The sequence below is a fragment of the Haematobia irritans genome, chromosome 2 (genome assembly GCF_050003625.1).
Source record: "Haematobia irritans isolate KBUSLIRL chromosome 2, ASM5000362v1, whole genome shotgun sequence".
Classification (NCBI taxonomy): Eukaryota; Metazoa; Arthropoda; class Insecta; order Diptera; family Muscidae; genus Haematobia; species Haematobia irritans.
In genome coordinates this window covers 109,731,745-109,875,923 of record NC_134398.1, presented here as the reverse complement: position 1 = coordinate 109,875,923, position 144,179 = coordinate 109,731,745, and the positions used below count along the sequence as shown (strand labels likewise).

The following is a 144,179-nucleotide window of genomic DNA, read 5'->3' as shown; positions in this document are numbered from 1 at the left end:
ATGGGAGCTATATCTAAATCTGAAATCGACTCAGAATTTAATTCTAAGACGATCGGTATACTAAACGATGGGTCTCAGACTTTTCCTTCTTGGCGTTACATACAAATGCACAAACTTATTATACACTGTACCACAGTAGTGGTGAAGGGTATAAAAATATGGGAAACATTTAAATCCGGAGCAATTTTAAGAAAACTTCGCAAAAGTTTATTTATGATTTATCGCTCGATATATATGTATTAGAATTTTAGGAAACTTAGAGTCATTTTTACCACTTTTCCACTAAGCAGTGGCGATTTTACAAGGAAAATGTTGGTATTTTGACCATTTTTGTCGAAATCAGAAAAACATATATATGGGAGCTATATCTAAATCTGAACCGATTTCAACCAAATTTGGCACGCATAGCTACAATGCTAAGTATACTCCCTGTGCGAAATTTCAACTAAATCGGAGCAAAAAATTGGCCTCTGTGGTCATTTGAGTGTAAATCGGGCGAAAGCTATATATGGGAGCTCTATCTAAATCTGAACCGATTTCAACCAAATTTGACACGCATAGCTACAATGCTAATTCTACTCCCTGTGCAAAATTTCAACTATATCGGAGCAAAAAATTGGCCTCTGTGGGCAAATGAGTGTAAATCGGGCGAAAGCTATATATGGGAGCTATATCTAAATCTGAACCGATTTCCACCAAATTTGACACGCATAGCTACAATGCTAATTCTACCCCCTGTGCAAAATTTCAACTAAATCGGAGCAAACAATTGGCCTCTGTGGTCATTTGAGTGTAAATCGGGCGAAAGCTATATATGGGAGCTATATCTAAATCTGAACCGATTTCCACCAAATTTGACACGCATAGCTATAATGCTAATTCTACTCCCTGTGCAAAATTTCAACTAAATCGGAGCAAAAAATTGGCCTCTGTGGACAAAGGAGTGTAAATCAGAAAAACATATATATGGGAGCTATATCTAAATCTGAACCGATTTCCACCAAATTTGACACGCATAGCTATAATGCTAATTCTACTACCTGTGCAAAATTTCAACTAAATCGGAGCAAAAAATTGGCCTCTGTGGACAAAGGAGTGTAAATTGGGCGAAAGGTATATATGGGAGCTATATCTAAATCTGAACCGATTTGGATGATATTTTGCAAGTTTTTCGAGACTCATAAAATATTTGGATGTACGGAATTTGAGGAAGATCGGTTGATATACACGCCAATTATGACCAGATCGGTGAAAAATATATATGGCAGCTATATCTAAATCTGAACCGATTTTTTCCAAAATCAATAGGGATCGTCTTTGAGCCGAAACAGGACCCCATACCAAATTCTAGGACAATCGGACTAAAAGTGCGAGCTGTACTTTGCACACAAAAATACATCAACAGACAGACAGACAGACGGACAGACAGACAGACAGACAGACAGACAGACAGACAGACAGACAGACAGACGGACATCGCTAAATCAACTCAGAATTTAATTCTAAGACGGTCGGTATACTAAACGATGGGTCTCAGACTTTTCCTTCTTGGCGTTACATACAAATGCACAAACTTATTATACCCTGTACCACAGTAGTGGTGAAGGGTATAAAAATATGGGAAACATTTAAATCTGAAGCAATTTTAAGAAAACTTCGCAAAAGTTTATTTATGATTTATCGCTCGATATATATGTATTAGAAGTTTAGGAAAATTAGAGTCATTTTTACAACTTTTCCACTAAGCAGTGGCGATTTTACAAGGAAAATGTTGGTATTTTGACCATTTTTGTCGAAATCAGAAAAACATATATATGGGAGCTATATCTAAATCTGAACCGATTTCAACCAAATTTGGCACGCATAGCTACAATGCTAATTCTACTCCCTGTGCAAAATTTCAACTAAATCGGAGCAAAAAATTGGCCTCTGTGGTCATAGTGTAAATCGGGCGAAAGCTATATATGGGAGCTATATCTAAATCTGAACCGATTTCAACTGAGCCTCTGTGGTCATTTGAGTGTAAATCGGGCGAAAGCTATATATGGGAGCTATATCTAAATCTGAACCGATTTCAGCCAAATTTGACACGCATAGCTACAATGCTAATTCTACCCCCTGTGCAAAATTTCAACTAAATCGGAGCAAAAAATTGGCCTCTGTGGTCATTTGAGTGTAAATCGGGCGAAAGCTATATATGGGAGCTATATCTAAATCTGAACCGATTTCAACCAAATTTGGCATTTGCATTTTTGTCGAAATCAGAAAAACATATATATGGGAGCTATATCTAAATCTGAACCGATTTCAACCAAATTTGGCACGCATAGCTACAATGCTAATTCTACTCCCTGTGCAAAATTTCAACTAAATCGGAGCAAAAAATTGGCCTCTGTGGTCATAGTGTAAATCGGGCGAAAGCTGTATATGGGAGCTATATCTAAATCTGAACCGATTTCAACCAAATTTGGCACGCATAGCTACAATGCTAATTATACTCCCTGTGCAAAATTTCAACTAAATCGGAGCAAAAAATTGGCCTCTGTGGTCATTTGAGTGTAAATCGGGCGAAAGCTATATATGGGAGCTATATCTAAATCTGAACCGATTTCAGCCAAATTTGACACGCATAGCTACAATGCTAATTCTACCCCCTGTGCAAAATTTCAACTAAATCGGAGCAAAAAATTGGCCTCTGTGGTCATTTGAGTGTAAATCGGGCGAAAGCTATATATGGGAGCTATATCTAAATCTGAACCGATTTCAACCAAATTTGGCACTCATAGCTACAATTCTCATTCTACTCCCTGTGCAAAATTTCAACTAAATCGGAGCAAAAAATTGGCCTCTGTGGGCAAATGAGTGTAAATCGGGCGAAAGCTATATATGGGAGCTATATCTAAATCTGAACCGATTTCCACCAAATTTGACACGCATAGCTATAATGCTAATTCTACTCCCTGTGCAAAATTTCAACTAAATCGGAGCAAAAAATTGACCTCTGTGGACAAAGGAGTGTAAATCGGGCGAAAGCTATATATGGGAGCTATATCTAAATCTGAAATCGACTCAGAATTTAATTCTAAGACGATCGGTATACTAAACGATGGGTCTCAGACTTTTCCTTCTTGGCGTTACATACAAATGCACAAACTTATTATACACTGTACCACAGTAGTGGTGAAGGGTATAAAAATATGGGAAACATTTAAATCCGGAGCAATTTTAAGAAAACTTCGCAAAAGTTTATTTATGATTTATCGCTCGATATATATGTATTAGAATTTTAGGAAACTTAGAGTCATTTTTACCACTTTTCCACTAAGCAGTGGCGATTTTACAAGGAAAATGTTGGTATTTTGACCATTTTTGTCGAAATCAGAAAAACATATATATGGGAGCTATATCTAAATCTGAACCGATTTCAACCAAATTTGGCACGCATAGCTACAATGCTAAGTATACTCCCTGTGCGAAATTTCAACTAAATCGGAGCAAAAAATTGGCCTCTGTGGTCATTTGAGTGTAAATCGGGCGAAAGCTATATATGGGAGCTCTATCTAAATCTGAACCGATTTCAACCAAATTTGACACGCATAGCTACAATGCTAATTCTACTCCCTGTGCAAAATTTCAACTATATCGGAGCAAAAAATTGGCCTCTGTGGGCAAATGAGTGTAAATCGGGCGAAAGCTATATATGGGAGCTATATCTAAATCTGAACCGATTTCCACCAAATTTGACACGCATAGCTACAATGCTAATTCTACCCCCTGTGCAAAATTTCAACTAAATCGGAGCAAACAATTGGCCTCTGTGGTCATTTGAGTGTAAATCGGGCGAAAGCTATATATGGGAGCTATATCTAAATCTGAACCGATTTCCACCAAATTTGACACGCATAGCTATAATGCTAATTCTACTCCCTGTGCAAAATTTCAACTAAATCGGAGCAAAAAATTGGCCTCTGTGGACAAAGGAGTGTAAATCAGAAAAACATATATATGGGAGCTATATCTAAATCTGAACCGATTTCCACCAAATTTGACACGCATAGCTATAATGCTAATTCTACTACCTGTGCAAAATTTCAACTAAATCGGAGCAAAAAATTGGCCTCTGTGGACAAAGGAGTGTAAATTGGGCGAAAGGTATATATGGGAGCTATATCTAAATCTGAACCGATTTGGATGATATTTTGCAAGTTTTTCGAGACTCATAAAATATTTGGATGTACGGAATTTGAGGAAGATCGGTTGATATACACGCCAATTATGACCAGATCGGTGAAAAATATATATGGCAGCTATATCTAAATCTGAACCGATTTTTTCCAAAATCAATAGGGATCGTCTTTGAGCCGAAACAGGACCCCATACCAAATTCTAGGACAATCGGACTAAAAGTGCGAGCTGTACTTTGCACACAAAAATACATCAACAGACAGACAGACAGACGGACAGACAGACAGACAGACAGACAGACAGACAGACAGACGGACATCGCTAAATCAACTCAGAATTTAATTCTAAGACGGTCGGTATACTAAACGATGGGTCTCAGACTTTTCCTTCTTGGCGTTACATACAAATGCACAAACTTATTATACCCTGTACCACAGTAGTGGTGAAGGGTATAAAAATATGGGAAACATTTAAATCTGAAGCAATCTTAAGGAAACTTCGCAAAAGTTTATTTATGATTTATCGCTCGATATATATGTTTTAGAAGTTTAAGAAAATTAGAGTCATTTTTTCAACTATTCGACTAAGCAGTGGCGATTTTACAAGGAAAATGTTGCTATTTTGACCATTTTTGTCGAAATCAGAAAAACATATATATGGGAGCTATATCTAAATCTGAACCGATTTCAACCAAATTTGGCACGCATAGCTACAATGCTAATTCTACTCCCTGTGCAAAATTTCAACTAAATCGGAGCAAAAAATTGGCCTCTGTGATCATAGTGTAAATCGGGCGAAAGCTATATATGGGAGCTATATCTAAATCTGAACCGATTTCAACTGAGCCTCTGTGGTCATTTGAGTGTAAATCGGGCGAAAGCTATATATGGGAGCTATATCTAAATCTGAACCGATTTCAGCCAAATTTGACACGCATAGCTACAATGCTAATTCTACCCCCTGTGCAAAATTTCAACTAAATCGGAGCAAAAAATTGGCCTCTGTGGTCATTTGAGTGTAAATCGGGCGAAAGCTATATATGGGAGCTATATCTAAATCTGAACCGATTTCAACCAAATTTGGCATTTGCATTTTTGTCGAAATCAGAAAAACATATATATGGGAGCTATATCTAAATCTGAACCGATTTCAACCAAATTTGGCACGCATAGCTACAATGCTAATTCTACTCCCTGTGCAAAATTTCAACTAAATCGGAGCAAAAAATTGGCCTCTGTGGTCATAGTGTAAATCGGGCGAAAGCTGTATATGGGAGCTATATCTAAATCTGAACCGATTTCAACCAAATTTGCCACGCATAGCTACAATGCTAATTATACTCCCTGTGCAAAATTTCAACTAAATCGGAGCAAAAAATTGGCCTCTGTGGTCATTTGAGTGTAAATCGGGCGAAAGCTATATATGGGAGCTATATCTAAATCTGAACCGATTTCAACCAAATTTGACACGCATAGCTACAATGCTAATTCTACCCCCTGTGCAAAATTTCAACTAAATCGGAGCAAAAAATTGGCCTCTGTGGTCATTTGAGTGTAAATCGGGCGAAAGCTATATATGGGAGCTATATCTAAATCTGAACCGATTTCAACCAAATTTGGCACTCATAGCTACAATCCTCATTCTACTCCCTGTGCAAAATTTCAACTAAATCGGAGCAAAAAATTGGCCTCTGTGGGCAAATGAGTGTAAATCGGGCGAAAGCTATATATGGGAGCTATATCTAAATCTGAACCGATTTCCACCAAATTTGACACGCATAGCTATAATGCTAATTCTACTCCCTGTGCAAAATTTCAACTAAATCGGAGCAAAAAATTGACCTCTGTGGACAAAGGAGTGTAAATCGGGCGAAAGCTATATATGGGAGCTATATCTAAATCTGAAATCGACTCAGAATTTAATTCTAAGACGATCGGTATACTAAACGATGGGTCTCAGACTTTTCCTTCTTGGCGTTACATACAAATGCACAAACTTATTATACACTGTACCACAGTAGTGGTGAAGGGTATAAAAATATGGGAAACATTTAAATCCGGAGCAATTTTAAGAAAACTTCGCAAAAGTTTATTTATGATTTATCGCTCGATATATATGTATTAGAATTTTAGGAAAATTAGAGTCATTTTTACAACTTTTCCACTAAGCAGTGGCGATTTTACAAGGAAAATGTTGGTATTTTGACCATTTTTGTCGAAATCAGAAAAACATATATATGGGAGCTATATCTAAATCTGAACCGATTTCAACCAAATTTGGCACGAATAGCTACAATGCTAATTCTACTCCCTGTGCAAAATTTCAACTAAATCGGAGCAAAAAATTGGCCTCTGTGGTCATATGAGTGTAAATAGGGCGAAAGCTATATATGGGAGCTATATCTAAATCTGAACCGATTTCAACCAAATTTGACACGCATAGCTACAATGCTAATTCTACCCCCTGTGCAAAATTTCAACTAAATCGGAGCAAAAAATTGGCCTCTGTGGTCATTTGAGTGTAAATCGGGCGAAAGCTATATATGGGAGCTATATCTAAATCTGAACCGATTTCAACCAAATTTGGCACTCATAGCTACAATGCTCATTCTACTCCCTGTGCAAAATTTCAACTAAATCGGAGCAAAAAATTGGCCTCTGTGGGCAAATGAGTGTAAATCGGGCGAAAACTATATATGGGAGCTATATCTAAATCTGAACCGATTTCCACCAAATTTGACACGCATAGCTATAATGCTAATTCTACTCCCTGTGCAAAATTTCAACTAAATCGGAGCAAAAAATTGGCCTCTGTGGACAAAGGAGTGTAAATCGGGCGAAAGCTATATATGGGAGCTATATCTAAATCTGAACCGATTTGGATGATATTTTGCAAGTTTTGCGACACTCATAAAATATTTGGATGTAGGGAATTTGAGGAAGATCGGTTGATATACACGCCAATTATGACCAGATCGGTGAAAAATATATATGGCAGCTATATCTAAATCTGAACCGATTTTTTCCAAAATCAATAGAGATCGTCTTTGAGCCGAAACAGGACCCCATACCAAATTTTAGGACAATCGGACTAAAAGTGCGAGCTGTACTTTGCACACAAAAATACATCAAAAGACAGACAGACAGACGGACATCGCTAAATCGACTCAGAATTTAATTCTAAGACGATCGGTATACTAAACGATGGGTTTCAGACTTTTCCTTCTTGGCGTTACATACAAATGCACAAACTTATTATACCCTGTACCACAGTAGTGGTGAAGGGTATAAATATGCGAAACATTTAAATCTGAAGCAATTTTAAGGAAACTTCGCAAAAGTTTATTTATGATTTATCGCTCGATATATATGTATTAGAAGTTTAGGAAAATTAGAGTCATTTTTACAACTTTTCGAGTAAGCAGTGGCGATTTTACAAGGAAAATGTTGGTATTTTGACCATTTTTGTCGAAATCAGAAAAACATATATATGGGAGCTATATCCATTAGCGTAGCTAGACAATTTTCCTAGGGGGGCCTATAGCCCCCCTAGCTGAAAATTTATAGACTGAACTTATAGGTTCAATTAATGTTTTATTTCATAAAAATGAATAACAATATAGGCATCAAAATAACTCGACAATTAATTTATAATAAAGCAACTAAAAGTAGTTCCACACTTTTTCCAGCAAAAAAATGAGGAGTTGTTCTAATGTCACAACTTTAAAAGCACTTCCAAAAATGTCCTCACAAAGAAGTTAATTATTTTAACTGCACAGGAAGTTTTTTTTATTTCATTTTTTCATATTTTAATGCGTAATTTTTTGTTTTCTTTTAAAAAAAGGTAAGAATAAATAAAATGGTACAAATTATTCAAATTTTGCCACAAAAATGCTAAATTCATTATAGAAATTTTTATAGAATTTTTGAAAATATTCGAGGGAAACGTTTCAAACAAGCGTTAGAATGCATTAAAATCATAAAAAATATAAAAATTAATTATTTGGGAAAATAAAACAAATTTTTTTAATTCACATTCAAAACACTGAATTTGGATCACAACTTAAGAAGTGATGCAATTTCATTGCAACGGCTTTTGAAACGGTGGACATTCGTTCTATGACAATTTCATATTACATTCATCGCTTCTCCGCCAATTTTGCACCACTTCCGGACCCAAAAAGAAGATTTTCACTTCTTTTTGGCTATGCTTTTTTGCAGCATTATTAAGATATTAATTTATGAAAGAATAGTATCAATTACTATTTTTTTAATTAAATTGACTAAACCAGACTAAACAAAATAATAAAGGAGCTTTAGTTATTCATCTTAATCAAAAGTTCAACCACAGATTTATTTTATAAATATCAGATTTCAAACATTGCAATCGGCAACTGCTACCACAACCAAAGTAATTCGATTGTGCATGAAAGTCTTTAGAGGAACTTTGTGCGGTTGTATATATTTGTTTAATTTTTAGAAATATGTAAAATCGTAAATAGGTTTTCAAATTCTGGGGGGGGCTAAAATTTTTCTGGGGGGGTCTAAGCCCCCTCCCCAGAGGCCTTCCTACGCTTATGGCTATATCTAAATCTGAACCGATTTCAACCAAATTTGGCACGCATAGCAACAATGCTAATTCTACTCCCTGTGCCAAATTTCATCTAAATCGCAGTTAAAAATTGGACTCTGTGGTCATATGAGTGTAAATCGGGCGAAAGCTATATATGGGAGATATATCTAAATCTGAACCGATTTCAACCAAATTTGGCACGCATAGCAACAATGCTCATTCTACTCCCTGTGCAAAATTTCAACTAAATCGGAGCTAAAAATTGGCCTCTGTGGTCATATGAGTGTAAATCGGGCGAAAGCTATATATGGGAGCTATATCTAAATCTGAACCGATTTCAACCAAATTTGGCACGCATAGCTACAATGCTAATTCTACTCCCTGTGCAAAATTTCAACTAAATCGGAGCAAAAAATTGGCCTCTGTGGTCATATGACTGTAAATCGGGCGAAAGCTATATATGGGAGCTATATCTAAATCTGAACCGATTTCAACCAAATTTGGCACTCATAGCTACAATTCTCATTCTACTCCCTGTGCAAAATTTCAACTAAATCGGAGCAAAAAATTGGCCTCTGTGGTCATATGAGTGTAAATCGGGCGAAAGCTATATATGGGAGCTATATCTAAATCTGAACCGATTTCAACCAAATTTGGCACGCATAGCTACAATGCTAATTCTACTCCCTGTGCAAAATTTCAACTAAATCGGAGCAAAAAATTGGCCTCTGTGGTCATATGACTGTAAATCGGGCGAAAGCTATATATGGGAGCTATATCTAAATCTGAACCGATTTCAACCAAATTTGGCACGCATAGCTACAATGCTAATTCTACTCCCTGTGCAAAATTTCAACTAAATCGGAGCAAAAAATTGGCCTCTGTGGTCATATGAGTGTAAATCGGGCGAAAGCTATATATGGGAGCTATATCTAAATCTGAACCGATTTCAACCAAATTTGGTACGCATAGCTACAATGCTAATTATACTCCCTGTGCGGAATTTCAACTAAATCGGAGCAAAAAATTGGCCTCTGTGGTCATATGAGTGTAAATCGGGCGAAAGCTATATATGGGAGCTATATCTAAATCTGAACCGATTTCAACCAAATTTGGCACGCATAGCTACAATGCTAATTCTACTCCCTGTGCAAAATTTCAACTAAATCGGAGCAAAAAATTGGCCTCTGTGGTCATATGACTGTAAATCGGGCGAAAGCTATATATGGGAGCTATATCTAAATCTGAACCGATTTCAACCAAATTTGGCACTCATAGCTACAATTCTCATTCTACTCCCTGTGCAAAATTTCAACTAAATCGGAGCAAAAATTGGCCTCTGTGGTCATTTGAGTGTAAATCGGGCGAAAGCTATATATGGGAGCTATATCTAAATCTGAACCGATTTCCACCAAATTTGACACGCATAGCTATAATGCTAATTCTACTCCCTGTGCAAAATTTCAACTAAATCGGAGCAAAAAATTGGCCTCTGTGGACAAAGGAGTGTAAATCGGGCGAAAGCTATATATGGGAGCTATATCTAAATCTGAACCGATTTGGATGATATTTTGCAAGTTTTTTTGAGACTCATAAAATATTTGGATGTACGGAATTTGAGGAAGATCGGTTGATATACACGCCAATTATGACCAGATCGGTGAAAAATATATATGGCAGCTATATCTAAATCTGAACCGATTTTTTCCAAAATCAATAGGGATCGTCTTTGAGCCGAAACAGGACCCCATACCAAAATTTAGGACAATTGGACTAAAACTGCGAGCTGTACTTTGCACACAAAAATACATCAACAGACAGACAGACAGACGGACATCGCTAAATCGACTCAGAATTTAATTCTAAGACGATCGGTATACTAAACGATGGGTCTCAGACTTTTCCTTCTTGGCGTTACATACAAATGCACAAACTTATTATACCCTGTACCACAGTAGCGGTGAAGGGTATAAAAATATGGGAAACATTTAAATCTGGAGCAATTTTAAGAAAACTTCGCAAAAGTTTATTTATGATTTATCGCTCGATATATATGTATTAGAAGTTTAGGAAAATTAGAGTCATTTTTACAACTTTTCCACTAAGCAGTGGCGATTTTACAAGGAAAATGTTGGTATTTTGACCATTTTTGTCGAAATCAGAAAAACATATATATGGGAGCTATATCTAAATCTGAACCGATTTTAACCAAATTTGGCACGCATAGCTACAATGCTAATTCTACTCCCTGTGTAAAATTTCAACTAAATCGGAGTTAAAAATTGGCCTCTACGGTCATATGAGTGTAAATCGGGCGAAAGCTATATATGGAAGATATATCTAAATCTGAACCGATTTCAACCAAATTTGGCACGCATAGCTACAATGCTAATTCTACTCCCTGTGCAAAATTTCAACTAAATCGGAGCAAAAAATTTGCCTCTGTGGTCATATGAGTGTAAATCGGGCGAAAGCTATATATGGGAGCTATATCTAAATCTGAACCTGTGCAAAATTTCAACTAAATCGGAGCAAAAAATTGGCCTCTGTGGTCATTTGAGTGTAAATCGGGCGAAAGCTATATATGGGAGCTATATCTAAATCTGAACCGATTTCAACCAAATTTGACACGCATAGCTACAATGCTAATTCTACTCCCTGTGCAAAATTTCAACTAAATCGGAGCAAAAAATTTGCCTCTGTGGGCAAATGAGTGTAAATCGGGCGAAAGCTATATATGGGAGCTATATCTAAATCTGAACCGATTTGGCTGATATTTTGCAAGTTTTTTGAGACTCATAAAATATTCGGATGTACGGAATTTGAGGGAGATCGGTTGATATACACGCCAATTATGACCAGATCGGTGAAAAATATATATGGCAGCTATATCTAAATCTGAACCGATTTTTTCCAAAATCAATAGGGATCGTCTTTGAGCCGAAACAGGACCCTATACCAAATTTTAGGACAATCGGACTAAAACTGCGAGCTGTACTTTGCACACAAAAATACATCAACAGACAGACAGACGGACAGACAGACAGACAGACAGACAGACAGACAGACAGACGGACAGACAGACAGACGGACATCGCTAAATCGACTCAGAATTTAATTCTAAGACGATCGGTATACTAAACGATGGGTCTCAGACTTTTCCTTCTTGGCGTTACATACAAATGCACAAACTTATTATACCCTGTACCACAGTAGTGGTGAAGGGTATAAAAATATGGGAAACATTTAAATCTGGAGCAATTTTAAGAAAACTTCGCAAAAGTTTATTTATGATTTATCGCTCGATATATATGCATTAGAAGTTTGGGAAAATTAGAGTCATTTTTACAACTTTTCCACTAAGCAGTGGCGATTTTACAAGGAAAATGTTGGTATTTTGACCATTTTTGTCGAAATCAGAAAAACATATATATGGGAGCTATATCTAAATCTGAACCGATTTCAACCAAATTTGGCACGCATAGCTACAATGCTAATTCTACTCCCTGTGCAAAATTTCAACTAATTCGGAGCATAAAATTGGCCTCTGTGGTCATATGAGTGTAAATCGGCCGAAAGCTATATATGGGAGCTATATCTAAATCTGAACCGATTTCAACCAAATTTGGCACGCATAGCTACAATGCTAAGTATACTCCCTGTGCAAAATTTCAACTAAATCGAAGCAAAAAATTGGCCTCTGTGGTCATTTGAGTGTAAATCGGGCGAAAGCTATATATGGGAGCTATATCTAAATCTGAACCGATTTCAACCAAATTTGACACGCATAGCTATAATGCTAATTCTACTCCCTGTGCAAAATTTCAACTAAATCGGAGCAAAAAATTCGGCTGTGTGGGCAAATGAGTGTAAATCGGGCGAAAGCTATATATGGGAGCTATATCTAAATCTGAACCGATTTCCACCAAATTTGACACGCATAGCTAAAATGCTAATTCTACTCCCTGTGCAAAATTTCAACTAAATCGGAGCAAAAAATTGGCCTCTGTGGACAAAGGGCGAAAGCTATATATGGGAGCTATATGTAAATCTGAACCGATTTCAGCCAAATTTGGCACGCATAGCTACAATGCTAATTCTACTCCCTGTGCAAAATTTCAATTAAATCGGAGCTAAAAATTGGCCTCTGTGGTCATATGAGTGTAAATCGGGCGAATGCTATATATGGGAGCTATATCTGAATCTGAACCGATTTCAACCAAATTTGGCACTCATAGCTACAATGCTAATTCTACTCCCTGTGCAAAATTTCAACTAAATCGGAGCAAAAATTTGGCCTCTGTGGTTATTTGAGTGTAAATCGGTTGAAAGCTATATATGGGAGCTATATCTAAATCTGAACCGATTTCAACCAAATTTGACACGCATATCTATAATGCTAATTCTACTCCCTGTGCAAAATTTCAACTAAATCGGAGCAAAAAATTCGGCTCTGTGGGCAAATGAGTGTAAATCGGGCGAAAGCTATATATGGGAGCTATATCTAAATCTGAACCGATTTGGCTGATATTTTGCAAGTTTTTCGAGACTCATAAAATATTCGGATGTACGGAATTTGAGAAAGATCGGTTGATATACACGCCAATTATGACCAGATCGGTGAAAAATATATATGGCAGCTATATCTAAATCTGAACCCAAAATCAATAGGGATCGTCTTTGAGCCGAAACAGGACCCTATACCAAATTTTAAGACAATCGGACTAAAACTGCGAGCTATACTTTGCACACAAAAATACATCAACAGACAGACAGACGGACAGACAGACAGACGGACATCGCTAAATCGACTCAGAATTTAATTCTAAGACGATCGGTATACTAAACGATGGGTCTCAGACTTTTCCTTCTTGGCGTTACATACAAATGCACAAACTTATTATACCCTGTACCACAGTAGTGGTGAAGGGTATACAAATATGGGAAACATTTAAATCTGAAGCAATCTTAAGGAAACTTCGCAAAAGTTTATTTATGATTTATCGCTCGATATATATGTATTAGAAGTTTAAGAAAATTAGAGTAATTTTTTCAACTATTCGACTAAGCAGTGGCGATTTTACAAGGAAAATGTTGCAATTTTGACCATTTTTGTCGAAATCAGAAAAACATATATATGGGAGCTATATCTAAATCTGAACCGATTTCAACCAAATTTGGCACGCATAGCAACAATGCTAATTCTACTCCCTGTGCAAAATTTCAACTAAATCGGAGCAAAAAATTAGCCTCTGTGGTCATATGAGTGTAAATCGGGCGAAAGCTATATATGGGAGCTATATCTAAATCTGAACCGATATCAATCAAATTTGGCACGCATAGCTACAATGCTCATTCTACTCCCTGTGCAAAATTTCAATTAAATCGGAGTAACAGATTGGCCTCTGTGGTCATATGAGTGTAAATCGGGCGAAAGCTATAAATGGGAGCTATATCTAAATCTGAACCGATTTCCACCAAATTTGACACGCATAGTTATAATGCTAATTCTACTCCCTGTGCAAAATTTCAACTAAATCGGAGCAAAAAATTGGCCGCTGTGGACAAAGGAGTGTAAATCGGGCGAAAGCTATATATGGGAGCTATATCTAAATCTGAACCGATTTGGATGATATTTTGCAAGTTTTTCGAGACTCATAAAATATTTGGATGTACGGAATTTGAGGAAGATCGGTTGATATACACGCCAATTATGACCAGATCGGTGAAAAATATATATGGCAGCTATATCTAAATCTGAACCGATTTTTTTCCAAAATCAATAGGGATCGTCTTTGAGCCGAAACAGGACCCCATACCAAATTTTAGGACAATCGGACTAAAACTGCGAGCTGTACTTTGCACACAAAAATACATCAACAGACAGACAGACGGACATCGCTAAATCGACTCAGAATTTAATTCTAAGACGATCGGTATACTAAACGATGGGTCTCAGACTTTTCCTTCTTGGCGTTACATACAAATGCACAAACTTATTATACCCTGTACCACAGTAGTGGTGAAGGGTATAAAAATATGGGAAACATTTAAATCTGGAGCAATTTTAAGAAAACTTCGCAAAAGTTTATTTATGATTTATCGCTCGATATATATGCATTAGAAGTTTAGGAAAATTAGAGTCATTTTTACAACTTTTCCACTAAGTAGTGGCGATTTTACAAGGAAAATGTTGGTATTTTGACCATTTTTGTCGAAATCAGAAAAACATATATATGGGAGCTATATCTAAATCTGAACCGATTTCAACCAAATTTGACACGCATAGCTAGAATGCTAATTCTACACCCTGTGCAAAATTTCAACTAAATCGGAGCAAAAAATTGGCCTCTGTGGTCATTTGAGTGTAAATCGGGCGAAAGCTATATATGGGAGCTATATCTAAATCTGAACCGATTTCAACCAAATTTGACACGCATAGCTATAATGCTAATTCTACTCCCTGTGCAAAATTTCAACTAAATCGGAACAAAAAATTCGACTCTGTGGGCAAATGAGTGTAAATCGGGCGAAAGCTATATATGGGAGCTATATCTAAATCTGAACCGATTTCCACCAAATTTGACACGCATAGCTAAAATGCTAATTCTACTCCCTGTGCAAAATTTCAACTATATCGGAGCAAAAAATTGGCCTCTGTGGACAAAGGAGTGTAAATCGGGCGAAAGCTATATATGGGAGCTATATCTAAATCTGAAATCGACTCAGAATTTAATTCTAAGACCATCGGTATACTAAACGATGGGTCTCAGACTTTTCCTTCTTGGCGTTACATACAAATGCACAAACTTATTATACACTGTACCACAGTAGTGGTGAAGGGTATAAAAATATGGGAAACATTTAAATCTGGAGCAATTTTAAGAAAACTTCGCAAAAGTTTATTTATGATTTATCGCTCGATATATATGCATTAGAAGTTTAGGAAAATTAGAGTCATTTTTACAACTTTTCCACTAAGTAGTGGCGATTTTACAAGGAAAATGTTGGTATTTTGACCATTTTTGTCGAAATCAGAAAAACATATATATGGGAGCTATATCTAAATCTGAACCGATTTCAACCAAATTTGGCACGCATAGCTACAATGCTAATTCTACTCCCTGTGCAAAATTTCAACTAAATCGGAGCAAAAAATTGGCCTCTGTGGTCATATGAGTGTAAATCGGCCGAAAGCTATATCTAAATCTGAACCGATTTCAACCAAATTTGGCACGCATAGCTACAATGCTAAGTATACTCCCTGTGCAAAATTTCAACTAAATCGAAGCAAAAAATTGGCCTCTGTGGTCATTTGAGTGTAAATCGGGCGAAAGCTATATATGGGAGCTATATCTAAATCTGAACCGATTTCAACCAAATTTGACACGCATAGCTAGAATGCTAATTCTACCCCCTGTGCAAAATTTCAACTAAATCGGAGCAAAAAATTGGCCTCTGTGGTCATTTGAGTGTAAATCGGGCGAAAGCTATATATGGGAGCTATATCTAAATCTGAACCGATTTCAACCAAATTTGACACGCATAGCTATAATGCTAATTCTACTCCCTGTGCAAAATTTCAACTCAATCGGAGCAAAAAATTCGACTCTGTGGGCAAATGAGTGTAAATCGGGCGAAAGCTATATATGGGAGCTATATCTAAATCTGAACCGATTTCCACCAAATTTGACACGCATAGCTAAAATGCTAATTCTACTCCCTGTGCAAAATTTCAACTAAATCGGAGCAAAAAATTGGCCTCTGTGGACAAAGGAGTGTAAATCGGGCGAAAGCTATATATGGGAGCTATATCTAAATGTGAACCGATTTGGATGATATTTTGCAAGTTTTGCGAGACTCATAAAATATTGGGATGTACGGAATTTGAGGAAGATCGGTTGATATACACGCCAATTATGACCAGATCGGTGAAAAATATATATGGCAGCTATATCTAAATCTGAACCGATTTTTTCCAAAATCAATAGGGATCGTCTTTGAGCCGAAACAGGACCCCATACCAAATTTTAGGACAATCGGACTAAAACTGCGAGCTGTACTTTGCACACAAAAATACTTCAACAGACAGACAGACAGACGGACAGACAGACAGACGGACATCGCTAAATCGACTCAGAATTGAATTCTAAGACGATCGGTATACTAAACGATGGGTCTCAGACTTTTCCTTCTTGGCGTTACATACAAATGCACAAACTTATTATACCCTGTACCACAGTAGTGGTGAAGGGTATAAAAATATGGGAAACATTTAAATCTGGAGCAATTTTAAGAAAACTTCGCAAAAGTTTATTTATGATTATCGCTCGATATATATGTATTAGAAGTTTAGGAAAATTAGAGTCATTTTTACAACTTTTCCACTAAGCAGTGGCGATTTTACAAGGAAAATGTTGGTATTTTGACCATTTTTGTCGAAATCAGAAAAACATATATATGGGAGCTATATCTAAATCTGAACCGATTTCAACCAAATTTGGCACGCATAGCTACAATGCTAATTCTACTCCCTGTGCAAAATTTCAACTAAATCGGAGCAAAAAATTGGCCTCTGTGGTCATATGAGTGTAAATCGGGCGAAAGCTATATATGGGAGCTATATCTAAATCTGAACCGATTTCATACAAATTTGACACCCATAGCTACAATGCTAATTCTACTCCCTGTGCAAAATTTCAACTAAATCGGAGCAAAAAATTAGCCTCTGTGGTCATATGAGTGTAAATCGGGCGAAAGCTATATATGGGAGCTATATCTAAATCTGAACCGATTTCAACCAAATTTGGCACGCATAGCTACAATGCTCATTCTACTCCCTGTGCAAAATTTCAACTAAATCGGAGCAAAAAATTGGCCTCTGTGGACAAAGGAGTGTAAATCGGGCGAAAGCTATATATGGGAGCTATATCTAAATCTAAACCGATTTGGATGATATTTTGCAAGTTTTTCGAGACTCACAAAATATTGGGATGTACGGAATTTGAGGAAGATCGGTTGATATACACGCCAATTATGACCAGATCGGTGAAAAATATATATGGCAGCTATATCTAAATCTGAACCGATTTTTTCCAAAATCAATAGGGATCGTCTTTGAGCCGAAACAGGACCCCATACCAAATTTTAGGACAATCGGACTAAAAGTGCGAGCTGTACTTTGCACACAAAAATACATCAACAGACAGACAGACGGACATCGCTAAATCGACTCAGAATTTAATTCTAAGACGATCGGTATACTAAACGATGGGTCTCAGACTTTTCCTTCTTGGCGTTACATACAAATGCACAAACTTATTATACCCTGTACCACAGTAGTGGTGAAGGGTATAAATATGCGAAACATTTAAATCTGAAGCAATTTTAAGGAAACTTCGCAAAAGTTTATTTATGATTTATCGCTCGATATATAAAGGGTGATTCTTTTGAGGTTAGGATTTTCATGCATTAGTATTTGACAGATCACGTGGGATTTCAGACGTGGTGTCAGAGAGAAAGATGCTCAGTATGCTTTGACATTTCATCATGAATAGACTTACTAACGAGCAACGCTTGCAAATCATTGAATTTTATTACCAAAATCAGTGTTCGGTTCGAAATGTGTTTCGCGCTTTACGTCCGATTTATGGTCTACATAATCGACCAAGTGAGCAAACAATTAATGCGATTGTGACCAAGTTTCGCACTCAGTTTACTTTATTGGACATTAAACCAACCACACGAATGCGTACAGTGCGTACAGAAGAGAATATTGCGTCTGTTTCTGAGAGTGTTGCTGAAGACCGTGAAATGTCGATTCGTCGCCGTTCGCAGCAATTGGGTTTGTGTTATTCGACCACATGGAAGATTTTACGCAAAGATCTTGGTGTAAAACCGTATAAAATAACAATTCATCTCAAGAAATCGACCGGTAAGTTGGCCACCAAGATCATGCGATTTGACGCCTTTAGAAAAATATATATGGCAGCTATTTTTAAATCTGAACAGATATTTTCCAAAATCAATAGGGATCGTCTGTGAGCCGAAACAGGACCCCATACCAAATTTTAGGACAATCGGACTAAAATTGCGAGCTGTACTTTGCACACAAAAATACATCAACAGACAGACAGACGGACAGACAGACAGACAGACGGACATCGCTAAATCGACTCAGAATTTAATTCTAAGACGATCGGTATACTAAACGATGGGTCTCAGACTTTTTCTTCTTGGCGTTACATACAAATGCACAATCTTATTATACCCTGTACCACAGTAGTGGTGAAGGGTATAAAAATATGGGAAACATTTAAATCTGGAGCAATTTTAAGAAAACTTCGCAAAAGTTTATTTATGATTTATCGCTCGATATATATGTATTAGAAGTTTAGGAAAATTAGAGTCATTTTTACAACTTTTCCACTAAGCAGTGGCGATTTTACAAGGAAAATGTTGGTATTTTGACCATTTTTGTCGAAATCAGAAAAACATATATATGGGAGCTATATCTAAATCTGAACCGATTTCAACCAAATTTGGCACGCATAGCTACAATGCTAATTATACTCCCTGTGCGAAATTTCAACTAAATCGGAGCAAAAAATTGGCCTCTGTGGTCATATGAGTGTAAATCGGGCGAAAGCTATATATGGGAGCTATATCTAAATCTGAACCGATATCAACCAAATTTGACACGCATAGCTACAATGCTAATTCTACCCCCTGTGTAAAATTTCAACTAAATCGGAGCAAAAAATTGGCCTCTGTGGTCATTTGAGTGTAAATCGGGCAAAAGCTATATATGGGAGCTATATCTAAATCTGAACCGATTTCAACCAAATTTAACACGCATAGCTACAATGCTAATTCTACTCCCTGTGCAAAATTTCAACTAAATCGGAGCGAAAATTGGCCTCTGTGGGCAAATGAGTGTAAATCGGGCGAAAGCTATATATGGGAGCTATATCTAAATCTGAACCGATTTCCACCAAATTTGACACGCATAGCTGTAATGCTAATTCTACTCCCTGTGCAAAATTTCAACTAAATCGGAGCAAAAAATTGGCCTCTGTGGACAAAGGAGTGTAAATCGGGCGAAAGCTATATATGGGAGCTATATCTAAATCTGAACCGATTTGGATGATATTTTGCAAGTTTTTCGAGACTCATAAAGTAGTTGGATGTACGGAATTTGAGGAGGATCGGTTGATATACACGCCAATTATGACCAGATCGGTGAAAAATATATATGGCAGCTATATCTAAATCTGAACCGATTTTTTCCAAAATCAATAGGGATCGTCTTTGAGCCGAAACAGGAAACCATACCAAATTTTAGGACAATCGGACTAAAAGTGCGAGCTGTACTTTGCACACAAAAATACATCAACAGACAGACAGACGGACGGACAGACGGACAGACAGACAGACGGACATCGCTAAATCGACTCAGAATTTAATTCTAAGACGATCGGTATACTAAACGATGGGTCTCAGACTTTTCCTTCTTGGCGTTACATACAAATGCACAAACTTATTATACCCTGTACCACAGTAGTGGTGAAGGGTATAAAAATATGGGAAACATTTAAATCTGGAGCAATTTTAAGAAAACTTCGTAAAAGTTTATTTATGATTTATCGTTCGATATATATGTATTAAAAGTTTAGGAAAATTAGAGTCATTTTTACAACTTTTCCACTAAGCAGTGGCGATTTTACAAGGAAAATGTTGGTATTTTGACCATTTTTGTCGAAATCAGAAAAACATATATATGGGAGCTATATCTAAATCTGAACCGATTTCAACCAAATTTGGCACGCTTAGCTACAATGCTAATTCTACTCCCTGTGCAAATTTTCAACTAAATCGGAGCAAAAAATTGGCCTCTGTGGTCATATGAGTGTAAATCGGGCGAAAGCTATATATGGGAGCTATATCTAAATCTGAACCGATTTCAACCAAATTTGGCACGCATTGCTACAATGCTAATTCTACTCCCTGTGCAAAATTTCAACTAAATCGGAGCAAAAAATTGGCCTCTGTGGTCATTTGAGTGTAAATCAGGCGAAAGCTATATATGGGAGCTATATCTAAATCTGAACCGATTTCAACCAAATTTGACACGCATAGCTACAATGCTAATTCTACTCCCTGTGCAAAATTTCAACTAAATCGGAGCAAAAAATTGGCCTCTGTGGTCATTTGAGTGTAAATCGGGCGAAAGCTATATATGGGAGCTATATCTAAATCTGAACCGATTTCAACCAAATTTGGCACTCATAGCTACAATGCTCATTCTACTCCCTGTGCAAAATTTCAACTAAATCGGAGCAAAAATTTGGCCTCTGTGGTTATTTGAGTGTAAATCGGTTGAAAGCTATATATGGGAGCTATATCTAAATCTGAACCGATTTCAACCAAATTTGACACGCATATCTATAATGCTAATTCTACTCCCTGTGCAAAATTTCAACTAAATCGGAGCAAAAAATTCGGCTCTGTGGGCAAATGAGTGTAAATCGTGCGAAAGCTATATATGGGAGCTATATCTAAATCTGAACCGATTTGGCTGATATTTTGCAAGTTTTTCGAGACTCATAAAATATTCGGATGTACGGAATTTGAGAAAGATCGGTTGATATACACGGCAATTATGACCAGATCGGTGAAAAATATATATGGCAGCTATATCTAAATCTGAACAGATTTTTTCCAAAATCAATAGGGATCGTCTTTGAGCCGAAACAGGACCCTATACCAAATTTTAAGACAATCGGACTAAAACTGCGAGCTGTACTTTGCACACAAAAATACATCAACAGACAGACAGACGGACAGACAGACAGACAGACAGACAGACAGACAGGCAGACGGACATCGCTAAATCGACTCAGAATTTAATTCTAAGACGATCGGTATACTAAACGATGGGTCTCAGACTTTTCCTTCGATATATATGTATTAGAAGTTTAAGAAAATTAGAGTCATTTTTTCAACTATTCGACTAAGCAGTGGCGATTTTACAAGGAAAATGTTGCTATTTTGACCATTTTTGTCGAAATCAGAAAAACATATATATGGGAGCTATATCTAAATCTGAACCGATTTCAACCAAATTTGGCACGCATAGCAACAATGCTAATTCTACTCCCTGTGCAAAATTTCAACTAAATCGGAGCAAAAAATTAGCCTCTGTGGTCATATGAGTGTAAATCGGGCGAAAGCTATATATGGGAGCTATATCTAAATCTGAACCGATTTCAACCAAATTTGGCACGCATAGCTACAATGCTCATTCTACTCCCTGTGCAAAATTTCAACTAAATCGGAGCAAAAATTGGCCTCTGTGGACAGAGGAGTGTAAATCGGACGAAAGCTATATATGGGAGCTATATCTAAATCTGAACCGATTTGGACGATATTTTGCAAGTTTTTCGAGACTCATAAAATATTGGGATGTACGGAATTTGAGGAAGATCGGTTGATAAAACACGCCAATTATGACCAGATCGGTGAAAAATATATATGGCAGCTATATCTAAATCTGAACCGATTTTTTCCAAAATCAATAGGGATCGTCTTTCAGCCGAAACAGGACCCCATACTAAATTTTAGGACAATCGGACTAAAACTGCGAGCTGTACTTTGCACACAAAAATACATCAACAGACAGACAGACAGACGGACAGACAGACAGACAGACGGACATCGCTTAATCGACTCAGAATTTAATTCTAAGACGATCGGTATACTAAACGATGGGTCTCAGACTTTTCCTTCTTGGCGTTACATACAAATGCACAAACTTATTATACCCTGTACCACAGTAGTGGTGAAGGGTATAAAAACTTATTATACCCTGTACCACAGTAGTGGTGAAGGGTATAAAAATATGGGAAACATTTAAATCTGGAGCAATTTTAAGAAAACTTCGCAAAAGTTTATTTATGATTTATCGCTCGATATATATGTATTAGAAGTTTAGGAAAATTAGAGTCATTTTTACAACTTTTCCACTAAGCAGTGGCGATTTTACAAGGAAAATGTTGGTATTTTGACCATTTTTGTCGAAATCAGAAAAACATATATATGGGAGCTATATCTAAATCTGAACCGATTTCAACCAAATTTGGCACGCATAGCAACAATGCTAATTCTACTCCCTGTGCAAAATTTCAACTAAATCGGAGCAAAAAAGTAGCCTCTGTGGTCATATGAGTGTAAATCGGGCGAAAACTATATATGGGAGCTATATCTAAATCTGAACCGATTTCAACCAAATTTGACACGCATAGCTAGAATGCTAATTCTACCCCCTGTGCAAAATTTCAACTAAATCGGAGCAAAAAATTGGCCTCTGTGGTCATTTGAGTGTAAATCGGGCGAAAGCTATATATGGGAGCTATATCTAAATCTGAACCGATTTCAACCAAATTTGACACGCATAGCTACAATGCTAATTCTACTCCCTGTGCAAAATTTCAACTAAATCGGAGCAAAAAATTGGCCTCTGTGGTCATTTGAGTGTAAATCGGGCGAAAGCTATATATGGGAGCTATATCTAAATCTGAACCGATTTCAACCAAATTTGACACGCATAGCTAGAATGCTAATTCTACCCCCTGTGCAAAATTTCAACTAAATCGGAGTTAAAAATTGGCCTCTGTGGTCATTTGAGTGTAAATCGGGCGAAAGCTATATATGGGAGCTATATCTAAATCTGAACCGATTTCAACCAAATTTGGCAGCTATGCGTGTCAACCAAATTTGGCACGCAAAGCTACAATGCTAAGTATAATCCCTGTGCATAATTTCAACTAAATCGGAGCAAAAAATTGGCCTCTGTGGTCATTTGAGTGTAAATCGGGCGAAAGCTATATATGGGAGCTATATCTAAATCTGAACCGATTTCAACCAAATTTGACACGCATAGCTACAATGCTAATTCTACTCCCTGTGCAAAATTTCAACTACATCGGAGCGAAAAATTGGCCGCTGTGGGCAAATGAGTGTAAATCGGGCGAAAGCTATATATGGGAGCTATATCTAAATCTGAACCGATTTCAACCAAATTTGACACGCATAGCTACAATGCTAATTCTACCCCCTGTGCAAAATTTCAACTATATCGGAGCAAAAAATTGGCCTCTGTGGTCATTTGAGTGTAAATCGGGCGAAAGCTGTATAGGCAATTGATATACACTGCGAGCTGTACTTTGCACACAAAAATACATCAACAGACAGACAGACGGACAGACAGACGGACATCGCTAAATCGACTCAGAATTTAATTCTAAGGCGATCGGTATACTAAATGATGGGTCTCAGACTTTTCCTTCTTGGCGTTACATACAAATGCACAAACTTATAATACCCTGTACCACAGTAGTGGTGAAGGGTATAAAAATATGGGAAACATTTAAATCTGGAGCAATTTTAAGGAAACTTCGCAAAAGTTTATTTATGATTTATCGCTTGATATATATGTATTAGAGGTTTAGGAAAATTAGAGTCATTTTTACAACTTTTCCACTAAGCAGTGGCGATTTTACAAGGAAAATGTTGGTATTTTGACCATTTTTGTCGAAATCAGAAAAACATATATATGGGAGCTATATCTAAATCTGAACCGATTTCAACCAAATTTGGCACGCATAGCTACAATGCTAATTCTACTCCCTGTGCAAAACTTCAACTAAATCGGAGCAAAAAATTGGCCTCTGTTGTCATATGAGTGTAAATCGGGCGAAAGCTATATATGGGAGCTATATCTAAATCTGAACCGATTTCAACTAAATTTGGCACGCATAGCTACAATGCTAATTATACTCCCTGTGCAAAATTTCAACTAAATCGGAGCAAAAAATTGGTCTCTGTGGTCATTTGAGTGTAAATCGGGCGAAAGCTATATATGGGAGCTATATCTAAATCTGAACCGATTTCAACCAAATTTGACACGCATAGCTACAATGCTAATTCTACCCCCTGTGCAAAATTTCAACTATATCGGAGCAAAAAATTGGCCTCTGTGGTCATTTGAGTGTAAATCGGGCGAAAGCTATATAGGCAATTGATATACACTGCGAGCTGTACTTTGCACACAAAAATACATCAACAGACAGACAGACGGACAGACAGACGGACATCGCTAAATCGACTCAGAATTTAATTCTAAGACGATCGGTATACTAAACGATCGGTCTCAGACTTTTCCTTCTTGGCGTTACATACAAATGCACAAACTTATTATACCCTGTACCACAGTAGTGGTGAAGGGTATAAAAATATGGGAAACATTTAAATCTGGAGCAATTTTAAGAAAACTTCGCAAAAGTTTATTTATGATTTATCGCTCGATATATATGTATTAAAAGTTTAGGAAAATTAGAGTCATTTTTACAACTTTTCCACTAAGCAGTGCCGATTTTACAAGGAAAATGTTGGTATTTTGACCATTTTTGTCGAAATCAGAAAAACATATATATGGGAGCTATATCTAAATCTGAACCGATTTCAACCAAATTTGGCACGCATAGCTACAATGCTAATTCTACTCCCTGTGCAAAATTTCAACTAAATCGGAGCAAAAAATTGGCCTCTGTGGTCATTTGAGTGTAAATCGGGCGAAAGCTATATATGGGAGCTATATCTAAATCTGAACCGATTTCAACCAAATTTGGCACGCATAGCTACAATGCTAATTATACTCCCTGTGCGAAATTTCAACTAAATCGGAGCAAAAAATTGGCCTCTGTGGTCATATGAGTGTAAATCGGGCGAAAGCTATATATGGGAGCTATATCTAAATATGAACCGATTTCAACCAAATTTGGCACGCATAGCTACAATGCTAATTATACTCCCTGTGCAAAATTTCAACTAAATCGGAGCAAAAAATTGGCCTCTGTGGTCATTTGAGTGTAAATCGGGCGAAAGCTATATATGGGAGCTATATCTAAATCTGAACCGATTTCAACCAAATTTGACACGCATAGCTACAATGCTAATTCTACCCCCTGTGTAAAATTTCAACTAAATCGGAGCCAAAAATTGGCCTCTGTGGTCATTTGAGTGTACATCGGGCGAAAGCTATATATGGGAGCTATATCTAAATCTGAACCGATTTCAACCAAATTTGACACGCATAGCTACAATGCTAATTCTACTCCCTGTGCAAAATTTCAACTAAATCGGAGCGAAAAATTGGCCGCTGTGGGCAAATGAGTGTAAATCGGGCGAAAGCTATATATGGGAGCTATATCTAAATCTGAACCGATTTCCACCAAATTTGACACGCATAGCTATAATGCTAATTCTACTCCCTGTGCAAAATTTCAACTAAATCGGAGCAAAAAATTGGGCTCTGTGGGCAAATGAGTGTAAATCGGGCGAAAGCTATATATGGAACCTATATCTAAATCTGAACCGATTTGGCTGATATTTTGCAAGTTTTTCGAGACTCATAAAATATTTGGATGTACGGAATTTGAGGAAGATCGGTTGATATACACGCCAATTATGACCAGATCGGTGAAAAATATATATGGCAGCTATATCTAAATCTGAACCGATTTTTTCCAAAATCAATAGGGATCGTCTTTGAGCCGAAACAGGACCCCATACCAAATTTTAGGACAATCGGACTAAAAGTGCGAGCTGTACTTTGCACACAAAAATACATCAACAGAGAGACAGACAGACGGACAGACGGACATCCCTAAATCGACTCAGAATTTAATTCTAAGACCATCGGTATACTAAACGATGGGTCTCAGACTTTTCCTTCTTGGCGTTACATACAAATGCACAAACTTATTATACCCTGTACCACAGTAGTGGTGAAGGGTATAAAAATATGGGAAACATTTAAATCTGGAGCAATTTTAAGAAAACTTCGCAAAAGTTTATTTATGATTTATCGCTCGATATATATGTATTAAAAGTTTAGGAAAATTAGAGTCATTTTTACAACTTTTCCACTAAGCAGTGGCGATTTTACAAGGAAAATGTTGGTATTTTGACCATTTTTGTCGAAATCAGAAAAACATATAAATGGGAGCTATATCTAAATCTGAACCGATTTCAACCAAATTTGGCACGCTTAGCTACAATGCTAATTCTACTCCCTGTGCAAAATTTCAACTAAATCGGAGCAAAAAATTGGCCTCTGTGGTCATATGAGTGTAAATCGGGCGAAAGCTATATATGCGAGCTATATCTAAATCTGAACCGATTTCAACCAAATTTGGCACGCATAGCTACAATGCTAATTATACTCCCTGTGCAAAATTTCAACTAAATCGGAGCAAAAAATTGGCCTCTGTGGTCATTTGAGTGTAAATCGGGCGAAAGCTATATATGGGAGCTATATCTAAATCTGAACCGATTTCAACCAAATTTGACACGCATAGCTACAATGCTAATTCTACCCCCTGTGCAAAATTTCAACTAAATCGGAGCAAAAAATTGGCCTCTGTGGTCATTTGAGTGTAAATCGGGCGAAAGCTATATATGGGATCTATATCTAAATCTGAACCGATTTCAACCAAATTTGACACGCATAGCTACAATGCTAATTCTACTCCCTGTGCAAAATTTCAACTAAATCGGAGCAAAAATTGGCCTCTGTGGGCAAATGAGTGTAAATCGGGCGAAAGCTATATATGGGAGCTATATCTAAATCTGAACCGATTTCTACCAAATTTGACACGCATAGCTATAATGCTAATTCTACTCCCTGTGCAAAATTTCAACTAAATCGGAGCAAAAAATTGGTCTCTGTGGACAAAGGAGTGTAAATCGGGCGAAAGCTATATATGGGAGCTATATCTAAATCTGAACCGATTTGGATGATATTTTGCAAGTTTTTCGGGACTCATAAAATATTTGGATGTACGGAATTTGAGGAAGATCGGTTGATATACACGCCAATTATGACCAGATCGGTGAAAAATATATATGGCAGCTATATCTAAATCTGAACCGATTTTTTCCAAAATCAATAGGGATCGTCTTTGAGCCGAAACAGGACCCCATACCAAATTTTAGGACAATCGGATTAAAAGTGCGAGCTGTACTTTGCACACAAAAATACATCAACAGACAGACAGACGGACAGACAGACAGACGGACATCGCTAAATCGACTCAGAATTTAATTCTAAGACGATCGGTATACTAAACGATGGGTCTCAGACTTTTCCTTCTTGGCGTTACATACAAATGCACAAACTTATTATACCCTGTACCACAGTAGTGGTGAAGGGTATAAATATGCGAAACATTTAAATCTGAAGCAATTTTAAGGAAACTTCGCAAAAGTTTATTTATGATTTATCGCTCGATATATATGTATTAGAAGTTTAGGAAAATTAGAGTCATTTTTACAACTTTTCGAGTAAGCAGTGGCGATTTTACAAGGAAAATGTTGGTATTTTGACCATTTTTGTCGAAATCAGAAAAACATATATATGGGAGCTATATCTAAATCTGAACCGATTTCAACCAAATTTGGCACGCATAGCAACAATGCTAATTCTACTTCCTGTGCCAAATTTCAACTAAATTGGAGTTAAAAATTGGACTCTGTGGTCATATGAGTGTAAATCGGGCGAAAGCTATATATGGGAGATATATCTAAATCTGAACCGATTTCAACCAAATTTGGCACGCATAGCAACAATGCTAATTCTACTCCCTGTGCAAAATTTCAACTAAATCGGAGTTAAAAATTGGCCTTTGTGGTCATATGAGTGTAAATCGGGCGAATGCTATATATGGGAGCTATATCTAAATCTGAACCGATTTCAACCAAATTTGGCACGCATAGCAACAATGCTAATTCTACTCCCTGTGCAAAATTTCAACTAAATCGGAGCAAAAATTTGGCCTCTGTGGTTATTTGAGTGTAAATCGGTTGAAAGCTATATATGGGAGCTATATCTAAATCTGAACCGATTTCAACCAAATTTGACACGCAAAGCTATAATGCTAATTCTACTCCCTGTGCAAAATTTCAACTAAATCGGAGCAAAAAATTGGGCTCTGTGGGCAAATGAGTGTAAATCGGGCGAAAGCTATATATGGAAGCTATATCTAAATCTGAACCGATTTGGCTGATGCAAGTTTTTCGAGACTCATAAAATATTCGGATGTACGGAATTTGAGAAAGATCGGTTGATATACGCGGCAATTATGACCAGATCGGTGAAAAATATATATGGCAGCTATATCTAAATCTGAACAGATTTTTTCCAAAATCAATGGGGATCGTCTTTGAGCCGAAACAGGACCCTATACCAAATTTTAAGACAATCGGACTAAAACTGCGAGCTGTACTTTGCACACAAAAATACATCAACAGACAGACAGACGGACAGACAGACAGACAGACGGACATCGCTAAATCGACTCAGAATTTAATTCTAAGACGATCGGTATACTAAACGATGGGTCTCAGACTTTTCCTTCTAGGCGTTACATACAAATGCACAAACTTATTATACCCTGTACCACAGTAGTGGTGAAGGGTATAAAAATATGGGAAACATTTAAATCTGGAGCAATTTTAAGAAAACTTCGCAAAAGTTTATTTATGATTTATCGCTCGATATAAATGTATTAGAAGTTTAGGAAAATTAGAGTCATTTTTACAACTTTTCCACTAAGCAGTGGCGATTTTACAAGGAAAATGTTGGTATTTTGACCATTTTTGTCGAAATCAGAACAACATATATATGGGAGCTATATCTAAATCTGAACCGATTTCAACCAAATTTGGCACGCATAGCTACAATGCTAATTCTACTCCCTGTGCAAAATTTCAACTAAATCGGAGCAATAAATTGGCCTCTGTGGTCATATGAGTGTAAATCGGGCGAAAGCTATATATGGGAGCTATATCTAAATCTGAACCGATTTCAACCAAATTTGGCACGCATAGCTACAATGCTAATTATACTCCCTGTGCAAAATTTCAACTAAATCGGAGCAAAAAATTGGCCTCTGTGGTCATTTGAGTGTAAATCGGGCGAAAGCTATATATGGGAGCTATATCTAAATCTGAACCGATTTCAACCAAATTTGACACGCATAGCTACAATGCTAATTCTACCCCCTGTGCAAAATTTCAACTAAATCGGAGCAAAAAATTGGCCTCTGTGGGCAAATGAGTGGAAATCGGGCGAAAGCTATATATGGGAGCTATATCTAAACCTGAACCGATTTCCACCAAATTTGACACGCATAGCTATAATGCTAATTTTACTCCCTGTGCAAAATTTCAACTAAATCGGAGCAAAAAATTGGCCTCTGTGGACAAAGGAGTGTAAATCGGGCGAAAGCTATATATGGGAGCTATATCTAAATCTGAACCGATTTGGATGATATTTTGCAAGTTTTTCGAGACTCATAAAATATTTGGATGTGAGGAAGATCGGTTGATATACACGCCAATTATGACCAGATCGGTGAAAAATATATATGGCAGCTATATCTAAATCTGAACCGATTTTTTCCAAAATCAATAGGGATCGTCTTTGAGCCGAAACAGGACCCCATACCAAATTTTAGGACAATCGGACTAAAAGTGCGAGCTGTACTTTGCACACAAAAATACATCAACAGACAGACAGACAGACGGACAGACCGACAGACAGACAGACAGACGGACATCGCTAAATCGACTCAGAATTTAATTCTAAGACGATCGGTATACTAAACGATGGGTCTCAGACTTTTCCTTCTTGGCGTTACATACAAATGCACAAACTTATTATACCCTGTACCACAGTATTGGTGAAGGGTATAAATATTGTATACATACCTTTGCATAAATAAAATTTTCTACACATGAGATTATATGAATATTTTTTTTTAAAGTTGAACCCCCCCGAATTAAAATTCTGGCTACGGCCTTGAATATGAATACCCAAAAAGTTATTAAAGAAATCAAGCCATATCGTATATTTAGTGGAGTTTATATTCGAAACTGTTTACCAATAAAGTGTTCTCAATTGTAAGTATTAGTTAATAAGAGTGTCTGATGTTGTAGGTTGGTTCACGGTTCCAGCGTCACCCAGCTTTGATTCCTCCAATTGTTTGAACTGTATTAAAATAACCAGGTATGTTGTTACGGCCGAAAATATCTGTTGAATTTGAAATAGATAAGGAAGTTGTCTCTTCAGAATATGTATGCCATACAAACCTTGAACAGAGTCGAATTATCGATGATAAAGAATCCATAGGCTGTAAATTGCATCTCTTGCTTTATAGTCTTTGTCAAAAATTTGTCTATCTGAAATGTAAAAGCTGGATTAGATTACTGCACTTTTTGATTAAAAAAAAACTAACGATATTTTTGTACTCTTTGGACTTTTTGTACACCTTTGCCAGAATCTGAGATGTTAAGTTTGCCTGAAAAAAATATAATATAATAAAATATATTAAATATTAAAATATGTATTAATAATGACAAAGGTAAAGCAACAGCGATCGCTAAAACAGGAAAAACTAGCTTATAGTAAGCTCTGAACGGAAAAGATTTTTTTCGAATCCTTCTGGGTTTAAAAATTTATGTTTGCACCAAGACGCAATGCCCTAATATGATAGTATGCCCAAAATATCATGATGATAAATTTCTCATATTTTCAAATATAATGTTATTTGTTCATTCATCATCCATTTTAGATGAATGAACAAATCAATGTGTCTTCGTGGAAATGCACTGAAGTAACATCACCGGACAAAGACAAAAGAATTGCCATGGAACCGAATGAAGCATTTTATGTATGTGTGGACATGTGTTTTGTTTATCATTTTGGCATTATGGGCACAGTAAAATGAAATAAGGAGGAAATAGTGAAAAATTACACAGTAAAATGTAAAAAAACAAAGTTTAGTTCCTCTTTATTAATAAGTAGTCCACGAGGAGTTGACGGACACCAGCGGGCATTAAGTTCGAGTTTTACAGCTAAAACATTTAAAAAGTTTATTTTCTTTAAAATGAATTATTAAAGAAAAATAAAAGGAATTTTAGAGCGATGGTGTTAAATGCTAGTAAAAAACTGCTCAAATAAATTTATGTTTTTTTATTTATGTATGTTTATACTCGACTCCACGTTCTTCTTTTGTTAGAGTTTTTGAATTCCTTCCAAATTTTAAAGTTTTGTATCAAAAACCGTTTTTTGTTACAAAATTGTTATTTTTGCAATAAAAAATAATATTTTATCCAAAAATCAGTCAATTTCGTTTAAAGCAAGCACTGTTACTGACTATAAATCTTTAATAACGCACATTTCGAAGTTTCATTATAAAAATTTAATTTTGTATATAAATGTGTAAATGTATAAATGTGTAAATTAAAAAATAAAAGTGTTCGGTCGGAGCAGGGATTGAACCCACGACCCTTTGCATGCAAGGCAGACATGCTAACCACTGCTCCACGTGGCGAACAAATGTATGTTTCGTGGGCGCTGCAAACTATGCTATATAAATGTAACTTAAAACGATAATTATTTTTTATTTTTTTTTTTATTTATTTTATTTATTTATTTGTATATTTCTACACAGCAAGACAATGTCTTATAATTATAGTGCAGATTTCAATAGTTGAAATAATATCCATCTTAATTAGGATTACAATAATTCATATTATGGGAAATTTTATAAAAAAAAAATTGAGGAAAAACATTTCTTTTAAATATTAATAATTTATATAATAAATAATTTTTGAAAAGTAATATGTTATTAGTATTTATAATAATATCGAAGAAAAATTTAACATTTAAATGCAAAGACGTGATAGTATGTAAATAGAAGTTTATGAAGGACAAGATAGATGTAAATTAATTCCGATACAATTGTAGTATTCGCTTTTTAAAAATAAAGGGGTTGCTGATGCTTTGTATGTTGCTCGGTAATGTGTTCCAAAGACGTATTGTACTGATAAAGAAATGCCATTCGGAAACAAGACATCGACGCCTAAATGGTATTATTTTTCTTCCTCTGGTTGATATTGCGAATCTCAATTTGTAATACAAGTTATCCGGTGTCCGTTTTACTATAAGTTTCTGCAAAAATATCAAAGCCTTTGAATTGAGGAGAGTCTGAAAACTGAAACCATACAGAGAATTCGCTAGATGTGCGACCCGTTGTCGCCTATTCAGTCCATACACATAACGGATGATGCTATTGAAGGCAACATTTAACCTCCGTAGACTCCCCGAGTCACAATTAGCAAAAAGTTCACAGCAATAAATCAGTCCTGGTACTAGTAAAGTTTTCGCCAAGAGAATTCGTATGTTCAGTGGCGTATAGGAATGGCTAAACCACAGCGCTTTTAACCTAGCATAAGTCTGGCCCGCAGCAGAATTGACATGATCTGTCCAACTAAGTGAACTATTGAAAATTACTCCTAAATTCTTCGCTCTGGTGACAACATCTACCTTCTGACCATTTATAATAATATCCGGCGCATGTGGGTGGAAATGCTTGTTCCTGTGTATTATAAGGCATTTCGATTTAGTAGGGTTCAGCAATAATCCGTTAGCCTTCGCCCAATTAAATACACGGTTAAGATCATAGTTAAGCCTCTCTACAGTGTCCCTGATACTGCTAACATTGCCGCTCAGGAAAACCTGGACGTCATCAGCATACATGACAGTCTTGCAATGCTCTAATTGTAGGGGGAGATCGTTGGCATATAGTGAGAATAATAACGGACCTATAATGGACCCCTGTGGTACACCCCTATATACAGGTAGAGGTCCCGATCTATCGCCTCCACTATAAACTGTTTGAATCCTGTCCTTAAGGTACGACGTAATCAGGTCCAATGCGGTTGATGAGAATTTAAAGAAACGTCTCAATTTCATGGCCAGATTTTGATGATCAACAGAATCAAACGCTTTTGAGTGATCCAAAAGTACAAGAAATCCAACTTTGTTGTCATCAATATCTCCTCTCAACGATTCTGAAACCTCCGCCAGGGCAGTGATGCAACTATGGTCCGGGCGAAACCCAGACTGCCTACCAGTCAACAGTGACTCCCGGTGAAGATATTCTGACATCTGAGAGTGCAATATCTTTTCGAAAACCTTAGACAAATAGCTGAGTATAGATATGGGACGGAAATCCAAATTAGATTTGGGAACCGGAATGATTTTCACATGTTTCCACATAGTGGGGTACATACTTGTGGTTAAAATCGTATTAAAAAAATGGGTAACAAAAGGCAAAATCGTTGGAAGTATGATCCTAATAAATTTTGGATCAATTATCTACTGGTGACTATAACAGCTACGTAGCCCAGTGGAGAGTGTCTTGGCTTACAAACTGTATGGTCCTCGGTTCGATTCTCTGTGCAGGCGAAAGGTACAATTTAAAAAATTTGTAAAAGTGAATAATTTCTTCAACATTATTTGTATTACAGAAAAAGATGCCAATAACTAAAAAATTTCGTGGAAGTGAAAATTACGAGTATGTTAGGGAATGAGCACAATCGTGTTTGGGAAAAATTCTTCCAAACATATAATATTTTTGGCTCAAAACGCTTCCAAACATATAATATGTTCACATAAAACAAACATATTAATGTTTCGGCAGTATGCAATAATATATGTGCTTCCTGCAAAATATGTTTGGAACATATGTTAAAGAAGCGATTTTTTTTGAGGGTGCAACAGCTAGATATTGAACTGAATATCAAAACCGTAACCAAAATTTTCGATCGTAACGGAAAGATGGCAGTGTTGGTTGAATTAGAAAATGAAGCACAAATACAGGAAGTCTTCAAGCATACCAAAAAACTGGCAGGAAGTACAATATCAACAGAACGAGATATGATGCCCATGAGGCAGGAACATAAAAACGCGTTTTTGGGATTAAAAAGAAAAATCTTGTCTATTACCAAAAAACATAAGTTTGTTGTACCAGAAGAGAAAATATAAATAATTATGGACCGATGTGGACCAATTTTTGCATGGTTGTTAGAGACCATATACTAACACCATGTAAAAAATGTCAGACGGATCGGATGAAATTTGCTTCTCTTAGAGCAATCGCAAGCCAAATTTGGGGGTCCGTTTATATGGGGGCTATACACGGACGAAAAAGACTGTTTTTCATATGTTTGGGTATAAACATTATATGTTTGGAACTCAAATTTTTAAATACAATATTTTTGAGTGCAATCATATAATGTTCATAAACTAGCATAATATGTTTGGGACATATATGTTAATATGTTAGAGCATATTATGTTTGGGACATAAAATGTTTGTAAATATAATATCCAAACATATATTAATTTAGAAATAGCCCATAAGCATATATGTGTTTACAAAGAGAGACAAAGTGTATGCTGGAAGTAAAATAATGAAAGTAACCAATTGGCGCATTACAAATATATATACACAAAGAAAATTTCATTAAATATAGGAAAAATACTATGTGTCAATATAAACAAGTATAAATTTACATATTATGAGTAAAAATATATATGTTGTGATATAAGACTTCGCCAAAAATTGTATATGCTAAATTAAAATATTAAAATGAGTATTCGGAGAGAAAATTCATTCGGAACCAAGATAAAATATATTTGAAAAAAAGAGCATGAGTTTTGTTTATCATTTTCGCATTACGGGCACAATTTTTTTGTTTCGTCAAAACAAATCGGAACGTAGGACGAGTAAGTCAAAATATTCAAACAAAGGTAATTAAAGGGATCTTCATAAAAACTAACGAAAGGGCACTATACACTGAACAAAAAGCATGTCCGGTTCCAAAGATTGTGTCTCCACTTTAACAATTTTGATATTGATTCCGAACCAAAGAAGCGGAGAATACAAGTGAGGATGCTTTTAAGACACAATTCACTTTTAAATGGGGTTTTGTGTACTTGAAATTTGCTTCTCTTAGAGGCACATTTCATTTTTCCGCTTTTTTTCATATGCTATAAAATGTCCGTTAAAAACAAGACTTCCAGTAGAAATTATGCTATGTTTCAAGTAAACAATGTCTTTAAAATAAAGTATTGAAAAACATATCCTATTTTTGAAGTCAAAAGTCAAGATGCAACAAATTTAAAGACAGTTTCATTAATTTTAAAGAATTTTTCTGAATTATTAAAGTCAAGTTGACCTTAGTCCAAAATTTGTTCTTTCATGTTATGATACCCATTTTTAAGTCAAATCACTTAATTATAACGACAACACGACTTCATTGAAAGTATCGACCTTTGAAGATCTATAAAAACAAAGATTAGTTCCTCTTTATTAATGAGTAGTCCAAGAGGAGTTGACGGATTTTTTCGAAAATAAAAGTGGGCATTGAGTTCGAGTTTTGCCGCTAAAATTATTTCTCATTTTAGCGGCAAAACCAGAATGACATTACAACTTTTTCCGGTAAATTGTATTATAACATGGTGGGGAAAGATCCAAAACAACAATTGAATAAGTTTATTTTCTTTAAAAGAAAATATTAAAGAAAAGTAAAAGGGTAAACATGGCAATTTTGCGTCATAATGCCAATTTATACCGGCCTTAAGAATTAAATTAAGTACAAAATTATTCGTTAATAAAAATTCATATTTATTTGTATTTCTAAATTAATGGTGTAACATGCTAGCAAACAATTGTTCACACCAAAATAAATTTATGTGCTGTTTTAAAATAACTGTTTAGAATTTAAATATAATGTGCTTTTGAATGGTTATCGTTAACCTTAGGATTCGATGGAAAAATATTTATATATACTCGACTTCACGTTCTTCTTTTGTAAGAGTTTTTGAATTTCTTCGAAAATTTTAAACTTGTATACAAAAACCTTTATTTGTTACACAATTTTTATTGTTGCAATAAAAAAATAATATTTGATTTGAACTCAGTCCATTTCGTTTATATCAAGCACTTTTCTTTTCTGACTTTATAAGACACACTTTACAATTTCGTAGTAAAAATTTAATATAATAGTATGTAATGCTGAACACCTTTTCGGGAACTTCCGAACGTATCTGGAATATATTAAAAAAAAAATGGTGTTGGTCGAAGCAGGGATCGAACCCAGGTCCCCTGTCACGCAAGGCGGACGACCAACCACTGCTCCACGCTGCCAACAAATGTATGTTTAACAATGTTATGTTGTTAAACAATCTTATGTTTGCATCGGCTCGTGGGCGCCGCAAGCTATATATATAAAATATAATAATTTCTTCTAAAATGTTTGTATTACAGAAAAAGTGAGAAAAATGTGATGGAATATACAATTAGGCAGAAAAAAAATTTGAGCACAGTCTTCTTTGGGAGAAAATTCTTCTAAGCATATAATATTTTTGGGTTCAAAATGTTTCCAAACATATTATATGTTCACATAAGAACATATAGTTTTTTTGGAAGACAACATTATTGAATTTGGATGGAAATATATATATATATATATATATATATATATATATATATATATATATATATATATATATATATATATATATATATATATATATATATATATATATATATATATATATACTTTATGGGGTCTTAGAGCAATATTTCGATGTGTTACAAACGGAATGACAAAGTTAATATACCCCCATCCTATGGTGGAGGGTATAAAAACCACACAACAAAAACTAGCTAAATCGATGAAATTAGACAACAATTCAATGAATATAACAACTTATGCCATGGGAAATATGGAAATTGAAATTAATTAGTTTAGTCCTACCAATATAGAATATTAACATAATCTTTTGAAGAAGAAATTACTAACTACCGACTAGTAACTGCATCCAACGTACGAATAAAAATATTTCCTTTATTGCCATAAGCCATAGTTTTGTGTAATATAATAATAATTTTTGAAATAAAGTACTAGTGGTTATAGAAAATTTACTTGTATTGTACGAAAAAATTCTAATTTTATACAGGCTTGCTGTCTCTTTGATGCCTTAATTTATCTACTTTTTTGAAAATTATACTGACAAACAGTTTGTTTGCAACCAATTTCTTATAGTTTTCCCAAAAAATTGTTCATTTTTCTGGATAGCAGTAATATTTTGAATAAGGGTGAGTACATTCTTCCCATAGCGTAGTAATAATGAACTTAAATACGATGCAATGTATAAATTAATTTATAAGAAAATCATGAACATTTTTGAAAATTATACTGACAAGCATTTTGTTTGCAACCAATTCTTAATATAGTTTTCCCAAAAAATTGTTCATTTTTCTGGATAGCAGTAATATTTTGAATGAGGGTAGCGTAGTAATAATGAACGTAAATACGATGCAATGTATAAATTAATTTACAACAAAATCATGAACTTATGTAGACGAAAAAAAATTTTGGCGTCAAATCATGGTCATTATTAATATGGTTTAGTTAATTTTTCGTAAACAATAGTTAACTTTTTTTCGGTGTACCTGGCGTTGTTATCATATATCATGCCCCAAAAATAATTGCTTCTGTAACATATACTTACAAACATATTCTGCTTCAATCATATATCATTAGTTTAATGTGTAAAGGTGCTAAGTCAACCTTTTATAAAAATATGGATTAAAAGGCAGATCGACAGATAAATCAAAAATACATAGTTTACCAAAAAAATCTATTAAATATCTGTTTTTATCTCTGTTTGGTAATGATGTGTAAAAGTGCTAAGTCAGCACCTGTTAAAATACACGTGCTAAGTCAAATTGTAGGTTAGTAGGCTTTGCTAAAAAATGTTAACAGCAATTTTTTGTGTGCGATTTTGCGGAAAGTTTACTGTTTGTATTGAAAGCATAAAAGTTAACACATTGATATTATTACTCCTTTTTTGCTAATAATTATGTTTGTACAAATTTATTTCGGCAAAGGCCGGCTCAAGTGTGGTTCACTTTGGGTTTAGTGAACTGCCTGAATTTATTCTGAGGAATGTGCTAATTCCGAAACGTGCGTCCATCCAACCATCTTGCAGTCTATAGGGCTTTGCCTAAATAAATTTGACAAACATTCTTTTCCTCTGTTGGTTAAGCTATCAAAGACAACAAAATGATTGAAGAATAAACCAACAATAACAAACAAAAAAAGAGATTTGACACCGTTAAACTGTATAATATATAAAAAATTTACAAATATTTTATATATTATAAAGGGTGGTCAAAATTTCAAGGGCCGATGTTGATTTTGAATAAAACACAAACTATTTAGGAAATTATTGTAATTTTATTTTATTATGATATATTGGAATTACTCAATTATGTATAGAACAAAATATCGGCCAAATGGGCGCCGTGACCTCGGTGGCACACCTCCATCCGATGGTCCAAATTTTCGATGACGCTGAGGCATAATGGAGGTTATATGCCGTTAATGTGCCGAATTATCTCATCCTTTAGCTATTGAATTGTTGCTGGCTTATCGACGTAAACCTTTTCTTTCAAATAACCCCAAAGAAAAAAGTCCAACGGTGTCAAATCACATGATCTTAGCGGCCAATTGATATCGTCATTACATGAGATTGCACGGCCATTGAATTTGTTGCGCAAAAGAGCCATTGTTTCGTTAGCTGTGCGGCAAGTGGCACCGTCCTGCTGAAACCACATATCGTCCACATCCATATCTTCCAATTCGGGCCATAAAACGTTCGTTATCATCTCACGATAGCGAACACCATTCACAGTAACTGCCTGACTGGTCTCATTTTGGAAAAAGTACGGCCCGATGATGCCGCCAGCCCATAATCCGCACCAAACCGTCACTCTTTGTGGGTGCATTGGTTTTTCGACAATCACTCTTGGATTCTCATTCGCCCAAATGCGGCAATTCTGTTTATTGACGAATCCACTGAGGTGAAAATGTGCCTCATCACTGAAGATGATTTTCTTCGAAAATGAACGCCCGTTTTCATAATAAGTCTGGATAACTTTAACACGTTGTTGGATTGTGTATCGCTCCATGGTTCAAATTGAGTAAGTCTGAAAAAGAGAAATGTCAAATAAAATTCGGAAAAAAAACTCGGCGTTTAGATGTGGTTCACATTCAACATCGGCCTTTACAATTTAACGACTCTTTATATTATTATAAGTCATAAAACAACTGTAACGAGGCATTTATGGTAACTACATTTACAGTTTTTCGAAAATAGGTTTATTTCACAATTTATTAAGTATTTTGTCTCTCCTGTAAAATTTCAAAAATTTGACTTTACACATTAAGCTAACGAATATATATTTTATATTTGTACTGTGCAAACTAATTATTTACTTCCAGTTTCCAAACGTTTGTTCGATTGCAGCAAAATGTCTTAAATAGAAAGGTGCCATAGAAACCTTGACAAACGTTTTATATGCCGTGTCGAGTGTATGCAATCTACAAAGTACGGAAAATAGCTCTATTTCTAGCATTTTACTCAAATTTTTTGCGAAGAATATGGAAAGGTACTAGATGTCCCAGTGATAAAACAAATTTTAATAGAGTTTCGAATCATCTAAGACTGAAAATATTTCGATTCTTCTCCCCCACTTCCCCAAAGAAGTGTTTTCTATACTGTTTATACATCTGATATGGGTATAAAATTGGGTGTAAAAATTATATGTTTGAAACTCAAATTTTTAGCACATTAATTTTAAGTGCAAGCATATAATATTCATAAAATACGATAAAATTTTTACGGCATATATGTTAAAAATATAACATTTTTTAAATATATGTGTGTATGCAAATTAGGTTCCCAGACGGGCTTTATTTGGCTTGACTGTCAAGTTTTTTAATGCGTGTTTTGGCGTCTGATTTTCTGAAAAACGCCCTAACTTCAATTCAATTTTTTAGTTAGGTTACGTTAGGTTAAAGTGGCAGCCCGATGTAGTTTCAGGCTCACTTAGACTACTCAGTCCATTGTGATACCACATTTAACTAAAAGTACCTATTACATATGGGCACTTCTACACGCTCACAAAAAATCGCTTCTGTAACATATACTCCCAAACATATTTTGCTTCAAGCATATACATTTTTGGGTATTGCCCAAACATTTATATGTTTGATCTCTTCCAATATATAATATGTTTGAAAGTATATTGGTCTAAACAATATATGTTTGGGTAGTCTAAGTTCCAAACATTTTGTATTTTTGCATCCAAATTCAATAATGTTGTCTTCCAAAAAACAATATGTTATTATGTGAACATATAATATGTTTGGAAGCATTTTGCACCCAAAAATATTATATGCTTAAAAAAATTCTCCCAAACAATATTGTGCTCAAAATTTTATTTATTTATTTATATATTTACAATCATAATGAATTATGAAAATAAACAGGTAATATAGGTGCTAACAACATAGGTTTTCGACCTGAATGCTCAAAATTTTGTTTCTGCCCAATTGTATATTCCCCCACATCTTTCTCACTTCCACGAGATTTTTTAGTTCTTAGCACCTTTTTCTGTAATACAAACATTGTAGAAGAAATTATTCAATTGTATGCTTTTTTTATTTTAATTTTACCTTTTGCCGGACGGGGATTCGAACAGCGGACCACAAAGTTTGTAAGGATCAAAGAAGTAGCTGATCAATTGCCCAAGGAAAAATAAAATGTTAATTTTGTAATAACAAGCAACAACCACCAACTTAATTCAATATCGCTCCCTCTTAAATAGCGCTCCAAGCTACTAAACACATATATGTTTATAGGCTATTTCTAAATTAATATATGTTTGCATCCAAGCATATTATATTTACAAACATTTTATGTCCCAAACATAATATGTTCCAACATATTAACATATATGTCCCAAACATGTTATGCTAGTTTATGAACATTATACACTTGCACTCAAAAATATTGTGTTTAAAAATTTGTGTTCCAAACATATAATGTTTATAGCCAAACATATGAAAAACAGTCTTTTTCATCCGTGTAGTTTTAACCACTGAACCTTCTTTATTACTTTCTTTCGTTGAACCAACCAGATTATTTCAAAAACATTAACAGACTCCTTAAGTTAACGTTTTCCAGGTCCGCCAGTAATCTAAAGCTACACCCTCAAAAAAAATCGCTTCTTTAACATATGTTCCAAACATATTTTGCAGGAAGCACATATATTATTGCATACTGCCGAAACATTAATATGTTTGTTTTATGTGAACATATTATATGTTTGGAAGCGTTTTGAGCCAAAAATATTATATGTTTGGAAGAATTTTTCCCAAACACGATTGTGCTCATTCCCTAACATACTCGTAATTTTCACTTCCACGAAATTTTTTAGTTATTGGCACCTTTTTCTGTAATACAAATAATGTTCAAGAAATTATTCACTTTTATAAATTTTTTAAATTGTACCTTTCGCCTGCACGGAGAATCGAACCGAGGACCATACAGTTTGTAAGCCAACACACTATCCACTGGGCTACGTAGCTGTTATAGTCACCAGTAGATAATTATCGTTTTAAGTTACATTTATATAGCATAGTTTGCAGCGCCCACGAAACATACATTTGTTCGCCACGTGGAGCAGTGGTTAGCATGTCTGCCTTGCATGCAAAGGGTCGTGGGTTCAATCCCTGCTCCAACCGAACACTTTTTTTTTTTAATTTACACATTTAAACATTTACACATTTATATACTAAATTAAATTTTTATAATGAAACTTCGAAATGTGCGTTATTAAAGATTTATAGTCAGTAACAGTGCTTGCTATAAACGAAATTGACTGATTTTTGGATAAAATATTATTTTTTATTGCAAAAATAACAATTTTGTAACAAAAAACGGTTTTTGATACAAAACTTTAAAATTTGGAAGGAATTCAAAAACTCTAACAAAAGAAGAACGTGGAGTCGAGTATAAACATACATAAATAAAAAACATAAATTTATTTGAGCAGTTTTTTACTAGCATTTAACACCATCGCTCTAAAATTCCTTTTATTTTTCTTTAATAATTCATTTTAAAGAAAATAAACTTTTTAAATTGTTTTAGCTGTAAAACTCGAACTTAATGCCCGCTGGTGTCCGTCAACTCCTCGTGGACTACTTATTAATAAAGAGGAACTAAACTTTGTTTTTTTACATTTTACTGTGTAATTTTTCACTATTTCCTCCTTATTTCATTTTACTGTCCCAACTCTAAAAAGAGTATAGTGCACTTTCGTTATTTTTATGAAGACCCCTGATTTCTTTTAACGAACCAAGAAAAAAATTGTGCCCATAATGCCAAAATGATAAACAAAACACATGTCCACACATACATAAAATGCTGCTTACAAGGCGAAAACATATGCTGTTTGTTTTTCAAATGTCTATTCTCTTGGTTCCGAATGTCTATTCTCTTTATTCAAATTAAATAATATTTAGACTTAAGCATATCAAATTTTTGGCCTTATCATAAAAGAGTTTTCCGAAACAACATACAAGCGGTTTCACAGAAATTGTTCTCTTTTGACTCTTTTGCTGTGTTATATTGATATCTTTCGTCAACTCTCCCGGTTTCCATCTCTATTTCTTTCTCTATACTCTCTCTCTGTCGCTTTGAATAAAATATCACAACATATGTATGTTTAGTCGAAATTTGTAAATTTATATATGTTTGCATTCACATATATGATTTTTATGAAACATTCATGCCCCAAACATAATATATTCTAACATATTAACTTAGATGTCCCAAACATTTAGTGTTAGTATAGGAACATTACATGTTCACACTTAAATATATTGTGTTTTAAAATCGTGCCCGAAACACATTTTGTTTATATCGGAACATATGAAAAATATAATTTTCTAACAGTGTATATGCCCCTAAAATTCGCTTACGCCTTACACAACACTACACCGAAAGAATTTTCTTCGTAAAAAGAACGAAAAATGTCGTTAAAAGTACGAAATTTGTCATTGTTTTACAACCAAAGAAACTTTTCATTAAAAGTACCAAATATTTCGTACTTTTTACGAAGAAAAGTTCTTCCAAATTTTTCGTAATTTCTACGAAAAAATTCGTACTTTTTATGAAGAATCTTCGTACTTTTTATGAAAAATCTTCGTACTTTTTATGAAACAAGTCCTTTCTTTTTATGAAAATGTTTCGTACCTTTTATGAAAAACTTTCGTACTTTTTTTCCAAAAGTGCATTTGGTTGTAGTAACAAGTTTGAAAAATATCATCATGTGGTCTCTCTATAGTCTTGTGTCGTATTTTAATTTATTGGCCTGAAATGAAAATATAAAGTTCTTTACATCCCTAAAATGCTGAGGTTTGTCGTCGAGTCGTATCAAAATTTAAAATTAGAGTTCTTTTGGACATATAAACGCATATGGAAAAAAGAGTACTTATATCGGTCTATTTTTGGAACACTACACCTTAAAATTACAATTGGAATACTGTTAAAATGAGTCTGTTAAGATACACCACCTGGAGTCAACTCCGGAGTCCGAGTCGAGGCTAATAAGAAATGCTGGAGTTGGAGACGGAGTCGAGCAAAATTGACTCGACTCCACAGCCCTGGTAGTAACAAGTGAGAAAAATGTCATCATTACTTTACATCTTAAGTTTTTGAATAATTTTTAGTTGTATTGCTTCACTTGTATTCATAGCGCGCTATCACCCAAATGAGAAGTAGCATAGACATGCATAAAAAAGTAGAATAAAGAAATACACTCAAGCACACTATCAGAGGCAATTTTATGTCGCGTACGGAAATTTTACAACTTCAATGAAACTTCTTCGTTATTATAAAGAAAATCTTTCGTACTTTTAATGAAGAAATATTAACGCAGAATGTTTCGTAATATATTAATAAATTCGTAAAAACTTCTTCACGAAAATAATGAAATTTGAAGAAAGTTTCGTTAAAAGTAATGTAGAATATTTCGTACACGTAATATGTTCTTCGTAAAATTTACGAAATTGAATGAAAATTTCGTTGTTTTAATGAAGAATTCACGAAGAATAGTTAATGAAGAATTCTTCGTAAAATTGACGAAGAGATTTCTTTCGGTGTAGCATATCTAGTGTGCGGTTCAAGTTTAAATGGGGCCATATTGGCTTGGTGTCGTTACAACCCTTGCAATTCTCCCATCGAACATTTGCCATCATGACGGCCTTCTCACGCAGTAAGAGCTTGCAGGTTGCCAGAGACATACCAACAGATTCTAGTTCCCCTGGAATATGTAAGGTAGTTCCTAGCCTTGCTAACTCGTCTGCTTGACAGTTCCCCGGTATGTTCCTATGGCCAGGCACCCATATTAGGTGAATATTGTACTGCTCAGCCATCTCGCTGAGAGATTTGCGGCAGTCGATGGCCGTTTTCGAGGAAAGGAACTGTAGCATACAACAGTCAAATTTCATAATTTGAGTAATCAACGAAAATTCATCAAGTCTTCGACTAGACTAAAAAGGCTCTGGCACGCTTGGCTACTCGGCCTTATTGCTCGTCGGTGGTTGTGGGGTCTTGCCATGTCTAGTCGCTAAACTGATCAAAGCACCGAAACAGTAAAGCTGTCTAGCTCCCAGTTCTCGTTGAAATAAAAAAAGATTTATGTCGAGAGAGGAGGTTTAAAGCCTAAAAGGGAGAAGGCAAACCCCACATTACAAAAATGCTTGAGAGACGAGAAAGAAAATAAACATTCTTACCTCGGCAATGACTAATGATAAAAATCCCACAAAAAACAAAAGAAATCAGGAGCCTAGAAGAATGATCCTATCGCTCTGGCCGGTAGAGAAAATTATTCCCCTCTTGTAAATGTTCAATGGGTCTATGCCCCGCAGTCTATTCAGGCACTGGGCAGTATATCGAACCTGGTAAGGCAAAATTATGAGAAAAATCAACGTCGGTCTCCTCAGACGCACAAAAAATGGAAATGTCCAAAACATACCAGTTTCTCTGAGTGGATCAGCAAGGCAAAAAAACAAATTGATAAATAAAATCAATTCCACCTATAGACTGTCTGCTGCGATAGAACGAACTCGGTAGAATCTTTACGAGAAATAAAGCAATGACTTCCACGTTGGCTCCCTTTTCTACACTTGCACCATTTCCAAAACTGCCAATCAACTTTCCAGGTCCACCAACAAATTCTCTATTCGACCCCCATCGTAAAATAAAGCAATCAAAATGTCGTGTACAAAACAAAATGTCCAGAATCACTGGTATAAAACACAGACGGGTGACAGTCCTAACATAACCAAATAAAAACAAGTAAGGAAAGTCTAAAGTCGGGCGGGGCCGACTATATTATACCCTGCACCACTTTGTAGATCTAAATTTTCGATACCATATCACATCCGTCAAATGTGTTGGGGCTATATATAAAGGTTTGTCCCAAATACATACATTTAAATATCACTCGATCTGGACAGAATTTGATAGACTTCTACAAAATCTATAGACTCAAAATTTAAGTCGGCTAATGCACTAGGGTGGAACACAATGTTAGTAAAAAAAAATATGGGAAACATTTAAATCTGGAGCAATTTTAAGAAAACTTCGCAAAAGTTTATTTATGATTTATCGCTCGATATATATGTATTAGAAGTTTAGGAAAATTAGAGTCATTTTTACAACTTTTCCACTAAGCAGTGGCGATTTTACAAGGAAAATGTTGGTATTTTGACCATTTTTGTCGAAATCAGAAAAACATATATATGGGAGCTATATCTAAATCTGAACCGATTTCAACCAAATTTGGCACGCTTAGCTACAATGCTAATTCTACTCCCTGTGCAAAATTTCAACTAAATCGGAGCAAAAAATTGGCCTCTGTGGTCATATGAGTGTAAATCGGGCGAAAGCTATATATGGGAGCTATATCTAAATCTGAACCGATTTCAACCAAATTTGGCACGCATAGCTACAATGCTAATTATACCCCCTGTGCAAAATTTCAACTAAATCGGAGCAAAAAATTGGCCTCTGTGGTCATTTGAGTGTAAATCGGGCGAAAGCTATATATGGGAGCTATATCTAAATCTGAACCGATTTCAACCAAATTTGACACGCATAGCTACAATGCTAATTCTACCCCCTGTGCAAAATTTCAACTAAATCGGAGCAAAAAATTGGCCTCTGTGGTCATTTGAGTGTAAATCGGGCGAAAGCTATATATGGGAGCTATATCTAAATCTGAACCGATTTCAACCAAATTTGACACGCATAGCTACAATGCTAATTCTACCCCCTGTGCAAAATTTCAACTAAATCGGAGCAAAAAATTGGCCTCTGTGGTCATATGAGTGTAAATCGGGCGAAAGCTATATATGGGAGCTATATCTAAATCTGAACCGATTTCAACCAAATTTGGCACGCATAGCTACAATGCTAATTCTACTCCCTGTGCAAAATTTCAACTAAATCGGAGCAAAAATTGGCCTCTGTGGGCAAATGAGTGTAAATCGGGCGAAAGCTATATATGGGAGCTATATCTAAATCTGAACCGATTTCCACCAAATTTGACACGCATAGCTATAATGCTAATTCTACTCCCTGTGCAAACTTTCAACTAAATCGGAGCAAAAAATTGGTCTCTGTGGACAAAGGAGTGTAAATCTGGCGAAAGCTATATATGGGAGCTATATATAAATCTGAACCGATTTGGATTATATTTTGCAAGTTTTTCGAGACTCATAAAACATTTGGATGTACGGATTTTGAGGAAGATCGGTTGATATACACACCAATTATGACCAGATCGGTGAAAATATATATGGCAGCTATATCTAAATCTGAACCGATTTTTTCCAAAATCAATAGGGATCGTCTTTGAGCCGAAACAGGACCCCATACCAAATTTTAGTACAATCGGACTAAAAGTGCGAGCTGTACTTTGCACACAAAAATACATCAACAGACAGACAGACGGGCATCGCTAAATCGACTCAGAATTTAATTCTAAGACGATCGGTATACTAAACGATGGGTCTCAGTCTTTTCCTTCTTGGCGTTACATACAAATGCACAAACTTATTATACCCTGTACCACAGTAGTGGTGAAGGGTATAAATATGCGAAACATTTAAATCTGAAGCAATTTTAAGGAAACTTCGCAAAAGTTTATTTATGATTTATCGCTCGATATATATGTATTAGAAGTTTAGGAAAATTAGAGTCATTTTTACAACTTTTCGAGTAAGCAGTGTCGATTTTACAAGGAAAATGTTGGTATTTTGACCATTTTTGTCGAAATCAGAAAAACATATATATGGGAGCTATATCTAAATCTGAACCGATTTCAACCAAATTTGGCACGCATAGCAACAATGCTAATTCTACTCCCTGTGCCAAATTTCAACTAAATCGGAGTTAAAAATTGGACTCTGTGGTCATATGAGTGTAAATCGGGCGAAAGCTATATATTGGAGATATATCTAAATCTGAACCGATTTCAACCAAATTTGGCACGCATAGCTACAATGCTAATTCTGCTCCCTGTGCAAAATTTCAACTAAATCGGAGTTAAAAATTGGCCTCTGTGGTCATATGAGTGTAAATCGGGCGAATGCTATATATGGGAGCTATATCTAAATCTGAACCGATTTCAACCAAATTTGACACGCAAAGCTACAATGCTCATTCTACTCCCTGTGCAAAATTTCAACTAAATCGGAGCAAAAATTTGGCCTCTGTGGTTATTTGAGTGTAAATCGGTTGAAAGCTATATATGGGAGCTATATCTAAATCTGAACCGATTTCAACCAAATTTGACACGCATAGCTATAATGCTAATTCTACTCCCTGTGCAAAATTTCAACTAAATCGGAGCAAAAAATTGGGCTCTGTGGGCAAATGAGTGTAAATCGGGCGAAAGCTATATATGGGAGCTATATCTAAATCTGCACCGATTTGGCTGATATTTTGCAAGTTTTTCGAGACTCATAAAATATTCGGATGTACGGAATTTGAGAAAGATCGGTTGATATACACGCCAATTATGACCAGATCGGTGAAAAATATATATGGCAGCTATATCTAAATCTGAACAGATTTTCTCCAAAAGCAATAGGGATAGTCTTTGAGCCGAAACAGGACCCTATACCAAATTTTAAGACAATCGGACTAAAACTGCGAGCTGTACTTTGCACACAAAAATACATCAACAGACAGACAGACGGACAGACAGACAGACAGACAGACAGACGGACATCGCTAAATCGACTCAGAATTTAATTCTAAGACGATCGGTATACTAAACGATGGGTCTCAGACTTTTCCTTCTTGGCGTTACATACAATAGCACAAACTTATTATACCCTGTACCACAGTAGTGGTGAAAGGTATAAAAATATGGGAAACATTTAAATCTGAAGCAATCTTAAGGATACTTCGCAAAAGTTTATTTATGATTTATCGCTCGATATATATGTATTAGAAGTTTAAGAAAATTAGAGTCATTTTTTCAACTATTCGACTAAGCAGTGGCGATTTTACAAGGAAAATGTTGCTATTTTGACCATTTTTGTCGAAATCAGAAAAACATATATATGGGAGCTATATCTAAATCTGAACCGATTTCAACCAAATTTGGCACGCATAGCTACAATGCTCATTCTACTCCCTGTGCAAAATTTCAATTAAATCGGAGTAAAAGATTGGCCTCTGTGGTCATATGAGTGTAAATCGGGCGAAAGCTATATATGGGAGCTATATCTAAATCTGAACCGATTTCCACCAAATTTGACACGCATAGCCATAATGCTAATTCTACTCCCTGTGCAAAATTTCAACTAAATCGGAGCAAAAAATTGGCCTCTGTGGACAAAGGAGTGTAAATCGGGCGAAAGCTATATATGGGAGCTATATCTATATCAGAACCGATTTGGATGATATTTTGCAAGTTTTTCGAGACTCATAAAATATTGGGATGTACGGAATTTGAGGAAGATCGGTTGATATACACGCCAATTATGACCAGATCGGTGAAAAATATATATGGCAGCTATATCTAAATCTGAACAGATTTTTTCCAAAATCAATAGGGATCGTCTGTGAGCCGAAACAGGACCCCATACCAAATTTTAAGACAATCGGACTAAAACTGCGAGCTGTACTTTGCACACAAAAATACATCAACAGACAGACAGACAGACAGACAGACAGACAGACAGACGGACATCGCTAAATCGACTCAGAATTTAATTCTAAGACGATCGGTATACTAAACGATGGGTCTCAGACTTTTCCTTCTTGGCGTTACATACAAATGCACAAACTTATTATACCCTGTACCACAGTAGTGGTGAAGGGTATAAAAATATGGGAAACATTTAAATCTGGAGCAATTTTAAGAAAACTTCGCAAAAGTTTATTTATAATTTATCGCTCGATATATATGTATTAGAAGTTTAGGAAAATTAGAGTCATTTTTACAACTTTTCCACTAAGCAGTGCCGATTTTACAAGGAAAATGTTGGTATTTTGACCATTTTTGTCGAAATCAGAAAAACATATATATGGGATCTATATCTAAATCTGAACCGATTTCAACCAAATTTGGCACGCATAGCTACAATGCTAATTCTACTCCCTGTGCAAAATTTCAACTAAATCGGAGCAAAAAATTGGCCTCTGTGGTCATATGAGTGTAAATCGGGCGAAAGCTATATATGGGAGCTATATCTAACTCTGAACCGATTTCAACCAAATTTGGCACGCATAGCTACAATGCTAATTCTACTCCCTGTGCAAAATATCAACTAAATCGGAGCAAAAAATTGGCCTCTGTGGTCATATGAGTGTAAATCGGGCGAAAGCTATATATGGGAGCTATATCAAAATCTGAACCGATTTCAACCAAATTTCACACGCATAGCTACAATGCCAATTATACTCCCTGTGCAAAATTTCAACTAAATCGGAGCAAAAAATTGGCCTCTGTGGTCATTTGAGTGTAAATCGGGCGAAAGCTATATATGGGAGCTATATCTAAATCTGAACCGATTTCAACCAAATTTGACACGCATAGCTACAATGCTAATTCTACCCCCTGTGTAAAATTTCAACTAAATCGGAGCAAAAAATTGGCCTCTGTGGTCATTTGAGTGTAAATCGGGCAAAAGCTATATATGGGAGCTATATCTAAATCTGAAACGATTTCAACCAAATTTGACACGCATAGCTACAATGCTAATTCTACCCCCTGTGCAAAATTTCAACTAAATCGGAGCAAAAAATTGGCCTCTGTGGTCATTTGAGTGTAAATCGGGCGAAAGCTATATATGGGAGCTATATCTAAATCTGAACCGATTTCAACCAAATTTGACACGCATAGCTACAATGCTAATTCTACTCCCTGTGCAAAATTTCAACTAAATCGGAGCAAAAATTGGCCTCTGTGGGCAAATGAGTGTAAATCGGGCGAAAGCTATATATGGGAGCTATATCTAAATCTGAACCGATTTGGATGATATTTTGCAAGTTTTTCGAGACTCATAAAACATTTGGATGTACGGATTTTGAGGAAGATCGGTTGATATACACACCAATTATGACCAGATCGGTGAAAAATATATATGGCAGCTATATCTAAATCTGAACCGATTTTTTCCAAAATCAATAGGGATCGTCTTTGAGCCGAAACAGGACCCCATACCAAATTTTAGGACAATCGGACTAAAACTGCGAGCTGTACTTTGCACACAAAAATACATCAACAGACAGACAGACGGACAGACGGACAGACAGACAGGCAGACAGACAGACGGACATCGCTAAATCGACTCAGAATTTAATTCTAAGACGATCGGTATACTAAACGATGGGTCTCAGACTTTTCCTTCTGGCGTTACATGCAAATGCACAAACTTATTATACCCTGTACCACAGTAGTGGTGAAGGGTATAAAAATATGGAAACATTTAAATCTGAAGCAATCTTAAGGAAACTTCGCAAAAGTTTATTTATGATTTATCGCTCGATATATATGTATTAGAAGTTTGAGAAAATTAGAGTCATTTTTTTCAACTATTCGACTAAGCAGTGGCGAATTTACAAGGAAAATGTTGCTATTTTGACCATTTTTGTCGAAATCAGAAAAACATATATATGGGAGCTATATCTACATCTGAACCGATTTCAACCAAATTTGGCACGCATAGCAACAATGCTAATTCTACTCCCTGTGCAAAATTTCAACTAAATCGGAACAAAAAATTAGCCTCTGTGGTCATATGAGTGTAAATCGGTCGAAAGCTATATATGGGAGCTATATCTAAATCTGAACCGATTTCAACCAAATTTGGCACGCATAGCTACAATGCTCATTCTACTCCCTGTGCAAAATTTCAATTAAATCGGAGTAAAAGATTGGCCTCTGTGGTCATATGAGTGTAAATCGGGCGAAAGCTATATATGGGAGCTATATCTAAATCTGAACCGATTTCAACCAAATTTGACACGCATAGCTATAATGCTAATTCTACTCCCTGTGCAAAATTTCAACTAAATCGGAGCAAAAAATTGGCCTCTGTGGACAAAGGAGTGTAAATCGGGCGAAAGCTATATATGGGAGCTATATCTAAATCTGAACCGATTTGGATGATATTTTGCAAGTTTTTCGAGACTCATAAAATATTGGGATGTACGGAATTTGAGGAAGATCGGTTGATATACACGCCAATTATGACCAGATCGGTGAAAAATATATATGGCAGCTATATCTAAATCTGAACAGATTTTTTCCAAAATCAATAGGGATCGTCTGTGAGCCGAAACAGGACCCCATACCAAATTTTAGGACAATCGGACTAAAACTGCGAGCTGTACTTTGCACACAAAAATACATCAACAGACAGACAGACGGACAGACAGACAGGCAGACGGACATCGCTAAATCGACTCAGAATTTAATTCTAAGACGATCGGTATACTAAACGATGGGTCTCAGACTTTTCCTTCTTGGCGTTACATACAAATGCACAAACTTATTATACCCTGTACCACAGTAGTGGTGAAGGGTATAAAAATGTGGGAAGCATTTAAATCTGGAGTAATTTTAAGAAAACTTCGCAAAAGTTTATTTATGATTTATCGCTCGATATATTTGTATTAGAAGTTTAGGAAAATTAGAGTCATTTTTACAACTTTTCCACTAAGCAGTGCCGATTTTACAAGGAAAATGTTGGTATTTTGACCATTTTTGTCGATATCAGAAAAACATATATATGGGAGCTATATCTAAATCTGAACCGATTTCAAATTTGGCACGCATAGCTACAATGCTAATTATACTCCCTGTGCGAAATTTCAACTAAATCGGAGCAAAAAATTGGCCTCTGTGGTCATATGAGTGTAAATCGGGCGAAAGCTACATATGGGAGCTATATCTAAATCTGAACCGATATCAACCCAATTTGGCACGCATAGCTACAATGCTAATTATACTCCCTGTGCAAAATTTCAACTAAATCGGAGCAAAAAATTGGCCTCTGTGGTCATTTGAGTGTAAATCGGGCGAAAGCTATATATGGGAGCTATATCTAAATCTGAACCGATTTCAACCAAATTTGACACGCATAGCTACAATGCTAATTCTACCCCCTGTGTAAAATTTCAACTAAATCGGAGCAAAAAATTGGCCTCTGTGGTCATTTGAGTGTAAATCGGGCAAAAGCTATATATGGGAGCTATATCTAAATCTGAACCGATTTCAACCAAATTTGACACGCATAGCTACAATGCTAATTCTACTCCCTGTGCAAAATTTCAACTAAATCGGAGCGAAAAATTGGCCTCTGTGGGCAAATGAGTGTAAATCGGGCGAAAGCTATATATGGGAGCTATATCTAAATCTGAACCGATTTCCACCAAATTTGACACGCATAGCTGTAATGCTAATTCTACTCCCTGTGCAAAATTTCAACTAAATCGGAGCAAAAAATTGGCCTCTGTGGACAAAGGAGTGTAAATCGGGCGAAAGCTATATATGGGAGCTATATCTAAATCTGAACCGATTTGGATGATATTTTGCAAGTTTTTCGAGACTCATAAAATATTTGGATGTACGGAATTTGAGGAGGATCGGTTGATATACACGCCAATTATGACCAGATCGGTGAAAAATATATATGGCAGCTATATCTAAATCTGAACCGATTTTTTCCAAAATCAATAGGGATCGTCTTTGAGCCGAAACAGGACCCCATACCAAATTTTAGAACAATCGGACTAAAAGTGCGAGCTGTACTTTGCACACAAAAATACATCAACAGAGAGACAGACAGACGGACATCGCTAAATCGACTCAGAATTTAATTCTAAGACGATCGGTATACTAAACGATGGGTCTCAGACTTTTCCTTCTTGGCGTTACATACAAATGCACAAACTTATTATACCCTGTACCACAGTAGTGGTGAAGGGTATAAAAATATGGGAAACATTTAAATCTGGAGCAATTTTAAGAAAACTTCGCAAAAGTTTATTTATGATTTATCGCTCGATATATATGTATTAAAAGTTTAGGAAAATTAGAGTCATTTTTACAACTTTTCCACTAAGCAGTGGCGATTTTACAAGGAAAATGTTGGTATTTTGACCATTTTTGTCGAAATCAGAAAAACATATATATGGGAGCTATATCTAAATCTGAACCGATTTCAACCAAATTTGGCACGCTTAGCTACAATGCTAATTCTACTCCCTGTGCAAATTTTCAACTAAATCGGAGCAAAAAATTGGCCTCTGTGGTCATATGAGTGTAAATCGGGCGAAAGCTATATATGGGAGCTATATCTAAATCTGAACCGATTTCAACCAAATTTGGCACGCATAGCTACAATGCTAATTATACTCTCTGTGCAAAATTTCAACTAAATCGGAGCAAAAAATTGGCCTCTGTGGTCATTTGAGTGTAAATCGGGCGAAAGCTATATATGGGAGCTATATCTAAATCTGAACCGATTTCAACCAAATTTGACACGCATAGCTACAATGCTAATTCTACCCCCTGTGCAAAATTTCAACTAAATCGGAGCAAAAAATTGGCCTCTGTGGTCATTTGAGTGTAAATCGGGCGAAAGCTATATATGGGAGCTATATCTAAATCTGAACCGATTTCCACCAAATTTGACACGCATAGCTATAATGCTAATTCTACTCCCTGTGCAAAATTTCAACTAAATCGGAGCAAAAAATTGGCCTCTGTGGACAAAGGAGTGTAAATCGGGCGAAAGCTATATATGGGAGCTATATCTAAATCTGAACCGATTTGGATGATATTTTGCAAGTTTTTCGAGACTCATAAAATATTGGGATGTACGGAATTTGAGGAAGATCGGTTGATATACACGCCAATTATGACCAGATCGGTGAAAAATATATATGGCAGCTATATCTAAATCTGAACAGATTTTTTCCAAAATCAATAGGGATCGTCTGTGAGCCGAAACAGGACCCCATACCAAATTTTAGGACAATCGGACTAAAACTGCGAGCTGTACTTTGCACACAAAAATACATCAACAGACAGACAGACGGACAGACAGACCGGCAGACGGACATCGCTAAATCGACTCAGAATTTAATTCTAAGACGATCGGTATACAAAACGATGGGTCTCAGACTTTTCCTTCTTGGCGTTACATACAAATGCACAAACTTATTATACCCTGTACCACAGTAGTGGTGAAGGGTATAAAAATATGGGAAACATTTAAATCTGGAGTAATTTTAAGAAAACTTCGCAAAAGTTTATTTATGATTTATCGCTCGATATATATGTATTAGAAGTTTAGGAAAATTAGAGTCATTTTTACAACTTTTCCACTAAGCAGTGCCGATTTTACAAGGAAAATGTTGGTATTTTGACCATTTTTGTCGAAATCAGAAAAACATATATATGGGAGCTATATCTAAATCTGAACCGATTTCAACCAAATTTGACACGCATAGCTATAATGCTAATTCTACTCCCTGTGCAAAATTTCAACTAAATCGGAGCAAAAAATTGGCCTCTGTGGACAAAGGAGTGTAAATCGGGCGAAAGCTATATATGGGAGCTATATCTAAATCTGAACCGATTTGGATGATATTTTGCAAGTTTTTCGAGACTCATAAAATATTGGGATGTACGGAATTTGAGGAAGATCGGTTGATATACACGCCAATTATGACCAGATCGGTGAAAAATATATATGGCAGCTATATCTAAATCTGAACAGATTTTTTCCAAAATCAATAGGGATCGTCTGTGAGCCGAAACAGGACCCCATACCAAATTTTAGGACAATCGGACTAAAACTGCGAGCTGTACTTTGCACACAAAAATACATCAACAGACAGACAGACAGGCAGACGGACATCGCTAAATCGACTCAGAATTTAATTCTAAGACGATCGGTATACTAAACGATGGGTCTCAGACTTTTCCTTCTTGGCGTTACATACAAATGCACAAACTTATTATACCCTGTACCACAGTAGTGGTGAAGGGTATAAAAATATGGGAAGCATTTAAATCTGGAGTAATTTTAAGAAAACTTCGCAAAAGTTTATTTATGATTTATCGCTCGATATATTTGTATTAGAAGTTTAGGAAAATTAGAGTCATTTTTACAACTTTTCGAGTAAGCAGTGCCGATTTTACAAGGAAAATGTTGGTATTTTGACCATTTTTGTCGAAATCAGAAAAACATATATATGGGAGCTATATCTAAATCTGAACCGATTTCAAATTTGGCACGCATAGCTACAATGCTAATTATAATCCCTGTGCGAAATTTCAACTAAATCGGAGCAAAAAATTGGCCTCTGTGGTCATATGAGTGTAAATCGGGCGAAAGCTACATATGGGAGCTATATCTAAATCTGAACCGATATCAACCCAATTTGGCACGCATAGCTACAATGCTAATTCTACCCCCTGTGTAAAATTTCAACTAAATCGGAGCTAAAAATTGGCCTCTGTGGTCATTTGAGTGTAAATCGGGCAAAAGCTATATATGGGAGCTATATCTAAATCTGAACCGATTTCAACCAAATTTGACACGCATAGCTACAATGCTAATTCTACTCCCTGTGCAAAATTTCAACTAAATCGGAGCGAAAAATTGGCCTCTGTGGGCAAATGAGTGTAAATCGGGCGAAAGCTATATATGGGAGCTATATCTAAATCTGAACCGATTTCCACCAAATTTGACACGCATAGCTGTAATGCTAATTCTACTCCCTGTGCAAAATTTCAACTAAATCGGAGCAAAAAATTGGCCTCTGTGGACAAAGGAGTGTAAATCGGGCGAAAGCTATATATGGGAGCTATATCTAAATCTGAACCGATTTGGATGATATTTTGCAAGTTTTTCGAGACTCATAAAATATTTGGATGTACGGAATTTGAGGAGGATCGGTTGATATACACGCCAATTATGACCAGATCGGTGAAAAATATATATGGCAGCTATATCTAAATCTGAACCGATTTTTTCCAAAATCAATAGGGATCGTCTTTGAGCCGAAACAGGACCCCATACCAAATTTTAGAACAATCGGACTAAAAGTGCGAGATGTACTTTGCACACAAAAATACATCAACAGACAGACAGACAGACGGACATCGCTAAATCGACTCAGAATTTAATTCTAAGACGATCGGTATACTAAACGATGGGTCTCAGACTTTTCCTTCTTGGCGTTACATACAAATGCACAAACTTATTATACCCTGTACCACAGTAGTGGTGAAGGGTATAAAAATATGGGAAACATTTAAATCTGGAGCAATTTTAAGAAAACTTCGTAAAAGTTTATTTATGATTTATCGCTCGATATATATGTATTAAAAGTTTAGGAAAATTAGAGTCATTTTTACAACTTTTCCACTAAGCAGTGGCGATTTTACAAGGAAAATGTTGGTATTTTGACCATTTTTGTCGAAATCAGAAAAACATATATATGGGAGCTATATCTAAATCTGAACCGATTTCAACCAAATTTGGCACGCTTAGCTACAATGCTAATTCTACTCCCTGTGCAAATTTTCAACTAAATCGGAGCAAAAAATTGGCCTCTGTGGTCATATGAGTGTAAATCGGGCGAAAGCTATATATGGGAGCTATATCTAAATCTGAACCGATTTCAACCAAATTTGGCACGCATAGCTACAATGCTAATTATACTCTCTGTGCAAAATTTCAACTAAATCGGAGCAAAAAATTGGCCTCTGTGGACAAAGGAGTGTAAATCGGGCGAAAGCTATATATGGGAGCTATATCTAAATCTGAACCGATTTCAACCAAATTTGACACGCATAGCTACAATGCTAATTCTACCCCCTGTGCAAAATTTCAACTAAATCGGAGCAAAAAATTGGCCTCTGTGGTCATTTGAGTGTAAATCGGGCGAAAGCTATATATGGGAGCTATATCTAAATCTGAACCGATTTCAACCAAATTTGGCACTCATAGCTACAATGCTCATTCTACTCCCTGTGCAAAATTTCAACTAAATCGGAGCAAAAATTTGGCCTCTGTGGTTATTTGAGTGTAAATCGGTTGAAAGCTATATATGGGAGCTATATCTAAATCTGAACCGATTTCAACCAAATTTGACACGCAAAGCTATAATGCTAATTCTACTCCCTGTGCAAAATTTCAACTAAATCGGAGCAAAAAATTGGGCTCTGTGGGCAAATGAGTGTAAATCGGGCGAAAGCTATATATGGGAGCTATATCTAAATCTGAACCGATTTGGCTGATATTTTGCAAGTTTTTCGAGACTCATAAAATATTCGGATGTACGGAATTTGAGAAAGATCGGTTGATATACACGGCAATTATGACCAGATCGGTGAAAAATATATATGGCAACTATATCTAAATCTGAACAGATTTTTTCCAAAATCAATAGGGATCGTCTTTGAGCCGAAACAGGACCCTATACCAAATTTTAAGACAATCGGACTAAAACTGCGAGCTGTACTTTGCACACAAAAATACATCAACAGACAGACAGACGGACAGACAGGCAGACGGACATCGCTAAATCGACTCAGAATTTAATTCTAAGACGATCGGTATACTAAACGATGGGTCTCAGACTTTTCCTTCTTGGTGTTACATACAAATGCACAAACTTATTATACCCTGTACCACAGTAGTGGTGAAGGGTATAAAAATATGGAAACATTTAAATCTGAAGCAATCTTAAGGAAACTTCGCAAAAGTTTATTTATGATTTATCGCTCGATATATATGTATTAGAAGTTTAAGAAAATTAGAGTCATTTTTTCAACTATTCGACTAAGCAGTGGCGATTTTACAAGGAAAATGTTGCTATTTTGACCATTTTTGTCGAAATCAGAAAAACATATATATGGGAGCTATATCTAAATCTGAACCGATTTCAACCAAATTTGGCACGCATAGCAACAATGCTAATTCTACTCCCTGTGCAAAATTTCAACTAAATCGGAGCAAAAATTGGCCTCTGTGGACAGAGGAGTGTAAATCGGACGAAAGCTATATATGGGAGCTATATCTAAATCTGAACCGATTTGGACGATATTTTGCAAGTTTTTCGAAACTCATAAAATATTGGGATGTACGGAATTTGAGGAAGATCGGTTGATATACACGCCAATTATGACCAGATCGGTGAAAAATATATATGGCAGCTATATCTAAATCTGAACCGATTTTTTCCAAAATCAATAGGGATCGTCTTTCAGCCGAAACAGGACCCCATACTAAATTTTAGGACAATCGGACTAAAACTGCGAGCTGTACTTTGCACACAAAAATACATCAACAGACAGACAGACAGACGGACAGACGGACAGACAGACAGACAGACAGACGGACATCGCTAAATCGACTCAGAATTTAATTCTAAGACGATCGGTATACTAAACGATGGGTCTCAGACTTTTCCTTCTTGGCGTTACATACAAATGCACAAACTTATTATACCCTGTACCACAGTAGTGGTGAAGGGTATAAAAATAGTCCAGCATACTTTTGGGGGTATATTTAAAATAGCCACATATCTCACACAGCCACCATTCACTACCACCATTACGATGTCACCTGAAACAACCAAGGCAAAGGGAAAGGTTCTAACCAATACAACCACAAGCGCCGCTACAATCCCCCTACCAAAATCAGGGTTCAGGGTTTAGGAAACCGGAACGCTTGTGGGTGATTATTGTCTAATATCCTTCGCATGATATCTACCAAGAGAATTTCCCTGCAGGTCCTCGAGTTCGTAGTAACAGTTACCCAATTTCTCCCGCACACGGGCCCTGACAAAAGTCGGGGCCACCTTCGCGTTGTAACCATGCTCGAAGGAGCTCTGACGAAAATTCCTGCGAAAAACCTCCTGACCAACCCCATATGACACCGGTCTCGATCGTAAATTGTACGCCTTCTCGTTGCGTTCGAACTGCTTCCGCATTGCGTTCGCAGCCCTAGCCCGAACAACGTCAAACGTGTCGGAGCGACAAAAGTTCACGGACCTATCTTCCAGCATGCCTAGATTACGCAATAACCCATAGGTTGACCCATTGGTCACCATATGCTGTCCAAAGGCCATAAAATATGGTGATGTACCCACAGATGAATGTACGGTAGATCTGAGAGCACAAGCAATCCTGCTCAGATTTTCATCCCAATTCTTTTGATCACCGTGAACATAAGTCTTAATGCCCGATATAATTGATCGGTTCACCCTCTCAGAAGCGTTTGCTTGCGGTGAGTGTACGGCTGTGTAAACATGGGTGACTCCATATCGTCGCAACATCTCGTTAAAATCTATCGACTTGAATTGTGTTCCATTGTCGGACACAATTGTTTCGGGGACACCAAAGGTGTGAAAAAGGTACTCCTCCATGTACCTTATAATCACATCGGCAGTGAACCTCTTGACTGGATGAACAAAACAAAACTTAGAAAAATGATCCAGGGTCACGAAAATACCAATGTTGCCCGTCCTAGACCTAGGATAAGGACCAAAAAAATCAACATAGAGCCTTTGAAAGAACCTATGCGTCTCTCCGGTTTTGCCCATCGGTGGTCTCATAACATAGTTCGGATGCTTAGTAGCCTTGCAGATGTCGCAATTGTTGATGTAATCCCTAACATCATTAACTAAACGCGGCCAAAAATAGTACCTACGGATCCTCTCCAATGTTTTATTAATGCCGGAATGAGATGAAAGCGGATCATCGTGATGTTTTCGTAGAACGTCAGGAACTAAACCCGATGGAATCCAAAGTTTCCATGCTAGATCGTCTGTCGTTTGTTCCCCACTTGCATGCTCTGTCCTTCTATAAAGAAACCCATCGATTATTTTTAAGTCGGGAGTGTGATCGATATCGGCTTGAACCCTTCTTAGCAAGTCTTTATAGTCTTCAGAAACAAAATGTGTAGAATTTAGATCCACAAAAACCCCACTGTCCTTCCCTATCTCGGACAGACCACATACTTCGGACAAATCCTCAGTGTTGACACGGGAAAGCGCATCAGGAACTACGTTTTGCGTACCCTTCCGATGCTCAATTTTAAACCGATACCCTTGCAATTTTAAAGCCCATCTGGCCAGCCTAGTACTTAGGTCAGTCTGAGACATGAGCCATTTTAAAGATGCGTGATCCGTAACCACAGTGAACTCATGTCCTTCAACATAAGCCCTGAATTTCTTTATACTTAGCATTGCGGCCAAGCATTCTTGTTCGGTGACACTATAGTTGCGTTGGGCTCGGTTAAGTTTCTTTGACATAAAAGCAATTGGAAACTCATCACCCTCCGCATTCTTCTGCACCAATACACTTCCTATTCCTGTTTTACTGGCATCGCAATGTATGTAAAACGGCTGCGAAAAATCCGGGCTATGTAAAACTGGTGCTGAACTCAAGATTGACCTCAAAATCTCGAAGGCTTTTTGGGCTTCATCAGTCCAAACAAATTTACGATTGGTCTTCAACAAATCAGTTAGAGGGCTTGATAGATCCGCATAGTTCCTAATAAACTTTCTGTACCAACCTGACATACCTAAGAATCGTCTGACTTGCTTAACTGACCTCGGAGTCGGAAATTCAGTAACGGCGGCAACTTTATCCGGGTCTGTTCGAATAACCCCATTCCCCACAACATGGCCTAGATATCGGACCTCCGTTACACAAAATTTACTTTTTTCAACATTTATGGTTAGACCAGATTTCCTTAAGTACTTAGCCACTTCCATTAACACAATAACGTGTCTCTCAAAGGAAGGAGATACCACAAGAAGATCGTCCAGATAGACAAACACTTCGGACCTGAGATCCGCTGGTATCACCCGGTCCATGAGCCTTCACATGGTCTGAGGCGCATTGCAAAGACCAAATGGCATGACCTTGAAATGATACAGCAGCCTCCCAGGTACCGTAAATGCAGTCTTATCTTTCGACGCGTCATCAAGCGGTATCTGCCAAAAGGCATCCTTGAGATCCAGGCTACTGATAAATTCAGCTTTCGGCAAACGGCTTAATATGCCACCGATATGTGGAAGCGGATAAGCGTCCCCTATCGTCAGAGAGTTTAGTTTTCTGCCTAGTTTTCCCCTAACAGTTCATCAATGCCAATGGAGGAGTTCAAGCCACTTATGATAAAAGCCACTACTGATAAATTCAGCTTTCGGCAAACGGCTTAATATGCCATCGATATGTGGAAGCTGATAAGCGTCCCCTATCGTCAGAGAGTTTAGTTTTCTGCCTAGTTTTCCCCTAACAGTTCATCAATGCCAGTGGAGGAGTTCAAGCCACTTATAGCAGGTAACAAAGAGTCAGGCAAGAGATCATATATCCGCCAGAAATCAATGCCTAGAATGAGGTCCTGTGAAAGTGTAGGCACAATGAACAACCTGATTTGCGATTTCCTCCCGCGAAATTCTATCTCGGTATCCAAAATGCCTAAAACCGTTTGGGCCTTACCATCAGCAGTGCTAACGGTGGTATTAAGACGTTTATATGCCACATCCGAATCCAATGTCATCCTCGCTGCACCAGAGACTAAACATGATACAGAAGCCCCTGTGTCAAGTAGACCCATCATCTTCCTACCCAACAATTAGCTTTCCCCTCAAACAAAGTGCTAGCATTGCCACACAACAAGCCGAAATTCCCATTTAAGGTCTGATTGGTCAAAGCTTCAACTCTATAAATAAAGCTATCGACGGGTAAACAATTCGAGCCTCCATTAAACTTCAGCTTCCAATTGAACATGATCTGACTAACCTTATTCGGGCGAAAGGTCAGATCAGGAATAGCCATTGAGCCAGAACAATAAGGACGATTCACCCCCAGAGTCTTATTACCAACATCCTGAAAACCACCACCATTATGGTGCCTACTATTCGACGATGAAGGCAAACCGAGAAGCTGCTCCAGTGTGCGCTGCTCAACATCTGGCAATGTGTGCATTCGAAGAGCCTGACCAACATTTGAAGAGGATGTATTCAAAATCTGAGAAGTATTCACCTCAGTCTGAATCAACGGAGGATGGTTAACCTGATTAGAATTTGATTGGGAAAAATTGGAGTTCAACCTAGACAAATTTGCCTCAAGAGTCTTCTCCACCAAAACAGAAATCTGTTTAGACAAATTAGACAAAAGTTGCGATTGCTGTTCGGATACAACCCTAGTTACCATCTCACGAATCTCAATCATAGTATCCTCAGACATAGAAAGAGTCGAGCTGGAAGATGTATTAGGCTGTCCACCGGAGATATAAGTCCCAGTTTCCCCCCGCACAGATACTGGAGGAATTAAGTCAGCGGATCTCGTGGAGTCAAAATTCTTAGCTTTCGAAGAAGATCTAGTAGCCATCGGTGATGGAACACTTTTCAAAGTCGAAGCAGAAGGATCCTTAATAATCTTTTTACCACAAACAGGACAATTAACATTTGTCCGAACGTAATTATTTATGCAAAGCTTGTGAAACACATGCATACATACTGTCTCGGTTAAAACTGACTTATCTGCAATAACAGAATAACAAATGCCACATTTTGGCGAATTCTCATCATTCGTCGCAGCCGAAGGCAAATCCTCCTCACTTCTGTGAAGCCCCATTTCGAAAACTTAATAAAACGTGTCGATCAAGAAATTTCACAATAAAAATACGAAAAAAACAAAATGAAAAATTTTCCTTTGTTCAAAAATTTCAATGAAAACCAGAAAACATTCAAGACAATGTTTGGTTTCTCTCAGCCACCAGCAGTAGGGAGAAAAAAAATGTTTGGACTCCTAACAGAAACAACATCCCAAAACCATAAGAATTAGATTTGAAAAATAGTAAAGGCTTACAATGGATGCAAACGTAATCGATAACATTTACATTTTCCAAATAGTAAATAAGAAAGAAAATATCTAATGAATGCCAAAGTTCAGGTCAGTATCAGATCGAGGTCCAACATACTGAATTCACCAAACAATACAATCCAAAAGATGTATCCCTAAAAGAACAAGGCAGCATAACCCAATAACCGGTCATATTCGACAGCACTACTGCATTTAACGAATCCCAAATTCCAATGAAATTGAGTTATACAGAATAATAGAAAATTCAAGAAAAAACAATGGAAAAAAATGAAATCTTCAAATACAGAAAAGTAAAGTAAAAGATGCTAGCTGAGCGTTAACACCAAAATATCCTAATATATCTGGAAGTTTCCCTTTCATTAGAAAAGTATATACATCTAAAAAGATCCACTGTATAACGCTCGTGCCCCACGTTCTGGGCGCCAAAAATTTTATTTATGTAGCATACAACAGTCAAATTTCATAATTTGAGTAATCAACGAAAATTCATCAAGTCTTCGACTAGACTCAAAAGGCTCTGGCACGCTTGGCTACTCGGCCTTATTGCTCGTCGGTGGTTGTGGGGTCTTGCCATGTCTAGTACTTAAATTTGCTACTATAAAACTTTAATAGAGATTTTTCATAAATCTTCAAATACAGAAAAGTAAAGTAAAAGATGCTAGCTGAGCGTTAACACCAAAATATCCTAATATATCTGGAAGTTTCCCTTTCATTAGAGAAGTATATACATCTAAAATATCCACTGTATAACGCTCGTGCCTCACGTTCTGGGCGCCAAAAATTTTATTTATGTAGCATACAACAGCCAAATTTCATAATTTGAGTAATCAACGAAAATTCATCAAATCTTCGACTAGACTAAAAAGGCTCTGGCACGCTTGGCTACTCGGCCTTATTGCTCGTCGGTGGTTGTGGGGTCTTGTCATGTCTAGTACTTAAATTTGCTACTATAAAACTTTAATAGAGATTTTTCATAAAGCGTGCAATGAATGGATAGGGAATAGTGTACAGAACAGAGAAGTTGTTTCGCACCCGAGTCCACTTTGTCCAAGCTAAGATGTCATGACTTGGAACATTCGCCCCCCCCAACAATGTTACCTGGTATCCCGCTGTACATTCATGGTAACCCAATTCAAACATCTCCCTCTTACCCTACTGTGGTTAGGGCCAAACAACTGGGATTTAATTATAACATAATTCCATACTAACTAGATTTATTCAAATCCAAAGTCATTCACAAACATCATCTTGCGTTTTATCAAAATTCAAATTCCATTATAATTTAGCGAAATATTCAAAATAAAAAGATTGATTAAAATTAAGTTACATTGACTATGAAACGCAACAGCATTAACAGTAACAAGAATAATGATTAACAGAAGTATGTAAAACTATATGCGAACGTATGTTAACTTGGATATTCATGTAAAAAAAAATTGATTGAATGTAAAAATTATCAAAACCAAAATGAACAAAGTTCAATGACCGATTTCCGGGCCGGTAATGGTATTGGTGCGGAGAGGGATACAAAATAAGGAAAATTCATCAAAGTTATATAGGGATAGAAAAAAAAATCAAAAAGAAAAGAAATGCAGAAGCGGTTAAAAATCAAATGATTATTTCCATTTGCATGTATTTATCAAGAGAAAGGTGTATGGCGGTGTATAAGATTTCATTTATCATTTTGTCATTACAAAAATTTTGAATTAGGCTCAAACTCGACTGGAACACGAATATGCCAAGCACCATACACAGGTTAAGTTTTTCTTTTCTTTTCCGAATATTTTTTTCCTTATCATTCTCCGTATTTCTATTCGTATATTTTTTCCTTTCCTCAGAATTCTCAAATGTTTCTATACACACAAAAAAAAAAAATTTCTGATTCAATCACGAAATTAATTGATCCAATTAATTTTTTAATTGAAATGTCTTCAATCACAGAAATGATAATATCAATTATTAATTACTTGAAGGTCAATTAAAAAATTTATTGATCCAATTAAAAAATTAATTGATACTATTAATTTTTGTGATTGATTTTTGTTTCAATTAAAAAATTTGTTGATTCAATTAAATTTTTAATTGAATATTTTTTAAAACTCAATTAAAATTTTAATTGGAAAATTTTTCGTGAAATTTTTTTCTGTGTAGGTGAGTTTATATTCTTCAATATTATGTGGGGACAAATGAAGATGAGTAGCTTGGGACAACCAGTGCTCTCTTTATTGTTTTTTTTTTCTTTTCTAATTAACGGTTTACATAGCCAAATATAAATTTGCCCATGCATCCACGGCATCAATGCTCAGTGTATGTGATTGTTCCATGCAACGTCACAACAATAACAACAACAAAGAAAATCAAATGAGCAAACTTACTTCTTATGTGGATCCCTCGACGAAGGGCCTTTCTGTAGGGGGTATAAAGTGTATGTGATTGGAAATTTTACACTCTCTTACATTTGTGTCACATATATGCTAGCAATGTTTGCTTATAATTAGTTTATGGTGTTTATTTAGAATGTCTTTAATGTTTAATTGTCTTTACTGTTTAGTTTCAATGTTCGTAATATTCACTCTGATGACTTTTCCTTATTTTTTCGAAGCACTATAGTTTAATTCTTTTATTAGCGTATGTCAATGCCTGATGTAGGTGTATTTTGCAAAACAGACATGATTAGAATTTTATCGTCCTCCTTTTCTTCCGAACGGAGGAACCAAAATTGGAAATTGGCAATTTTTAACACACACACGCACGCATACGATGATTAAAAAAAAATTATAGACAATATAGAATAATTTTATAAGTAATTAGGACATATCATAATTAATGAATGTCAGGCAGCAATGAAGGTATTTGCAACAGAAGAGTATATAAAGCAATGACAAATGGGGATAAACCACCATAAAATGCCGAGGAAGTCTCTCCACACGTTACGATAGGTGAGAGTAGCGTTTCAAGCTGGTGACGACCGTCGCTAAACTGATCAAAGCACCGAAACAGTAAAGCTGTCTAGCTCCCAGTTCTCGTTGAAATAAAAAAAGATTTATGTCGAGAGAGGAGGTTTAAAGCCTAAAAGGGAGAAGGCAAACCCCACATTACAAAAATGCTTGAGAGACGAGAAAGAAAATAAACATTCTTACCTCGGCAATGACTAATGATAAAAATCCCACAAAAAACAAAAGAAATCAGGAGCCTAGAAGAATGATCCTATCGCTTTGGCCGGCAGAGAAAATTATTCCCCTCTTGTAAATGTTCAATGGGTCTATGCCCCGCAGTCTATTCAGGCACTGGGCAGTATATCGAACCTGGTAAGGCAAAATTATGAGAAAAATCAACGTCGGTCTCCTCAGACGCACAAAGAATGGAAATGTCCAAAACATACCAGTTTCTCTGAGTGGATCAGCAAGGCAAAAAAACAAATTGATAAATAAAATCAATTCCACCTATAGACTGTCTGCTGCGATAGAACGAACTCGGTAGAATCTTTACGAGAAATAAAGCAATGACTTCCACGTTGGCTCCCTTTTCTACACTTGCACCATTTCCAAAACTGCCAATCAACTTTCCAGGTCCACCAACAAATTCTCTATTCGACCCCCATCGTAAAATAAAGCAATCAAAATGTCGTGTACAAAACAAAATGTCCAGAATCACTGCACACAAAAAATTATCACCAAAATTTTTTCAATTAAACACTTAATTGAACTTAGAAACGGATTCAATTAATATGTTAATTGATTCAATTAATTATGTAATCGATTCCGAATAAAAACCAATTAAAAAAATGATTGATATTTGTTACGTTTCCAATTAAAATATTAATTGATTCAATCAATTTGTTAATCATTTCGGAAATAATTTTCAATTACAAACGTGATTGAAATTTTTTCCGTTTCCAATTACACATGTGATAGATCCAATCATCTTTGTGATTGAAACTGAATAATTTTGAGCAATGGAAAGAGCGAAAAGAGAACAAGAGAATGGGTATTTATTCAACAGTGTATGATGGAGAGATTACCCAATAAACACAGGATGAGCGTTTTTCAAATGCAACAACTTTTCAGTTTGAGGGTAAATATAATTTTCAACATAAATTCAACTTGACTTGAAATAGCTCATCTTCAATACATCTTCAAATTGTTTGCGAATTACTTCCAATTTGCCAAAATGTTGACGAAATCTTTGAAAAGGTGTTGATGATAATATGAGAAAACTTTGACAAAACACTACCCTAAAATGCAACGACAAAACCATGTGGTTTTCAATACTTATTTGTGCAACGAAGTTCGTGGTCAATTGCAAGAAATAAAAAAAAAAATGGAAAATTTTAGACAAATAGTTTATAAAAATAGGTAAGTGAAAATAAAAAATGAAATAAAACTTTAAGGAAGTCACTAAATATATATCTCTTTGCAGAAAACTAAAATTATGGATTCTACGTTCTTGAAAACATTAAAAAGCTGACCGATGAAAAAATGATGGACAATTAACTGGAACTGCTTCAAATAGTTTATAATAATTGGTACGTCAATATGAAAAATTAAATCAACACTTTAAAAAAGTCACTAAATTTAAATCTCTTTGCAGAAAACTAAAATCTTTGGATGCCACATTCTTGCAAACAATAGGAAGCTGACCAATGAAAAATGAGTGGCTTATCGACAAGAAAAAGTTTCCAGAAACATTACAAGTGAAAACAATTAAAATTGTTAAAAACAACAAATTGTTGAAATCAACAACTTCTGGATGAAAATGTGCATCACATCGTCAGTTTAATTCATATGCTATTATCAGTTTAAAATGGATATATTGTGACTTCCTTCTGCTGGAAATCAATTCTAACACGCGGTCCAGTACGTTCCTAATTTCAAATTGCCCGCATGTTAATAAAAGGAAGAAACCAAAAGGAAGGAAATCGAATTATCAATGCAAAAGTGTTTACTAATAATGTTTAAGATATTTAAAGTTGTGTTTTTTGTTTTTTTTTCTTTGTTCTTATTTGTTGATATGTTTAATAAGATTATTATTTATCAATTGGTATTGTAGTGTATTATGTAGTGTAGTGTATTATTATATATTTTATTTTGATGAAAATGAATAAATTATACAAAATTCATAGAATTTTGGCTTTGACTTTCAATTTGAAGTGGGGATATCATTCATACAAATTTAGGTTGAAAAGTATTTGCAACGATGTTAATTTTGAATTTGACTCGCATCGAAAATTGTTTGACAAATTATTGAGTGACGATGAATTTCAATTTGAGGATAACACTTGATATATTATTGCTAATGTGTTGAATTTTACTGTTGAGGGTAATGTCTGTTTTTTGTTGAGAACGCGATTTTCTCAACAATTTCTCAACTTGAATATTACCCTAATCCTTTGAAAAAATGTTTGAAAAATTGTTGAAATTTAGCATTTTTCAAACGTTTGTGTTTATTGGGTAGTCTGTGGAAGTAACTCGTAACGAACGGTTGGGTTTTTGTTTTTCGCGTAAATTGAAAAACATGATTGGCGACATTCTGTCTGCTGCATTCAAAATGTGTGCATAAATATTTTGAACGCAACAACAAATCATAGCAAAGGGTTGAAATAAATAAAGTGTGCAACAACGGCCATGTGGTAAAGGTTTGAAAAAAATATATGACAGGACGCATTTGAAATTACCTGTGTTTGTGGTATTGTAAAAATGGAAAACAATCTACGTTTATTGAAGGTAAGAAATTGTGAAATGTGAATACCATTTTCCATTGAAGCCTGTTTACATTAAACGGACTAAAATAATATATTTTTTATTCATTTCTTTTAGTGACCAATTTTATTTCGTGAAATTGACCAATCAATCCCATCAACTCCATCATTTTATCAAATATATAATAATATGTTTGGAATAAAAAAGTGGGTACCGTATTGATCTTTTAAAATTATAAATTTTTTTCACTCCTAGTTTTCTTAAAACCAAGAGCGGTATGGATTTGTTGGAAGATTCACCTTGGAGTTGCGAAGTAGCGTTGGCATTAAATTGCATTTTTATTATACCTGGCTTTTTCAGTTTGAACCCAAGTAGAGAGCAGTATATCTGGTATATAAACTAATGAGCTGAATTATGTAATGGTAAAAAAGTTCTTTCTTTTGGATTTAAAAATATGAAAAATATCCGAAAATAATAAAAATATGTATTTTCCATTTATATTTTTTTCTATTTCCAGAATTCGCAAAGTATCATCAATATAATACCAAATATTACATTGCTTTCCCATTATTTTTGTCTTTGATTGGTTCAAATTTTAATAGACGATTTTAATGTGTGGAAATTTTGGAAAGGAATTGTTATTAAAATTAAATTACCGAGCTCCTTAATACACCTTTTTATGCTAAAAGACTACAACTGCAAAAGAAGATTATAAATCTGCAACCTGGAACTAAGAATTGAACTTGATATTCTATGCAGGTAATGTTTAACAAAATTAACTTTTAATTGAACAAAATTAAATTCGAATTATTCTGTTTACTTTCAGAAAAACTAATTTAGCTTACAGGCTGCTGATTTATTGGAAATCTAGGCGCATCTACATATTAGAAGGAACATGCTAACATGGTTATTATTATAAGGAAGATAATGATTTATATAATTTATTTTTTCACCCTATAGTTGTTATTGATAGTAATTGTATTTGTAAGTTATGTTAGAACAAAACACAAATGACAAGAACCAAATTTATTTGTCTATTGCATAATAATAATAAAATATTAAATATGTTCTATAAGAAACACAAATTTTCTTTTTTTTCAAAAGAAAAAAAAAACTAAATACGATTTTGGGGTCGTAATATATACATTTTTGATCGAAATTTATAGCCAATTTCAATTAATTATTTAATTGAATGAATCAAATAGTTGATTGATTTTTGTCGCAAAATTAATTAAAATTTTAATTAATTCAATTAAAACTGTGATTGAATTTTATGTTAAAAATCAATCACGTTTTTAATTGATTCAATCACACAATTAATTGATTCCGTGACAAAAGTCAATTAAATTTTTAATTAAAAATCGTGTTGGTTTTCAATCAAAATGGGTGATTGATACTATCATTTTCGTGATTGAAGACATTTCAATTAAAAAAATGATTGAATCCGCGATTTTCGTGATTGAAATCAAATTTTTTTTTGTGTGTGGTATAAAACACAGACGGGTGACAGTCCTAACATAACCAAATAAAAAAAATAGTCCAGCATACTTTTGGGGGTATATTTAAAATAGCCACATATCTCACACAGCAACCATTCACTACCACCATTACGATGTCACCTGAGACAACCAAGACAAAGGGAAAGGTTCTAACCAATACAACCACAAGCGCCGCTACAGAACACAGAGTCCAAGGATTTTATTGCAGGTTGACTGTCTGAGTATATGTTAATGCCAACAATTTTTGAAACATTACTTTTCAGCCAATTCACCACCTCTTTTAATGCTAAAAACACTACAGTTATTAAGTAATCTTTTCGCTATTCGAAGTTCCAGATCTTTAGAATATACTCCGAAACCCACTTGTCCATCCAATTTGGAGCCATCAGTGTAGAAATCTATATGTCTTTTATTCCCCGGGGTCTGTGTACATCACGCCTCACTGTTGGGAAGGTTAGGTTAGGTGGCAGCCCGATGTATCAGGCTCACTTAGACTATTCAGTCCATTGTGATACCACATTGGTGAACTTCCCTCTTATCACTGAGTGCTGCCCGATTCCATGTTAAGCTCAATGACAAGGGACCTCCTTTTTATAGCCGAGTCCGAACGGCGTTCCACATTGCAGTGAAACCACTTAGAGAAGCTTTGAAACCCTCAGAATCGATGTTTTTTTAATCGATGTGTTCTATGTTCGATTAATCGAATAATCGAATAATCGATGTTTAATATTTAAATAAATCGATATTTTTAGGAAAGTTTTATTTGCTAATACTTAAAGCTGAAAACACAACGGGATCGACCATTTCTGTTTTCATGCCATCCAGCCCTTTCTCACAACATTTCACACAAGCCCGTGTTTTGTCACACCCATTGTGAACACCATCAAAAACGGTCGATCCCATTGTGTTTTCAGCTTAACTCACTGTTTATACGCAGAAATATTATTATATTTTCGTGATGCCATCCAGCAAAAATATAGTCATATGGTAACACTAATGGAGAACAAATTTTAGATGTTGACTGTCATTTGTTCAGTTGATAGTTGATTAATTTGTGTTGTGACTTCAGTGAGTGTGAATTTTGTTAATTACTATTACTAAATATTTATTTACCTATTTATTCTTAGTTTTTGCTGAGATTGTTACAAGATGCCTCCAAAAAGTGCTGTTTGGGAACATTTTGAGAAAGAACCAAACAACTGTGCTAAATGTCGACATTGTGGAGTTAAACTAAAAACAAGTGGGAACACGACAAATTTGTAAAACCATCTCGAGCACAAGCATCCTAAAATCGGGTTGAAAAGTCCTGCACAGAAAACTACAGAAATTGTTGAAGCAAAACAACAAAAACCATCATCCAGTTCTTCATGTGCTGTGAGTCAACCTCTGATAAACTCTGCATTAGAAAACGTAGCTGATCATAAAGAGGGTGGTAATTTGAGTTTCAAAATTACTCAAAGTATTGTTTATATGATTTGTAAGGACTTACAACCTCTATCTGTAGTAGAGCATGTAGGATTTCGGAAAGTTCTGAAGACTACTGCTCCACTATTCACAATGCCGACTCGCAAGACCATCCGCACTGCTATACTAAACAAGTACGATGTAGTATCCAGTTCGTTCAAAGTTGAGTTAAGTGCTGTTCCTAAGTATTGTTGCACGACTGATATCTGGACAGATTCAAACAATCGGAGCTTCCTAAGTTTAACCATACATTATCTGAATGTTGACCAGGGCTGTGTTGTTAAAGGCACAATTGGAATATTTCAGCTTACAGAAAGGCACACTTCGGAGAATATCGTGAAGGAAATTCAAAATATTTTTTCTGAATGGGGGCTTGAAGTTGAGAAAACACTTGCCGTTATCTCAGACAATGCTGCAAACATAACTAAGGCAGTAGACTTAATGTTTGGCAAATGTAAGCATATTCCTTGTTTTGCACACACACTAAACCTTCTCGCCACAAAAGCCATAAACGACGTACCAGAATTGACGGAACTTTTAAAAAAAGTAAAGGCTATTGTGGGTTGGTTTCACCATTCTACTTCAGCATGCGACGAATTAAGAAAAGTATCAAACAAAACTGTCGTACAAGATGTACCAACAAGGTGGAACTCAACATATAATATGTTAACAAGATTTATTGAATTAAGATCGTGCATAAATGAAATAGTAAACAGGAATAGAAGTGCTCCGCCGATGCTATCAGCAGCAGAGATGGAATCATTGGAAGAAGCGTGCCAAGTTTTGGAACCACTGTCCATTGCAACAAACGACATAAGCTCTGAAACGTACCTAACCAGCAGTATGGCCATTCCAGTAGCTTCTATATTGAAGGATTCAATTGAAAAATTGGATCCGAAAAACGAAATTGGAAAAGCTTTGAAAGAATCAGTATTGGCACAACACAAGAAACGTTTCGGTTTAATTGAACAGGTGCCACTTTTGGCACTTTCCTGTATCCTAGACTCCCGATTCAAGAAAATGTACTTTAAGGATCCAACCAGTCTTGCCAAGGTGATAAATACTGTATCAAAATATATATGGGAAATGAAAGATGAGGCTCCTTCCCAAAACGAATCTTCAGACTCAGATTGCTCACTTTCAGGTGCCGTATCTTCATCTTTGTTCAAGATACACAACAAAAATATTCAAAATGTAATGTCAAAACCAATAAGTCATGGAGTAACATCCAAAAACTCTGGAAATGCTATTCCAGATGAGTTCAGCCTTTATCTGAGGGCTCCACCAGAAAGGATACAACAGAATCCAATTTTATACTGGAAACATATGGCCGAAACATTTCCAGTACTGTCGTCTGTGGCCCACAAGTATGTGCCTACTATTGCAACGTCGGTGCCTTCCGAGAGACTATTTTCGGAAGCCGGCCAAATTTTAAGAGATCAGAGAAATAGGCTGACATCCGATTTGGCAAATAAGTTATTATTTTTAAAAAACGTTCCCGATACGTTTTGGTAAAATATGTGTTATTATAAAAAAACAAAAATAACATCCATTTTTATTTTATCAGTAGTTTTTTGCTTTTTTAATAATAATTATTCGATATACATTCAATTTTTATTGTGTTTTTCATTTTATTCATTACCTACAATATGGTAGAAAATTATTTATAGAAAGCATTACAGGGAAAAAGGGTTTGAAAACAGCATCCTGTTTCTAAAAAGGTTTCTTTTATTATTTAGCAATTTTGTTTTGCTACTAAATGACTTAATTTTGTAGCGTTGAATTGGTTTCCATTAATTTTCTTATTTTTATGTCGATTAATCGAAAACGCCGATTAATCGATGTTTTCATCGGCGAATTATTATTCAACCGTCGAACTGAACGGACGTGTTTTCTAATAGCGGAGTATTTCATCGTAATAAGTACTTATTACGAAAGTTTCCCGGACCAAGTCCTCGACGGCAAGATGCTGGATGGTATCAAGGACGATATAAGTTAATAGCTTTTGCAGACCAGAGGTCTATGGATTGCTTTAAAGCTGCATTGATGCTAATTGGTGAAGTTTGGGAAGGAGCCGCTTTGGAGTTAGTCGATAAAAAAGACATACCGGCTAAACCTAGAGCACATGCATGGATACCGGCAAACCCTCCTGATCCTGAGTCAATACTAGAGAGACTAAAAGAATGTAACCCAGATCTTCCAACCGCCGATTGGAAGGTTGGTCGTTTGGATGAGGTGGATGGACCAAGACGACATGCGGTGTTTATATTAAACATAGAGTCGCTGCCACATCTAGCCCAGACCCAAGGACGCGTAAGTTATGGCTTTCATGATATCCATATGAAGGTATACAAAAGCGATCAGCCAAAGGATACCGAAACGGACAAGCCTCCGGTAGAGTCAGCAGTGAAAAAAATCTCCTAGCGAAGCCGAAGGAGACATAAAACCTACAGACTATGGCGAAAATCATATGCGGGAAGTTTCTACAGGCTCAAGCCTCACCAAAGCTGAACCGCGGATTGTTGCGAGAGTCACCGAGATCTGTGAAGAGGAAGCCCTTGATGACTCAATTGAAGCGGCTGATGTGACGGTGGTTGAAAATTTGGATGGTTCTACGGTTCCTCCAGATAAATCTTCACCATTGTAAGGCCGCTTGTGCTGCCTTAAAAGTTCTCCTGATGAAAGGAGACATAGATATAGTTCTTATTCAAGAACCATACATATATAAGAACAAGATCTGTGAATTAAGCACTCCGGGTTTCAAACTTTTGCATAATACCGGTAACGATATAAATCGAGCATGTATAATTGCTAAAAACGAACTAAACTTGTTTCTGCTTCCTTCATTGAGCAATGCAGACACTGTCGTAGCCAGTCTAGAGATATCCACATGCAAATATTGGGTATCTTCGGTCTACATGGGACATGATATGCCACCCTGTGCCGTTAATACCTTAGTTGAGGAGTCACTAAAAACAAAGACAAAACTCATTATGGGATGCGATGCAAATGCACATCATAGTATTTGGGGAAGTAGTGATACTAATGCAAGGGGAGAGTCGCTAATAGAGTTTATTTTGCGTACTAACCTGGTAGTTTGCAATAAGGGAGATGCACCAACCTTCGTCACCAGGAACAGACAAGAGGTTTTGGACGTAACGTTGACCTCTCCGGAACTGAATGATAAGATATCTGAGTGGCAAGTTTTGAGGGAACATAGCTTCTCAGATCATCGCTACATCAGTTTCAGATTGGCTGTTCGTACTTCAAAGACCATATTTCCGCCAAATGTTAGGAAAGCTGATTGGAATAGGTATAGGGAATCGTTCAATTTGATGATACCGGAAATGCCGGAGACAAATATGAGCACTGTGCAAGATATCGAACACGCAGTGGAGCGGATTACTAAGGCCTTCAACATTTCACTGAAAGCTGCTTGCCCTAGAGGAAAGCCAAGGGGAAAAAATCGGCCGCCATGGTGGACTACCGAGTTAAGTAATATGAGGAAATCCTGCAGGAAGCTCTTTAACAAAGCAAAGTCCACAAGAGCTCCGGAGGATTGGGACACTTACAAGATGAATCTGAGAGAATATAAACGAGAACTGAGAAGGTCTCAACAAAACTCTTGGGATGATTACTGTAGCAGTATTGAGAATACGTCAGAGGCTTCCAGACTACGGAAGGTACTAGCATCCACTAACACCGCTCCAGGTTTCATTAAAACATCGGAGGGAATTTGGACAACGTCCAGTGAGGAGACGTTGGAGGTACTTTTGGACACACACTTCCCTGGAAATCAGACGGTTGAACCATGTTCCGGCGGTGTAACAGAGGCTCAGCGATCATTTCCTATCGAGGAAATTGTGTCGGAATCTAGAATAAAATGGGCTTTAAATAGCTTTGGACCATTCAAATCCCCCGGACCTGATGGAATTACTCCGGCGGAGTTACAGGCAGTGGCTGAAAGAGTTATCCCCTGGTTGACGGTGATATATAAACGATGTGTAAACTTAGCATATATTCCAGAAAAGTGGAGGGAAACAAAAGTCGTCTTCATACCTAAAGCAGGAAAAGCCTCTCACTCGAGTGCGAAGGATTTCCGACCAATCAGCTTATCCTCATTCCTACTTAAGACCCTGGAGAGGATGATAGACATGTATCTTAGATCTAGCGTGGATTCACGTTTGCTCTCGAAACGACAGCATGCATACTCGAAGGGCAGGTCTACTGAGACCGCATTGCATGAACTAGTCAGCTTTATTGAAATCTCACTATCTGTCAAAGAATACACAATCGTGGCGTTTCTAGACATCGAAGGGGCGTTCAATAATGTCCATCCGAGCTCGATATTAAATGGACTGACAACTCTGAATGTTGATCCAGGTATTCTTAGGCTGTTAGACGAACTTCTAATGAAGAGGCGTATTTCAGCCACACTAGGGCAAGCAAACATACAAAGGTATGTGAACAGAGGCACTCCCCAAGGAGGAGTTCTATCACCTCTTCTTTGGAATGTTGCTATAAACAACCTTCTGGTTTCTCTAGAAAAAGAAAGGATAAAAGTGGTGGCATACGCAGATGATGTGGCGCTAGCAGTCAGGGGAAAATTCCCATCCACAATCAGAGATATTATACAGAGAGCTCTCCGGATGACTGAGAAATGGGCGAAAGATAATGGTCTTGGTGTAAATCCAGCAAAGACAGAAATAGTCATGTACTGCAAAGATCGCAAAACTCCCACGGTTAGGCCCATTTCCTTAGGGGGTACTGAAATTCCCTTTGGTGAGTGTGCAAAATACCTTGGCGTTATTTTGGACAGGAAGCTGAATTTTAGGCTTAATATTGAAGAGAGGGCGAGAAAAGCCATGGTAGCTTTGTACTCGTGCAAAAAGGCAATAGGGAAAAAGTGGGGACTAAGACCAAAAATTGTGCATTGGCTATACACGGCAGTGGTTAGACCTATAATGCTATATGGTGTTATAGTCTGGTGGCCGGCACTTCAGAAACCGACTTGTTTAGATAAAGTTCAGCGTATGGCGAGCTTATGTATCTCAGGCGCATTTAGTAAGGCAGGAACAGACTCCCTTAATGTCATGCTACATCTATTGCCTTTAGACATTTTGGCCAAACAGTCAGCTGCAACAACGGCTGTGCGGTTGCGCGAGCTATCGCTGTGGTCGGAAGTAATGCCAGATGTGCCTAACGTAGTGGATTACACCCTGGCAAAACCACTTTTCGACAAAAAGTTTGAAACTCTAATTCCCAACAGTGAGGCGTGGTGTACACAGACCCCGGGGAATAAAAGATATATAGATTTCTATACTGATGGCTCCAAATTGAATGGACAAGTGGGGTTCGGAGTATATTCTAAAGATCTGGAAATTCGAATAGCGAAAAGATTACCTAATCACTGTAGTGTTTTTCAGGCTGAAATATTGGCAATAAGAGAGGTGGTGAATTGGCTGAGAAGTAATGTTCCAACAAATATTGGCATTAATATACTCAGACAGTCAACCTGCAATAAAATCCTTGGACTCTGTGTTCCTTAACTCAAAAACGGCCATAGACAGCCGCAAATCTCTCAACGAGATGGCTGAGCAGTACAATATTCACCTAATATGGGTGCCTGGTCATAGGAACATACCGGGGAACTGTGAAGCAGATGTGTTAGCAAGGCTAGGAACTACCTTACATATTCCAGGGGAACTAGAATCTGTTGGTATGCCTCTGGCCACCTGCAAGCTCTTACTGCGTGAGAAGGCTGTTATGATGGCCAATATTCGATGGGAAAATTGCAAGGGTTGTAACGACACCAAGCAAATATGGCCCCATTTAAACTTAAACCGCACACTAGATATGCTAGTGTTCTCAAGGCGTCAGATAGCACTCCTAATATCTGCTATAACGGGTCGCTGCCTGATAGGCGAATTTGCAAAAACTATAGGTGCGAAGTATAATGACTATTGTATAAGCTGTCATGACGTGGAGGAAAAGGAATCAATTAAACACCTCTTGTGTGAGTGTCCTGCTTTTTGTGTAAGGCGTAAGCGAATTTTAGGAGCATATAGCTTTAGATTACTGGCTGACCTGGAAAACGTTAACTTAAGCAGTTTGTTAATGTTTTTGGAGCAATCTGGTTGGTTCCACAAAAGTTAATAATAGAGAAGGTTCAGTGGTTAAGACTAGAAGTGCCCATATGTAATAGGTACTTTTAGTTAAATGTGGTATCACAATGGACTGAATAGTCTAAGTGAGCCTGAAATTTAATCGGGCTTCCACTTTAACCTATCCTAACCTTCATCGGCGATTAATCTATGAATCGATTATTGCCTTGAAAATAATAATCGATTACATTAATCGATGTTTTACAGTTCGATACCCATCCCTATCAGAAATGTCACCAGCATTACTGAGGTGGGATAATCCATCGTTGAAAAACTTTTTGGTGTTCGGTCGAAGCAGGAATCGAACCCACGACCTTGTGTATGCAAGGCGGGCATGCTAACCATTGCACCACGGTGGGAATTAGAGTTTCAAACTTTTTGTCGAAAAGTGGTTTCGCCAGAGTGTAATCCACTACGTTAGGCACATCTGGCATTATTTTGAGGAGCTATCGCTGTGGCCGTACATTTTTTCCGACCACAGCGATAGCTCGCGCAACCGCACAGCCGTTGTTGCAGCTGACTGTTTGGCCAAAATGTCTAAAGGCAATAGATTCAGCATGATATTAAGGGAATCTGTTCCTGTATTACTGAATGCGCCTGAGATACACAAGCACGCCATACGCTGAACTTTATCTAAACCTTTCGGTTGCTGCAGTGCCGGCCACCAGACTACAACACCATATAGCATTATAGGTCTAACCACTGCCGTGTATATCCAATGCACAATTTTCGGTTTTAGTCCCCACTTTTTCCTACTGCCTTTTTGCACGTGTACAAAGCTACCGTGGCTTTCCTCGCCCTTCCTCAATATTAATCCTAAAGTTCAGCTTCCTGTCCAAAATAACGCCAAGGTATTTCGCACTCTCAATTTCAATACCCCCTAAGGAAATGGGACTGACCGTGGGAGTTTTGCGATCTTTGCAGTACATGACTAGTTCTGTCTTTGCAGGATTTACCCCAAAAGACCATTGTCTTCCGCCCATTTCTCAGTCATCCGGAGGGCCCTCTGAATAATATCTCTGATTGTGGATGAGAATTTTCCCCTGACTGCTAGAGCCACATCATCTGCGTATGCCACCACTTTTATCCTTTCTTTTTCTAGGGTAACCATTTTTCTATAGCAACATTCCAAAGAAGAGGTGATAGAAATCCTCCTTGGGGAGTGCCTCTGTTCACATACCTTTGCATGTTTGCTTGTCCTAGTGTGGCTGAAATACATCTCCTCATTAGCAGTTCGTCTAGCAGCCTAAGTATACCTGGATCAACATTCAGAGTTACCAGTCCATTTAATATCGAGCTCAGATGGACGTTATTGAATGCCCCCTCGATGTCTAGAAACGCCACGATTGTGTATTCATTGACATATAGTGAGCTTTCGATAAAGCTGACTAGTTCATGCAAAGCGGTCTCAGTAGACCTGCCCTTCGAGTGTGCACGCTGTCGTTTCGAGAGCAAACTTGAATCGACGCTAGTTCTAAGATAAATGTCTATCATCCTCTCCAGAGTCTTAAGTAGGAATGAGGATAAGCTGATTGGTCGGAAATCCTTCGCACTCGAGTGCGGAATATATTCTAAGTTTATACATCCTTTATATATCACCGTCAACCAAGGGATAATTCTGTCAGTCACTGCTTGTAACTCCGCCGGAGTTATTCCATCAGGTCCGGGGGATTTGAATGACCCAAAGCTATTTAACGCCCATTTTATTCTAGATTCCGATACAAGTTCCTCGATAGGAAATGACCGTTGAGCCACTGTGGCACCGCCAGAACATGGTCCAACCGTCTGATTTCCAGGAAAATGTGTGTCCAATAGTACCTCCAGCATCTCCTCACTGGACGTTGTCCAATTGCTCTCCGATGTTTTAATGAAACCTGGAACAGAGTTAGTGGATGCTGGTACCCTCCGTAGTCTGGAAGCCTCGGACGTATTCTCAATACTGCTGCAGTAAACATTCCAAGAGTTATGCTGAGTCTTTCTCAGTTCTCGCTTGTATCCTTTCAGATTCTTCTTTTAAGCGTCCCAATCCTCAGAAGCTCTGGTGGACTTTGCTTTGTTAAAGAGCTTCCTGCAGGATTTCCTCATATTACTTAACTCCGTAGACCACCATGGTGGTCGATTTTTCCCCCTTGTCTTCCCTCTAGGGCATGCAGCTTTCAGTGAGATGAAGGCCTTAGTAATCCGCTCTACTGCTTTGGTGAGGTTTGAGCCTGTAGAAACTTCCCGTATACGATTTTCGCCATAGTCTGCAGTTTTTATGTCTCCTTCAGATTCGCTAGGAGATTTTTTCACTGCTGACTCTACCGGAGGCTTGTCCGTTTCGGAATCCTTTGGCTGATCGCTTTTGTATACCTTCATATGTATATCATGAAAGCCATAACTTACACGTCCTTGAGTCTGGGCTAGATGTGGCAGCGACTCTATGTTTAATATAAACACCGCATGTGCTCTAGGTTTAGCCGGTATGTCTTTTTTATCGACTAACTCCAAAGCGGCTTCTTCCCAAACTTCACCAATTAGCATCAAAGCAGCTTTAAAGCAATCCATAGACTTCTGGTCCGCAAATGCTATTAGGTTATATCGTTCTTGATACCATCCAGCATCTTGCCGTCGAGGACTTGGTCCGGGCAACATTTTTCGCACCACTGAGTAGACGCCAGACATCGCGTTCTCATTTTCCACCCATTTTTGCTTTGGAACCATACCGTCCAATGCTCCTTTATTAATGATAGCCATCACAAGACTGTCTTTTGCAACTGAGGCAAACGATCTTTGATCCCGTTTAATGTCATCCTCTAAACGGGATCAAAGATCGTTCATCCGGTGATCGTTCCCTTTTTCCAGCTTCAAGAATTCCTTGAGCCCATTTTAAGGAATCGCTTTGCTTAGCCGACAACGTGCTTGGGTCGACAGATCCTAATTTCTTTAGGATAAACAAAGCATTTATGCGTTCTTTGAATCTCTTTCGTGAGGGATTACCTCCTTTTCATGTCGTTACCTTAGAAAAGGTGCGACTTGTTCGGAAGCTTAGAAAAAGTCATTACGAATGTTCAATATGCTGAAAGGGAAAGTATATTGAATTGTTTCACAGAAATCTAATTTAATATTATTCAATATAAACAAGTAAGGAAAGTCTAAAGTCGGGCGGGGCCGACTATATTATACCCTGCACCACTTTGTAGATCTAAATTTTCGATACCATATCATATCCGTCAAATGTGTTGGATGCTATATGTAGAGGTTTTTCCCAAATACATATATTTAAATATCACTCGATCTGGACAGAATTTTGCAAACTTCTAAAAAAATCTATAGATTAAAAATTTAAGTCGGCTAATGCACTAGGGTGGACACAATGTTAGTAACAAAATATGGGATGCATTTAAATCTGAAACAATTTTAAGGAAACTACGCAAAAGTTTATTTATGATTTATCGCTCGATATATATGTATAGAAGTTTAGGAAAATTAGAGTAATTTTTACAACTTTTCGTCTAAGCAGTGGCGATTTTACAAGGACCATGTTGATATTTTGACAATTTTTGTCGAAATCAGAAAAACATATATATGGGAGCTATATCTAAATCTGAACCGATTTCAACCAACTTTGGCACGCATAGCTACAATGCCAATTCTACTCCCTGTGCAAAATGTCAACTAAATCGGAGTTAAAAATTGGCCTCTGTGGTCATATGTGTGTAAATCAGGCGAAAGCTATATATGGGAGCTATATCTAAATCTGAACCGATTTCAACCAAATTTGGTACGCATAGCTACAATGCTAATTCTACTCCCTGTGCAAAATTTCAATTAAATCGGAGTAAAATATTGGCCACTGTGGTCATATGAGTGTAAATCGGGTGAACGATATATATATATATCTAAATCTGAACCGATTTCAATAAAATTTGGCACACTTGACTACACAACTAATTGTACTCTTAGTGCAAAATTTCAACCAAATTGGGGTAAAACTCTGGCGTCTGGGACCGTATTAGTCCATATTGGGTGAAAGATATATATGGGATCTATATCTAAATCTGAACCGATTTCAATAAAATTTGGCACACTTGACTATAGTACTAATTGTTCTTCTTGTGCAAAATTTTAAGCAAATTAGGGTAAAACTCTGGCTTCTGGAGCCATATAAGTCCATATCGGGCGAAATATATATAAATATATATATATATATATATATATATATATATATATATATATATATATATATATATATATATATATATATATATATATATATATATATATATATATATATATATATATATATATATATATATATATATATATATATATATATATATATATATATATATATATATATATATCGACTCATGGCTATATCGACTCAGGAGCTCACCCTGAGCATTTTTGCCAAAGACACCATGTGTCTATCGCGTCTCCTTCTGGGTGTTGCAAACATATGCACTAACTTATAAAACTCTGTTCCACAGTGTGGCGTTGGCTATAAAAATAAATATTCAATTTCAGAGTAATCCCAGATGAATTTGGAAAATTTTAGCTTATAGTTTAATCTTAAATTGGTTAGTTGTTTCTTTTAATGTGGCTTTTATTAAAAAAGAATATTTTTTATGTATAGTATTATTTGTATAGTATTACGGTCCAGTTTATTATACTTTGGTATAATCTTACAGTGCTTTACTCATCTTCTTCTTTTGTATCTATTTCAGGGATGTGCAGAGAGGATTTGTGTTTGTGTGCGAATTCAATTGATTGCTCTCTTTATGCACTTCGAGAAATGATACTGGATAATTATATTAAGTTAGTTTTTTTATTAGATTTTTACGAAAGACTTTAGAGACGTATTTCCGTCATTGTTAAAGAATTTTAAAGTAATTAACTTTTTAACGAAACAAAACATTATTTGGATGTACTAAAAAAAATATAAGATCGTAAATACTAAGTGTTTTTGTTCATTGCCTTTGATTCGAGATCGTAAAATAAATAATATTTTTAGAATTTCAAATAGGCACAATAGAAAAAATTAATTGATTGTTAAAAAAATATTTTTTATTACATCTAGTTATTATAATAAAGAGTTGAGTTTAATTGAAAGTTATGAGTTCTGGAAACAAAAAAATATATTTATTTATTCAGTCTACGGAATTACAGACTAGCAATTCTAAAAATAAATTAAGTATAAAATAGAATTAAAACTACTTAGGGAAATTGAAAAATCTAAATCAAAGTTATTATTTAAATTGTTAAATTCCTTTAGAGATCCTTCATGTAATCGCTGAACAACATGCGACAACCAACCCAGCTTGATCGGTTGCTCAAGCGAGACTGAAACAGGGTTGATAAAGTTGACACTTTTGTGCTTTTTTTGATACATTTCGACTGTCAAAAGAACAGTGGCACGACCGCGAGCCATTGGGACTAAAGAAATAAAATTTTGCAAGATAAGATTTTTTTAGAAAATCTAAAAAAAAATCCAAAACTGTCTAGATTTAAATATACGTATACTTTTACAATAGTCTTTAAATTTTATATTATGTAATTTTAGCACCTTTTGGTCTCGAAAAGTAAATTTTTAGTACTTTTTCGTCAACATCGTTTGTCATCCCTGGACTGAAATGTGTTTTCAAAATACAAATTCATTTCGTCTTGTGTAAAAAACCTGTTTTGAGACTTAACTGAGCGAGAGAACATTTGGCAGAGCAAGAGAAAAACGCCGCGTAGTCTCTTTGCTCATCGCTGATTTATATGCTTGTATCTTTTCTTTAACACACACATACACACATGTACGTACACATATAAATGCTTTAACATTTCTAGTTCTACGCTTTGTATAGAATACTTAAAAATCGTTCTGCATTTTGAAGTAAACAAGAACGCATTGTCGTTTCTTTATTGCATTGGTACACCACAATTTCTTAATTAAATTTTTTGGAAACCAGTATAATGTAAAAAATATTTAATTTCAGAGCAACCCCAGATGGATCGACAACTTTTTATATTTCTCCTCAGCGCATAATTTAATAGAGAATTGTTTCTTTTAAAAATTGGCTTTCTTTTAACTAGAATATTTACGTTTTTATGACCTTTATATCGCCAAACAACACAGTTTTTTAATGCCGTATGTTATTATTTCTTTAATCAATTTAAAAAAACTGTATTACTCCTCTGCTTATAATTTAATAGTGAATTGGTAAGTTTTTTTGCCATCCTTATAACCAGGCTATTTAGTTATGCATACTATTATTTCTTTAATTAAATTTTTTGGTAACCAATTTAAAGTTTATATTTACCCCCATTTTCATAAAGCTCCGTTAGTGTTCCGTTAACTAACCAACTTTTAAATCGTATTATGGACGAAGCTGTCATCTTCCATATATATTCCATATGCCAGTTAGGAACTTAACTGACGAAAATTTTTCAGTTAAAGTTAACTGGAGGGAAGATATTTGCAATTTACTTTCTGTTAACTGGCAGTTAAAACCTAACGGAGCTACATGAAAATGGCCGTAAATGTAAAAAATAAAATAAATAATCCCAAATAAATTTGAACTTTTTATATTTCCCCTCGTACACTGAAAAAAGCATGCCCTGTTCAAAATATTTTGTCTTTACAATAATGATTTTGGTATTGATGATGTTGAGCCAAGGAAGCGCAAAGTAAGGACATATTTAAGACACAATTAGAGTTTTGCTTACGTGATTCTATGAAACAAATTTCAATTTTTCAGCTTTTTTTTTCATATGCTGTCATTGTCTTTTTTTATAAATCGTTTATGTTATTTATTTATCTTTCAGTATAATTTAGACTAAAATAAACAATCCCAGCAAAAACTAGGTAACCATAACTCATTACAATTTGCATTACCAGAAGTAAAACTCTCATTACACGTTGCATTACATTGCGATGAGTTATAATGACTAACTTATAATGACAATAATAAGTACTTCTCAGTAATTTGTGATGATTCTTCTCAAAAAGTAATGCAGTTGATAATGGCTTAATAAAATATTGAGCATTTGCATAAAAAATTAAAACCAATATTTGTCTAAAATGTTTTCCATGTATTTCATAATAATGGTGCTTTAAATGAATATAGATATATTATAATGTAATTCACGAATTTAACTCACTGTAGTAAGTTTTCTAGTTTGATCTTGGAATTAATTTGCGTTTAATTCGTTCTAGGATATATGCACATCTAAATTTACATCTCTCCAAATTTCGTGGACCAAATTTCGTTATAAACCGCACATGCATTGTATTTTTTATTATTTTCATAAACTGAAAGAAAATATAGTGAGATTTTTTTGTTGCGAGTTTTGATTAGCATAAAAGACGCATAAAATTTTTTGCCTTGTCCAAAGTAGATAAACTTTTTAATAAACTTGTTTTATCCCTACAGTTAGTTGATTCGAATTAAAATGGGTATTTATACATGAAAAGCAATTTTGTTGTACTAAGATCAACTTGGCTTTAATTATTCTAAAAAAATCTTAAAAATTAATGAAATTGTATAAAACTTTGACTTTTGGTTTCTAGCAAAGCTAAACAGGATTAAAGAATAGGAGATGTCTTCTAATACTTTATTTTAAAGTCGTTTTTACTTGAAACATATCATTTGAGTTATCATTAAAAGGTTTCGAAAGGACTTCTCCGTTTCTCGGAATCAGTACCAACATAATTAGTGTAAAGACAAAATTTTTAGAACTGGATAAGCTTTTTTTCTGCGAAGAGAATTACGTTTTATATTATTCAAAAAACATAAGAAGTATTTATTTTCGAGATTTGCATACCTGAGAAAAAAGTAGTTATTTTTCAAATTACGAATAAATGATTACATATTAGGTGATCATATGCTCTTTATACACTACTTATTTCATGGCCGAAGGTATGCCTGGGGTGAAGCACTTTCCTCTTAGGACATGCGTATGTAAATGTAATCCGGAGCGATGCCAATTAATAAGTAGTTATTTCTTTTTAAATAGGCTTACCTACCAGATCACCGGGTAATGAGAGTTTTTGCTGGGATAGTATCCATTCTCTTAATTTGTACAATGCTCCTGTTAGAGAACTCTAGTATAATGCATATAATTTACGTCTTATTTGTGTTTTGCTGTCAATGTCTTTTAAAATCGTTATAACGACAACTTAAATTTCCAAATTCAGCCTCGACTTTCAGTAGAACTTATGTTATGTTTCAAGTAAAATATGCCTTTAAAATAAAGTTTTATTTATTTTTTATTTTTTTTTTATTTAGAGTTTATTACAACTGAGTCCTACTCATCTAGTAATTAAAATAAAGTGTTAAGTATATAAGGACGTAAGTTCGGCCAGGCCGAATCTTATGTACCCTCCACCATGGATTGCGTAGAAACTTCTACGAAAGAATGTCATCCACAATCGAATTACTTGGGTTGTGGTATCTTAAAACTTCTTAACATCGTTTTCTAAATTGTGAGTTAGTCCATACGTGGTATATATTAGACAAAAAAGTTATGTATAGGTAAGTCTACAAATAATTGCGAATCGACATGGACTTTTGCACGGTACGTAGAGAGCCAGAATTGAAATATGTGGGTCGCTTATATGGGGGCTATATAGAATTATGAACTTGATATGGACCAATTTTTGTGTGATTGGGGATCGATTCATCTGAGGGCTATATATAACTATAGACCGATATGGACCTAGTTAGGCATGGTTGTTAACGGCCATATACTAGCACAATGTACCAAATTTCAACTGACTCGGATGAAAATTCTCCTCCAAGTGGCTCCAAAACCAAAATCGGGATCGGTTTATATGGGGGCTATATATGATTATGGACTGATATGGACGACTTTTGGCATGGTTGTTAAATATCATATACAAACATCACGTACCAAATTTCAACCGAATCGGATGAATTTTGCTCTTCCAAGGGGCTACGGAGGTCAAATCTGGGGATCGGTTTATATTAGGTCTATATATAATTATGGACCGATGTGGACCAATTTTAGCATGGTTGTTAGAGACCATATACCAACACCATGCACCAAATTTCAACCGGATCGTTTAATGTAAACAGGCTTCAATAGAAAACGGTATTCACATTTCACAATTTCTTACCTTCAATAAACGTAGATTGTTTTCCATTTTTACAATACCACAAATCACAAACACAGGTAATTTCAAATGCGTTCTGTCATATATTTTTTTTCAAACCTTTACCACGTGGCCGTTTGTTGTTGCACACTTTACTTGTTTCAACCCTTTGCTATGATTTGTTGTTGCGTTCAAAATATTTATGCACACATTTTGAATGCAGCAGACAGAATGTCGCCAATCATGTTTTTTCAATTTACGCGAAAAACAAAAACCCAACCGTTCGTTACGAGTTACTTCCACAGACTGATCTCTCCCAGGGATGCAAATCCGATTTTTTAAATTGTACCAACAAGAATAAAAAAGTGTAATTTTTGGCATCAAATTGTACCAATTTTCAAAAATTCATTTATTTGACCAAAACAAAATAACAAAACATAAAAAATTAAAATAATATATAAAATTCATTTAACTCTATGTTTTTACAAAACGTTAAAACATTTAAAAAGTAATTACAAAAAATTAACTTAAAGTTATAAAAACACATTGTATAGAAAATTCTTATATAAATCAGTCTATTAAATGACCAGCATTTAAATTGTGATTTCGAAACTTTAAAGTCATAGCAACATGAGTTAGAAGACTTCAAGTAGTCTTTCGATTGAATTAGACTGGAGACAGTTTGTACTTGTAGTCTGTTTCTTTCCTTTGTTTTTATAATATTTTGATAAGAAAATATTCTTTCAACGTTTGCCGAAGAATGAGGAATTGACAGGAATTGAGGAAATGGTATCACTTTTAAATATCTTAAGACTTTCAACGTCAGCTAATGCCCTATACTGGGTGTTAATGGAGTGAAAATTTTGTTCTTCATTTGGAAACATCTTAACCAGGAGTGGCACTATACATCCAGTTTGCCCAGAGAGAACATGTTCCGGTTTAAATTTTGGAAACCAGGACAATATATTATTTTCAAAATCAACTTTTATTCGTAATGTTTCGCAGAATTTTATGTAAAACTTTTTACAATTTTCTTTAAAACCCGTAACAATTTTTGGGTCAATGTCGTTTGATGATAGATAATATCGACACTCGTCCCACACAATATATCATTTGTAGGAAGATGGTTTTGGTTCAGATCAATATCTGATATTTTTGAACTATCCAGCACATCTTTTAGTAGAAAATTTCGCGCAATTTGTCGAAACATAAATATCATGCGTTCTAAAAAATGTGCATTCGAACTTCTTCTGCTTGCATTTCGATGTTTATGTCATTTACATTTTTAAGAACATATTGAAGGAATAAACAAGCAAGTAAAGTCTAAAGTCGGGCGGGACCGACTATATTATACCCTTCACACCTATGTAGGCCAAAATTTGTGTTACCATCTCAACTACTTAACATTTGCTGGAAGATAACGTAAAGGAGACAATTTTTTTACTTCTACAATATCTCTAGAATTAAAATTTAAATCGGCTAACGCTATCCAGTTAATTGGAGGACACTTCCATTGAAAATGGGTCTAAAATGTGTAACAGTCTACCATACTTCCCCAACTCTGGTGTACGTATATATGGGAGCTATATATAATCTGAACCGATTTTGACTAAATTTGACATGTATAGTTAGAATAATAATTCTGCTATCTATGCGAAATTGCACGTAAATGGCAGTATAACTTAGGCCCCCTGGTCATATGAGTGCAAATCGGACGGAAGATATATATGGGAACCATATCTAAATCTGAACCGATTTCAACCAAATTTGGCACAATTACCGATACTACCAAACGTACTCCTTGTCCGAAATTTGTAGCACATCACGGCAAAACCCTGGATTTTAAGGCCATATAAGTTCAAATCGGACGAAAGATATATATGGGAGCTATATCTAAATCTGAATCGATTTTGACCATATTTGGCACATACAATAGTATCGTTAAAAGTACCGCTTGTGCAAAATTTGAAGTAAGTCAGGGTAAAAGTCTGGCTTTTGAGACCATATAAGTCCAAATCGGGCGAAAGATATATATGTGAGCTATATCTAAATCTGAACCGATTTTAACAAAATTTGACACACTTAACGATACTATTAAACGTACCCCTTGTGCAAAATTTGAAGCAAATCACGTAAAAACTCTGGCTTTTGCGGCCATATAAGTTCAAATCGGACGAAAGATATATATGGGGGCTATATCTAAATTTGAACCGATTTCAATCAAATTTACCAAGCATTGGTAGAATGTCAATTCTACCCTCTGTGCAAAATTTCACGAAGATCGGTAGTAAACTTTGGCCTCTGTGGTCATATGAGTCTAAATCGGACGAAAGATATATATGGGAGCTATATCTAAATCTGAACCGATTTGGCTGATATTTTGCAAGATTTTCGAGATTCATAAAATATTTGGATGTACGGTATTTCAAGAAAATCGGTTGATAAACACGCTAACTATGACCAAATCGGGGATAAATATATATGGCAGCTATATCTAAATCTGAACCGATTTTTTCCAAAACCAATAGCGATTGTCTCTGTCCCAAGAAACGGCCCTGTGCCAAAATTGAGGACGATCAGACTTAAATTGCGAGCTGTACTTTGTGCACAAAATTACATATACAGACAGACGGACGGACAGACAGACAGACGGACATCGCTAAATCGACTCAGAATTTAATTCTAAGCCGATCGGTATACTAAAAGATGGGTCTATGGCCACTATTTCTTGGCGTTACATACAAATGCACAAACTTATTATACCCTGTACCACAGTAGTGGTGAAGGGTATAAAAATTTAATTTATACACTGGATTTTTAAATCCAGAAGTAATAAAGTTGACTTTGTCTCTCTTGAATTTTGATTCAAAATCTATTAGATTGAAATAATAATGAAGAGGTTCCAATTGCTCTAACAACCTGTTAATGACTTCTTGACGCGATAGCCATCTTGTTGATGAATATTTCAAAATATTGTGGAGTTCTGTTCCAAAATGTTGCTGGAAGTCTAAAAATTAATTTCTTCTACTTGAGCTATTGCAGAAATAATAGTTGATTTCTTTCATAAACTTATCGATGTCGTCAGAAATAAAAGCTTCGAAAGCTGCAACTGACACTAAATTCAAAATATGGCATACGCAACCATTCTTAAATAAATGGGGGACTAATTCCTTAAATTTGGCCTGCACACCATTTTTCGAGCCCGTCATTACAGCACAAGTGTCTGTTGTTATACCGACCATTTTCTGTATTGGTATTTGACATTCCTTCAAAAAGTGGATTGTTGCTTCATATATGCCACTGGCCGTACAATCGGTTAATTGTATAGGTCCCAAAAATCGATCTCTGCATTTACCATCAAAAATTCGAATAATAATTGCTAGGTTTTTATACACACTTACGTCCGTACTTTAATCAATTACTAGCGAAAATTGTTTTGGCAAAAATTTGAAATACTTTTCACATTTTCTGGTCCAATAATATTTGTTAAATTTTGCTGACCCTTTGTTCTATTTATAAGAAATCTTTTTGATATTTGTGAATCGGGTAAGCCTTATTTTATAACGTTGTTAAGATGATCCAATACTGTGAAAGGGAGATTGTGTTCTGCTACGAACAAACTAAGCATGACTTCTAGTATTTTTGCTGCCTCTGATACCGGACACGTGGTGTTTTCAACGAAGTTGCTTATTTTTGGAGTTGTTTTCATTGCACCAATTTTTTTTTTGATATGGCTGTTGTACGACTCATGTCGTTTTATATGGTTAACTCCTCCTGCTATATTAGTATTACAAGCCATACATTTTTTGGTGTTACCATCTTTAATTAGCCATGGAAGCAAAGTTTTCCATTCTTCTCTAAAAGGCACAACATATGCTTTGGTCTTTTTGGCAGAGCTGAAAGGACTATATTAGTAAAACTTTCTTTTAATACTAAAGTATTAATACAAACCTAGCGACAGATGTTTCCATTTTTTCAAACAAAACAAGTGCTTTGGATTTACTTAAGACGGTTTTCTAATCCAATTAACTAAAACAAATGTAAAGTTAGCTGCACTTGATTGTTTTCTGTGTTTCTTTTAATATCAGATTATAGCTCAACGTATCGTACCATTTCTATGCTTTATTTGCGCTATACGCGCAAGCGTAATGAGAAACGCTTTAATTCGAATACGCATACCAAGTACGCAGATTGGAATCAAGAAGAGGTTAGATTAGGTGGCAGCCCGATGTATCAGGCTCACTTAGACTATTCAGTCCATTGTGATACCACATTGGACTGAATAGAATCTAGAAGAAACCTAATATTATGCAAGCGTTTTTTCTATACAATCCAAATCAGTGGCAATATTAATACGATTGTTTGAATTGTACCAAATGAGTCATTGTAGTACCACTGTACTTTTTACATGTGAAATGTACCAATTTTAGTACAATTGTACCAACTTTTACATCCCTGATCTCTCCATCATACATTGTTGAATAAATATCCATTATCTTGTTCTCTTTTCGCTCTTTCCATTGCTCAAAATTATTCAGTTTCAATCACAAAGGTGATTGGATCAATCACATGTGTAATTGGAAACGGAAAAAATTTCAATCACGTTTGTAATTGAAAATTATTTCCGAATTGATTAACAAATTGATTGAATCAATTAATATTTTAATTGGAAACGTAACAAATATCAATCATTTTTTTAATTGGTTTTTATTCGGATTTGATTAAATAATTAATTGAATCAATTAACATATTAATTGAATCCGTTTCCAAATTCAATTAAGTGTTTAATTGAAAAAATTTTGGTGATAATTTTTTGTGTGTATACATAACTTTTTTGTCTAATATATATTTACCACGTATGGACTAACTCACAATTTAGAAAACGATGTTAAGAAGTTTTAAGATACCACAACCCAAGTAATTCGATTGTGGATGACATTCTTTCGTAGAAGTTTCTACGCAATCCATAGTGGAGGGTACATAAGATTCGGCCTGGCCGAACTTACGGCCGTATATACTTGTTTTATTTGATTTTTTGGAAACCTATTTAATAATTTTATTTAATGTAAAAAATAAATATTTAATTTCAGAGTAACCCAAATAAATTTGGACAACTTTTTATATTTCCCCTCAGCGTACAATTTAATAGAGAATTGGTAAGTTTTATATTGAAACTTTGGCTTTCTTTCAACTAGAATATGTATTTTATTATATCTTTCACATCGATAACTACACAGTTTTACGAGTTTATATAGAATACTTCATTCATTTCTCTAATTTTTTCAGGTACAAATTTTATGAGATACGTTTTCCAAAGAAAAGCTTAATTCCTTACACCATTTGATAAAATGCCCCCAAATATGGTAAGTTGCAAGTTAAAATAAAGAATTATATTATTATATAGTATATTATATTATTGCTTCCATTTTTTCCAACAAGATATGTGAACAAATTACCTACGATGAATAAAAAAAGGATAAGCCAAAATGTCCAAACAGCGAGTTCAAATGAACTACTCTCTGTTTCACGTAGTCATAATTTTTATTCACAAAAACATTGTATTAAGAACTTTCATCATAAGTTTTTATAATAAATTACTTTTGGCATAAGCGTAGGAAGGCCTCTGGGGAGGGGGCTTAGACCCCCCAGAAAAATTTTAGCCCCCCCCCAGAATTTGAAACTCTGTTTATGATTTTCCATTTTTCAATAAATGTCAATAGTTTTTAAATTTTTATAAAAATTTAACAAGTATATACAATCGCACAAAGACTTTCCGCTAAAGACTTTCATGAACAATCGAATTATTTGGGTTGTAGGGGGCTTAGACCCCCCCTCCCCAGAATTTGAAACTCTGTTTATAATTTTCCATTTTTCAATAAATGTCAATAGTTTTTTAATTTTTATAAAAATTAAACAAGTATATACAATCGCACAAAGACTTTCCGCTAAAGACTTTCATGAACAATCGAATTATTTGGGTTGTAGTAGCAGTTGCCGACGACAATGTTTGAAGTCAGATATTTATGAAATAAAGCTGTGGTTGAACTTATGATTGATTTAGTTTAGTCAATTTAATTAAAAAAAAAACAGTAATTGATATTAAAACTATTCTTTCATAAATTAATATCTTAATAATGCTGCGAAAAAGCGTTGCCAAAAAAGTAGTGAAAATGTTCTTTTTGGGTCTAGAAGTGGTGCAAAATTGGCGGAGAAGCAATGAATGTAATATGAGCTTGTCATATGATAAATGTCCACCGTTTCAACAGCCGTTGCAATGAATTTGCATCACTTCTTAAGGTGAGATCCGAATTCAGTGTTTTGAATGTGAATTAAAAAATTTTGTGATATTTTCCAAAATAAATAATTTTTATATTGTTTTTATGATTTTTAATGCATTCTGACGCTTGTTTGAAACGTTTTTCCTCGAATAATTTCCAAAATTATCGATTTTTCTATAATGGATTTAGCAGTTTTGTGGCAAAATTTGAATAATTTGTACCAATTTATTTATTCTTACTCTTTTTTTAAACTATTTGAAAAACAAAGAAAACAAAAAATTACACATTAAAATATGAAAAAAATGAAGTAAAAAACTTCCTGTGTAGATAAAATAATTGAGGACATTTTTGGAAGTACTTACAAAGTTGTGCCTTTAGAACAACTCACAATTTTTTTGCTGGGAAAAGTGTGGAACTACTTTTAGAGGCTTTATTATAAAATAATTGTCGAGTTATTTTGATGTCTAATTTTCTATTAGATTTTATGAAATAAAACATTAATTGAACCTATAAGTTCAGTCTATAAATTTTTAGCTAGGGGGGCTATAGCCCCCCCTAGGAAAACTGTCTAGCTACGCTAATGACTTTTGGTCAAAGAAAGTTTAATTTTAATGTATGAAAATTGTCATAATAGTAAAAGGGTTTGTTGTTCCTTTAATTATTTAATTTCTCTGTACTGTGGAATGATTTATTTAAAAATAGTTTAGTCGTCAACATTTTAAAGAGACTGTTAACCAATTTTTATTATCGGGTTTCCCAAAACCCGATAATAAAATAATACTGACTTTTTAACTTGGTAGGGGTATATAAATCTTATAGTGTTGTAAAAATGAACTAAAATACATTGCTATAGATGAACTAAAATGTAAGGGTATTATAAACTAAACAAGTTGAAAAAATCTTAAGGGCTAAATCATGGTCAATATTACTACATTTTAGTTCATTTAGCAATGGAAAAAGGTTCACTATTTTTTCAGTGTATGAAGAAGTAAAAAAAATATTTTTAATACATGATATAATTTTTAACAATTTTCATATTCTTTTCTTCAGCAAGATGTGTGAAAAATATACTTATGACGAAAAAAGAACTAAGGATACGTTAGCATGTTCAAACGGCGACTTAAAATAAACTACACACAGAAAAAAGTGTCTTCGAAACTAAAGGAAAAAATGTTCATCAAATTAGTTTAGCCATTTTATTTCCATTCAGTTAAATGTTTGTGTCAAATAATAAAATTTACTTGTTTCAGTAAAAAAATCCTAAACTGAAAGCAGTTAGGAATAGTTCATTAACTAGAATAAGGCACGGAATTTTACTAATACGGTTTTCTTCGCTGGGTATAAGAATTTACTACTGAACAAGAAAATTTTATGCACTGATAACAAAGCATTCGTTGAAATAAACAAAAACCGAACTAAAACCAAGTTTCCTCAAATTTAGTAAAATTTCTTATAAAATGATAATTCTGACATCCTTTATTATAGAAAGCTTATCATACATACGAATAACACTTGGCATAAAAAAAATATTTTAGTTCATTCGTACTAAGAAGTATTCAATCATTTCAAAACTTAAGGAAACACACTTGTTAGAATATAGGAAAATTTACTACATTTCTTTTAGGAAAATTTACTACATTTCGATTGAAATTTGGTACGTGATGTTAGTATATGATATTTAACAACCATGCCAAAAGTGGTCCACATCGGTCCATAATTATATATAGCCCCCATATAAACCGATCCCCAGATTTGGCTTGCGGACCATCTAAGAGAAGCAAATTTCATCCGATCCGGTTGAAATTGGGTGCATGGTGTTGGTATATGGTATCTAACAACCATGCAAAAATTGGTCTACATCGGTCAATAATTATATATAGCCCCAATATAAACCGATCCCCCGATTTGGCTTGCGGAGCCTCTAAGAGAAGCAAATTTCATCCTATCCGGCTGAAATTTGGTACATGGTGTTAGTATATCGTCTCTAATGACCATGCGAAAATTGGTCCACATCGGTCCATAATTATATAGACCCCATATAAACCGATCCCCAGCTTTGACCTCCGGAGCCCCTTGGAAGAGCAAAATTCATCCGATTCGATTGAAATTTGGTACGTGATGTTAGTATATGATATTTAACAACCATGCCAAAAGTGGTCCATATCAGTCCATAATCATATATAGCCCCCATATAAACCGATCCCGAGATTTGGTTTTGGAGCCACTTGAAGGAGAAATTTCATCCGAGTCGGTTGAAATTTGGTACATTGTGCTAGTATATGGCCGTTAACAACCATGCCTAACTAGGTCCATATCGGTCTATAGTTATATATAGCCCTCAGATAAATCGATCCCCAATCGTCGATTCGTAATTACTTGTAAACTTACCTATACATAACTTTTTTGTCTAATATATATTTACCACGTATGGACTAACTCACAATTTAGAAAACGATGTTAAGAAGTTTTAAGTTACCACAACCCAAGTAATTCGATTGTGGATGACATTCTTTCGTAGAAGTTTCTACGCAATCCATAGTGGAGGGTACATAAGATTCGGCCTGGCCGAACTTACGGCCGTATATACTTGTTTTATTTGATTTTTTGGAAACCTATTTAATAATTTTATTTAATGTAAAAAATAAATATTTAATTTCAGAGTAACCCAAATAAATTTGGACAACTTTTTATATTTCCCCTCAGCGTACAATTTAATAGAGAATTGGTAAGTTTTATATTGAAACTTTGGCTTTCTTTCAACTAGAATATTTATTTTATTATATCCTTCACATCGATAACTACACAGTTTTACGAGTTTATATAGAATACTTCATTCATTTCTCTAATTTTTTCAGGTACAAATTTTATGAGATACGTTTTCCAAAGAAAAGTTTAATTCCTTACACCATTTGATAAAATGCCCCCAAATATGGTAAGTTACAAGTTAAAATAAAGAATTATATTATTATATAGTATATTATATTATTGCTTCCATTTTTTCCAACAAGATATGTGAAAAAATTACCTACGATGAATAAAAAAAGGATAAGTCAAAATGTCCAAACAGCGAGTTCAAATGAACTACTCTCTGTTTCACGTAGTCATAATTTTTATTCACAAAAACATTGTATTAAGAACTTTCATCATAAGTTTTTATAATAAATTACTTTTGGCATAAGCGTAGGAAGGCCTCTGGGGAGGGGGCTTAAACCCCCCCAGAAAAATTTTAGCCCCCCCCAGAATTTGAAACTCTGTTTATGATTTTCCATTTTTCAATAAATGTCAATAGTTTTTTAATTTTTATAAAAATTAAACAAGTATATACAATCGCACAAAGACTTTCCGCTAAAGACTTTCATGAACAATCGAATTATTTGGGTTGTAAGGGGCTTAGACCCCCCCCCCCCAGAAAAATTTTAGCCCCCCCAGAATTTGAAACTCTGTTTATAATTTTCCATTTTTCAATAAATGTCAATAGTTTTTTAATTTTTATAAAAATTAAACAAGTATATACAATCGCACAAAGACTTTCCGCTAAAGACTTTCATGAACAATCGAATTATTTGGGTTGTAGTAGCAGTTGCCGATGACAATGTTTGAAGTCAGATATTTATGAAATAAAGCTGTGGTTGAACTTATGATTGATTTAGTTTAGTCAATTTAATTAAAAAAAAAAAACAGTAATTGATATTAAAACTATTCTTTCATAAATTAATATCTTAATAATGCTGCGAAAAAGCGTTGCCAAAAAAGTAGAGAAAATGTTCTTTTTGGGTCTAGAAGTGGTGCAAAATTGGCGGAGAAGCAATGAATGTAATATGAGTTTGTCATATGATAAATGTCCACCGTTTCAACAGCCGTTGCAATGAATTTGCATCACTTCTTAAGGTGAGATCCGAATTCAGTGTTTTGAATGTGAATTAAAAAATTTTGTGATATTTTCCCAAATAAATAATTTTTATATTGTTTTTATGATTTTTAATGCATTCTGACGCTTGTTTGAAACATTTTTCCTCGAATAATTTCCAAAATTATCGATTTTTCTATAATGGATTTAGCAGTTTTGTGGTAAAATTTGAATAATTTGTACCAATTTATTTATTCTTACTCTTTTTTTAAACTATTTGAAAAACAAAGAAAACAAAAAATTACACATTAAAATATGAAAAAAATGAAGTAAAAAAACTTCCTGTGTAGATAAAATAATTGAGGACATTTTTGGAAGTACTTACAAAGTTGTGCCTTTAGAACAACTCACAATTTTTTTGCTGGGAAAAGTGTGGAACTACTTTTAGAGGCTTTATTATAAAATAATTGTCGAGTTATTTTGATGTCTAATTTTCTATTAGATTTTATGAAATAAAACATTAATTGAACCTATAAGTTCAGTCTATAAATTTTTAGCTAGGGGGCTATAGCCGCCCCTAGGAAAACTGTCTAGCTACGCTAATGACTTTTGGTCAAAGAAAGTTTAATTTTAATGTATGAAAATTGTCATAATAGTAAAAGGGTTTGTTGTTCCTTTAATTATTTAATTTCTCTGTACTGTGGAATGATTTATTTAAAAATAGTTTAGTCGTCGACATTTTAAAGAGACTGTTAACCAATTTTTATTATCGGGTTTCCCAAAACCCGATAATAAAATAATACTGACTTTTTAACTTGGTAGGGGTATATAAATCTTATAGTGTTGTAAAAATGAACTAAAATACATTGCTATAGATGAACTAAAATTTAAGGGTATTATAAACTAGACAAGTTGAAAAAAATCTTAAGGGCTAAATCATGGTCAATATTACTACATTTTAGTTCATTTAGCAATGGAAAAGGGTTCACTATTTTTTCAGTGTATGAAGAATTAAAAAAAAATATTTTTATTACATGATATAATTTTTAACAATTTTCATATTCTTTTCTTCAGCAAGATGTGTGAAAAATATACTTATGACGAAAAAAGAACTAAGGATACGTCAGGATGTTCAAATGGCGAGTTAAAATAAACTACACACAGAAAAAAGTGTCTTCGAAACTAAAGGAAAAAATGTTCATCAAATTAGTTTAGCCATTTTATTTCCATTCAGTTAAATTTTTGTGTCAAATAATAAAATTTACTTGTTTCAGTAAAAAAATCCTAAACTGAAAGCAGTTAGGAATAGTTCATTAACTAGAATAAGGCACGGAATTTTACTAATACGGTTTTCATCGCTGGGTATAAGAATTTACTACTGAACAAGAAAATTTTATTCACTGATAACAAAGCATTCGTAGAAATAAACAAAAACCGAACTAAAACCAAGTTTCCTCAAATTTAGTAAAATTTCTTATAAAATGATAATTCTGACATCCTTTATTATAGAAAGCTTATCATACATACGAATAACACTTGGCATAAAAAAAATATTTTAGTTCATTCGTACTAAGAAGTATTCAATCATTTCAAAACTTAAGGAAACACACTTGTTAGAATATAGGAAAATTTACTACATTTCTTTTATTTACCTTTAATCGATACCTGTCATCGATGTAATCGATGGGTTGTTTTTTTAGTTGGAATCGCGTTGTTATGGTATACGGAGAGATTGTTAAAAAATAATATAGTAAAATAATATAATAAAAAACAAATAAAATATGTAAAATATTTGTTATTTTAAGTTAATGAGAACAATTTTCGTTTTTTTGAAAATTGGTTTATAAAAAAAGAAAACACCAGCAGAATAACAACCCCTTCATTCGACTTCATTTTGGAATCTTCAATTATCAGGTAATATTCAGTGACGCTAACCTTTTGTGAAAAATTGGTTTAGGATTTTTTTGTTTATATTTGTAGTTATTGAAATTGTAAAAGGTGGACAAAATTGCTAGGCAGCAACTTATTTAAAGTGAAAGGTACTAGCAGAAGAAAAAAATATGATTTCAAGGCTAGTCGATGCTGTTGATTCTAAATAAATATATTTAATATATTAATAAAACATGTCTTTTATTGAAGAAAAAATTGCTTATATAAATACATAAAATTGTATTTAAAAACTAAGGTAAGCAGTTCTAATTTTGAGGTGAAAGGTTTACCACAAATATGTAAGATTTGTCCAAATGAATGAAAAAAGTTCAATAAAATCATTCCATATATGAATTCAATAGTATAGTGGTACATAAATATAAGAAAATATTAACTAATATATGGAATGCATTCTACCTAATTTCTACGAAAATCATATCGTTCAAACAAATAAAAATGTCTTTGGCGCTATACGAATTTCAACTTTCTTCACTATGAGTTCATTTTAACTTAAAGAAGGTGTCACTTTTTTCTGGGTGTACTGTCTTTTTCATGTGGCTATAATTTTTATTGACAAAAAACATTGTATTAAGAACTTCCATCGTAAGTTTCTATATTAAAGTACTTTTGCTTAAAGAAAGTTTACTTTTAATATATAAAGATTTTTATAATAAATGTTTTGTTTTTTCCCGCTTGAGATTTATATGTATTTTAATTTTTATTTTCCTTCAATATTTCGCAATTTCCTTGAATTGCTTCTTCAGGAAGTATTGATCTATAATAAATATATTATAATATATTAAATTAATAGCATAAACTATATGATAACAATCTGTTTATAATACATTAAATGTCTTATTTTGTTTTATGTGATACATGATCTCGTAATGTTGCATCAAAGTTTATCTGTCGTTCGTAAGCTATGTCGTCAAACAAGAATTAGACATAAAATTTGTATCAACGTATAATTTTTTAATAAAACGATTTTCTAAAAAAAGAATAAATTCCATAAAAACGAATATCCTGTACTAGTGTTTTTATTCTTTACGACGACATCTTTATTCTTTCTTGTGGCTTTATTCGTTCTAATGTGGTTGACCTTTTCGTCGTATAGCTCATTCACATTAGGCTCGAAATCTACTGAAAGTGCATATGAAATCCCTGTTTTATAAGGAAAATGACAGTTGAAATGTTTGCCTAAAATGGATTTTGGAAGTGTAATGTGTATGAGGTATTATTGGCCTTAAGAAGATAGTGGAGAACGATATTGGAAAAGCTAATCGAACGGTCCGATTGATAATCAAATAAATTGTGTCCCTGTTATAGTATGGTATCTACGATTGAATTATGTCGGAATCGCCAAGGAAAAGTTAACGGAAAACAAACAGAATACCACCCAAACGATTTGAACAGCCCGTAAACATGGAAAATTCCCCAACTGCTTCAAGTTCAACAGCTACACAAAAAAAAATAATTTTTGATTCAATCAAAAAAATCGCGGATTCAATCATTTTTTTATTTGAAATATCTTCAATTACGAAAATGATAGTATCAATCATCCATTTTGATTGAAAACCAACACGATTTTCAATTAAAAATTTAATTGACTTTTGTCACGGAATCAATTAATTGTGTGATTGAATCAATTAAAAACGAGATTGATTTTTGACATAAAATCCAATCACTGTTTTAATAGAATCCATTAAAATTTTAATTCTTTCGAGAAAAATCAATCAACTATTTGATTGATTCAATTAAATTATTAATTGATATTGGCAATAAATTTCAAAATTATATATTAGGCCCCCAAAACCTTATTTAGTTTTATTTGAAATAAAAGAAAGTGTGAATTTCCTATAAAAAAAATATTCAATATTTTATTTTTCTGACAAAGAAAATTCTTCTGTCTATAGCATAGACAAAAGGATTTGGTTCTTGTTATTTGTGTGTTTGTAACTTAAACATACAATAACGATCAATAACACCTAAGAGTAAAAAAATAAACTATATAAATCATTATCTTCCTCATCATATTACCCAGGTCAGCATGTTCCTTCTTATATGTAGTTTTTCTGAATAAATAGATCTTATTTTTGTTCAATTAAAAGTTAATTTAGTTAAACATTACCTGCCTTTGTAGTCTTTTAGCATAGGTGTGTTAAGGGTTCTTTAATTTAATTTTAGTAACAATTTCTTTCCAAAATTTCCACAATTTGAAATCGTCTATTGAACCAGTCAGAAACAAAAATAATGGCAAAGCAATGTAATATTTGGTATTATATTGATGATACTTTGCAAATTCTGGAAATATTAATGGAAAATACATATTTTTATTATTTTCGAATATTTTTATACCCTTCACCATAGGATGGGGGTATATTAACTTTGTCATTCCGTTTGTAACACATCGAAATATTGCTCTAAGACCCCATAAAGTATATATATTCTGGGTCGTGGTGAAATTCTGTGTCGATCTGAGCATGTCCGTCCGTCTGTTGAAATTACGCTAACTTCCGAACGAAACAAGCTATCGACTTGCAACTTGGCACAAGTTGTTGTTATTGATGTAGGTCGGATGGTATTGCAAATGGGCCATATCGGTCCACTTTTACGTATAGCCCCCATATAAACGGACCCCCAAATTTGGCTTGCGATTGCTCTAAGAGAAGAGAAGAAGAGATCGACTGCAGTTATAAATTTGGGCAATGACCAAGAGTTAGGCCCAATTAGTCGACCTGTAGACTGGTCGACAGGTGGCTACGCTTTGACAAGTCGAACCTTTTATAAGGTAACGGCATCAAAAGGAGGTAATCCCTCACGAAAGAGATTCAAGGAACGCAGAAATGCTTTGTTTATCCTAAAGAAATTAGGATCAGTCGACCCAAGCACGTTGGCGGCTAAACAAAGCGATTCCTTAAAATGGGCTCAAGGAATTCTTGAGGCTGGAAAAAGGGAACGATCACCGGATGAGCTGCCATCCTCCAAAAGGGATCAACGATCGTGTGCCTCAGTTGCTAAAGACAGCCTTGTGATGGCTATCATTAATAAAGGAGCATTGGACGGTATGGTTCCAAAGCAAAAAGGGGGGAAATTGAGAATGCTTTGTCTGGCGTCTACTCACAGGTGCTGGAAAAGTTTCCCGGCCCAGATCCTCGACACCAAGAGGCTGGTTGGTATCAAGGACGATTTAAGCTAGTCGCATTTGAGGACCAGAAGTCTATAGAATGTTTTAAAGCTGCTCTGATACTAATGGAGGGCTGTTTTCTTTTTGCACTGGATGCAACATTTGTATGGGCTATCCAGAACATCGTTGCACTGGTGTTCTATCCAGAACATCTCATCAGTGCAAGTCGCGCCGATGTTGCCAGATTGTATTTGGACAAAGTGACGCTTCTTCGATTCACAATAGCAATTTATTGTGACTATTTTATCGAAAAACATGAAATTCAAAGTGATACAGTGTCATAAATAATCGCAGCAGTAAATATTTATTACTAATTGAAGCATTAAAAATGCAAGATTTCACTTCTTTTCTGTGATTGTTTTTAAACAGCTGATGACAGTGTTGCATATTTTTGGAGATGTCCTGGATAAACGAGTACTCTGTTTTATTTTAGTCCTTAACGGCTTAGCATATCCAGTGCTAAACGAAAACAGCCCTTTGGTGAAGTTTGGGAAGGAGCTGCTCTAGAGTTAGTCGAGAAGAAAGACATACCGGCCAGACCTAGAGCACATGCGTGGATACCTGCAAACCCTCCTGACCCTGAATCTATTTTAAATAGACTGAAACAATGCAACAGCTGATTGGAAGGTTGGATCAGAAATAAGCGGATCCTCTTGTGAAGTCGAGGGAGATACCAAAGATGCAGAGGAGGTTTCTACTGCCTCAAAACTCACCAAATTTGAACCTATGGTTATTGCGAGAGTCACCGAGATCTCTGAAGAGGATATTCTTGATGACTCGATTGAAACGGCTGATGTGACGGTTGTTGAAAATCTCGATGGTCCTACGGATCCTCCAGATAAATCTTCACCATTGTAAGGCTGCATGTGCTGCCTTAAAAGTTCTCCTGATGAAAGGGGACATCGATATAGTTCTTATTCAAGAACCATATGTTTATAGAAACAAAATATGTGAATTAAGGTTCAAACTATTGCAGTATACTGGTAATGATGTAAATCGAGCCTGTATAATTGCTAAAAACGAGCTCAACTTGTTTCTGCTTCCTTCAATGTGCAATACAGACACTGTCGTTGCCAGTTTAGAAATAGCCAAATGCAAATATTGGGTATCTTCGGTCTACATGGGACATGATAGGGATATGCCTCCATGTGCCGTTAACACCTTAGTTGAGGAGTCATTGAAAACAAAGACAAAACTCATTATGGGATGCGATGCAAATGCACATCATAGTATATGGGGAAGTGGTGACATTAATACAAGAGGAGAGTCACTCCTAGAGTTTATTTTGCGTACTAATTTGGTAGTTTGCAATAAGGGAGATGCCCCAACCTTTGTTACTAAAAACAGACAAGAGATTTTGGACGTCACCTTGGCCTCGCAAGAACTGAATGAAATGATATCTGATTGGCAGGTTTTAAGTGAACATAGCTTCTCAGATCATCGCTACATCAGTTTCAAATTTGATGTTCATACCACCAAGACCATATTTCCGCCAAATGTTAGGAAAGCTGACTGGAATAGGTATAGGGAATCGTTCAATATGATGATACCGGAAATACCAGAGACAGATATGGGCACTGTGCAAGTTATCGAACACGCAGTGGAGCGGATTACTAAGGCCTTCAACATTTCACTGAAAGTTGCATGGCCTAGAGAGAAACCAATGGGGAAAAATCGACCACCATGGTGGTGTACGGAGTTAGGTAATATGAGGAAATCGTGCAGGAAGCTCTTTAACAAAGCAAAGTCCACCAGAGCTCCTGTGGATTGGGACGCTTACAAGAAGAATCTGAGAGGATACAAGCGAGAACTGAGAAAGGCTCAGCATAACTCTTGGAATTATTACTGCAGCAGCATTGAGAATACGTCCGAGGCTTCCAGACTACGGAAGGTGCTAGCATCCACGAACTCCGCTCCAGGTTTCATTAAAACATCGGACAACGTCCAGTGAGGAGACGCTGGAGGTACTATTGGGCACACATTTTCCTGGAAATCAGACGGTTGAACCATGTACTGGCGGTGCCACAGTGGCTCAGCGGTCGTTTCCTATCGAGGAAATTGTATCGGAATCTAGAATAAAATGGGCGTTAAATAGCTTTGGATCATTCAAATCCCCCGGACCTGATGGAATTACTCCGGCGGAGTTACAAGCGGTGGCTGACAGAATTATCCCCTGGTTGTCGGCGATATATATAGGATGTATCAACTTAGCATATATTCCAGGAAAGTGGAGGGAATCAAAAGTAGTTTTCATACCTAAAGCGGGAAAAGCCTCTCACTCGAATGCGAAGGATTTCCGACCAATCTGCTTATCATCATTCCTACTTAAGACTCTGGAGAGGATGATAGATATTTATCTTAGAACTAGCGTCGATTCAAGTTTACTCTCGAAACGACAACATGCATACTTGAAGGACAGGTCTACTGAGACCGCATTACATGAACTAGTCAGCTGTATTGAAAGCTCACTATCTGTCAAAGAATACACAATCGTGGCGTTTGTAGACATCGAAGGTAGAGGTGTGCACGTGACACGAAATTGTCGTGACTCACGAACATTTTCGTGACTTACGTGTGAGTCGTGAGTGCGTGATCGTGATTAACAAACCAAAATGTCGTGCGTGAGCGTGAGTCACGAAAATATTATCTTCGTGAGTGTGCGTGAGTAAAGATTTACACTCACGAAAATAATCCCGCTCATCAACATAAAACGCTTAAGAGTTAAATTCATTTACAATTTTAGTGACATTATATTAGTAATATTACTCACGTGCATCGAAGGGGCGTTCAATAACGTCCATCCGAGCTCGATATTAAATGGACTAACAACTCTGAATGTTGATCCAGGTATACTTAGGCGGTTAGACGAACGTCTAAGGAAGAGACGCATTACAGCCACACTAGGGCAAGCAAACATACAAAGGTATTGGAACAGAGGCATTCCTCAAGGAGGAGTTCTATCACCTCTTCTTTGGAATGTTGCTGAATTGGCTGAGAAGTAATGCTCCAAGCAACATTGGCATTAATATATACTCAGACAGTCAACCTGCAATAAAATCCTTGGACTCTGTGTTCCTCAACTCGAAAACGGCCATCGACTGTTGCAAATCTCTCAATGAGATGGCTGAGCAGCACAATATTCACCTAATATGGATGCCTGGCCATAGGAACATACCCGGGAACTGCGAAGAAGATGAGCTAGCAAGGCTAGGAACTACCTTACATATTCCAGGGGAACTAGAATCTGTTGGTATGTCTCTGGCTACCTGCAAGCTCTTACTGCGTGAGAAGGCTGTCATGATGGCAAATGTTCGATGGGAGAATTGTAAGGGTTGTAACGACACCAAGCAAATATGGCCCCATTTAAACTTAAACCGCACACTAGATATGCTAGTGTTCTCGAGACGCCAGATATCACTCCTGATAGTTGCTATAACGGGTCGATGCCTGATAGGCGATTTTGCAAAAATTATTGGTGCGAAGTATAATGAATATTGTGTGAGCTGTCATGATGCGGAGGAAATGGAATCAATAAAACACCTCTTGTGTGAGTGTCCTGCATTTTGTGTAAGGCGTAAGCAAATTTGAGGGGCATATAGCTTCAGATTACTGGCGGACCTGGAAAACGTTAACTTAAGCAGTCTGCTAATGTTTTTGGAACTATCTGGTTGGTTCAACATAAGAAAATAATCGAGAAGATTCAGCGGTAAAAACTAGAAGTGCCCATATGTAATAGGTACTTTTAGTTAATGTGGTATCACAATGGACTGAATAGTCTAAGAGAGCCTGAATCTTAATCGGGCTGCCACTTTAACCTAACCTACCCATATAAACCGATCCCCAGATTTGGCTTGCGGAGAGAGAAGCAAATTTCATCCGATCCGGTTGAAATTAGGTACATGGTGTCAGCATATGATCTCTAACAACCATGCAAAAATTGGTCCACATCGGTCCTTAATTATATATAGACCCCATATAAACCGATCCCCAGAAGAACTTTTAAGATACCACAACCCAAGTAATTCGATTGTGGATGACGTTCTTTCGTAGAAGTTTCTACGCAATCCATGGTGGAGGGTACATAAGATTCGGCCTGGCCGAACTTTACGGCCGTATATACTTGTTCATATTTTTAAATCCAAAAGAAAGAAATTTTTTACCTTTACATAGAGATTGTAATGCAGCTCATTAGGTTATATATGCAGATGAAACATAAATGCAAATTAATGCCAATACAACTTGACAACTTTAAGGTGAATCTTCGAACAAACCCATACCGCTGTTGGTTTTAAGAAAACTAGGCGTGAAAAAAGTTTAAAATTTTAAAAGATCACTACGGTACCCACCTTTTGATTGCAAACATATTCCTATATATTTGATAAAATGATGGAGTTGATTGATTGACCAATTTCACGAAATAAAATTGCTCACTAAAAGAAATGAATAAAAAACATATTATTTTAGTCCGTTTAATGTATACAGGCTTCAATGGAAAAAGGTATTCACATTTCGCAATTGCTAACCTTTAATAAACGTAGATTGTTTTCTATTTTTACAATACCACAAAACACAAACACAGGTAATTTCAAATGCATTCTGCCGTACGTTACGAGTTACTCTGACGAGTTACTCAGACTGATCTCTCCATCATACTTTGTTGACAGCGTTGCCAGAATGAATTTTTATGTTGGACCAACATTTTTCCAAAATTCGTACTAACGGTCCATTTTTCCAAATTAAATTAATATAATTTAAAAGTTAAAAAATTTCCAAAATTTTACCTCCATAGAATATTTTGTCAAATTTTTATTTATTTCTATAGAAAATGTTGTCAAAAAAATTTTGTCAAAATTTTGTTTCTATACACACAGAAAAAAGTGCCTTCGAAACTAAAGGAAAAAATGTTCATCAATTTAGTTTAGCCATTTTATTTCAATTAAGGTAAATTTTTGTGTGAAATAATAAAATTTACTTGTTTCAGTAAAAAAATCCTAAACTGAAAGCAGTTAGGAATAGTTGATTAACTAGAATAAGACATGGAATTTTACTAATACTGTTTTCTTCGCTGGGTGTAAGAATTTACTACAGAACAAGAAAATTTTATTCACTGATAACAAAGCATTCGTAGAAATAAACAAAAACCGAACTAAAACCAAGTTTCCTCAAATTTAGTAAAATTTCTTATAAAATGATAATTCTGACTTACTTTATTATAGAAAGCTTGTCATACATTAGAATAACACTTGACATAAATAGAAAAATATTTTAGTTCATTCGCACTAAGAAGTATTCAATCCTTTCAAAACACACTTGTTAGAATATAGGAAATTTTACTAATTTCTTTTATCTACCTGTAATCGATATCTGTCATCGATTATCGATATGTTTGCGCGTGGGTTGTTTTTTTTTCAGTTGGAATCGTGTTGTTATGATATACGAAGAGATTGTTAAAAAAATAATTTAGTAAAATAATATAATACACAAAAATAAAATATTTAAATATTTGTTATTTTAAATTAGTGAGAAAATTTTTCTTTTTTTTGAAAATTATTAAACATAAACAACAAACAATACGTCTATAAAGAAAGAAAACACCAGAAGAATAACAACCCCTTCATTCGTCTTCATTTTGCAATCTTCAATTATCAGGTAATATTCAGTGACGCTAAACTTTTGTGGAAAAGGTGGTTTACGTTTTTGTTTTTATATTTGTAGGTATTGAAATTGTAAAAGGAGGACAAAATCGTTAGACAACAACTTATTAAAAGTGAAAGGTACAAGAAGAAGAAAAATACGATTTATAGTTGATAACATTACATACAAATTGGAAATAGTGGCATAATACACTAATATTTCAAGCCCAGTCGATGCAGTTGATTCTTAATAAATATATTTAATATATTAATAAAACGTGTATTTTATTGATGAAAAATTGCCTATATAAATAAATAAAATTGTTTTTAAAAACGAAGCAGTTCTAAGTTTGAAGTAAAAAGGTTTACCACAAATATGTAAGATTTGTCCAAATGTATGAAAAAAGTTCAAAAAATCATTCCATATATGAATTCAATTCAGTAAAATTTTTTCATTCTGTTGTATAGTGGTACATAAATATAGGAAAATGTTAACTAATATATGGAATGCATGCTACCTAATTTCTACGAAAATCACATCGTTCAAACAAATAAAAATGTCTTTGGCGCTATACGAAGTTCAACTTTCTTCACAATGAGTTCATTTTAACTTAAAGAAAGGGCCACTTTTTTCAGGGTGTAGAAAATGTTGTCAAAATTTTATTTCTATAGAAGATTTTGTCAAAATTTTATTTCTATAGAGAATTTTGACAAAATTTTATTTCTATAGAAAATTTTGTCAAAATTTTATTTCTATACAAGATTTTGTCAAAATGTTATTTTTATAGAAAATACCAATCGCCGTGGAGACCTTAGATTAAGAGCTACCATCAGACCATCGGCCAATTATTTGTGCAATAAAATGTTCCAAATGTCCCTCCAATTACCCTTCGATCCAGAAGACGAATTATGAAGCTTTCAAGAATTACGTGCAACGACACATAAAATTACCTATAGATAATTTCAACTCAAACAACTCAATTGATCGTAAAATCGATAGCTTTCACAATCTTTTAATTTCGGCTAAGAACAGTTGCACCGTAAAAACAATTGCTCGGAAAACAAACTCAATACCGTATTCCATTATTTGATTAATCGGCCAGAGGAAAAAATTTAAAAGAAATGAACAACGTTTCAACAATACCCAACAAGCTCAATTTTATAAACAGTGTATTACATTTTTGACACATAAGATTAACAAAAAAATTAATAAAGACAGAAATAGGAAATGGTCAGAATTATTATTGGCGAATAATTTTTTGGGTGTATAAATATCCCATGGGAAAGTTACTACACCCATAGAAAAATTATTACCATACGGGCTCAAATCGATACCATACGTTATTGATAGTTAGCCAACCCCGTATGGTACAATATCAATACCGAACGGTACAGGCGGTACACCAAGCATGAAAGTACCATACGGTATTACGAAAGTACTAATGGTATTGAAAATAATACCTAAGCGGTATTCACTTTATATCATTAAGGTATTGATGTATAAACTGTGCGGTATTACCAAATAATACCAAAACGGTATTGGGTTTAATACTAGCCCGGTATTTATTGTTGTAATACATATTTAGTTTAATAAAACATGTAACAAATATTTTTCCTTTAATGCATTTAAATACTGGTTTTAATGCATTTAATACATATCATATGTACACACCTCATCATTTTTCCATGAAAAGCTTTTGTACCAATTCAGCTTAATGTCGCATCGCAGGCACTGCAACCATCTATTTGTCTGTTGTGGAAGGATTGTATATGCCACTGATAGATCTAATGAAATTATGTTCGCATTAGTAAATATGTATTAATAATGATAAAAAATACTATACTTACCTATTATAGTGTCGCTTATAGACATGGCAACCTTGTTATTCTATGTAATAGTATCTTGTATCTGTTACTAATACTACGTTCGCACTAGAAACGAAATCCTCGAAAACGAGGATTTTGGCCGAAATCCTCTTAGATCTCAGTAGATTTACTATAGGCAAATATCAGCTGGCTCGTAGATGATTTCAAGAAAATCTCTTTCGAAATTCCCTATACTGTCTTGTACAACTGTGGTTTTAGTACGAAAACTGCAAAATTGCAACCCTGCCCCTATTTTCCTTGTAGATGAATGTGTGTGCACATACGGGTTTGTGTTTGTATTGATATATTTCCAAACAGCTATTAAATCCTCAAATCTACGAAATCTCGTTTTTTTCAGTCCGATTTGTAAAGAGATTTTGGTTCTAAATAGCGAGATTTCGTGTCGAGTGTTAACGTAGTGTAATGCGCTTTACAGACTATCAGTTACTCCGGACGACAGTGCTCGTGTCGAACAAATCCCATATATTGTGCACAATATCAGTTAAGTCCGAAGGCATAATCGATACTGCTGCATGTTTATGGGATCGATAACACATTTACCGATTAGTTAGTCATCGCCGACAAGTCGTATCGATCCGACAAACTGTAAGATTTTTTACAAACACCGACATTCCGTCCGGAATAACTGATAGTCTGTAAAGCGCATAACAGAAACCATTATTTGCACTCGTTACTTTTTATTCTCTCACTATAATGTAATCTTTTCATCATGGGCTAATCATTCGTATCCAATACTTCGATTGTGTAGCTTCTTCCATTGTAACCATTGTTTAATAAATAATTAATATTAGTGTTAATCTTATTCATCGCGTGTTCATTTCAATTCTAATACACAACAAAGAATTGGCGACGAGTATAAAGCTCAATTTAATCAAACTGTGAATAAGTTTTTTCCTGTAATTAATGAACTTATAAATTCAATTGCCATAACCTAAAATGGATGCGAATCAATTAGCGGCATTATTGGAAGCTACACCCAGAGAAATGGTTGGTTGTAATTCGATAATTACAATGAGGAAATGATGTCAGTAACTTATTATTTGTTACAAGAACAATGTTTTGATTATTTTCCCCATTATACATTCAACACGACCATAAAAAAGTTCACAGGATCAAAACGAAATTCCCATAACCATTCAATTGGTTACAATAACCAATGCCGATAAATTTGGTTTTATGCTGCATAAAATTGTTGAGCTAACCACCAGCATAGTGAGATCTACATCATGGGAATCAACAAATGGTTGGTACAACTAAAAGTTGAGTATACTAATAGAATCTTAGGTCAATTATAGGACGGGCGTAAGGTAGTTGTTGCAACAAATAAATATTTATATCAACATCGACATGATAAATTTGCAAAACGGGGAACAACATTTACTTGATAATAGTCAGCAATACATTGAATAAAGTTTATCCCATAGAAAAGAAGTTGCCTTCAGGTAAGTATCTCACCGATTTATAAAAAAGGAATATTACAAAAGTTTCCATAAAAATTGCAGGCTTCATACACCAACAAACACAAATACTTTTTACGGCAAGCGAGCTTTTTTTATTGTATTAAGAATACAGGAGGAGTCTAAGTCGATCTGTATTTATATCTAGAGGCTTAAGGAAGAAATTTCTGGCAAGAATATATTGAATTAGGTTCTGTAGTTTGACCACATAATTTCAACCTAATAACCATCTGTCATTGGTATACAAACATTACCTATAAAAAATTGTAAATTGTAATGTAAATTGATCTCACATATATGTAGATCAAAAGCCTTTGTAGTTAGCACCTTTTGTATTTATTTTCGTAGTTTATTATGATTGTTAATCTTGTAATAAATTAATAAAATCTCAATATAATCTGCCCTTTCATTTGATATTTGAAAGTTTGTTAGGATAATAGTAAAGAAAATCGAGGGCGGTTGCACCAACAAACAAAACAATTAATATGAAATTGCGACAACCAATACAAAGTTGATCCAACATACTACCATATAGTTACAATTGCCAAATGTTAGCTGTGCTGACAGATATCATTGATAGTTGATGGAACCAACTGTTTCGGTTGGCAAATAATTCGGTTGAGGCAACGAATTTGTTTTCTGGGTGTATCAACACTATGGCGACAGCCATGAAAAATCAACAGGCAACAACTTCAACACCGGCAACCGCCACCACCACAAGTGTTAACATTATTACAAATTCCGATGTCTTCAACCCAAAAACAGAATGTTTCAAAACGTATAAAGAGCGATTGGAACTTCACTTTCAACTCAAAAATGTTTTTGGTGACAAAAGTCCCTGTGCAAAGCTTTTGTTACAATACATTGGATCGCCAACATATTCAATACTTTCCAACATAGCTGCACCTAAAAACGTCAGTGAATTGCAGTATGAGGAAATTATTAAGCTATTGGAATCTCATTTCTGCCCGAGAAGAAATACAACACAAGTTTCTGAGCGAACTTCAAAATGAAAATCAATCTGTCTCAGATTTTGTCTCTGTGTTACAACAACGCTCAGCTGACTGTGGGTTTGTACGTGTTTGTGAAAAATCTGTTGCTGATATTTTTCTTCCAGCCCAGTTTATTAGAGGTATACGAGATGGTCATATTCGTGAACAACTTTTGCAAACATCTAGTGCATCATTCACACAAATTGTAGAAAAAGCTACAGCATTAGAGGCCGCAAAAGTAGACAATAAGGCAATGTCATATGGTCCATCAACATCATCATCTTCTGCAGAAATTAATCGCATACAAAAACAAATCAACAATCGAAGAAGAAGTAGACATCGTAGTCAAGACCGTGGCAGATCATCACAGTCGTCAATAAAAACCGTTTACAATTAATTGGGATTAAAAGATATGTGTTTGCGTTGTAGTCGTACTAACCACCTTTCAAATGATTGCAGGATCAAACAAGTATATACGGCCGTAAGTTCGGCCAGGCCGAATCTTATGTACCCTCCACCATGGATTGCGTAGAAACTTCTACGAGAGAATGTCATCCACAATCGAATTACTTGGGTTGTGGTATCTTAAAACTTCTTAACATCGTTTTCTAAATTGTGAGTTAGTCCATACGTGGTATATATTAGACAAAAAAGTTATGTATAAGTAAGTCTACAAATAATTACGAATCGACATGGACTTTTGCACGGTACGTAGAGAGCCAGAATTGAAATATGTGGGTCGCTTATATGGAGGCTATATAGAATTATGAACTTGATATGGACCAATTTTTGTGTGATTGGGGATTTATCAGAGGGCTATATATAACTATAGACCGATATGGACCTAGTAAGGCATGGTTGTTAACGGCCATATACTAGCACAATGTACCAAATTTCAACTGACTCGGATGAAATTTCTCCTCCAAGTGGCTCCAAAACCAAATCTCGGGATCGGTTTATATGGGGGCTATATATGATTATGGACTGATATGGACCACTTTTGGCATGGTTGTTAAATATCATATACTAACATCACGTACCAAATTTCAACCGAATCGGATGAATTTTGCTCTTCCAAGAGGCTCCAGAGTAGAGGTGTGCGCGTGACACGAAATTTTCGTGACACGCGTGATTCACGCGTGAGTCACGTGATTCGTGAATGAAATTTTGACCAAATCACGTGAATGTGCGTGAATGGGACTGAACAAAAATTTGTCGTGCGTGATCGTGCGTGAACATCAAATTCTGTTCGTGAATGTGCGTGAGTAAATTTTTTTCAAAATCACGCTCACGACAAAATTCACGTTCACGAAAAAATTCACATTCACGAACAATTCACGCTCACGACAAAATTCACGCTCACGAAGAAATTCACGTTCACGAAGAAATTCACATTCACGAAAACTTCACACTCACGATGACATTCACGTTCACGAAAAAATTCACGTTCACGAAAAATTCACGCTCACGAGAAAATTCACGCTCACGAAGAAACTCACATTCACGAAAAATTCACGCTCACGATGAAATTCACGTTCTACTTGTGCAAAATGTTAAGCAAAGTGGGGTAAAACTCTGTCTTCTGGGGCCATATAAGTTCATATCGGGCGAAAGCTATATATGGGAGCTATATCTAAATCGGAACCGATTTCAACCAAATTTGGCACGCATAGTTACAATGCTAATTCTACTCCTTATGCAAAATTTCAACTAAATCGGAGCAAAAAATTGGCCTCTGTGGGAAAATAAGTGTAAATCGGGCGAAAGCTATATATGGGAGCTATATCTAAATCTGAACCGATTTGGCTGATATTTGGCAAGTTTTTCGAGACTCGTAAAATATTCGGACGTACGGAATTTGAGGAAGATCGGTTGATATACACGCCAATTATGACCAGATCGGTGAAAAATATATATGGCAGCTATATCTAAATCTGAACCGATCCCAAAATCAATAGGGATCGTCTTTGAGCCGAAACAGGACCCTATACCAAATTTTAGGACAATCGGACTAAAACTGCGAGCTGTACTTTGCACACAAAAATACACCAACAGACAGACAAACAGACAGACAGACAGACAGACATCGCTAAATCGACTCAGAATTTAATTCTAAGACGATCGGTATACTAAACGATGGGTCTGAGACTTTTCCTTCTTGGCGTTACATACAAATGCACAAACTTATTATACCCTGTACCACAGTAGTGGTGAAGGGTATAATAATGATTGAACATTTTTACATTTTTAAATTGAAAACATACTTCCAAATAAAAAATTAATAATTTTCGGAAATAATTAGTTTCATTGGTTCATTAAATTTTGGCTTAGATGTAAAAAAAATAATTCTATATAGTATAATAATAATATATGTAATTATAATATAATAAAAAATAAAATAAGTAAACAATAACACTATAAATCATTGATTGCCTCAATTAAAAATTAATTAAGTTTTTCGGCCAAAATCAATCCAAATTTTAATTGAATTTATATTTTGATTTGATTAAAATGTTAATTGTATCTGTTAATTTTTTAATTGAGTACGTTTTCAACATCAGATTTTTAATTAGAAATATTTTGGCGAATTTGTGTGGGTAGCTCATTTGTATCACAGGCGAGAGTGAGTAAGTTTTTAAGTTCGTACTCATTCGTGAATTACATTTTTTCGTTTGTTTTGTAAGTATAATAGTCGTGAACGTGCGTGAGTTGCATTTTACATCGTGAGCGTGCGTGAATAGTTTTTTTTATGAATCGTGAGTGTGTGGAAGTACGTTTCATTGTTCGTGAACGTGCGTGAGTAGTTTTTTTTCGAATCGTGAGTGTGCGTGAATAAGTTTGTTGTTCGTGAACGTGCGTGAGTTGATATATCCCGTCGTGAGCGTGCGGTAGTCACTATTCTGCAATCGTGAGTGTTTATCTTTGCAGGATTTTGGTTCGTGAACGTGAGTGAGCGTGAATCAATAAAAACCTTCGTGCGTGAATGTTACGAATTCATTCGTGAGCGTGCGTGAGTGTGAGCAATTCAAAAACGGGCGTGCGTGATCGTGCGTGAATGTTACGAATTCATTCGTGAGCGTGTGTGAGTGTGAGCAATTCAAAAACGGGCGTCCGTGATCGTGCGTGAATGTTACGAATTCATTCGTGAGCGTGCGTGAGTGTGAGCAATTCTAAAAAAGGCGTGCGTGATTGTGCGTGAATGACATTTTGAATTTGTGAGCGTGCGTGAAAACTCCCTCACGCGCACACCTCTACACCGGAGGTCAAATCTGGGGATCGGTTTATACGGGGTCTATATATAATTATGGACCGATGTGGACCAATTTTTGCATGGTTGTTAGAAACCATATGCTGACACTATGTACCTAATTTCAACCGGATTGGATGAAATTTGCTTCTCTTAGAGGCTCCGCAAGCCAAATCTGGGGATGGGTTTATATGGGGGCTATATATAATTATGGACCGATGTGGGCCAATTTTTGCATGGTTGGTAGAGACCATATACTAACACCATTTCACCCGGATCGGATGAAATTTGTTTCTCTTAGAGGATCGGCAAGCCAAATCGGGGGATCGGTTTATATGGGGGCTATATATAATTATGGACAGATGTGGACCAATTTTTGCATGGTTGTTAGAGACCATATATTAACGCCATGTACAAAATTTCAGACGGATCGGATGAAATTTGCTTCTCTTAGAGCAATCGCAAGCCAAATTTGGGGGTCCGTTTATATGGGGGCTATACGTAAAAGTGGACCGATATGGCCCATTTGCAATACCATCCAGCCTACATCAATAACAACAACTTGTGCCAAGTTTCAAGTCGATAGCGTGTTTCGTTTGGAAGTTAGCGTGATTTCAACAGACGGACGGACATGCTCAGATCGACTCAGAATTTCACCACGACCCAGAATATATATACTTTATGGGGTCTTAGAGCGATATTTCGATGTGTTACAAACGGAATGACAAGTTAATATACCCCCATCCTCTGGTGGAGGGTATAAAAATTCTATCGAAATGAATATTGAATTAAATGGTGTTAACTATATTTTAAAATAATAACAATGTGTAAAACTTGTTTTACATTTGTTATAAAATTAATATTTTTCAGTCTCATTGTTACGTGTTCGTTCTTCCATATATGTAAATTTAAGCAAGAATTTTAGTTGTGTTTCCCCCTGAAGTCTTTTGTGGTTTATCAGTTAATATTTCAAGATTCTAAATTGATAAAATCAGCTGCTTTCTTTTGCCCCTCTTTGTGTTATCTCCCTAATACCGAAGTGGTCTTGTTTTTTCTATATCCAAATATGAATTTTTGTGTGGTGTTTGTTAACACTAGTTTACACTGAAAATGTACATTTAATGACCTTTGTATTTTGATCTGCTGAATTCGAAAATTTTTGTATGGCACCGTTTTTGAGATATCCCGTTTTGTTTAGTTTTTCTGAATTTTTTCACTAAACAAATTATAACTCGAGCTAGAAATGTCCGATCATATCGTTGTTTGTACTCGAATGCGAGGTATTGAGATGACGAATAAACGTGTATAATTAGATCTGTGATAAGTTAAGTGGTTCAATATATATCGATGAAAATAGGGCGAATTTTCAAACCAATCTTATTATACCCTCCACCATAGGATGGGGGGTATATTAACTTTGTCATTCCGTTTGTAACACATCGAAATATTGCTCTAAGACCCCATAAAGTATGTATTCTGGGTCATGGTGAAATTCTGAGCCGATCTGAGCATGTCCGTCCGTCTGTTGAAATCACGCCAACTTTCGAACGAAACATGCTATCAACTTGAAACTTGGCACAAGTAGTTGTTATTGATGTAGGTCAGATGGTATTGCAAGTGGGCCATATCGGTCCACTTTTACGTATAGCCCCCATATAAACGGACCCCCTAATTTGACTTGCGAAGCCTCTAAGAAAAGCAAATTTTATCCGATCCGTCTGAAATTTTGTACATGGTGTTAGTATATGGTCTCTAACAACCATGCAAAAATTGGTCCACATCGGTCCATAATTATATATGGCACACATATAAACCGATCCCCCGATTTGGCTTGCCGAGCCTCTAAGAGAAACAAATTTCATCCGATCCGGCTGAAATTTGGTACATAAAGTTAGTATATGGTCTCTAACAACCATGCGAAAATTGGTTAACATCGGTCCATAATTATATATAGCCCCATATAAACCGATCACCAAATTTGACCTCCGGAGCCTCTTGGAAGACCAAAATTCATCTGATTCTGTTCAAATTTGGTACGTGGTGTTAATATATGGCATCAAACACCCATGCAAAAATTGGTCGATATCGGTCCATAATTATATATAGGCCCCATATAAACCGATCGCCAGATTGGACCTCCGGTGCCCCTTGGAAGAGCAAAAATCTTCCTATTCTGTTGAAATTTGGTACGTGATGTTAGTATATGGTATCCAACAACCATGCAGGAATTGGTTCCTATCAGTCCATAATTATATATAGCTCTCATATAAACCGATCCCCAGATTTGACCTCCGGTGCCTTTTGGAGAAGCAAAATTCATCCGATCTGGTTGAAATTTGGAACGTGGTGGTAGTATATGATATTTAACAACCATGCCAAAAGTGGTCCGTATCAGTCCATAATCATATATAGCCCCCATATAAACCGATCCCGAGATTTGGATTTGGAGCCTCTTGAAGGAGCAAATTTCATCCGAGTCAGTTGAAATTTGGTACATTGTGCTAGTATATGACCGTTAACAACCATGCCAAACTATGTCCATATCGGTCTATAGTTATATATAGCCTTCAGATAAATCGATCCCCAATCACACAAAAATTGGTCCATATCAAGTTCAATTGTATATAGTCCCCATATAAGCGACCCCCATATTTCAATTCTGGCTCTCTACGTACCGTGCAAAAAGTCCATATCGATTCGTAATTATTTGTAGACTTACCTATACATAACTTTTTTGTCTAATATATACCACGTATGGACTAACTCACAATTTAGAAAACGATGTTAAGAAGTTTTAAGATACCACAACCCAAGTAATTCGATTGTGGATGACAGTCTTTGGTAGAAGTTTCTACTCAATCCATGGTGGAGGGTACATAAGATTCGGCCTGGCCGAACTTACGGCCACATATACTTGTTTTATAATGACTTTATATATAAAATACAAAATTTGCAATTTCATGAAAATCGGATAGAAAGTACGTATTCTAAAAACCCCCCAAAAAATCGGAAGATCGGTCTATAGAGGGGCTATACCAACACATGAGCCGATAACCATCATTTACTTCACACCTATTTGTGGTCCTAAAATACCTATGTATTTGAAGTTTAAGGCAAATCGGATATAAAATACGGTTTCTAGAAGCCCTAGAAGTAAAATCGGGATATCGGTCTATGTGGGGGCTATATAAATACATGGACCGATAGGCACCATTTTCGGCACTCCTATTTGTGCTCCTAAAATACCTCTAGATGTCCAATTTCAGGGAAATCGCATAGAAACTATGGTTTCTAGAAGCCCATGAAGTAAAATTGGGAGATCGGTCTACACGGATGAAAAAGACTGTTTTTCATATGTTTGGCTATAAACATTATATGTTTGGAACACAAATTTTTAAACACAATATTTTTGAGTGCAAGCATATAATGTTCATAAACTAGCATAACATGTTTGGGACATATATGTTAATATGTTAGAACATATTATGTTTGGGACATAAAATGTTTGTAAATATAATATGCTTGGATGCAAACATATATTAATTTAGAAATAGCCTATAAACATATATGTGTTTAGTAGCTTGGAGCGCTATTTAACAGGGAGCGATATTGAATTAAGTTGGTGGTTGTTGCTTGTTATTACAAAATTAACATTTTATTTTTCCTTGGGCAATTGATCAGCTACTTCTTTGATCCTTACAAACTGTGTGGTCCGCTGTTCGAATCCCCGTCCGGCAAAAGGTAAAATTAAAATAAAAAAATCATACAATTGAATAATTTCTTCTACAATGTTTGTATTACAGAAAAAGGTGCTAAGAACTAAAAAATCTCGTGGAAGTGAGAAAGATGTGGGGGAATATACAATTGGGCAGAAACAAAATTAGCACCTATATTACCTGTTTATTATTAGCACCTATATTACCTGTTTATTTTCATAATTCATTATGATTGTAAATATATAAATAAATAAATAAAATTTTGAGCACAATATTGTTTGGGAGAATTTTTTTTAAGCATATAATATTTTTGGGTGCAAAATGCTTCCAAACATATTATATGTTCACATAATAACATATTGTTTTTTGGAAGACAACATTATTGAATTTGGATGCAAAAATACAAAATGTTTGGAACTTAGACTACCCAAACATATATTGTTTAGACCAATATGCTTTCAAACATATTATATATTGGAAGAGATCAAACATATAAATGTTTGGGCAATACCCAAAAATGTATATGCTTGAAGCAAATATGTTTGGGAGTATATGTTACAGAAGCGATTTTTTGTGAGCGTGTATATGGGGGTTATACCAAAACATTTTCAGCACACCTACTAAAATACCTTTAGATTTCAATTTTCAGCCAAATCGGGTAGAAAGTACAGTTTCTAAAGGGTGATTCTTTTGAGGTTAGGATTTTCATGCATTAGTATTTGACAGATCACGTGGGATTTCAGACATGGTGTCAAAGAGAAAGATGCTCAGTATGCTTTGACATTTCATCATGAATAGACTTACTAACGAGCCACAACGTCGAATTTTCAGTGAATGGGCCCTAGAAAAGTTGGCAGAAAATCCGCTTTTTTATCGACAAATTTTGTTCAGCGATGAGGCTCATTTCTGGTTGAATGGCTACGTAAATAAGCAAAATTGCCGCATTTGGAGTGAAGAGCAACCAGAAGCCGTTCAAGAACTGCCCATGCATCCCGAAAAATGCACTGTTTGGTGTGGTTTGTACGCTGGTGGAATCATTGGACCGTATTTTTTCAAAGATGCTGTTGGACGCAACGTTACGGTGAATGGCGATCGCTATCGTTCGATGCTAACAAACTTTTTGTTGCCAAAAATGGAAGAACTGAACTTGGTTGACATGTGGTTTCAACAAGATGGCGCTACATGCCACACAGCTCGCGATTCTATGGCCATTTTGAGGGAAAACTTCGGAGAACAATTCATCTCAAGAAATGGACCGGTAAGTTGGCCACCAAGATCATGCGATTTGACGCCTTTAGACTATTTTTTGTGGGGCTACGTCAAGTCTAAAGTCTACAGAAATAAGCCAGCAACTATTCCAGCTTTGGAAGACAACATTTCCGAAGAAATTCGGGCTATTCCGGCCGAAATGCTCGAAAAAGTTGCCCAAAATTGGACTTTCCGAATGGACCACCTAAGACGCAGCCGCGGTCAACATTTAAATGAAATTATCTTCAAAAAGTAAATGTCATGGACCAATCTAACGTTTCAAATAAAGAACCGATGAGATTTTGCAAATTTTATGCGTTTTTTTTAAAAAAAAAAGTTATCAAGCTCTTAACAAATCACCCTTTAGAAGCCCAAGAAATAAAATCGGAAGATCGGTTTACATAGGGGGCTATACCAAAACGTCATCAATCAATTCCATTTTATCATTAAATAGTTCTGACATAATTATAATGCTGTGACCGAAGTTTCACAATGATACCTATACTGGAAGTATTTTTGGACCGGAGGGATTAATTTGAGGGGCCGAAATACCACTGTAATTAACTAACTTTAATATAATGAACATAAATGCACGGTTGAAAAAGACTGTTCTTCATATGTTTGGCTATAAACATTATATGTTTGGAACACAAATTTTTAAACACAATATTTTTGAGTGCAAGCATATAATGTTCATAAACTAGCATAACATGTTTGGGACATATATGTTAATATGTTAGAACATATTATGTTTGGGACATAAAATGTTTGTAAATATAATATGCTTGGATGCAAACATATATTAATTTAGAAATAGCCTATAAACATATATGTGTTTAGTAGCTTGGAGCGCTATTTAACAGGGAGCGATATTGAATTAAGTTGGTGGTTGTTGCTTGTTATTAAAAAATTAACATTTTATTTGTCCTTGGGCAATTGATCAGCTACTTCTTTGATCCTTACAAACTGAGTGGTCCGCTGTTCGAATCCCCGGCCGGCAAAAGGTAAAATTAAAATAAAAAATCATACAATTGAATAATTTCTTCTACAATGTTTGTATTACAGAAAAAGGTGCTAAGAACTAAAAAATCTCGTGGAAGTGAGAAAGATGTGGGAGAATATACAATTAGGCAGAAACAAAATTTTGAGCATTCAGGTCGAAAACCTATGTTGTTAGCACCTATATTACCTGTTTATTTTCATAATTCATTATGATTGTAAATATATAAATAAATGAATAAAATTTTGAGCACAATATTGTTTGGGAGAATTTTTTTAAGCATATAATAGTTTTGGGTGCAAAATGCTTCCAAACATATTATATGTCCACATAATAACATATTGTTTTTTGGAAGACAACATTATTGAATTTGGATGCAAAAATACAAAATGTTTTGAACTTAGACTACCCAACCATATATTGTTTAGACCAATATGCTTTCAAACATATTATATATTGGAAGAGATCAAACATATAAATGTTTGGGCAATACCCAAAAATGTATATGCTTGAAGCAAAATATGTTTGGGAGTATATGTTACAGAAGCGATTTTTTGTGAGCGTGTGCTTAGAAGTATTATATAAAAAATATTGTGCCGATGGATAAAATAGTGCTAAAATAAATATAGTGAAGGATTTCATTATAACAGTTGTTTTAGCGAAATTTGATGAAATATGCGAAAATAATAATACCTGATCTGTGGCTTCACCAGAACATCGTGACAACAATGCCAACATGGCTGTATGTACGACCAAAAACGCAAAGCATATCTGCAGTATATTAATAGACATTCCTTGTTGCGTTGTTATCTGCACAAAAAGGTTATACGTCGTTGTTGTAATCGAATAAAAGGCGTACCCCATATATACGACCAATATCAAGCTGCAATTCTCATTAACAGATTTGTAAAGACGCAATAACTTATTATATATGCGAAATGTGAATAGCGAGTCATCGGGAAAGTTCTCCATTGCCGGAGGTGGTGGGGCGGCCAACCAACTTTTATTTGGTATGCGTGTACGAAATCGTACTTTGAGTTTTTGTTGCTCCTTAAATGTATATCCCTTCAAGATGGAATTTATGTAAGCGAACCGAACGGCCACTAGACGCAACATTATGGATGCATATACTATAAATATGGAGGATAGCGCATTCTGCAAGGAATACACACTGATAATAATGTACGAAGTTATGGTTAGCGGTTCATCTATGAGAAGGATTTTCAAAATCACAATATATCCTTGGAATGCCACAATGAGAAATATAAATAGCACCGCGAAACCACAGTTATTCGTAATGTTTGCAGAGAATTGTCGATTAATATCGTCATCCACCTTTAGAGTATCGTTCAACAATTTTAAAAAAGATTTTGAATTTCGAGAGCATATAAAAACGGTCGTGGTATAGGAGACGATACAAAGAAAAATTTCGATCCAGTAGTTAATGTTGTCAGTTTCGCGATAAGAGGAGAATAGTTGTTGCGAACCTCCCGAAAATAGGTTGTATAAATTGAATATAGTCATGGCGTGAACTAGAACATGGACAATCGTGGAATACAGCCGATAGACAATCGTTGGTGGACCAAGTTCATATTTCGATATTTTATCATACAGGGGCAAAAGCCCTGTTGCCTTCAATATAATTAGTATACTTGAGATATCGTTCAGGAATGTCTCCGATTTGTCATTCGATGGTGGATCATTCTGTTCAATTGTATCTAATCTCTCTTGCTGGTTTGGTGAGGATTTCATTTTGTGTTGCTTGATACTAACAATGCACATGTCTGTCTATACAATCGAATGGGTGTCAACTGTTAATTGTCCTAGAGTAATGAATCGACAGGACCTAACCAGCAACGAATAATTTCCTCAATTTACATAATAAACAATTGTATACACTTGTTCCAAGCTTTTATCCTAATTGCTTTTGTTTTATCAAATAATCAGAAATACCTACTAGAACGAATAAATAGTAATGTGGGTAAATTGATTTGGGAAAATTTCTTGCCGTTTATATTGTGGAAATCTATGATGAAACGATTTAGTTAAACGCATTGAAAAAATATTGAACTAAGATGTAAGATTGTGAAAACAAAATTTTAGTACACTGAAAAAAACAGTGAACCCACCAGGAAGAAAACTTTTGGTTAAATTTAGAAAATTTTAAATATTTTTAGAAAACTAAACAGTATTATAAACGCAGGCATTACGCCGATATCACAAAAATAAGTAAATATTTTTCGACAAATTTAAGAACATTTATAAGACATAATTAATTTTTTTCACTTGTTGAAGGATTTGAAGCAAAATTTACAAATTTAAATATACAATAAACTATTTTGTGAGAAATACGAATTTAGTAAATCTTTATGCTTAATTTGTGTATAATTTTTTCCCGTTTTTTTAGTTCGTTTAACTAACGTACGCAAAAATATATTAGAGTAAAGGAAACTTTCTCCAAACATAATAATTCCATGAACTAAAATAATGTTAAATTGGCTTTAGTGAAATAGATTGTTCACTTTTTTTGAGTGTACACAAAACTTGCAAATATTAAGACATATTTCTTCGAACAAACAAAGTTTTTGCTAAAGGTTTTTGACGAACATCGATGCTGAAAATTAGTTCATGGTAAATTGCTATTAGTAGATTAATTTCCTTTTTGAGTCAGAGGAAAAAAAAGAAAACAGTTTTGTTCTTTGAGATTTAGCAAATAGAATCTTCGTTGAGAAGCTTCTCCATCCTCAACTTGACAGTTTGGTGCGGTTTATGGTATGGTGGAGTCAATGTCTCATTATTTTTCGCAAATGAGATTGGATCAACAATTGATTGAATGTGAGACCAAAGATTTCATGTCTTTAAACTACGAATGCATTTTTTGCTTAGAATAGAAGACGCATTTCTCTGATTTTATTTTTTATTTATTTATTTATAACATTAGACCAATAAGAAGGTATTTCTTTTTTAGTTCAATGTATACACCTTAAAGAAAGTCATTAATTGTAATTTAATTGTAAGAATTAGTATGTCATTATTATCAAATCCTAAGCTAAATAACAATAAAGGTTTATATTTATTAAATAAAACAATAAAATTTTAGAATTAAAAATTTAAAAATTTGGTCTATGTTATATGTATTTTTAGAAATATCAAGCAAGTAAGAGAAAAAAGGAAGGTATAGATATACGAAGAGATAAACAAAATTGTGTGAAACAAAGCATATATTGAAGAGCATCAAAATTGCGATAGTGACTTGACGAAACCCATTGTTTTGCGAGATCCTTTCGAGTTAAATCGCAATGTTACGAGCGGAGTTAGCGAATGTCAGCTGCAGGCTATCAAGCATTTTATAGTTGAAACTGCAAATTATATGAATACATAACATTAACTCAGTAATTAAAAAGATATTGAAATACTTCAAACTTAAAACTGTTTTTTCTTGTTACATTTTTTAAACGTTGCGGTAATGAATTCCACAATTTGATCGAGTTAACGCAAAAAAATCTGCTGGTGTTGGTAAACCTGGATCTTGGTATTATAATAGTTTGACATCTCGTTGAGTAACCAAAAACTATTTTCTCATATAGGTTAGGTTATACAAGAAAACCAAATTCCTATACGACAAATAATCCTCTAGGTCAATACCAAGAATCATTTTGCGCCATATCGCATTATTATACAATACCAGTAACTTATGCATTGAACCAGCGTCAAGCTTACTATTTACTTCGGCAGAATAAGTTATTAAAGGCAGAATCAACTGAATGACAAATTTACGTCTAATCATACACCGCTCTGTCGATGTATGATTAGATGGAACACGCAATTTACGAACAGTATACCTTACATATGACACTATTTATATGATCCTTACACGTCAAAGATGAATTAATGTAAAACCCCAAGTATCCCGCCCAAGGCCGTATTCAGGGGGGGATGAGGGGGATCCCCCCTCGATCAAATTGTGTGGGCCCCCCCCGAAATGAATGAATATTTTTATATAAATAAATATATATTTTTAGCTGCATAGAAAAATCTTATCGAAGATGTTGAAGAAAAGCTGGAGGTTTTATTTTGAAAAACGCTTACCTATAAAACTTGCACAAATCATAGAATACTAGTTGAAAAGCCCGCCAAACGACGGACAAATTTCATTTGTGGAAAATGTATTTCTGCTTTTTATGTGTGTTTGTTGTTCTTTTTGTGAACATGACTCGCTTTGTTTGGCCATAGCAACAACAACGAAACAGCCAAACACACATGTGTAAATGAAATGGCGCAAAACCTGCGAAAAGAACCTGCCTAATTCAGCGATGGAAGCAATAAAGAGATTTTTCCAAACGTGCATATTCTTTTAAAAATTTTGGTCACTTTGCCAGTTACTCAGGGATGGAAAATACAATTTTTAAGAAAGTACAAAAAAGGTATTTTTTGAGCGGAAAGGTACTTTTTACTAAATTTCAACAAAAATTTCACAGGAAGATTATTGTCAAAAGACTGAATTTTAAAGAAAATAAAATTTTTACAAAATTTTCAATTGAAATAAAATTTTGACAAAATTTTGTATAAAAATAAAATTTTGCAAAAATTCTATATAGAAATAAAATGTTGACAACTATTTCTACCGAAATAAAAAATCGATAATATAGAATCGCATTCTTTTTCAACTAAAACTTTCTTGAAGTTCAATAAAATCCTGTGTCTGACTGTGTCTTTTACAAAATCGAGATTTTCTTCCCACATGAACATGTCTGTTTTGCCATATTTGTAAAAGACTATTAGCAAATAAGGTTGATAAAGACTTTCTCAAAATATTAAAATATTTTGTCAAAGCTATTGTACCATAAATCTGATATCGACTCAAAAATGTCTACACAAAAGGTACTAAATCATTCGCGGGGGTACTACGGTACTGACCGGGGTGAAAAAGGTTTGAAAAAAGTACTATAGTACTGCATTTTCCATCCCTGCAGTTACTACGTGCTCATCCGAACGTTCATTTTCAACAATGAAGAGATTAAAGACGTATCTTAGAAATTCGACTAGCGAGAGTAGACTCAAAGGATTGGCATTAATGTCGGTTCATCGCCGAATAAATGTGCCGACTGAAGAAGTCATTGATTTATTTGCTGAAAAAGCCCGTCGGCTCAATTTAATATTATAACAAGTATATACAGCACTAAGTTCGGGCCGAATCTTAAATACCCACCACCATGAACCAAATATTAGGGTTTCCTTTGAAATTTCAGGAGGGCTTGAGGACTTGAGGATATTCCCGAAGATAAATTTAAAGATTTCACCTATGAGGACTATATCAGATTCTGGATTTATAAGAACCATTTTTGTTTGAGTTTTAGAGGAATTATTAACATCTCTTGTAAGTGTGCACGAAAATTATAAAATAACGTCTTGATTTGAAATCTTAAATCTGTAGAAGTAAAATATGGAAATTTTACATTGAGTTTCAAGCAATTTTCATGATCAGTGCGCCTTCTACACCCTCAAGAAGTGAAGTCGGTCTATATGGAGGCATTACCAAATGGTCGATAAAAACTTAATCCGATACACGTTTTTGTGAGCCTAAAATACCAGAATATTTACAATTTCAGGCAAATCAGATAAAAACTACGGTTTCTAGAAACCCAAGGAGTTAAATCGGGAGATCGTTCTTATGGGGGCTATACTAAAATATGGACCGATACTCACCGTTTTCGGCACACCTCTTTATGACCCGAAAATACCTCTAGATTTCCAATTTCAGGCAAATAGGATAAAAACTTCGGATTCTAGAAGCCCAAGAAGTAAAATCTTGAAATCGGTCTATATGGGGGCTATACCAAAATATGGACCGATACTCACCATTTTCGGCACACCTCTTTATGGTCCTAAAATACCTCTAGATTTCCAATTTCAGACAAATTGGATAAAAACTACGGTTTCTATAAGCCCAAGACCCCAAATCGGGAAGTCGTTTTATATGGGGACCATACCAAAACATGGACCGATACTCACAGTTTTTGGCACACGTATTTGTGGTCCTACAATACCTTTAAATATCCAGTTTCAGGTAAATTGAATAAAAACTGCGGTTTCTATAATCCCAAGAAGTAAAATCGGGAGATCGGTCTATATGGGGGCTATACCAAAATATGGATCGATAATCACCATTTTTGGCACACCTCTTTATGGTCATAAAATACCTCTAGGTTTCAAATTTCAGGCAAATTGGATAAAAACTACGATTTCTATAAGCCCGAGACCCCAAATCGGGAGGTCGGTTTATATGGGGACTATATCAAAACCTGGACCGATATAGCCCATCTTCGAACTTGACCTGCCTGCAGACAAAAGACGAGTTTGTGCAAAATTTCAGCACGATTGCTTCATTATTGAAGACTGTAGCGTGATTACAACAGACAGACGGGCATCGTTATATCGTCTTAGAATTTCTCCCTGATCAAGAATATATATACATTATATAGTCGGAAATCGATATTTCGATGTGTTACAAACGGAATGACAAACTTATTATACCCCCGTCACCATTCTATGGTGGTGGGTATAAAAATATTGTATACATACCTATGCATAAATAAAATTTTGTACACATGAGATTATATGAATATTTTTTTTTAAAGTTGAACCACCCCCCGAATTAAAATCCTGGCTACGGCCTTGATCCCGCCTTCCTAACATATTCCAGATTCGAACAACTAAGTTTGAGTACTGGCAAATTATCCGTACACCCTCAAAAAAAATCGCTTCTTTAACATATGTTCCAAACATATTTTGCAGGAAGCACATATATTATTGCATACTGCCGAAACATTAATATGTTTGTTTTATGTGAACATATTATATGTTTGGAAGCATTTTGAGTCCAAAAATATTACATGCTTGGAAGAATTTTTCCCAAAGACGATTGTGCTCATTGTCTAACATACTCGTAATTTTCACTTCCACGGAATATTTCAGTTCTTGGCACCTTTTTCTGTAATACAAATAATGTTGAAGAAATTATTCACTTTTATAAATTTTTTAAATTTTACCTTTCGCCTGCACCGAGAATCGAACCGAGGACCATACAGTTTGTAAGCCAACACACTATCCACTGGACTACGTAGCTGTTATAGTCACCAGTAGATAATTATCATTATAAGTTACATTTATATAGCATAGATTGCAGCGCCCACGAGCCCATGCAAACATGACATTATTTAACAGAAACATACATTTGTTTGCCACGTGGAGCAGTGGTTAGCATGTCTGCCTTGCATGCAAAAGGTCGTGGGTTCAATCCCTGCTCCGACCGAACACTTTTTTTATTTACACATTTATATTTACACTATATTAAATTTTTATAATGAAACTTCGAAATGTGGGTTATTAAAGATTTATAGTCAGTAACAGTGCTTGATATAAACGAAATTGACTGATTTTGGATAAAATATTATTTTTTATTGCAAAAATATCAATTTTGTAACAAAAAACTGTGTTTGGTACAAAACTTTAAAATTTGGGAGGAATTCAAAAACTCTAACAAAAGAAGAACGTGGAGTCGAGTATAAACATACATAAATAATTTTATAATAAAGGGTGATTCTTTTGAGGTTAGGATTTTCATGCATTAGTATTTGACAGATCACGTGGGATTTCAGACATGGTGTCAAAGAGAAAGATGCTCAGTATGCTTTGACATTTCATCATGAATAGACTTACGATCTGCCACAACGTCGAATTTTCAGTGAATGGGCCCTAGAAAAGTTGGCAGAAAATCCGCTTTTTTATCGACAAATTTTGTTCAGCGATGAGGCTCATTTCTGGTTGAATGGCTACGTAAATAAGCAAAATTGCCGCATTTGGAGTGAAGAGCAACCAGAAGCCGTTCAAGAACTGCCCATGAATCCCGAAAAATGCACTGTTTGGTGTGGTTTGTACGCTGGTGGAATCATTGGACCGTATTTTTTCAAAGATGCTGTTGGACGCAACGTTACGGTGAATGGCGATCGCTATCGTTCGATGCTAACAAACTTTTTGTTGCCAAAAATGGAAGAACTGAACTTGGTTGACATGTGGTTTCAACAAGATGGCGCTACATGCCACACAGCTCGCGATTCTATGGCCATTTTGAGGGAAACTTCGGAGAACAATTCATCTCAAGAAATGGACCGGTAAGTTGGCCACCAAGATCATGCGATTTGACGCCTTTAGACTATTTTTTGTGGGGCTACGTCAAGTCTAAAGTCTACAGAAATAAGCCAGCAACTATTCCAGCTTTGGAAGACAACATTTCCGAAGAAATTCGGGCTATTCCGGCCGAAATGCTCGAAAAAGTTGCCCAAAATTGGACTTTCCGAATGGACCACCTAAGACGCAGCCGCGGTCAACATTTAAATGAAATTATCTTCAAAAAGTAAATGTCATGGACCAATCTAACGTTTCAAATAAAGAACCGATGAGATTTTGCAAATTTTATGCGTTTTTTTAAAAAAAAAAGTTATCAAGCTCTTAAAAAATCACCCTTTATAAACATAAATTTAGTTAGGCGTGAACAGTTTTTTACTGGCATTGAACACCATCGCTCTAAAATGTCGGCTCAATTTAATATTATAACAAGTATATACAGCACTAAGTTCGGGCCGAATCTTAAATACCCACCACCATGAACCAAATATTAGGGTTTCCTTTGAAATTTCAGGAGGGCTTGAGGACTTGAGGATATTCCCGAAGATAAATTTAAAGATTTCACCTATGAGGACTATATCAGATTCTGGATTTATAAGAACCATTTTTGTTTGAGTTTTAGAGGAATTATTAACATCTCTTGTAAGTGTGCACGAAAATTATAAAATAACGTCTTGATTTGAAATCTTAAATCTGTAGAAGTAAAATCTGGAAATTTTACATTGAGTTTCAAGCAATTTTCATGATCAGTGCGCCTTCTACACCCTCAAGAAGTGAAGTCGGTCTATATGGAGGCATTACCAAATGGTCGATAAAAACTTAATCCGATACACGTTTTTGTGAGCCTAAAATACCAGAATATTTACAATTTCAGGCAAATCAGATAAAAACTACGGTTTCTAGAAACCCAAGGAGTTAAATCGGGAGATCGTTCTTATGGGGGCTATACTAAAATATGGACCGATACTCACCGTTTTCGGCACACCTCTTTATGACCCGAAAATACCTCTAGATTTCCAATTTCAGGCAAATAGGATAAAAACTTCGGATTCTAGAAGCCCAAGAAGTAAAATCTTGAAATCGGTCTATATGGGGGCTATACCAAAATATGGACCGATACTCACCATTTTCGGCACACCTCTTTATGGTCCTAAAATACCTCTAGATTTCCAATTTCAGACAAATTGGATAAAAACTACGGTTTCTATAAGCCCAAGACCCCAAATCGGGAAGTCGTTTTATATGGGGACCATACCAAAACATGGACCGATACTCACAGTTTTTGGCACACGTATTTGTGGTCCTACAATACCTTTAAATATCCAGTTTCAGGTAAATTGAATAAAAACTGCGGTTTCTATAATCCCAAGAAGTAAAATCGGGAGATCGGTCTATATGGGGGCTATACCAAAATATGGATCGATACTCACAATTTTTGGCACACGTATTTGTCGTCCTACAATACCTCTAGATTTCCAATTTCATGTAAATTGAATAAAAACTGCGGTTTCTATAAGCCCAAGAAGTAAAATCGGGAGATCGGTCTATATGGGGGCTATACCAAAACATGGACCAATAATCACCATTTTTGGCACACCTCTTTATGGTCATAAAATACCTCTAGGTTTCAAATTTCAGGCAAATTGGATAAAAACTACGATTTCTATAAGCCCGAGACCCCAAATCGGGAGGTCGGTTTATATGGGGACTATATCAAAACCTGGACCGATATAGCCCATCTTCGAACTTGACCTGCCTGCAGACAAAAGACGAGTTTGTGCAAAATTTCAGCACGATTGCTTCATTATTGAAGACTGTAGCGTGATTACAACAGACAGACGGGCATCGTTATATCGTCTTAGAATTTCTCCCTGATCAAGAATATATATACATTATATAGTCGGAAATCGATATTTCGATGTGTTACAAACGGAATGACAAACTTATTATACCCCCGTCACCATTCTATGGTGGTGGGTATAAAAATATTGTATACATACCTATGCATAAATAAAATTTTGTACACATGAGATTATATGAATATTTTTTTTTAAAGTTGAACCCCCCCCCCCCCCCCCCCCCGAATTAAAATCCTGGCTACGGCCTTGATCCCGCCTTCCTAACATATTCCAGATTCGAACAACTAAGTTTGAGTACTGGCAAATTATCCGTACACCCTCAAAAAAAATCGCTTCTTTAACATATGTTCCAAACATATTTTGCAGGAAGCACATATATTATTGGATACTGCCGAAACATTAATATGTTTCTTTTATGTGAACATATTATATGTTTGGAAGCATTTTGAGTCCAAAAATATTACATGCTTGGAAGAATTTTTCCCAAAGACGATTGTGCTCATTGTCTAACATACTCGTAATTTTCACTTCCACGGAATATTTCAGTTCTTGGCACCTTTTTCTGTAATACAAATAATGTTGAAGAAATTATTCACTTTTATAAATTTTTTAAATTTTACCTTTCGCCTGCACCGAGAATCGAACCGAGGACCATACAGTTTGTAAGCCAACACACTATCCACTGGACTACGTAGCTGTTATAGTCACCAGTAGATAATTATCGTTATAAGTTACATTTATATAGCATAGATTGCAGCGCCCACGAGCCCATGCAAACATGACATTATTTAACATGTGTCATGTTAAATAATGCTCCGACCGAACACTTTTTTTATTTACACATTTATATTTACACTATATTAAATTTTTATAATGAAACTTCGAAATGTGGGTTATTAAAGATTTATAGTCAGTAACAGTGCTTGATATAAACGAAATTGACTGATTTTGGATAAAATATTATTTTTTATTGCAAAAATAACAATTTTGTAACAAAAAACTGTGTTTGGTACAAAACTTTAAAATTTGGGAGGAATTCAAAAACTCTAACAAAAGAAGAACGTGGAGTCGAGTATAAACATACATAAATAATTTTATAATATAAACATAAATTTAGTTAGGCGTGAACAGTTTTTTACTGGCATTGAACACCATCGCTCTAAAATGTCTTTTATTTTTCGTTAATAATTCATTTTAAAGAAAATAAACTTTTTAAATTGTTTTAGATGCAAAACTCGCTGCCCGCTTTTATATTTGAAGGTGTCCGTCAACTCCTCGTGGACTACTTATTAATAAAGAACTAAACTTTGTTTTTATACATTTTACTGTGTAATTTATCACTATTTCCTCCTTATTTCATTTTACTGTCCCAACTCTAAAAAGAGTATAGTGCCCTTTCGTTATTTTTATGAAGACCCCTGATTTCTTTTAACGAACCAAGAAAAAAATTGTGCCCATAATGCCAAAATGGTAAACAAAACACATGTCCACACATACATAAAATGCTGCTCTCAAGGCGAAAACATATGCTGTTTGTTTTTCAAATGTCTATTCTCTTGCTTCCGAATGTATATTCTCTTTATTAAAATTAAATAATATTAGACTTAAGCATATCATATTTTTGGCCTTATCATAAAACAGTTGTCCGAAACAACATACAAGCGGTTTCACAGAAATTGTTCTCTTTGGATTCTTTCGCTGTGTTATGTTGATATCTTTCGTCAACTCTCCCGGTTTCCATCTCTATTTCTTTCTCTATACTCTCTCTGTCGCTTTGAATAAAATATCACAACATATGTATGTTTAGTCGAAATTTGTAAATTTATATATGTTTGCATTCACACATATGATTTTTATGGAACATTCATGCCACAAACATAATATATTCTAAGATATTAACATAGATGTCCCAAATATTTAGTGTTAGTTTAGGAACATTACATGTTTGCACTTAAATATATTGTGTTTTAAAATTGTGCCCGAAACACATTTTGTTTATATCGGAACATATGAAAAACATATTTTTCTAACAGTGTATCAATATGGTATCTACTTATAGGTAAAACCGAACATTTGTTTGGATTGAGAGACAAACCATTTGAATTCGCCCAATCCCACAATAACTGCAGCTCCTCATTCAACATCCCGACGGTATCGTCTATTGCCAATGCCTCCTTAGTTATGTACATATACGGTATACTTACATACCGAGAATACGTCATTATTAAGAATACTAAACAGAAATATTCGGATCATAGATCCTCCATGACCTTTAGTACCGCTGTAGTGCAACTGTGTGCCTCTCGGAATCCAGATTGAAATGGAGACAAAAGTATATTCTCATTCAGATATTTAGTAATCTGGGAAGATAGAATAGATTCGAAGATCTTTGACAAAACTGAAAGAATACTTTGGGTCTACAATCATTGGGGCCAATAGGTGATGTCATCTTTGCCACCTGTATATTTCTGCCAACTTTCCATATACTAGGAAAGTGGGACCTCGTTATGCAGTGATTGAAAATATGTGTCATAACACCAACGACGTGCTGTAGAATGAGTCTCAAGAATCTAACTGATACACCATCCTGATATAAAGCTTTTTTCCTTGTCCGAAATACGATGAACTTTTCTATAAAGTAGTTTTTATACCCTGCGCCACACAGTGGAACAGGGTATTATAAGTTAGTGCATATGTTTGTAACACCCAGAAGGAGACGAGATAGACACATGGTGTCTTTGGCAATAATGCTCAGGGTGGGTCCCTGAGTCGATATAGCCATATCCGTCTGTCCTTCCGTCCGTCTGTCTTTGAACACATTTTTGTGATCTAGTTTAAGTCCAATCGCCTTCAAATTTGGCACAAGTTCCTGTTTTGGGTCAGAATAGAACCCTATTGATTTTGGAAGAAATCGGTTCAGATTTAGATATGCACTAGGAGTACAGTTAGTAGTGTGCTAAATTTTATTGAAATCGGTTCAGATTTAGATATAGCTCCCATATATATCTTTCGCCCGATTTTACGCCATATGACCACAGAGGTCAAAGTTGTAGTCCGATTTATGTGAAATTTTGCACAGGGAGTAGAATTAAAATACTAAATATGCATGTCAAATTTGGTTGAAATCGGTTCAGATTTCTATATAGCTTCCATATATATGTATTTCCGATTTGGGCAAAAATGGCCAAAATACCCACATTTTTCGTATAAAATCGCACTGCTAAGTCGAAAACTTGTAAAAGTGGCTCAAATTTTCCTTTATTTCTAATACATATCTATCGACCGATAAATCGTAAATACACTTTTGCGAAGTTGCCTCAAAATTGGTTCAGATTAAAATGTTTCCCATATTTTTTACTAACATAGTGTACCATCCCAGGGCGTTAGCCGACTTAAATTTTAAGTCTATAGATTATAGCACCCAACACATTTGACGGATTTAATATAGTATAAAAATGTGGATTTACAAAGTGGTGCATGGACTTTTCTTACTTGTTTTCTTACAATTAAGTGATTCAAATAAAAAATGGGTATCTTAAAATAAAAGAAAATTTAGTTTGACTAAGGTCAACTTGTCTTTAATAATTGTGAAAAATTCTTAAAAATTTAAGAAATTGTTTTAAAATTGCTGTCTTTTGCATCTTGACAACAAAGCAAAAAAGCGTTTAAAAATAGGAGACGTTTTTCAACACTTTATTTTAAAGACGATTTTTAATTGAGACATAGCATAATTTCTACTTGAAGTCGAATTTGAATTTGAAAATTTAAGTTGTCGTTAACACGTTTTTAAAGGACTTTAATAGCACATGAAAAAAAACAGAAAAAACGAATAAATAAAAATTTGCTGCCTAGAATCAAGTACGCAAAACTTAAATTTAATAGACAATTCTTTCTTAAAAGTATCCTTACTTCATTTCTCCGCTTCTTTGGCTCGGAATCAAGGTTAGGTTAAAGTGGCAGCCCGATTAAGATTCAGGCTCACTTAGACTATTCAGTCCATTGTGATACCACATTAACTAAAAGTACCTATTACATATGGGCACTTCTAGTTTTAACCGCTGAACCTTCTCGATTATTTTTCTTCGCTGAACCAACCAGATTGTTCCAAAAATATTAGCAGACTGCTTAAGTTAACGTTTTCCAGATCCGCCAGTAATCTGAAGCTATATGCTCCTAAAAGTTGCTTGCCCTTTACATATAATGCAGGACACTCACACAAGAGGTGTTTAATTGATTCCTTTTCCTCCGCTTCATGACAGCTCATACAATAGTCATTATACTTAGCGCCAATAGTTTTTGCAAAATCGCCTATCAGGCAGCGACCCGTTATAGCAGATATCAGGAGTGATATCTGACGTCTCGAGAACATTAGCATATCTAGTGTGCGGTTTAAGTTGAAATGGGGCCATATTTGCTTGGTGTCGTTACAACCCTTTCAATTCTCCCATCGAACATTTGCCATCATAACAGCCTTCTCACGCAGCATGAGCTTGCAGGTAGCTAGGGGCATACCAACAAATTCTAGTTCCCCTGGAATATGTAAGGTAGTTGGCAGTTCCCCGGTATTTTCCTATGACCAGGCACCCATATTAGGTGAATATTGTACTGCTCAGCCATCTCATTGAGAGATTTGCGGCAGTCGATGGCCGTTTTCGAGTTGAGGAACACAGAGTCCAAGTATTTTATTGCAGGTTGACTGTCTGAGTATATATTAATGCCCACATTTTTTGGAACATTACTTCTCAGCCAATTCACCACCTCTCTTATTGCTAATATTTCAGCCTGAAAAACACTACAGTGATTAGGTAATCTTTTCGCTATTCGAAGTTCCAGATCATTAGAATATACTCCGAACCCCACTTGTCCATCCAATTTGGAGCCATCAGTGTAGAAATATATATATTCTTTATTCCCCGGGGTCTGTGTGCACCACGCCTCACTGTTGGGGATTAGAGTCTCAAACTTTTTGTCGAAAAGTGGACTCGCCAAAGTGTAATCCACTACGTTAGGCACATCTGGCATTATTTTGAGGACCGAACTGTGACCGTAAGTTTTTTCCGACCACAGCGATAACTCGCGCAACCGCACAGCCGTTGTTGCAGCTGACTGTTTGGCCAAAATGTCTAAAGGCAATAGATGCAACATGACATTAAGGGAATTTGTTCCTGTCTTGCTGAATGCGCCTGAAATACACAAACACGCCATACGCCGAACTTTATCTAAACAAGTCGGTTTCTGAAGTGCCGGCCACCAGACTACAACACCATATAGCATTATAGGTCTAACCACTGCCGTGTATAGCCAATCCACAATTTTTGGTTTTAGTCCCCACTTTTTTCCTATTGCCTTTTTGCACGAGTACAAAGCTACCGTTGCTTTTCTCGCCCTTTCTTCAATATTAAGCTTAAAGTTCTTTTCTTTTCAGTACATGACTAATTCTGTCATTGCAGGATTTACCCCAAGACCATTGTCTCTCGCCCACTTCTCAGTCATCCGGAGGGCCCTCTGAATAATATCTCTGATTGTGGATGGAAATTTTCCCCTGACTGCCAGAGCCACATCATCTGCGTATGGCACCACTTTTATCCTTTCTTTTTCTAGGGTAACCAGAAGGTTATTTATAGCAACATTCCAAAGAAGAAGTGATAGAACTCCTCCTTGGGGAGTGCCTCTGTTCACATACCTTTGTATGCTTGCTTGTCCTAGTGTGGCTGAAATACGTCTCTTCATTAGCAGTTCGTCTAACAGCCTAAGTATATATGGATCAACATTCAGAGTTGTCAGTCCATTTAATATCGAGCTCGGATGGACATTATTGAACGCCCCTTCGATTGTGTATTCTTTGTCGCCACGATTGTGTATTCTTTGACAGATAGTGAGCTTTCAATAAAGCTGACTAGTACATGTAATGCGGTCTCAGTAGACCTGCCCATCGAGTATGCATGCTGTCGTTTCGAGAACAAACTTGAATCGATGTTAGTTCTAAGAAAATATCTATTATCCTCTCCAGAGTCTTAAGTAGGAATGAAGATAAGCTGAGGTCGGAAATCCTTCGCCCTCGAGTGAGAGGCTTTTCCCGCTTTAGGTATGAAAACGACTTTTGATTCCCTCCACTTTCCTGGGATACATGATAAGTTTATACATCCTTTATATATCGCCGACAACCAGGGGATAATTTTATTAGTTACTGCTTGTAACTGCGCCGCAGTTATTCCATATAGCGCTTCTCTCGAACTGGATATAGCGCTTCTCTCGAACTTGCCACGGAGGGATCGCATGATTCCTTTTTAGTCGCGAGCAGACATGCCCCCCACAACCTACTAAGGTACGATCTGTCCCACTTACAGGCCGGCTCCTGTTAATTGCGCTAATCCATTACTTCTCTTGTATATTCGTCAAATAGTTGTTGCTTTTTCATATTTTAGGTTATATAATTCTTTTCTTTTTTCATCATGTAGAATCGTGCATTTTAATTTGGCATGACCTATGAAGTGTCGCCGTTGCGCCTTTAAGCCTGTACGCAACTCTTTCGAACACGTCATCTGCGAATGACAATAATGAATGTTCTTAGTCCTATTTTTATTTCGTTGTGATTTTTTATACCCTCCACCATAGGATGAGGGTATATTAACTTTGTCATTCCGTTTGTAACACATCGAAATATTGCTCTAAGACCCCATAAAGTATATATATTCTGGGTCGTGGTGAAATTCTGAGTCGATCTGAGCATGTCCGTCCGTCCGTCTGTTGAAATCACGCTATCTTCCGAACGAAACACGCTATCGACTTGAAACTTGGCACAAGTTGTTGTTATTGATGTAGGTCAGATGGTAATTCAAATGGGCCATATCGGTCCACTTTTACGTATAGCCCCAATATAAAGGGACCCCCAAATTTGACTTGCGATTGCTCTAAGAGAAGCAAAATTCATCCGATCCGTCTGAAATTTTGTACATGGTGTTAGTATATGGTCTCTAACAACCATGCAAAAATTGGTCTACATCGGTCCATAATTATATATAGCCCCCATATAAACCGATCCCCCGATTTGGCTTGCCGAGCCTTAAAGAGAAACAAATTTCATCCGATCCGTCTGAAATTTGGTACATGGTGTTGGTATATGGTCTGTATAATTTTGAATATTCAGGGAATATTCTTTTCCTAATATTGTTCAAGTACAAAACAAGAACAGTTTTAGATGGGACATAGGGTACTTGAACCGTATGTTGATTTGAATGATGTACAATGCAAATTTGTTCTAGCATAATGTTTTATTTCATTCACGTTATTTATACTAAATAACTGATGATTAATCGATATACTAAGTTATCTAGCCTATGCTATGCCAATGATTTAAGTAATATTTATGCTGACTTAGATATTAGTGTTAATGAACTAGTGCAGCAGAAGTCGACAACCTGTTCAATTGTTGACGGTGAAATTAGATTCTTTATTTAAATTGGTCGGCTATTGACTTCTGCTGCTTACAATGAAAATAATATTTAAATATATATGCTTGATAATATAGCAGCGTAAATGCTGTTTACTATGGGTTTAATGTTAATTATATTTATGCTATATAATATAGCAGCGTAATGATATAATGAAGCTGCGTTCTTGAACATTCTCCCCCACGTTGAACGCTGCAGGTTCAACTAGTAAGAGACATTTAAATTTCGGGTGACTGGGCAGTGTACGTGTCCGGAACGGTTTGACGTGGTTGTGGATTGGGTGGTTGGATTGATTCACCTCCTCTGTTCAGAAATCTCCATCCAAGGTAGAACATCAACAGCATTGAAGACATGATAAGAGTTGTGTAACTTATCGCCATATGATGATGTCTGTCGGAACGGTAGGTGGAGCGTAAAGTTGAAATGTCAGCTTCCTGTAGTTTGTTCTGGAGATCTGTTAGCTGCTCGGTATGGTTTATTAAAAGCTGATCAGTCGAGTTGAGAAGTGCAGTGGGCTCTCTCTCATGCGTTGTTAGATTAAATTTCGGAAAGCGAGAGTAAGATGCTTGAATAAAGCTTGATGCATTATAATGACCTCGAAGAGTGACTTCCGAGGTTTTAAGGGTGCAAATTGGTTCAAGGTTGATGATTCCGGAACCTTGGAGCGTGTATTGTAGAGTTTTTGTTCCGCAATCAGTGCTGACGTCAATTTCACATTTGGTAGCATAAATCCATTGGTTCTTGTGATGTAGTTGTTGCCAGATGATAGACTCCTTGTAAATGTTGAGTTTGCACTTGTTTGTTGGTTTATGTCTGAACATATCTACTTCGCACGAAGTCGCCATAGATCCCTTCGAGAACATTGCGTGATTATTATCGCAGATAAAAATGTCACTGCTTGGTTGCATACAGTTGTGAATGTCATCGCTGGAGAGTGGCATGTATTCATCTCGATGAAGATTGATCGCTAAGTACTCTGTTTGGGGGTGTATCGCAACAAGGGTGCCGTTCTCGTTTGCGGGCCCCGCAAATATCTTCAACAACTCAAACGTTTGCTGGTCAACTAGAGGAAGTCTTATCTCGAACATAACCTTGTCTTTAGTGACTGCTGCCTTTGCTCGCATGATTTTGTAGAATTGAATGAGGTCAATGTCATCGAAAGGTAGAACTCGTGATATCGGTAGATGAGCCTTGATTACGTTAATTTCTCTTTGCAGCTGATCCGGCGTTAGTAAGGATGGGCTGATCCTACCGTGATGAGAATCTGTAAGAACATTAACGATTTCCGCTTCAACTTGGCGTAGTCTTGTTGCTGCTAGAGTTAGTTCGTTGGCAAGAAGAGCTACTGTGTGAGCTATCCTTAGCTGAGCTTTGTCTTATACCACTTGGTTATGTATCGTCGATATGGTGGTTTGGACTTCATTTATTCTAGTTTATTATATTCAAGGTCGAGTCGATAATTGAAGTTTGATTGTGTAACAGCGATGTGAGGTGGCTTCTGTCCGTCTCTGCTCTTTGTATCGTATTGTCCATTTCGGTAGCATAGTCCGCGTCTAGAATTCCAAACAGAGATCTTGCGACATTACCGACAATATTTAGAGCACCTCTACGCAATCTCCTTGGCATGATGATATCTCTATCTTGGATTAAATCTGTTCTAGTTTGCTTGAGATGAGATGCGAAGTTGTTACACATTGCTTCGTGAGGAGACATTTTGCATAGATCGGAGAAAATCTTTATACCGTCAGCGAAGTTGTCAATTTCTGATCTAAAGGGTATAAGATTGTAGTAGACCATGAGCTTCCATTCTGCTGTGGCTATCCGTGCCGTACCAATACCTTCCAAATATCATCCGGGTTTTGTTTCAAATGGTTGTGGTCGCATGGGATTGCATAATACAACCGGTAGTATCAGAAGAGCCAGTAGTGTTGTGCACAATAAATTAAAGTTATTGGGCATCGATCGTTTTGATGTGTTTGGCTTCTGTTCATCTGTTGGCCTTGTTCTTTTGTGATCCTCCTTTTCTTTGATATCATCATTGAATAATGGCGCTAAGCGATGGATTGGTCGTTTAATTACACCTAATGAAGTTTTGACATCGACTACACGCACGTTTCCATCTTGTCCTTTGTAGGTTTTGATGATGCGTCCAAGTGGCCATTGCATGACCGGTACGTTATCCTCCTTGATGATGACAAGTTGGTCGGGTTTGATATTTGCTGAGGTCGTCCTCCATTTGTGTCTCTGTTGGAGTTGTGACAAATATTCACTGGACCACCAATAAAGGCGTCTGTAGTGAGATCTGTCACAACTTCCATGTGGATTGCCTTTGTGGCAAAACAGCAAAAGACTGCGATATACACTTTGTGTGGACGCTTTCCCCTAAGCTTGTAGTGTACCCAAAATGGACCGCAATAATCTACTCCAGTGTTTAAGAAGGGTCGACATGGCGTTATTCTGTCTTCTGGTAAATCACCCATTATCTGTTGATACATTTTTGGTTTGGCCTTTGTACAACGAATGCAATTGTGAACTGTGTTCCTTGCCATTGTTTTGCCCTTTATAATCCAGAATCCCCTTTCTCTTGTAGTATTTAGCAACGTTTGTGGACCGCAGTGCTGGTTTTCATTGTGCAGCATCACGAGGATTAGTTTGACGATGGGGTCATTATAAGGCAATATTATTTGATGTTTCATTTCGTATGAGAGATTTGACGCATCTAGTCTTCCGCCAACTCGAAGAATATCTGATTTGTCAAGGAAGGGGGATAGACTGATAATTGGGCTGGATCTGCTGAGTTCTTTGGTTGTCTTTAACTTGTTAATGTCGTCTTTGAAGTCAGCTGATTGTATGGTTTTGACTATTAGATGCAAAGCTGAAGTTAATTCTATTGGGCTTAGTAGCTTGGTTGCTGGTCGGTCTGCTGACGATGTCCTGCTGTTTTTGATAAATCGCTGCATATAAGCCACAACTCGTTGAAGACAACCGAATGAATTGCGGTGGTTGATTTTGTAGATGATTTGTTATCCCAAGATATCTGATCCTCCCAAAGTTGTTGAATGAATATCTTGGCTGTCACTACGACTGGGCCTGCTATACCAAACGGAGCGTAGATTCGTGCTTTATCTGATATGACAGATAGCTTTGTTATCACTGAGACTGGCTGACGATTTGCCCTAAGGCAGAATTGATCCGATGCTGGTCTCCATATTAGTCCCAATGCCTTGATTGACGCGTTTTCAAAATCAACGTTGACTTCTTGATCATCTTGCGGTATGTCTTGGAGGAGTTGGTTTGCACATCACTACCGCAACTTGAAGCCGGCTTCCTTAAGTAAGGAGGTGAGTTGAGATTGCGTTTCCTTAGCTGTTACTAAACTATCTGAACCGCTCATCCCGTCATCGACGTAAAAGTCCTGCTTAAGGATCGTTGCGCCAAGCGGATATTTGTCCATCCGGATAGTCGTTAGCCTTTGTAGACACCTTGTCGCCAGATAGGGAGCTGATGATGTTCCATAAGTGACGGTGTTTAGTTGAAAATGTCGTACAGGCTCCCCTGGATTATCCCTCCATAAAATGAGTTGAAGGTTCCTGTCTCGTTCGTCCACGAGAATCTGACGATACATTTTTTCAATATCGGTGGTGAAGACAAATCTGGGTAGTCGGAAACGTAGAATCATTCCAAATATGTCCCCTTGCACTGTTGGACCAGTCAGTAAAATGTCGTTTAGGGACCGATTTGTTGACGTTTTTGCTAAAGCATCAAATACGACTCGAAGTTTAGTTGTGCTGCTTTCCGGACGCAAAACACAGTGATGCGGAATGTAGTACCGAGGGCCTGGCAGGGTTTTGGGATCGATTTGAGTCATGTGACCAAGATCTTCGTATGACTGCATGAAGTCCTTGTATTGTTTTTCAAGATTGTTATCGCGTTTGAATCGTCGTTCCAAGGCAAGGAACCTGGAATATGCGGATGTTTCTGATTCACCAAGTGTTGCGGCATCCTCAGACAGGGGTAGACGAACAACAAATCTTCCATTGAGATCTCTGGTTGTGGTTTGAATGAAGTGAGTTTCACACGCCTGTTCTGCAACTGTGAGATTGCTTTCTGCAGGAACTTCCTCGATTTTCCAGAAGTTTTCAAGTAGTTCGTTTGTTGCTGTATCGTTTTCACTAAAAACTGCACATGTTGCTTCGGTTGTGCTGTCGTCGGGTAATCGTCCACAGGCGATCCACCCAAGTTTTGTGTTCCTCAGGACGGGTAAATTGTCTGCTAAGTGTAATGTTCCTGATAGCAGAAGATGAGAGTAAAATTCTGCGCCAA

The 144,179-nt window shown here is 35.6% G+C and overlaps 5 protein-coding genes and 2 long non-coding RNA genes across 7 annotated transcripts in view; 2 read left to right on the top strand and 5 right to left on the bottom strand.

The window, feature by feature from the left end:
* Positions 1–30,701: 30,701 nt before the first annotated feature.
* Gr32a (Gustatory receptor 32a) lies at positions 30,702–124,114 on the bottom strand. The gene is made up of 4 exons (XM_075294752.1): positions 123,056–124,114; positions 31,116–31,178; positions 30,970–31,059; positions 30,702–30,910 (listed from the first exon to the last, which is right to left on the bottom strand). The coding sequence occupies exons 1-4, from the start codon at positions 124,112–124,114 to the stop codon at positions 30,788–30,790; spliced, it is 1,335 nt and encodes a 444-aa protein (XP_075150867.1). The 3' UTR covers positions 30,702–30,787.
* Positions 39,103–67,091, bottom strand: LOC142226030 (uncharacterized). Its single transcript, XM_075295885.1, has 2 exons — positions 66,409–67,091; positions 39,103–39,727 (listed from the first exon to the last, which is right to left on the bottom strand). The coding sequence occupies exon 2, from the start codon at positions 39,707–39,709 to the stop codon at positions 39,149–39,151; it is 561 nt and encodes a 186-aa protein (XP_075152000.1). The 5' UTR covers positions 39,710–39,727; positions 66,409–67,091; the 3' UTR covers positions 39,103–39,148.
* On the top strand, positions 69,496–70,749 carry LOC142223744 (uncharacterized). Its single transcript, XR_012718883.1, has 4 exons — positions 69,496–69,756; positions 69,850–69,938; positions 70,004–70,154; positions 70,250–70,749. It is a non-coding gene; the product is annotated as an uncharacterized LOC142223744 (long non-coding RNA).
* Positions 72,381–74,210, top strand: LOC142227608 (E3 SUMO-protein ligase ZBED1-like). The gene is made up of 2 exons (XM_075298092.1): positions 72,381–72,471; positions 72,568–74,210. Exons 1-2 carry the CDS (start codon positions 72,381–72,383, stop codon positions 74,208–74,210), a joined length of 1,734 nt encoding a protein of 577 aa, XP_075154207.1.
* Positions 91,325–92,005, bottom strand: LOC142226029 (uncharacterized). The gene is made up of 2 exons (XR_012719579.1): positions 91,896–92,005; positions 91,325–91,840 (listed from the first exon to the last, which is right to left on the bottom strand). It is a non-coding gene; the product is annotated as an uncharacterized LOC142226029 (long non-coding RNA).
* Positions 124,115–140,074: 15,960 nt separating the features above from the next.
* Positions 140,075–141,569, bottom strand: LOC142224975 (uncharacterized). The gene is made up of 2 exons (XM_075294751.1): positions 141,443–141,569; positions 140,075–141,231 (listed from the first exon to the last, which is right to left on the bottom strand). The coding sequence occupies exons 1-2, from the start codon at positions 141,567–141,569 to the stop codon at positions 140,075–140,077; spliced, it is 1,284 nt and encodes a 427-aa protein (XP_075150866.1).
* A 1,591-nt stretch (positions 141,570–143,160) lies between these two features.
* LOC142224972 (uncharacterized) overlaps positions 143,161–144,179 on the bottom strand; it is a 1,626-nt gene continuing 607 nt past the window's right edge. The window contains exon 1 of the mRNA XM_075294749.1: positions 143,161–144,179. This exon is cut by the window's right edge and continues 607 nt beyond it. Within this exon, the coding sequence (XP_075150864.1) occupies positions 143,161–144,179 (1,019 nt within the window).

What these genes read in the sequence shown, in the direction of transcription:
- LOC142227608 (XM_075298092.1), top strand. Translation starts at nt 72,381, where the DNA reads ATGCCTCCAAAAAGTGCTGTTTGGGAACATTTTGAGAAAGAACCAAAC. An exon ending in TGGAGTTAAACTAAAAACAA is followed by an intron (nt 72,472 to 72,567) that starts GTGGGAACACGA and finishes AAATTGTTGAAG; the next exon opens with CAAAACAACAAAAACCATCA.
- Gr32a (XM_075294752.1), bottom strand. Translation starts at nt 124,114, where the DNA reads ATGAAATCCTCACCAAACCAGCAAGAGAGATTAGATACAATTGAACAG. An exon ending in CTGGTGAAGCCACAGATCAG is followed by an intron (nt 31,179 to 123,055) that starts GTATTATTATTT and finishes TATTTTTTTCAG; the next exon opens with GCAAACTTAACATCTCAGAT. An exon ending in CCAAAGAGTACAAAAATATC is followed by an intron (nt 31,060 to 31,115) that starts GTTAGTTTTTTT and finishes TTTACATTTCAG; the next exon opens with ATAGACAAATTTTTGACAAA.
- LOC142226030 (XM_075295885.1), bottom strand. Translation starts at nt 39,709, where the DNA reads ATGGAGCGATACACAATCCAACAACGTGTTAAAGTTATCCAGACTTAT.
- LOC142224975 (XM_075294751.1), bottom strand. Translation starts at nt 141,569, where the DNA reads ATGTCTCCTCACGAAGCAATGTGTAACAACTTCGCATCTCATCTCAAG. An exon ending in AGGTGCTCTAAATATTGTCG is followed by an intron (nt 141,232 to 141,442) that starts GTAATGTCGCAA and finishes AAGTGGTATAAG; the next exon opens with ACAAAGCTCAGCTAAGGATA.